Source organism: Pristiophorus japonicus, chromosome 17, assembly GCF_044704955.1.
Source record: "Pristiophorus japonicus isolate sPriJap1 chromosome 17, sPriJap1.hap1, whole genome shotgun sequence".
In the NCBI taxonomy this organism is placed as follows: domain Eukaryota; kingdom Metazoa; phylum Chordata; class Chondrichthyes; family Pristiophoridae; genus Pristiophorus; species Pristiophorus japonicus.
In genome coordinates this window covers 28,819,140-28,963,318 of record NC_091993.1, presented here as the reverse complement: position 1 = coordinate 28,963,318, position 144,179 = coordinate 28,819,140, and the positions used below count along the sequence as shown (strand labels likewise).

The window sequence follows — 144,179 nt, the reverse complement described above, 5'->3', positions numbered from 1 at the left end:
TGGGCGGCTAATTTGTAACCTGTGCCTGATTTTTTAATGTGTAGAACAGGTTTTTTCAGTTCTACAAAAATCTTCACTGGCGCCATTCTACTTTAGTTTGGAGTACGTTTTCACTGTGGAAACTTTCAAATCAGGCGTCAGTGGCCGGACACGCCCCCTTTTGAAGATTCTGTTCTAAACTAGAACTGTTCTACCTGACTAGAACTGCAGAAAAAAAAATGTGGAGAATTGCGATTTCTAAAATAGTCCGTTCTCCACCAGTTGCTCCTAAAAATCAGGCGCGAATCATGTGGAAACTTGGGCCCATTATGTGGGAAACAAGGCAGCCAATTTGTGCACAACAATGTGATAATGATTCAGTAATCTGTTTTTGTTGTGTCGATTGAGGGATAAATATTGGCCCCAGGACATCGTGGATAACTCCCCTGCTCTTCTTTGAAATAGTGCCATGGGATCTTTTACATCCACCTGAGAGGGCAGACGGGGCCTCGGTTTAATGTCTCATCTGAAAGATGGCACCTCTGACAGTGCAGCACTCCCTCAGCACTGCACTGGGAGTGTCAGCCTAGATTTATGTGCTCAAGTCTCTGGAGTGGGACTTGAGCCCACAACCTTCTGACTCAGAGGCAAGAGTGCTACCCACTGAGCCACAGCTAACATCCTTGTTGCCTAACTTCCAGCTCTCGATACTGCTTGCCCCGTGTGCAGTGCAAACTCCATTATCTGCGCTCTCGATTTCGGCCAATAGTTTTCACGGCAGTTGGTTTATTTTTGCGTAAGCTGGCTAAAATGTAATTGAGTGCTTTTTTAAACATGTTTTTTCTTCCCATGGATTCCGCGTTCTTGGCCCAATGGGACAGGTAGTTATCGGGATGTCCTGCGCCTGTCGAGGTTACTGTCCAGGCATTGTGAGCTTCAGTTGTTGGCCGGTGAGAGTTCGGGCTCTGGGGCAGGGGATCAGCAGGACTCAGGGGGGGTCTGGGAGACCCGCGTGAGTCAGGGCCCGCGGTCAAAGTGACCGATGGGCATCAGGGCTCCCGAGCTGGGAGATGACTGGGAGTCAAAGCTCCAAGACTCGAAGATCAGCTAGAGTCAGGAGCAGGGCGGATTAAGGGCCTGACGGGCCTGGGGCAAACTGTTTTGGAGCCAGTTAGTATTAGGCGGTCCCACATATCAAGGATTACCCTCTTCCACACCAAAAAGGGATGAGTTCACAGGTATTTCAATGAGGGACCTGACATTCCAGATCCCGAACTGCATGTTGAAGGGTGGAAGATGCCTGGACGTGGATTTTTTTAACGTGTGGTGACCGTTGCACACCAGCCACCACACGGGCTTGACAGAGCTAGGTCTTGGTCCAGTGGCAAGGATTACCCAAGACGACTGGAGACCAGCTCTGCCTACTTTCTAAATGGCCAGTTATGACTGTGATAGCTGGTCTGACCTGAAACGAATAAATCAAATGCATAAATATACTAATAAATCACTACGGTGGACTTATACTATAATATAATATATTATATATTAAATATATTATATAATAACACAGTTAAATAATAATACAGATAAATAGTAAAGGTTTTGGGCACAATTTTCCCCACAGCTGTTTATTACCGTACTTGAAGAGTTACGCCCGTTTTTTGGGGGGCCCAAGTACACCAAAAAAATTTTCCAAGTTTCTCCGTTTGGCTTCTTCGCCTAACCTGTCCTTTAGTTTTGGGGGTGGAGCCTTGATCTGCGCCAAAAAGATCGGGCTGCCACGGTAACCAGGGACACGATGCGGGCTGAGGCTGCAAAGTGAAACATACAGCCAGCTCCCAACACAGTAAAACACATTGGAGCAACTTACCTCCAATTATTAAAGTGGCCACCCCCACTCCCACTCCCGATGCGAATCCCCTATCCCAGGCCGAAGGGCCTCCTCCCTCCTGGTCCCCGCACCTAACTATACCCAAAAGGCTACCCCCCCTCTCCCTTTCCCCTCCCCCCGCCCGCCCCCTCTCTCCCCCGCGTCCTCTCGCTCCCCCCTCCCCCCTTCTCTCCCCCCTCCCTCCTTCTCTCTCCCCCCTTTCTCTCCCTCCCTCTCTCTACCCCCCCTATCTACACCCCCACCCCTTCTTCCCCTCTCACCCCCTCTCTCCCCCTTTCTCTCCCTCCCCCTCTCTCTCCCCACTTTCTCTCTCTCCCCCCCTTTCTCTCTCTCCCCCTCTCTCTCCCCCCTTTCTCTGCCTCCCCCCCTCTCTCCCCCCTCTCTCCCCTCCCTCCCCTCTTACCTTTCCTGCTGCTGCTGTCCACACCTCTGCTGCACTTACCTGCACCGATTTCCTTAGCTCTCCAGCAGGTTTTTCTGCAGAGGCCACATACGCTGGCCAAAGCACAACTGGAGTAACTCTCAGCTGACCAAACTTCCCTCAATGGCCAGAATTGGCGTAGGTGACAGATTACGCCCCCTTTGGCTGAAAAAAAAGGTACCTAAAAAATCGTAACTGAGTTACGCTGGTGCAAATTGATCGGGGAAACTGTTTTTTTAACAGGCCAAAAAGAGCATTGGGGAACATTGAGCCCCTTGTCTCTGAAAAAATAGGTATGTGCACATTAGGTCAATAAACAATATTTTCCTCAGCCTTGTTTTTCCTCTCTTATAGTCGATTCTATTCAGTCTATTTGGGAGGCCTTATATTTATTTTCCTAAATGTATTTGGTGGGCCTGTGTTCTATGGTGGGCCTGGGGCTGCAGCCCCACCCCCCCTCCATGGTTAATCCCCCCCCCCCGGTGGCTAATCCCCCCACGGTTAATCCCCCCATGGTTAATCCCCCCCGCGGTTAATCCCCCCCACAGTTAATCCCCCCACGGTTAATCCCCCAATGGTTAATCCCCCCGCGGTTAATCCGCCCCACGGTTAATTCCCCCACGGTTAATCCCCCCATGGTTAATCTGCCTCGCGGTTAATCCGCCCCACGGTTAATCCCCCCACGGTTAATCCCCTCGCGGTTAATCCACCCCACGGTTAATCCCCCCACGGTTAATTCCCCCCCGCATTAATTCCCCCCACGGTTAATCCACCCACGGTTAATCCCCCCCGCAGTTAATCTGCCCCACAGTTAATCCCCCCGCAGTTAATCCGCCCCATGGTTAATCCCCCCACGGTTAATCCCCCCCACGGTTAATCCCCCCGCGATTAATCCCCCCACGGTTAATCCCCCCCACGGTTAATTCCCCCCATGGTTAATCTCCCTGCGATTAATTCCCCCCACGGTTAATCTCCCTGCGATTAATTCCGCCCACGTTTAATACCCCCACGGTTAATACCCCACGGTTAATCCCCCTGCAGTTATTCCCCCCACGGTTAATACCCCATGGTTAATCCCTCCCACGGTTAATACACCGCGGTTAATCCGCCCCACGGTTAATCCCCCCGCAGTTAATCCCCCCCGGTTAATACCCCATGGTTAATCCCCCCACGGTTAATCCCCCTACAGTTAATCCCCCACGGTTAATACCCCACGGTTAATCCCCCCCACGGTTAATTCCCCCGCGGTTAATCCCCCCCACGGTTAATCCCCCGCAGTTAATCCGCCCCACGGTTAATCTCCCCGCGGTTAATCCCCCCGCGGTTAATACCCCGATGGTTAATCCCCCCACGGTTAATCCCCACGCGGTTAATCCCCCCGCGGTTAATCCGCCGCATGGTTAATCCCCCTGCAGTTAATCCCATCCACGGTTAATACCCCACGGTTAATCCCCCCAAGGTTAATACCCCACGGTTAATCCCCCTGCAGTTATTCCCCCCACGGTTAATACCCCATGGTTAATCCCTCCCACGGTTAATACACCGCGGTTAATCCGCCCCACGGTTAATCCCCCCGCAGTTAATCCCCCCCGGTTAATACCCCATGGTTAATCCCCCCACGGTTAATCCCCCTACAGTTAATCCCCCACGGTTAATACCCCACGGTTAATCCCCCCCACGGTTAATTCCCCCGCGGTTAATCCCCCCCACGGTTAATCCCCCGCAGTTAATCCGCCCCACGGTTAATCTCCCCGCGGTTAATCCCCCCGCGGTTAATACCCCGATGGTTAATCCCCCCACGGTTAATCCCCACGCGGTTAATCCCCCCGCGGTTAATCCGCCTCATGGTTAATCCCCCTGCAGTTAATCCCATCCACGGTTAATACCCCACGGTTAATCCCCCCAAGGTTAATACCCCACGGTTAATCCCCCCACGGTTAAATCCCCCCGCGGTTAATCCGCACCATGGTTAATTCCCCCCGCGGTTAATCCGCCCCACGGTTAATACCCCACAGTTAATCCCCCCACGGTTAATCCCCTCGCGGTTAATCCCCCCACAGTTAATCCCTCCACGGTTAATACCCCACGGTTAATCCCCCCCACGGTTAATCCGCCCACGGTTAATCCCCCCGCGGTTAATACCCCGTGGTTAATCCCCCAACGGTTAATCCCCCTGCAGTTAATACCCCCACGGTTAATACCCCACGGTTAATCCCCCCACGGTTAATCCCCCCCACGGTTAATCCCCCCTGCGGTGAATCCCCCCACGGTTAATCCCCCACGGTTAATCCCCCCCTGGTCAGGGGAGACCAGAGCGAGTGAGACTGCCATTTTTTTTTCAAAAACATCTAATTTCTGCAATGGAAAAATGTGGGGAATGTCGGGAATCCACTATCTTATCCCCACCCTGCCCTTACAATTCCTGCCAGATGGGAGGGGTTGTCAGCCGTGGAACGGTGGGCAGCACACTCGCCTCTGAATCAGAAAGTTGAGGGTTCAAGTTCCACTCCAGAGTCTTGAGCACAAAACCTAGGCTGACAGATCTCATTGAATGGCGGACACGATCGAGATGCTAACTGGCCTGTTCCTATGCTCCTAATCAGGGGTACAATGATAAATTGTCATCATCATCATCATCATAGGCAGTCCCTTGAAATCGAGGAAGACTTGCTTCCACTCTAAAAGTGAGTTCTCAGGTGATTGAACAGTCCAATACGGGAATTACAGTCTCTGTCACAGGTGGGACAGACAGTGGTTGGAGGAAAGGGTGGGTGGGGAGTCTGGTTTGCCGCACGCTTCTTCCGCTGCCTGCGCTTGTTTACTGCGTGCTCTCGGCGACGAGACTCGAGGTGCTCAGCGCTCTCCCGGATGCTCTTCCTTCACTTTGGGCGGTCTTTGGCCAGGAACTCCCAGGTCAGTGGAGATGTTGCACTTTATCAGGGAGGCTTTGAGGGTAGCCTTGAAACGTTCTCTCTGCCCACCTGGGGCTCGCTTGCCGTGTAGGAGTTCCGAGTAGAGCGCTTGCTTTGAGAGTCTTGTGTCCGGCATGCGGACGATGTGGCCTGCCCAGCGGAGCTGGTCGAGCGTAGTCAATTGAGAACACTGATGTTGGTGCGACTATCCTCCAAGGGGATTTGCAGGATGAATTGTAGCAACTCAGTTGCAATCACAACAGTGCAGGTACAATCTTGGGAGGCGCAGGTTGGGAGGCGGACATGCACATTTGCTGCAGCATTGCTGCCTGTGCTCTGAAATGCGCCCTGCAGTGTTGCTGGGGTGGAATAAGGACAGCGGCAGGTTGCAAACATTGGCGTCTAACCACACAACATAAACCCAGTGCAGCACCCGTCTACTTAATTCACTTCACGGGCTGTGTTAAGGAGTGGTCAATTATTTTGTCTATGACATTGTCTGTACTTTGTCCCCCTCCCTTCCACTTGTCCCTTGTCTGTCCACTTGACGTCTGGGAGAGTCAAACTCCTGTGATTATCACATCACCTCTGGGGTGTGCTGCCTGATATGTGATATATATTTCACTTATTTACAAGGTGCAGAAAAGGGATGCAATCTCCATAATTAGTAGGCGCGGAATGGAATTTAAATATCGGTCCCGCACCCTTGGAGGCAAATGTTTCCTAATGCGCTGGTGTTCTCCTGCATCGGAATAATGATGGAAGGAGGTGCAATTATGGCATCAAGTTCTGACATTTAGCTCTCGGGCAATGATCTAAGCATTGCAAAATAAGGAAGAAATGTCACAAGGGCCGCCTTAAGCAGACTGTCTCTCGCTTTTCTGGCTCCGTTGAAACTGCAACGTCTTTGATTAATCAAATTGCAGCGAGTCAGGGTTGAGACTAATTGAGGAACAATTATTGAAGTAAGTGCAGATCGGCTGCTAGGTTCGGGAAGCTCCAAATAGCCAGTGTCTGCGGAACTTACTGTTCAGCCTCCCTGCACTGAATTAAGATTCCACGGTTGGCCCAGTGTTTCGCTGGGTGAGGGCACCGCCCAGTGTACTGCTTAGTCACAAGGAACACAAACCTCCAGCTTTGATTGCCGGGGCTGTACTTAGTGAATTCTTCCTCTGACTGAGTTAGCAATTAGGGCCCCGCAAATGGTAACAGGGCCTCTCTCGACTGGGGGGGGGGGGGGGGGCGGTTCCCAACCCTCCAGGGTTGCCCCGGAGTCTCCAGGAATCGAAGATTAATCTCCTGGACGCTGCCCCGAGCAAAACGACCCAGGAGAAAAATCATCGGGACACTATTCAAAAATATGGGGGAGATATTCGCCGGACACTTTAGGCGTTAAAGCGGTGGCCAAGGTGCGGCCTTGAGCTGAAACGCCGGTTGTGCACATGTTTTGCGCGAGGCGCCATCTTGGTAAAGGAGTTGAAGTCGGCATTAGGAACGGCCACCCAGGGGCTTGTTAAACAGGGATTGCCACTGAAAAGGCCGTTAAAGAGGCTGCTCGGCCATTTTGGTGGCTACCGCTTCAACTAACGCCTTCTCCTAACAGCGACCGGCTGCTGGGGAGTAAACATGGCGTTGATGTCGATTTCAACGCTGCTTAAAGGGACACTCACCATTTAAAAGGGGTCCTCTCCATTTCATGGACATTGCTGCTGGAGCTGTGAAGAGGACCCTCTGAAACGCATCGGGATTGTTTCTGGATCATGCTGTCAACACTCGAGCAACATTTATTCCGCAAATTCTCTGAGGACTTCACCTAAAAAGAGTAGGTGCTGTACTACTCCACCTTACTGGGCACCTTGTAGAAGTCACCAGGAGAAAGGGATTGCATGGTCATGGGACCCCCACTGCTGCGTCCAAGAACCTGTGCGCCCTCTCCCTCGATTATCGAGCCATCCTGTAACGTGCCGCTGAGTGCCATCCAGAGCACTCCACACCTTCAGTGGAAGTAGGTGAGGGGAGCTCACGTATACTGCTCCAGGAAAATTGTGTCTAATCAGCGGCTAAACCTGCAGCTGTCTGTCTTAGAGCCTCCAGGCAAGTTGAAGTTACTTAATCAGCAATTAGGGTCAAAATTGCGTGCTAAAACCAGACTTTCAAACAGGCGTGCCTAATTCTTTGGATATTGAGGTGATCAAGGGATATGGGGATAGTGCAGGAAAGTGGAGTTGAGGTTGAAAATCAGCCATGATCTCACTGAATGGCGGAGCAGGCTCGAGGGGCCGAATGGTCCACTCCTGCTCCTAATTTTTAAGTCCTTATGTCCTCATTAGCACGGTACCCATTTGGCACCTGTTTTCACGCTTTGGCCAAAATAATGCCTCATCGATGTTCCCTCGCCATTTTTTTTGGTGCACGGTCCCTTTAAATTTTCCGCGTGGTCGTGCATGCTCGGTATCTACCAGCGCCCACGCACCTTAACGGGAACATTGCCCCCTACGTGTTTTTTGATCCTCATTTTTTTTTGGAAACACCTTCCTACATTAGATATATTGGAGATGGGGTGGGGGTGGGGGGGGGGGGGGGCGAGAAACGGCTGTTCGACCGGCTGGGGCGGTTGGAGGCGGGCGGGGGGGCACGGTGTGTGTGGGGGGGGGGGGGTGGTCATGTGATGAAACCTCCAGGAATACGTCTGACCAGAGGAGGCAACCCTACTCCAGACTGGGGCGAGGAGAATAAGACTCCTGATTTGTTACAAATGAAGACAACTGTAGATCATTTACAGTCAGAAACGGGAGAAGTTATAATGGGGAACAAGGAAATGGCAGAACAATTAAATAAATACTTTGGTTCTGTCTTCATGGAAGAGAGCACAAATAATATCCCAGAAATGCTAGGGAACCAAGGGTCTGGTGAGCAAGAGGAATTAAAGGAAGTGATTATTAGTAAGAAAATAGTGCTGGAGAAACTAATGGGACTGAAAGCCGATAAATCCCCAGGGTCTGATGATCTGCATCCCAGAGTACTAAAAGAGGTAGCCATGGAAATAGTAGATGCATTGGTTGTCATCTTCCAAAATTCTATAGATCATGGAACAGTTCCTGCAGATTGGAGGGTGGCAAATTTAATCCCACTATTTAAAAAAGGAGGGCGAGAGAAAACCGGGAATTACAAACCAGTTAGTCTGACATCAGTAGTAGGGAAAATGCTAGAGTCTATTATAAAGGATGTGATAACGGGACACTTAGATAATATCATCAGGTTTAGACAAAGTCAACATGGATTTATGAAAGGAAAAACATGTTTGACAAACCTATTGGAGTTTTTTGAGGATGTAACTGATAGAATAGATAAGAGAGAACCAGTGGATGTAGTGTATTTGGATTTTCAGAAGGCCTTTGATAAACTCCAACATAAGAGGTTAGTGCGCAGAATTAAAGCACATAGGATTGGGGGTAATATAGTGGCATGGATTGAAAATTGGTTGACTGACAGGAAACAGAGAGTAGGAATAAACGGGTCTTTTTTGGGGTGGCGGGCAGTGATAGTGGGGTAGCACAGGGATCAGTGCTTGGGCCCCAGCTATTCACAATATATAGAAATGATTTGGATGAGGGAACCAAATGCAATATTTCCAAGTTTGCTGACAACACAAAACTAGGTGGGATTGTGAGTTATGAGGAGGATGCAAAGACAATGCAAGGTGATTTAGATAGGTTGAGTGACTGGGCAAACACATGGCAGATGCAGTATAATGTGGATAAATGTGAAGCCATCCACTTTGGTAGGAAAAACATAAGGACAAAGTATGATTTAAATGGTGATAGCTTGGGAAGTGTCGATGTACAGAGGGACCTGGGTGTCCTTGTACACCAGTCATTGAAAGCAAACATGCAGGTGCAGTAAGCAGTTAGGAAGGCAAATGGTATGTTGGCCTTCATTGCAAGAGGATTTGAGTACAGGAGCAAGGATATCTTTTTACAGTTATACAAGGCCTTGCTGAGATGATACCTGGAGTATTGTGCACAGTTTTGGTCTTCTTACCTAAGAAAGGATATACTTGCCATAGAGGGAGTGCAGCGAAGGTTCACCAGACTGATTCCTGGGATGGCAGGACTGTCGTATGAGGAGAGATTGGGTCGACTAGGCCTGTATTCACTAGAGTTTAGAACAATGAGAGGAGATGTCCTTGAAACGTCTTAAATTCTGACGGGGTTGGACAGACTGGATGCGGGGAGGATGCTTCCCCTGGCTGCGACGTCGAGAACAAGGGGTCACAGTCTCAGGATACGGGGTAGGAAATTTAAGACTGAGATGAAGAGAAATTTCTTCCCTCAGAGGGTGGTGATCCTGTGGAATTCTCTACCACAGAAGGCTGAGGAGGCCGAGTCACTGAATATATTTAAGAAGGAGATAGGTAGATTTCTAGACTCAAAAGGTATCAAGGGGTATGAGGAGAAAGCGGGAATGCGGTGTTGTGATAGAAGATCAGCCATGATCATATTGAATGGCGGAGCAGGCTCGAAGGGCCGAATGGCCTACTCCTGCTCCTATTTTTTATGTTACCCTGGTGGCTGCTGTTTGGAAAGCACGCATTTGGTCATTGGGTGAGAAAAAGAGTGGGGTGGGGCTGTGAAGCCCTCTAAGGTTGAATGGCCACTCACACAAATTACATCAGGGCGGCCTGTGGAAGCATATCCCAGCATGTTTCGGGAGAAAAGAAAAAAGAAAGGCTTGCATTTATATAGCGCCTTTCACGACCTCCTCAAAGCGCTTTACAACCAATGACGTAATTTTGGAGTGTAGTCACTGTTGCAATGTGGGAAACGCAGCAGCCAATTTGCGCATAGCAAGCTCCCACAAACAGCAATGTGATAATGACTAGATAATCTGTTTTTGTTATGTTGTTTGAGGGATAAATATTGGCCCCAGGACACCGGGACAACTCACCCTGCTCTCCTTCAAAATAGTGCCATGGGATCTATTACGACCACATGAGAGAGCAGGCGGGGCCTCGGTTTAACATCTCATCCAAAGACGGCCCCTCCAACAGTACAGCACTCCCTCAGCACTGCACTAGGAATGTCAGCCTGGATTTTTGTGCTCAAGTCCCTGGAGTGGGACTTGAACCCACGACCTGCTGACTCCGAGGCGATTGTGCTGACCACTGAGGAGGGAAAAGGGGAATTTAAACAATGAACTAAATGATTGAATGAATGTTCTGAAGAGGGCCTTACGTTGGGCAGATGCTGTGAGCTGCTGTCGATGCTTGTTGAGAAACATGACATTGAAAGCACAGTAAGTCAGACTTTGAACTTTATTCTTAGCTCCATTCTGTCTGACGGCTGGAGTCCTTGGCTGCCTTTCCAGCTCCAGCGTCAATGATGTTACTGCAGTGCATTCACCCTGAATAAGCAGACAGCTGGGAGACAAAGAGGCTGAAATGCGGGGAAGAAGGGTAAAAATAGGAGCATTAGAGGGAGAAAGAGGATTACCAGGAATACACGAGGGGGCGAGGCACGTTTATCACCAGGAGAGCCTGGGAACAGCTCGGTGCGAGGGCAATAAATGTGTCCAAGGCACACTCCGGGTTTCCTGGCCCTGCAACTTTCCTCCCTTCTCGCCCAGTGGTGCTGACTCAAGGCTGGAGCTCGCTTCCACAGGCCCCGGCAGCCTGCTCGCATCTTGCCAGCCGTGGCTCAGCGGGTCGCACTCTGAGTCAGAAGGTCGTGGGTTCAAGTCCCACTCCAGGGACTGGGTAACATAAGCTAGGCTGACACTCCCAGTGCTGTGCTGAGCGAGCGCCGTGCTGTCGGAGGGGCAGTACTGAGGGAGTACTGCACTGACGGAGGGGCAGTACTGAGGGAGTACTGCACTGACGGAGGGGCAGTACTGAGGGAGTGCCGCACTGTCAGAGGGGCAGTACTGAGGGAGTGCTGCACTATCGGAGGGGCAGTACTGAGGGAGCGCCACACTGTCGGAGTGGAAGTACTGAGGGAGTGCCACACTGTTGGAGAGGCAGTACTAAGGGAGTACTGTACTGATGGAGGGGCAGTATTGAGGGAGCGCCGCATTGTCGGAGGGGCAGTACTGAGGGAGTGCTGCACTGTCAGAGGTGCCGTCTTTCGGATAAAAAGTTAAACCGCTAGCCCCTTCTGCTCTCTCGGGTGGATGTAAAATATCCCACGGCACTATTTTGAAGAAGAGCAGGGGACTTTTCCCTAGTGTCCTGGCAAATATTTATCCCTCAACCAACACCTAAAACAGATTATCTGGTCATTTATCTCATTGCTGTGTGTGGGAGCCTGCTGTGCACAAATTGGTTTTGTGTTTCCCATATTGCAACAGTGACTACATCTCAAAAGTACTTCATTGGCTGTAAAGCGCTTTGAGACGTCCTGAGGTTGTGAAAGGCGCTATAGAAATGCACATTCTCTCTTTCTTTTATAGCACCTCCCAGTCTCCTTAGGTTAAGAGACTCAGACAGAGGCCACAAATATGTGCTACCAGTGGAGAGCTTCAACCACTGGGAGCGCATTTCGGGAAATTTAGACGCAATCCTCATGCATAATGGATGGGTAATGGTGTGAGCAAACCTGCAGTCTCCCAGTGCATGGGCCCACTGGGTGACATTCTGTGCCAGGGACGCACATTCGCAAATCCGCCTTAATGTGTCAGTAAAAAGAAATCGGACGTCATGAATAATGAGAATTGATGCTTTGGACTCTGGACACTTGGCAGCACAGGATTCTTGGACTTAGATACACACTCGTGTCTCCCACAGAGTTCCTGATGTCAGTTGTGTTTGGCTGTGAAAGGAGCTGTATAAAGGGAAAAAAATCTTTTCCTCAGAAAAGGCAAACCAGAAAGAGAATTATCTCTGGGGCATTCGCTCATCTAAGGCTTAGAGGTTGGGTCAATGCAGCATTGACCAATGTCAGCCAAACCCTATAGTCTGAGTCAGCGTAGAATGGGCTGTGTTCAGTGAGATGGGACAGGCTGAGTCAGGGCAGGTTTGGCTGAGATCAGGTCAAAGCAGCACTGGCTGAGGTGAATAGAGACAGTATCGAGGAGAGCAATGAGGTGGATCTTGTGATTAGAGGGATAAGCTATCGGGAACAAAGTGGTAAGTTACGGCTCTTTTTCCTCAAAAAAGCGATACCTCAGAGGATGTGTACTGAGGGAGTACTGCACTGATGGAGGGGCAATGGAAATGAGGCAGCAAGACAAGAAGATACAGGATTGTGAAGGGCAATCTTAGTGCACCTTCTACAAGATGCACTACAGCAACTCGCCAAGGCTTCTTTGGCAGCACCTCCCAAACCCTCGACCTCTACCGCCTAGAAGGACAAAGGGCAGCAGGCGCATGGGAACACCACCACCTCCAAGTTCCACTCCAAGTCACCCACCATCCTGACTTGGAAATATATCGGCCGTTCCTTCATCATCGCTGGGTCAAAATCCTGGAACTCCCTCCCTAGCAGCACTGTGGGAGCACCTTCACCACACGGACTGCAGCGGTTCAAGAAGGCGGCTCACCACCACCTTCTCAAGGGCAATTAGGGACGGGCAATAAATGCCGGCCTTGCCAGTGACGCCCACATCACGGAACAAATAAAACAATGTCAGGAACAATCCCTTTTACAAACAGATTGATAAATTGATTGCCAGGAAAAGTGATTAAGACCCGTACACTGCACTTATTTAATAAACAGCTAGATGCTGTAGTGGGAAGAGTGGGATTAATATTCTGGATGGATGAGATCAAATGAGCTAAACCTATCTTCTGAATCACGTGCTCTGGGAGGGAGGGAGAGACGGAGAGAGAGGGAGATGGAGAGGGAGATGGAGAGAGAGGGAGACGGAGAGAGAGGGAGACGGAGGGAGAGAGAGATGGAGAGGGAAAGAGCGAGAGAGATGGAGAGGGAGAGAGAGGGAGACGGAGAGGGAAATGGAGAAGGAGAGAGAGGGAGACGGAGAGGGAGAGAGAGAGAGACAGAGAGAGAGAGAGAAAGAGAGAGATGGAGAGGGAGAGAGCGAGAGAGATGGAGAGGGAGAGAGGGAGACTGAAAGGGAAATGGCGAAGGAGAGAGAGGGAGAAGGAGAGAGAGAGAGACAGAGAGGGAGAGAGAGAGAGACAGAGAGGGAGAGAGATTGAGATGGAGAGGGAGATGGTAAGGGAAATGGCGAAGGAGAGAGAGGGAGATGGAGAGGGAGAGGGAGAGAGAGAGAGAGACGGAGAGGGAGAGAGAGATGGAGAGAGAGAGAGAGATGGAGAGGGAGAAAGGGGGGAGAAGAAAAGCAGAGAACAGTTAAAAAATAAACGACCACGTCGAGCATGAAAAGGCCATTCAGTCCATCAGGCCCACTCTCCAATGGTCTGTGTACAAATTGCGGCGTCATATCCCAATTCATTTAATCTCCTGAGACAAGTAACTAACCACAGGTAGAGCTTATGAGGTGCCAGAAATTATGTAGTACAATATGAGGAGGGTGAATGTGGTTAGTTAGCTGATGTAGATGTCAAAGCAACAGATTTATGTCATGCAGAAAGCGATGTGATTAAAAGGGGGCAGAATGTGGGCATCTGCTCTCAGCGTCTAGAGAATTGCACAACATTCCTGCAGCTCAGAGAGGACAGAAAGCACTGGTTTGGATTTCAAATTACGTTTCGATTGTATGCGGCCTCACAGGGGAAGAAAATAACCCAGCTAATATTGTCTCTCGTGAGTGTTATCTCCGAAACCTGGAAACAGGGTCAGAGCAGCACTGGCTGAGGGTAAACCAGTCCCGATCATCTGAGTCATAACTGGCCAACTCTTGCACAGCCCAATCGTGGATTTTGCGAAGCACCCTGGCACAACACGAGGACGATCGCTCGCGTTCCTCATTATCAACAGTGCCTCTACTGGGAGGTCCCAGCTGCTCGCAAGGTGCTGACCCTTGAGCAACGTCAGAGGGACACTCATTCCAGAGGAACACCAGCATAGGGACAACCTGCAGTCCACCAACAACAATAACAACAACAACTTGTATTTATATAGCGCCTTTAACGTAGTAAAACGTCCCAAGGTGCTTCACAGGGATATTTAAAGACAAAAAATTTGACCAAGCCACATAGGAAAAATTAGGGCAGGTGACCAAAAGCTTGGTCAAAGAGGTAGGTTTTATGGAGGAGAGAGAGGTAGAGAGGCGGAGAGGTTTAGGGAGGGAGTTCCAAAGTTTGGGGCCCAGGCAACAAAAGGCACGGCCACCAATGGTTGAGTGATTATTATCAGGGATGCTCAAGAGGGCAGAATTAGAGGAGCGCAGATATCTCGGGCGGTTGTGGGGCTGGAGAAGTTTATAGAGGTAGGGTGTGGCGAGGCCATGGAGGGATTTTAAAATAAGGATGAGAATTTTGAAATTGATGCCTTGCATAACCGGGAGCCAATGTAGGTCAGTGAGCACAGGGATGATGTGTGAGCGGGACTTGGTGTGAATTAGCACATGGGCAGCCAATTTTTGGATCACCTCAGGTTTACGTAGTGTAGAAAGTGGGAGATCGGCCAGAAGTGCATTGGAATAGTCAAGTCTAGAGGTAACAAAGGCATGGATGAGGGTTTCTCTTAGCTATGGCTGGTGTGTGGCACAGGCAGAGCCCATGCTGGCCAGGGGAGGTTGTGGGGGGTGTGCCGAGGATTCCTTAAAAGTAGAGAAGTATCTTCAAATTACTTCCATTCAATTAATGGAATTCCAATGGGCTACATCATTCCCCATTCACTTCTGCTGCGTGGAATTCTTCATCCTGACATAACACTTAAATAATTATGATGTAGGAATAAAATGCTCCCCTATTATTCATGATTGTGTTGCTTGGCAACGCTGAATATTTTCAACTCAACACAGATCAGGCTTGGGTCAAAGCCTGTGTCTCTGAAATTGCCAACGCCTGGGTCAGACAGTGAAGGAACAAACTTGTGTAAGGCAGGGTCAAATTTCTTAACAATGCTTAGGCGCTGATATTTCTACATCTTTATTCGGTCTGGTTCAGGAGAGGTCACAAACAACTGAAACACACTGACGTTTTGGGGAATTGTGCAGATTCACACCATAAGAAATAGGAGCAGGAGTAGGCCATACAGCCCCTCGAGCCTGCTCCACCATTCAATAAGATCATGGCTGATCCGATCATTGATTCAGCTCCACTTCCCTGCCCGCTCCCCATAACCCCTTATCCCCTTATCGGTTAAAAAACTGTCTATCTCTGTCTTAAATATATTCAATGACCCAGCTTCCACAGCTCTCTGAGGCAGTGAATTCCACAGATTTGCAACCCTCAGAGAGAAGAAATTTCTCCTCATCTCTGTTTTAAATGGGTAGCCCCTTATTCTAAGATTATGTCCTCTAGTTCTCGTCTCCCCTATCAGTGGAAACATCCTCTCTGTGTCCACCTTGTCAAGCCCCCTCATAAGCTTTTACATTTCAATAAGATCACCTCTCATTCTTCTGAATTCCAATGAGTAGAGGCCCAACCTACTCAACCTTTCCTCATAAATCAACCCCCTCATCTCCAGAATCAACCTAGTGAACCTTCTCTGAACTGCCTCCAAAGCAAGTATATCCTTTCGTAAATATAGAGACCAAAACTGTATGCGGTATTCCAGGTGTGGCCTTACCAATATCGTGTATAACTGTAGCAAGACTTCCCTGCTTTTATATTTCATCCCCTTTGCAATAAAGGCCAAGATTTCATTGGCCTTCCTGTACCTGCATACTAACCTTTTGTGTTTGACGCACAAGTACCCCCAGGTCCTGCTGTACTGCAGCACTTTGCAATTTTTCTCCATTTAAATAATAACTTGCTCTTTGATTTTTTTTCTGCCAAAGTACATGACCTCACACTTTCCAACATTAAACTTCATCTGCCAAATTTTTGCTCACTCACTTAGCCTGTCTATGTCCTTTTGCAGATTTTTTGTGTCCTCCTTACACATTGCTTTTCCTCCCATCTTTGTATCATCAGCAAACTTGGTTACGTTACACTCGGTCCTTTCTTCCAAGTTGTTAATATAGATTGTAAATAATTGGGGTCCCAGCACTGATCCCTGCGGCACCCCACTAGTTACTGATTGCCCACCCGAGAATCAACCATTTATCCCGACTCTCTGTTTTCTGTTAGTTAGCCAATCCTCTATCCATGCTAATATGTTACCCCCAACCCCGTGAACTTTTATCTTGTGCAGTAACCTTTTATGTGGCACCTTGTCAAATCCCTTCTGGAAGTCCAAATACACCACATCCACTGGTTCCCCTTTATCCACCCTGTTTGCTACATCCTCAAAGAATTCCAGCAAATTTGTCAAACATGACCTCCCCTTCATAAATCCATGCTGACTCTGCCTGACCGAATTATGCTTTTCCAAATGTCCTGCTACTGCTTCTTTAATAATGGACTCCAACATTTTCCCAACCACAGATGTTAGGCTAACTGGTCTATAATTTCCGGCTTTTTGTCTGCCTCCTTTTTTAAATAGGGGCGTTACATTTGCAGTTTTCCAATCTGCTGAGACCTCCCCAGAATCCAGGGAATTTTGGTAAATTACAAGCAATGCATCCACAATCCCTGCCACTACTTCTCTTCAGACCCTAGAATGCAAGCCATCAGGTCCAGGGGATTTATCTGCCTTTAGTCCCATTAAATTACTGAGTACCACCTCCTTAGTGATTGTGATTGTGTTAAGTTCCTCCCCCCTATAGCCCCTTAACTATCCACTGTTGGGATATTGTTAGTGTACTCTACCGTAAAGACTGATACAAAATATTTGTTCAATGTTTCTGCCATCTCCTTGTTCCCCATTACTAATTCCCCAGTCTGATCCTCTAAGGGACCAACATTTACTTCAGCCACTCTTTTCCTTTTTATATACCTATAGAAACTCTTGCTATCTGTTTTTATATTTCGTGCCACCCTAGAATAGCTTTACTTGGACGTGTTCTAACATTGATTTTTGGTGAACGTTGACACCCCCCCTCCAAACCTCCCCCTCCCCCACACACATCCCCCTCCCAGCCCGCACCCGCCCCCCCACACCCACAACAAGACAAGTGATGCAGAATTAAACCCTTGGGGCTTGACTTTCCCTAAAGCCTCCCCAACGCCCAATTGCCGCTCAGAAAAAACGCTAACAGTCTGAAACTAACTCCGGCGAGAATTTCCATAATTAAGGTAAAAAATATCAAGAAAATGCATCTTGCACCAGTATTCTTGGTGATTAAAGGCGAAACTAGGTGAAACGGGCGGTTCTTAAATTTTTTTTAAAATTAACTCCGAGGCTGGAGAGGTGAAAACTTTTTTTTTAATTTTCGCTTAAAAAAAAGTTACAAAACATTCCCAAGATAGTTTTACAATTTTTTTAAAAATAAAGAAAGAGCCATTAACTTACCTTTCTTTGCAGAGTACTCACCTACCGCCCTGTTTCCGGCTGCTTCCCGTGGGCGGTTTCCTCGGTGATCTGGATGGGCTTCCGTTGAGGCCAAACTTCCGTCCTGGTGCTCCCGGCGGGCGTTTGGAGATGTGGGCGACTCCATTTAAAAAGTAAGGGGAAACTTTCGCCGGGCGGTTTCTCTCACCAAAAACAGCTGTACCGCTGAGAAAACCGCCCAAAATGAAGGCGAAAGTCTCCCCATTGCATACATAATGTGAGCTTCATCAAAAGAAAAAAAAGAAAGACTTGCATTTATATAGCACCTTTCACAGCCGCCGGACATCCCAAAGCGCTTTGCGGCCAATGAAGTACTTTTAGAGTGTTGTCACTGTTGTAATGTGGGAAATGCAGCAGCCAACTTGCGCACAGCAAGCTCCCACACACAGCAATGTGATAATAACCAGATCATCTGTTTTTGGTATGCTGATTGAGGTTTAATTATTGGCCAGGGGACCAATGGGGACTCCCCTGCTCTTCTTTGATAGTGGCCATGGGATCTTTTACATCCACCTAAGAGGGCAGACGGGGCCTCAGTTTAACATCTCATCCGAAAGACGGCACCTCCGACAGTGCAGTGCTCCCTCAGCACTGCACTGGGAATGTCAGTGTAGATTTATGTGCTCAAGTCCCTGGAGTGGGGTGGGTCTTGAACCCACAACCTTCTGACCCAGAGGCGAGTGTGCTGCCCACTGAGCCACAGCCAGCCTCATCCAAAAGACAGCACCTCTGACAATGCAACACTCCCTCAGTACAACACTGGAGTGTTAGCCTAAGTTATGGTCAAATTCCTGGAGTGGGACTTGAACCTTCAACCGTCTAACTCAGAGGTGAGTGTGGTGCCCACTGAGCCACGGCTGACAATTATAGAGAGAGAGAAAGAGAACAGGCTGGAGAGAAGAGTTGAGAAGGGAATTGTCTTACTGCACCATCTCGATAAGAGGAAATGAGAGGCGGTAACGGAAACTTTCCCACTCTCCTTATAGAGAAGCAGATGATTCTCTGGGCCCCACCTTTGTGTTCCAGACAGCTCGGTGCCAGTCATTATAAAACTTCCTCATTAACCAGTTTGACTGCGAATTTTCACATCAGCCTTTAGATTGACAATGTGGGCATTACTGAGCACGACTGGTCTCCTCAGTACCACTGCCCCTAAAGGAATAGCCATCATACAAATGTAGCACTTGAAATCTAATACCGAGAGTTACTACTGCGAGCTTTCTCCCAACTCGGTTTACTCACAGTTTGTTCAAGGCAAAAGATAGTTGCCAAAAAGCAAACCTGCATCTCACATCGATTGAAACATGAACATTTGTGTATAACATGAACTGAACAGGACTAACAATGAGCCTTTCACCCGGGTATAATGCCGCAGAAAATATGTGGGTTGGCCCACCACAATCTCCTGTGACTTTCAAAAGGCAGCAAATATCACACTGTCAGAATGCATTGTTCTGGCTAACACTAATAGTGAAGTTTATGTGCAAATGGGATAATTACAGGAAAGCAAGTAACTAAAGAAAGAAAGACCTGCATTTATATAGCGCCTTTCACAATCAACAGATGTTTCAAAGCACTTTACAATCAATGAAGTACTTTTGGAGTGTAGTCACTGTTGTAATGTGGGAAACACAGCAGCCAATTTGCACACAGCAAGCTCCCACAAACAGTAATTTGATAATGACCAGATAATCTGTTTTTGTTATGTTGATTAAGGGATAAATATTGGTCAGGATACTAGGGATAACTCCCCTGCTCTTCTTTGAAATAATACCATGGGATCTCTTACGTCAACCTGAGAGGGTAGATGGGGCTTCGGTTTAATCATCTCATTTGAAAGATGATACCTCCGACAGTGCAGCACTCCCTCAGCACCGCACTGGAATGTCAGCCTAGATTTATGCGCTCAAGTCCCTGGAGTGGGACTTGAACACACAACCTTCTGATTCAGAGGCGAGTGCACTGCCCACTGAGCCACAGCTCAGGGGGTCGACACCAGGGGGTAGAAATTCTTCTTAGACGGTAGCGCAGAGCTGGAGTATCGAATCGCTTGCCCGTTATACACCCCCAGTATATTCAGATTCATATCAGGCTGGACGTATCACGGGTGGCCGACTCGACATCGCTGCTTGGCTATGCCGCCTAAACTGAATTTTTACAGCCATCATTTGCGAACAGGTTTGTACAAAATGGGATCATGAGTAAAATGAGCCCACACGGGGTGACATTGTGGCTAAAACGACACAGGATTACATCAGATCTACAGCACAGAAACAGGCCATTCGGCCCAACCAGTCCATGCCGGCGTTTATGCTCCACTCGAGCCTCCTCCCGTCTTTCCTCATCTAACTCTATTAGCATAACCCTCTCTTCCCTTCTCCCTCATATGCTTGTCCAGCCTCCCCTTAAATGCATCGATACTATTCGCCTCAACCCCTCCCTGTGGCAGCGAGTTCCACATTCCCACCACTCTCTGGGTAAAGACGTTTCTCCTGAATTCAGTGTGCCGATACCGGCGGTGCTGCGGAGTATCGCCCGGGAACGTTGCGCTGGGTGTGGAGCGCCCCCGGTAGCAACATGGGAGCAAACTCTGGTTTGCTCGCCACCCTTAGCGACCCGTGGTGACCCCGCCGGAGAGAACCTGGGCGCGCAGAGCTGTCCCGGGGAGCTTAGGGAAGGCAGGACTGCGTCGGGTAGGTGTGGTGAGTTTTTGGATTTTTTTCTTTTGCGATTTAACTTTATTTGGGGAGAATAATATACAGGGATGTATTTTGTGAATTTTGGGTTGATTTTTTTTGCAGGGAGGCCTCTCTTAGGGTGCTACGAAGCCAGCTCTTTGGCAACGGGATCTTCAGTTGCTCACCCGGGCCGAGTGCCCTGAGAGAGGTGTGGAACGCCTCCCTCAGCACCCCACTCCACTCTCAGGGAGCAACCACTGGATTTTGTTGGGCCCGGCGCTAAAAATCTCCCAGCGTTAAATTTACCGCCCGGGTGATATTAGCGCCTTAGGGGCCCTCCGACTGAATCTCTAGCCCAATGTAAGAAAACACATTTGGAGCTAAGAAGGAACCAGCAAAAACAATTTAGGGACGCATTAACCACAACTGTGTCGATAAAATAGACGGAGATGAGGAAGCTAGTGACACATAAATAGAAAGCGAGATTGGTTGGGGGCCAAAAGGAAGGATTACCTATCAGACGCAGAACCCATCCTTGCATCCTGCCCAGAGTTTACAGAGCATTCCTGTGTGACGAGATTGCACTGAGTACATTGGAGATTATATCCTTGGTATATTTCTGGAAAATGTGCAAAAGATTTTGCCACAGAACGCAAACAGTTGAAACAGCAGCGTCCTTCAACAAACTGCTTTCCCAGCTCACAGAACAGCCTAATTACAACTTCCCTCTATTTTCTCCTCTTTCTCACCAAATCCCATTTGGGTATTTTGCCAACGGTAATGTTTGAAGATGGCACAAATAACACTAATCTCTGGTTTCTTGACATCCCACATGGAATTACTGTGTTTAAGCTTCACATACAAATTAAAAGTTGCATTTCCCAAGAGTATGCAAGTATATCGTATTTATAGGATAACGCCAGACTCGCCAAATAATGTGCAACAAAGACAAAGTGCCATCACCCACAGAGACGGTTCAGTTGGCACAGACACAGTTCGGGGAACGAGCAGAAATGTCTCGCACTGAAAATGTTCATTATATCTCCCCCGCAATCATTTGGGTGGGTAAAGTGGGTCATGTAGTAAAGAAAAAACTTGCATTGGTATAGCACCTTTCCCAACCTCAGGAAGTCCCAGAGCCCCTCCAGCCAATGAAGTGTAGTCACTGTTGTAACATGGCCACTGATTTGCGCACAGCAAGATGATAATGAACAATCTGTTTTAGTGATGTTGGCTGAGGGATGAATATTGGCCCCAGGACACTGGGGAGAACTCCCCTGCTCTTATACTGCAAAGTGCGGTGGGATCTTTTACATCCACCTGAGAGGGCAAACCGTCCCATCTGATAGACGGCCCCTCTGAAAGCGCAGCGCTCCCTCAGTACTGACCCTCCAACAGTGCAGCACTCCCTCAGTACTGACCCTCCAACAGTGCGGCACTCCCTCAGTACTGTACCTCCGACAGTGCGGCACTCCCTCAGTACTGCCCCTCTGACGGTGCAGCACTCCCTCACTACTGCCCCTCTGACAGTGTGGCACTCTCTCGGTACTGCACTGGGTGTGCCAGCTTGGATTATGTGCTCAAGTTCCTGGAGTGGGACTTTGAACCCAAGACCTTCTAACTCAGAGAACAAGTCCAATCCACTGAGCCACAGCAGATACACAGGAATGAGCCGTCTGTGTTGATGAGGAATTCTACTGTTGGTCTCAGTGCTCATGATGAAATTCATGCTAAGATTCCCCAAGTAAGCAAATTCCTTGGTTCCCTGCTGCTACCCTCCCCCCTGCCTCATCCCCATCTCCGCTCACCTCTGCTCCCCCTCCAACCCCTACTCCCCTTCCCCCTGCCCTCCACTCCTCCTCCCACCGCCTCCTCATCCCTCCTCTCCCTCCCAGCTCTACTCCCCCTCCCCTCTCCTCCCACCCCTACCCCACTCCCCTCCTCCTCCTCACCCTCCCCTCCTCCCCTTCCCCTCTCCTCCCATCCCTACTTCCCTCCCTTCCTCCTCCTCCCTCCTCTCCTCTCCCTCACTCCCCTCCCACCCCTATTCCCTTCCCTCCCCTCCCCTCTTCCCCTCCCCTCCTCCCCCTCTACTCCCCCTCCTCCCCCCACCCCTACTCCTCTCCCTCCATCTTCCCCTCCCCTGCTTCCCTGAACCTCTTCCTCCCCTGAACACCCTCCTCCCCTCCCATCCTCCCCCTCCATTTCTCCCCTCCCCATCCCCTTACCCTCCCACGTCCCTACTATCCCCCTTCCCCCTCCCTCTCCCACCGCACAGCAGCCAGACAAGTAAATTTATGCATGGCCATCAAGCAGTTAACACAGAAATGTAAAAACATCTTCAGTCTTCTAGAAACCCAGAATCCGTTGGATAAAAGTCAATATATCCTGTAATAATACAGCTTCGGTCATGTTTCTGATTCTCACATGCCATTTGGCGAAATTCCAAGTATCAATATTGAAATTCAAGGGATTTTAAGAGCCAGGAGATCTTGCTGGGAGCCTTGGTGTGGGAATTCCAGGCAGTAATATTCTTGCTCAGGTTTTATTAGCTGGACTGGGTAAACCAGGGTTACTTTGGGACCTTTAGCTGTGATATTAAGACTATTATCAGCAAATATATATATTGAGACATAAACCAGGCTTTGCTGTGGAGCCCGTGTACATCTGATTGTAAACTAAACCGACAGTTTAATAAGCAGATACACTGAGGTGGTTTAAAGGAGTCTTCCCAGAATCAGCCAGCCAAAGGTCCAATGCTTAACCCCCATGAGCTATTTTGTCCCGCTAATTTAGGGTTTGAAATTTAACCATTTACTTCATTGCAATAATCGGCTTAGCTCAATCGGTAACACCCTCACTTCTGAATCAGAAGGTTGCAGCTTTGAGCTCAAGGTGGCCATTAACCAGTCCAGGCAGCGGACGGTCAAGGGGGTCATTCAGCCTGACTGTCTGCCCCTCTTCCGCGGTTATGTTCTCGCCAGGGTGTCCATGGAGATGGAGCACGCGATGTCCACCGGTACGCTCGCGGCCTTCTGCCAGAGGTGGGCACCGGAGGGACTGGAGTGCATCATCGCCCCCGGCAACCAAATTTTAATTTGACCATTTATTATTTTTAAAGTTTCATTTGTTAATTTGTCAGTTCTAGTGCCCCTTTAATAAGGGGACACTTGATTTTAAATAGTTGTAGCTTCAAACTCTGTATCAGGAACTTGTGGACATAGTCTAAGCTGTGGTTCAGTGGGCAGCACACTCACCTCTAAGTCAGAAGGTTGTTTCAAGTCCTACTCCAGAGACCCAAGCACAAAATCTAGGCTGACACTCCCAGTGCAGTACTGAAGGAGCGTTGCACTGTCGGACGTGTTGCCTTTTGGATGAGACGTTAAACCCAGGCACCGTCTGCCCTCTGTAGTGGATGTAAAAGATCCCACTGCACTATTTTGAAGAGCAGGGGGAGTTATCCCCGGTACCCTGGCCAATATTTATCCCTCAACCAACATCACTAAGGTAGATAAGTGCAGGGTAATTACTAGGTAGGTTTGTTAGTTGCTTGGTATGTTGAGCAGTTAATTAAATTATGATTCAAGCATTCTTCACAAATGCCACTGGTTGATGATCAATGCGCAGAAATCATACTGTATCAGTGATCCAATCGATTCAATTGACTAGGGATACAATTGGAACCAGTTGGAATCAGCTGAACCTCCCAGTACAACCAGGGCTTTAATTTCACCCACGTTGTTTCTTTCAATGGAATCCAGGACATCCATTAGTAAGAGGCAGAAGGTGTTTTCCTTGTTTTCAAATCCCTCCATGACCTCAACCCTCCCTATCTCTGTAATCTCCTCTAGCCCCACAACCCCTCAAGATGTCTGTACTCCTCTAATTTTGCCCTCTTGAGCATCCCTGATTATAATCACTCCACCATCAGTGGCTGTTCCTTCTGTTGCCTGGGCCCCAAGCTCTGGGCCCCCCTCCCTAAACCTCTCTTTCCTCCTTTTCAAGACGCTCCTTAAAACTGCACTGGGAGAGTCAGCCTAGATTTTTGTGCTCAAGTCCCTGGAGTGGGACTTGAACCCACAACCTTCTGACTCGGAGGCAAAAGTGCTGCCCACTGAGCCACGGCTGATACTTGAACATTGAAGCAGTTTCAGTGTAGATAGACCAACTTTCGGGAACCTCGAAACTGCTGGTCTGTGGACTCACTCTCAGATTGAGACCTTCTGTTTCAGTAAAGTAAGCACCAAGAGCTGGTCAGCACTTTGGTTTGCAGAATTAAGCCCAGTACATCCAGAGAGATGGGTTCCTGACACCGAGCTTCACAACGGGACACTAGTGCACAAAGGGCACTCTCCTGGAACAGGACTTCTTTAACAGGTTAAAGACCCAAAATAGAAGGACCTTGGTTCATTAATGGAACAGCTTGCTCCGCTCAGAAACATGTTGCCACTGGAGTGGACACTGGGTGACACAATGGGTGCCAACCCTAATCTTTCGCTTCAGCGACCTGGAGCTTGATTCAGTATACGCGTCAACTTGAGTTCTTCCAAAACTTGGCTGCCTGTACCCTGACTCGCACCAAGTCCCGTTCACCCATCATCGTCATCATCATCATCCCCTGTGCTCGCTGACCTACATTGGCTCCCAGTCCGGAAACACCTCAATTTTAAAATTAATATCCTTGTGTTCAAATCCCTCCATGGCCTCGCCCCTCCCTATCTCTGTAACCACCTCAAGACCGTTGAATATATTCAAAGCGGAGATAGACAGATTTTTGAACTACAAGGGAGTGAAAGGGTTATGGGGAACGGGAAGTGGAGTTGAGGCCAGGAGCAGATCAGCCATGATCTTATTGAATGGTGGAGCAGGCTCGAGGGGCTGAATGGCCTACTCCTGCTCCTATTTCTTATGTTCTTATTTAACCTCCCGAGATCTCTGCGCTCCTCCAATTCTGCCCTCTTGCCCACCCCCCACTATCCTTTGCCCCACCATTGGCGGCCGTGCCTTCAGCTGCACGGAATTCCCTCCCTACACCTCTCCACCTCACTCTGCTCCTTAAAATCTACCTCTTTGTCCAAGCTTTTGGTCACCTGTCCTAATATCTCCTTATGTGGCTCGGTGTCAGATTTAGTCTGATTCTGCTCCTGTGAAGCACCTTGGGATGTTTTCACTACAGTAAAGGCGCTATATAAATGCACATTGTTGCGGTAGACTCAGGGACACAAGGCTCTGCCTCGTGTTGTACTGAAACCAATAAAGGAAGATTTTGCCTGGAGCTTCTCGATGGAAGTCTGCAGAGATGTTCCTTCTTGAACCCAGGAATGTTAGAAATCTGAAATACAAACAGTAAATGTTGCAAACACACAGCAGACCTGAAAAAGACAGCTTAAGATTTTGATTGTAGAGTTTCATCAAATATGAAACTGTCCATTCTGTGTATTTCCAACATTTCTGTCAGTGAAGACAGTGCCCCTTTAACTGGTTCACAGAAATACTCCTTACCCAAACAGGAAACTAATGGGAGCACAGTGAGACAGAGCCCAGGACCAATCAGTGCATTGTGAGGCGGGGCCTATTAGCTCTGAACCAATCATTGAATAGGTAGGTGGGACAGAAATGGTTACATTCTGGTAGCCAATCAACACAAGTAAGAGGCGGGACCTTGCAAAGCCCTGCCCCCCACAAGCCTGTGACAGCTTTAACCCCTTAAATGTCAAATTACTTTAAATATTTCAATAAAACATGACAGGGTGTGGAGTGGTGGGTCATGCTGGTAAGTACATTACGTACGGAGACATTTAATTCGTCTGCAGTAAAATTATTGAATTCTCTTTATTATCCCCAATCTTAAATCTGTATTATTTTTTCAGTCACCCAACGTGCTAATTACAGCCCACTCTCGTACATAGTTATCAACCGCCGCAAAAAAATGGGAGCCAAAAAATAAGCAAATTTAAAGGGCTTTCAATAAATCTTTTGTCATTTTATTAAGAATATATGAAATAAGTTCCAGAATGGAGAGCTTTTTTTAATTCATTCATGGGATGTGGGCGTCGCTGGCAAGGCCAGCATTTATTACCCATATTGCTTGTACTTATATACCTCTGTATTACGCCTCGCAGAAGCATTAAAGTATTTGCATACAATGAATTACTTTGCAGTGCGTGACTTCTTGTGTAGGCAAATGTGGCAGCCACAGCAAGATCCTACAAACAGATGAAAGATCACTTGATCTATTTATGGTGGTAATAGTTATTTTTTTTATTTATCCGTTCATGGGATGTGGGCGTCACTGGCAAGGCTGGCACTTATTGCCCTTGAGAAGGTGGTGGTGAGCCGCCTTCTTGAACCGCTGCAGTCCGTGTGGTGAAGGTACTCCTACAGCACTGATTTTGTTGCAGCAATTTGGTCTCACTGGGCCATTTAAGAGTCAACCACATTGCTGTGGGTCTGGAGTCACATATAGGCCAGAGCGGGTAAGGACAGCAGATTTCCTTCCCTAAAGGGCATTAGTGAACCATTTCGGTTTTTGCAACAATCCAGTAGCTTCATGGCTACTGATACTAGTTTTTTAATTCCAGATTTATTTAATTGACTGAATTTAAATTCCCCAGCTGCCATGCTGGGATTTGAACTCATGTCTCCAGATTATTGGTCCAGTAACATAACCACTATGCTACCGTACCCTTGAAGTTGAGGGAGGCAAGTAAGCCGAGGCACCAGCAGAATGCCCTGATCTTCTTTGAATAATGCCCCCCTGATCTGAGAGCAAGGGCTTGCTCTCTATCGAAGCCCCTTTAACTCTGCTATCATTACATAATAATTAATGAGGAATTGGGGGTGGGGAGTGGGGGGCTTGCATCTTGTAATATAAACCAACTCTTTGTTGGTAGAGGTTTGTTGGTCAGAAGGTTGTACATCACAAGAAGAGTCACACATCAGGGCGTGAGTAAAACATCGAGGTGACACTCGTGTGGGGCACTGAGGGAGTGCTACATTGCTCCTCATCTTCAAAACCTGTCGCCCATTCCAGGGTTCAAGTGGGCGTTACAATCCCCTGCATTCAAAGAATAGAAGAGGACTCTCCCAGTGTACTGGAAGCATTCCTCTCTCAAACAATAGCACCACAATAGAGCAGATCACTTGGTCATTGCCGTTGGTGGGATGTTGCTGGTGTCGAATGGCGCTCGTCTACATAATAACTCTCAATGTGTTCCAACAGTAATCCATCGTACGACGTGCTTTGATGTGAGAAGGCAGCGTATGAATGCAGCTGCTATTGTTCAGCTTCAATCACAAGAATAACATCAGGTATTGACCTGCTTACAGTCAATTCTTCAACAGCAGAGCGTCTACTGGCAGCATAATAATACAGCCAATTTCTTTTTATATAGTGCCTTTAACATAAGAACATAAGAACATAAGAAATAGGAGCAGGAGTAGGCCATACAATCCCTCAAGCCTGCTCCGCCATTTAATACGATCATGTCTGATCCGATCATGGACTCAGGTCCACTTCCCTGCCTGCTCCCCATAACCCTTTATTCCCTTATCGGTTAAGAAACTGTCTATCTCTGTCTTAAATGTATTCAATGTCCCAGCTTCCACAGCTCTTGAGGCAGCGAATTCCACAGATTTACAACCCTCTGAGAGAAGAAATTCCTCCTCGTCTCAGTTTTAAATGGGCGGCTCCTTATTCTAAGATCATGCCCCCGAGTTCTAGTCTCCCCCATCAGTGGAAACATCCTCTCTGCATCCACCTTGTCAAGCCCCCTCATAATCTTATACGTTTCGATAAGATCACCTCTCATTCTTCTGAATTCCAACCTACTCAACCTTTCCTCATAAGTCAACCCCCTCATCCCCGGAATCAACCGAGTGAACCTTCTCTGAACTGCCTCCAAAGCAAGTATATCCTTTCTTAAATATGGAAACCAAAACTGCACGCAGTATTCTAGGTGTGGCCTCACCAATACACTGTACAACTATAGCAAGACTTCCTTGCTTTTATACTCCATCCCCTTCCTGATCACTTGCTGTACCTGCATACTAACCTTTTGTGTTTCATGCACAAGTACCCCCAGGTCCCTCTGTACTGCAGCACTTTGCAATTTTAACATAGTGAAACATCCCAAATAACTTCACAGGAGTATTATGAGATTTTAAAACTTTAACATCGAGCCACATAATTAGAAATTAGCACAAGTGAACAAATGCTTGGTTAAAGAGGCAGGTTTTAAGGAGCGTCTTCAAGAAGGAAAGAGAGGTAGAGAGGCGGAGAGGTTTAGGCAGCGAGTTCCAGAGCTTGGGGCCTAGGCAATAGAAGGCATGGCCGCCAATGGTTGAACGATTATAATCAGGGATGCTCAAGAGGGGCAGAATTAGAGGAGCGCAGACATCTCAACAACAACAACAACTTGTATTTATATTGCGCCTGTAACGTGGTGAAATGTCCCAAGGCACTTCACAGAATTCTGAATGAAGTTTCACCTCCTGCATGGGTGGTGGACCTTGGGCAGGGAAACAGTGGAAAAGAGGTGAGCAGAGTATTCAAACATTAGTAAGATAAAGGCTTGAGTTAGAATATAATGCACAAGTTGGAAATAAAGCAACATTAAAGAGAAAATGGGAAGCAACAACAATAGCATTGTTAGCATAGCAAACACCCTAAGGTGCTTCACAAAGGAAATATGAATGCCTGTCAGTAGCTGGATGGGATGCTGCAGCTATACCAGAAGACGGGAAGCTTTTAAAAGCCAGCAAAGAACGACAAAAAAAATGATTAAGAAAGAGAAGAGAGACTATGAAAGTAAACTAGCACAAAATATAAAAACAGATAGCAAGAGCTTCTATAGGTATATAAAAAGGAAAAGAGTGGCTCAAGTAAATGTTGGTCCCTTAGAGGACGAAACTGGGGAATTAGTAATGGGGAACATAGAGATGGCAGAAACTCTGAACAAATATTCTGTATCCGCCTTTACGGTAGAGGACACTAACAATATTCCAACAGTGGATAGATAGCCAAGGGGCTATGGGAGGGGGAGGAACTTAACACAATCACAATCACTAAGGAGGTGGTACTCAGTAAGATAATGGGATTAAAGGCAGATAAATCCCCTGGACCTGATGGCTTGCATCCTAGGGTCTTAAGAAATGTAACGGCAGGGATTGTGAATGCATTGGTTGTAATTTACCAAAATTTCCTGGATTCTGGGGAGATCCCAGCAGATTAGAAAACTGTAAATGTAACGCGCCTATTTAAAAAAAGGAGGCAGACAAAATGCAGGAAACTATAGACCAGTTAGCCTAACGTCTGTGGTTGGGAAAATATTGGAGTTCATTATTAAAGAAGCAGTACCAGGATATTTGGAAAAGCAAAATTCGGTCAGGCAGAGTCAGCATGGATTTATGAAGATGAAGTCATGTTTGACAAATTTGCTGGAGTTCTTCGAAGATGTAGCAAACAGGGTAGATAAAGGGGAACCAGTGGATGTGGTGTATTTGGACTTCCAGAAGGCATTTGACAAGGTGCCACATAAAAGGTTACTGCACAAGTTAAAAATTCACAGGGTTGGGGATAATATATTAGTATGGATAGAGGATTGGCTAACGAACAGAAAACGGAGAGTCGGGATAAATGGTTCATTCTCTGGTTGGCAACCAGTAACTAGTGGGGTGCTGCAGGGATCAGTGCTGGGACCCCAATTATTTACAATCTATATGAACAACTTTGAAGAAGGGACTGAGTGTAATGTAGCCAAGTTTGCTGATGATACAAAGATGGAAGGAAAAGCAATGTGTGAGGAGGACACAAAAAATCTTCAAAAGGACATAGGCAGGCTAAAAGAGTGAGCAAAAATTTGGCAGATGGAGTATAATTTTGGAAAGTGTGAGGCCATGCACTTGGCAGAAAAAAAATCAAAGATCAATTTATTATTTAAATGGAGAAAGATTGCAAAGTGCCACAGTACAGCGGGACCTGGGGGCACTTGTGCATGAAATGCAAAAGGTTAGTATGAAGGTACAGCAAATGATCAGGAAGGCTAATGGTATCTTGGCCTTTATTGCAAAGGGGATGGAGTATAAAAGTCTTCTACAGCTATATAAGATATTGGTGAGGCCACACCTGGAGCACTGTGAGCAGTTCTGGGCACCACACCTTAGGGAGGACATCTGGGCCTTGGATGGACTGCAGCATGGGTTTACCAGAATGATACCCGGACTCCAAAGGTTAAGTTACGAGGAGGGATTACACATACTAGGGTTGTATTCCCTAGAATTTAGAAGGCTAAGGGGTGATCTGATTGAAGTTTTCAGGATATTAAGGAGAACAGATAGGGTAGATAGAGAGAAACTATTCCCGCTGGTTGGGGAGTCTACGACAAGGAGACATAGGCTAAAAATTAGAGCCAGACCTTTCAGCAGTGAAATTAGGAAACACTTCTACATACACAGGGCGGTAGAAGTTTGGAACTCTCTTCCACAAACGGCAATTGATGCTGGGTCAATTGTTAATTTTAAATCAGAGATTGATGGCTTTCTGTTAACCAAAGGTATTAAAAGATATGGGCCAAAGGAGGGTATATGGAGTTAGGTCGCAGATCAGCCATGATCTCATTGAATGTCGGAACAGGCTCGAGGGGCTGAATGGCCTCCTCCTGTTCCTGAGTTCCTATGTTCCTAATAGCAGAGTGAGGAGAGGTGACTGAAAATATGATTGAAGGGACAGGTTATGAGAAGTCTTTTAAAGGCTTTTAAAGGGCAGCATGTTCATAGGAACACCACGACATCCAATTTCCCCTCCAAGTCACACACCATCCTGACTTGGACATATATTGGCCGTTCCTTCATTATCGCTGGGTCACAATCCCGAAACTCCCTCCCTAACAGCACTGTGGGAGCACTTTCACCACACGGACTGCAGCGGTTCAAAAGGCGGCTCACCACCACCTTCTCAAGGGCAATTAGGGATGGGCAATAAAGCAACGCCCACATCTGTAATCCATGCACCTGTGAGTATGCTCACAGGTTTGTAGAGCTGTTGAAACAAAAAAAATATGAAAAAAGAGGGCAGTTAAAAGTGTCTGGAGTGTCCCCCAGATCGGGGGGGGCACTTGATCTAATGTTTATTTTGTTGCCCCCCCCAAAAGAGTTGTAGAGCTGTTGACCCCGATTCCATTATTTGAAGGGGCTGTTCCTCAATTTCTGGTTGCACTTCAGTCCCACACTCCTGATCTTTGGGCACCCTGTGTGGAGGGGAGCGGGTAGGTCCGAGGGCCTCCTCGTAGGACTGCTCCTGGGCACGGCCAAGGGTGCCATCAGCCAGTCCAGGCAGCGGGCGGTCGAGGGGGTCGTTCAGCCTGACTGCCTGCCTCTCTTCTGTGCCTACATCTGGGCCAGGGTGTCCTTAGAGATGGAGCACGCGGTGTCCACCGGTACGCTCGCAGCCTTCCGCGAGAGGTGGGCGCCAGAGGGACTGGAGTGCATTATCACCCCCGGCAACCAAATTTTGATTTGATTTTACATGTTTTAAAGTTTAATTTGTTTTAATTGCCGGGTTTTTAGTGTCCCCCTCCCCTTTTATAGGGGGCACTTGTAAATTATGGTTTTAGAGCCCAAAAAAATACACAAAAAAAAAACTACAGAAAAAAAAAGGGCCTTGGGAAATGTTTGGGGTGTCCCCCAGATTGGGGGGCACTTGATTTAATGTTTACTTTTTGTCCCCAAAAAGAGTTGTAGAGCTGTTGACCCCGATTCCACTATTTAAATGGGCTGCTCCTCAATTTCTGGTTGCACTTCAGTCCCACGCTCCTGATCTTTGGGCACCCTGTGCAGAGGGGAGCGGGTAGGTCCGAGGGCCTCCTTGTAGGACTGCTCCTGGGCACGGCCAAGGGTGCCATCAGTCGGTCCAGGCAGCGGGCAGTCGAGGTGGTCGTTCAGCCTGACTGCCTGCCTTTCTTCCGCGCCTACATCCGGGCCAGGGTATCCTTGGAGATGGAGCATGCGGTGTCCGCCGGTACGCTTGCGGCATTCCGTGAGAGGTGGGCGCCGGAGGGACTGGAGTGCATTGTCACTTCCTGCAACCAAATTTTAATTTGATTTTATATGTTTTAAAGTTTCATTTGTTTTATTGCCGGTTTTAGTGACCCCTCCCCTTTTGTAGGGGGCACTTGTAAATTTACGGTTTTAGTGCCCTAAACAAAACACAAAAAAACCCCCCACAAAAAATACAAAAAAATATATAAAAAGAGCCGTGGTAAGTGTTTGGAGTGTCCCCCAGATCAGGGGGCACTTGATTTAACTGTTTATTTTGTTGCCAGCCAAAAGAGTTGTAGAGCTGTTGAAACAAAAAAGGGCACTTGAAAACTGTTTGGAGTATTCCCCCCTTTAAGAAGGGGGCACTTGATTTAATGTTTGTCTTGTTCTCAACAAAAGAGTTGTAGAGCTGTTGAGGCCGACATCCGGCACGCGACCAATGCCATCGAGTCGCTAAAAACAGCGCTGGGCCCTGACTCCGTTAGGTGTGTCGAGGAGGCTCAAGCACGTGGGGCGATCCCGTCCGAACTGACCCCCGTCCGGACAGAATTCCTCATCGGCGCCATGCTCTGAAACCTCCCACAGGAGCCGGCGCCTCACAACTTGAGCCTCCTCTGGGAAACCCCCTCCGTGCCTTTCAGTTCTGCATGAAGGGTATTCTTGTACGGGCTGCTCCTGCACACTCTCAACCTTGCCATCCTCGTCTGCCGTCCGGACACGCCATGGCGTACCATCTTGCCGTCCGGAGGAGGCGGGGGTCCCCAATGGAGTGCACTCTACGCGGGAGTCCTCCCACTATTTATCGGGGACTTGGCCTGGAGGGTGGTGCACGGAGCAGTCCTGTGCAACAAATTTTTAAGTCGGTTCACGGGCTCCCAGGCTGCCTGCAATTTCTGCGGACTGGAGGAGTCCGTGTTCCATGTTTTTATGGAATGTGTGAGGTTGCAGCCCCTATTCCACTATTTAAAGGGGCTGCTCCTCAAATTCTGGTTGCACTTCAGTCAAACACTCCTGATCTTTGGGCACCCTGTGCGGAGTGGAGTGGGTAGTTCCGAGGGCCTCCTCGTAGGACTGCTTCTGGGCACAGCCAAGGGGGCCATCAACCGGTCCAGGCAGCAGGCAGTCGAGGTGGCCGATCTGCCCGACTACCTGCCTCTCTTCCGCCCTTACATCCGGGCCAGGGTGTCCCTGGAGATGGAGCACGTGGTGTCCACCGGTACGCTCGCGGCCTTCCGCGAGAGGTGGGCGCCGGAGGGACTGGAGTGCATCATCACCCCCAGCAACCAAATTTTAATTTGATTTTATATGTTTTAAAGTTTAATTTATTTTATTGCCGGGTTTTAGTGCCCCCCAGTCATGGGGCACTTGTATAATTTGCCTCTCGGTGCCCTAAAAAAACCCACAAAAAGCCCCACCAGAAACCCCCCCAAACAACAAAAAAACAAAAAAATGGCTTTGAAAAGTGTTTGGAGTGTTCCCCATCTCCCCCCCGCCCCTTTATTCAGGGGGCACTTGAACTAATTGTTTATTTGTTTTGCAACAAAAAGAGTTGTAGAGCTGTTGAAACAAAAAAGGGCACTTGAAATCTGTTTGAAGTATTCCCCCCTTTAAGAAGGGGGCACTTGATTTAATGTTTGTCTTGTTCACAACAAAAGAGTTGTAGAGCTGTTGAGGCCGTCGTCCAGTGCGCAGCCAATGCCATCGAGTCGCTAAAAACAGCGCTGGGCCCTGACTACGTTAGGTATGTCGAGGAGGTTCAAGCACGTGGGGAGATCCCGTCCGAACTGATCCCCGTCCAGACGGAATTCCTCATCGGTGCCAAGACCCGAATCCTCCCACGGGAGCCGGTGCCTCACAACTTGAGCCTCCTCTGGAAAACCCCCTCCGTGCCTTTCAGTTCTGCATGAAGGGGATTCTTGTACAGGTTGCTGTTGCACACTCTGCACCTTGCCATCCTTGTCTGCCATCCAGACACGCCATGGCACACCATCTTGCCGTCCGGAGGAGGCGAGGGTCCCCAGTGGAGTGCACTCTATGTGGGAGTCCTCCTTCTATTTATTGGGGACTTGGCCTGGAGGGTGTTGCATGGAACAGTCCCGTGCAACAAGCTTTTAAGTCGGTTCACGGGCTCCCAGGCCGCCTGCAATTTCTGCGGTCTGGAAGAGTTCGTGTTCCATGTTTTTATTGAATGTGCGAGGTTGCAACCCCTCTTCCATTATTTGAAGGGGCTGCTCCTCAATTTCTGGTTGCACTTCAGTCCCACACTCCTGATCTGTGGGCACCCTGTGCGGAGGGGAGCGGGCAGGGCCAAAGGCCTCCTCGTAGGACTGCTCCTGGGCACGGCCAAGGGGGCCATCAGCCGGTCCAGGCAACGGGCAGGTCGAGGGGGTCGTTCAGCCCGACTGCCTGCCTCTCTTCTGCGGTTACATCTGAGCCAGGGTGTCCCTGGAGATGGAGCACGCGGTGTCCACCGGTACGCTCGCGGCCTTCCGCGAGAGGTGGGCGCCGGAGGGACTGGAGTGCATCATCACCCCCGGCAACCAAATTTTAAGTTGATATTTTTTGTCTAAAGTCTAATTTGTTTATTGTGCCGGTTTTAGTGCCCCGCGCTCCCCCCCCCCCCCCCCCGCCACACTTTTAGCCAGGGGGCACTTGTATAATTTGTGTTTTTAGTGCCCTCAAAAAACAAAAGGAAAACAAAAAAAATACAAGGGGGCACTTGAAAAGTTCTTGGAGTGTGACCTCCCTTTAATCAGCGGGCATTTGTTTGGTTGCAACAAAAAAGTTGTAGAGCTGTTGAATTGTGAGTGGCTTAGCCAGTCACGTGATGTTCACAAGACTCAATAAAACCCCAACCAGTTGCGTTTAGAGGATCCACGATGAGGCAGGTGGTTGTGAGCCTAGTGGATGAACTGGTAACGTGTAGTGTGATTGTTAAACCTTTGCTAATAAACCAACTGGTTCTTAATAGCAATGTGTTGCTATGAATTCTTAAGCAAAGAACCCATGAAGCAAATACATTACAACATCACCAGGAATTAAAGGCAGAGAGATAACAGTGGGATTTCAGGACGGAGGTCCAGAGAATAAGACCAAGAAAACTGCAGGTTCTATCACTGATGCTGGAGTGGGAGGGAAATGGTTGTATAGGGGACCAGATGAAGAGGTTGAAGAGACAATGAGGGGTAAAGAGTGAGTGAAAAATCAGAAATAAATTGTTTAAAATGTTGTAATTATATTCATCAATGCTTATTATACAAGTGTGGGGTTAATATTTCAGTAATGAATTACTGCTGATATTCGAGTTACTTTATTCCTGTATTTTAGGGGTAGTTTACTGTTGTGTGCAAGATGGAAATTGGCTCTGGGAGGCTGAGGTTCCTTAGAATTGTCAGCAGTGCAACGGCTAATGTTACCTTCTCAATATCCAAATTTCCCATTATCATTTTCTATGTGTTGGATGTTAAACTGTTTCTTACTGTGTTTTAGTGATCCATGTGTATTAATTATACAGATATTTCGAGTGAGAAATCAATGATGCTACTTTTTGATATCAGAGGCAGATGATAATAGATTCAAAGAAAAGGCTACTGTAAGAATAATGCCCTGTCATCACATCTCCTGCACCAGTTCACCATTCGCACATTCATTTAGTCTCCATTTAAAACCAAAGTTTGTGTCTAACTTTTAGCATTTTAATTATTCACCAGATGTGTGGGAGCTGGGTGGTGCACTGGGTTAAGCACTGGCCTTTCACCTTTGGAACCTGTGTTCAAAACCAACCCAACTGATGAGATTAAAGTCTCTTCTGTCAGCTGCTATGTAAAATAAGTTCAGGCAGACTCAACTCACCCTGGCTCCGGATGGGAAAAAATATTCAACTCATTTAGCGCGAGTATGTAATGAAGTGGTAATCTCACTCAAAGAAGCCATAGGGTGAATGGTGTGGTAAATGGATAAAATGTCACATTGGTGCAGTAGGTTATGCTCTTCTGAGGTTGGGGCTGAGGCAGAGGGAACTTTCGGTTCCGTTCGCAATTCCTCAGATAATGTGTCCGCATGCAGCAAGACCTGGACAACATCCAGGCTTGGACTGAGAAGTCGCAAGTCACATTCATGGCACACAAGTGCCAGTCAATGTCCATCTCCAGCAAGCGAGAGTCTAACCACCTCTCCATGACATTCAATGGCGTTACCATCGCCATATCCCCCACCATCAACATCCCGGAGATCACCATTGACCAGAAACTTAACTGGACCAGCCACATAAATACTGTAAGTACAAGAACAGGTCATGGGCTGGGTATTCTGTGGAGAGCGACTCATCTCCTGACTCTCCAAAGCCTTTCCACTACCTGCAAGGCACAAGGCAGGAGTGTCATGGAATACTCTCCACTTGCCTGGATGAGTGCAGCTCCAACAACACTCAAGAATCTCAACACCATCCAGGACTAAGCAGCCCACTTGATTGGCACCCCATCCACCACCTTCAACATTCACTCCCTCCACCACCGTGGCTGCAGTGTGTACCATCTACAAGATGCACTGCAGCAACTCGCCAAGGCTTTTCCAACACCACTTCCCAAACCCGCGACCTCTACCACCTAGAAGGACAATGGCAGCAGGCGCATGGGAACACCACCACCTCCACATTCCCCTCCGAGTCACACACCATCCTGACTTGGAAATATATCGGCCATTCCTTCATCGACATTGGGTCAAGATCCTGGAACTCCCTCCCTAACAGCACTGCAGCGGTTCAAGAAGGCGGCTCACCACCACCTTTGCAAGGGCAATTAGGGATGGGCAATAAATTCTGGCCTATCAGCGACGCCCACATCCCATGCTGTACTGACCTAGGCGTGGCTTATGATGACACTGGGTACCTGCGCGATCGGATTCGAGTGTTGGGAGTTTAAAATGTGTTTGGAGTTCGTGTAACGTGGAGCTCAGAAGCCCAACAAGGAGCATATTGGAGGAGTCCTGTCTGGAATAGGTAAAGTGTGGATAATGGTTTCAGCTGCAGTGGGAGTGAGACAAAGGTAATGTGCAAGTGGAACTGGACTTGGTGCCAAATAAGATATGGGACATTGAAGTTGTGCACTACCTGGTTCAATCTGAGTGAGCAGCTGGGGATGGGGATAAAGTTGGAAGGCATGAAATTGTAGGTGGAAGTCAGAGGATGGTTTTCTCTTGAGCATGTGCAGTTTGAGAAAGTTCTGATTCATAAAGAAATGAAGAAAGACATGCATTTATATAGCGCCTTCTGTGACCTCAGGGCATCCCAATGAAGTACTGTTGAAGAGTAAGCACTGTTGTACAGTAGGAAATCCAGCAGTCAATTTGCACACAGCAAGATCCCACAATGCAATAATGACCTAACACTTTGTTTTTTAGTGCTGTTTGTTGAGGGATAAATATTGGTCACGACACTGGGGTTAACTCCTCTGCTCTTCTCCAAAATAGTGCCATGGGATCTTTTACATCTACCTGAGAGAGTAAATGTGGCCTCAGTTTAATGTCTCATCAAAAGTCAGCACCTCCAACACTGCAATCCTCTCTCAATACTGCAATTCAGTGTCAGTCTATATTCTTGTACTGAAGTGGGACTTGAACCCACAACCTTCTAACCCAGCAACGAGAGTGCTACCACTGAGCCACGGCTGACGTGGACTTAATGTTGGAGAAGCAATTTGACAGTGCAATGTGTCCATGGAATCATAGGTGGTGGAAGAGAGGTAGAGTTAGGCCTCATGAGCAAAATGTGGAAGACTATCCCATGCCTTTGGCTAATATTGCCGATGGGCAGCATGCAAACGAGGAGCAGGTAATAGTCAAGTGTGAAATGTTGGGATGCTCCAAAGGAGTCAAGTGGTGAAGCCATTGATTGCGATGTGCTGGCTGCATTAGGACAAGTGGGAATGGAACCAAGTGAGGAGCACCCTAGCTTGCACTAGAAAGTGAGGGAGTAAAATCAAAATTAATGTGCAGAAACAATGGCCCAGATTTTGCGGTGGGTAACCAGCACTGTTCGCCTTCATTACCGTTCTGAAACTGACCGCAACTTCAGGATGTAGCGCATTCACAGAGAAATGCGGAAATCCTGAAGTTGCTTCAGTCATTCACTGCTCCAACACTGGCTCCACTGTGGACACTCCCACCACCCCTGCCCTCCCCCCCACACATCATAGATGGCAATCAGTGAAATCAGTGGAACAGACAAAAACCTGAGCTTTTCCATGGTAAAATCATTGTTAAACACCCCATTGAATGTTAGACCTTGTTGGAATAGGTGTAACTGGGGTCTTAACAGTGTATTGACTGCTAAACAACAATTCTGGCCCTGAAAAACTAATTTTCATATTTGTGGAATGTCAACTTTCTCCATTATAATAAAAATTACAATTTAAAAAAAACATATTTTTTAAAGTTTGTTCATGTTATTTCAGCTTTTGTCTTAACCCCATGTGTATGTCCTAATCTTTATTTAGCCTCTCTGTAACATTTTTTAAAAGTGAGGGTAAACACTGCTTTTTATTTCCTGGTTTGCTGTCTGCTAGAATTTTTCAATGTGATTGGCTGCTTAGACAGCTTGATGATGTCACTGCTACACTATGCTCAGAATCTCCTACTCATGGCACTACAATCAACTACAACTGAGAAACCTCAAGTTTTCGCCACAGAGATTGCGAGATTGCGTGACCTCTGTGGGCAGCTTTCTTCGAGGTTAATGGCGATTGCAAATTATGGACCATTACTCCAGTGAGCGAATGGTCAATCTATGGAAGAGACTCCCTAGGGAGACAGTGGAAGCAGTTAATATTGATTCATTCAAATGCTGGCTAGTGAGACTGTAGCCCAGCAGGAGTGGGGCCTACAAGGGAGAAAGAAATACTTGGATTTATATAGCACCTTTCATGACCACCGGACGTCTCAAAGCACTTTACAGCCAATGAAGTACTCTTGGAGTGTAGTCACTGCTGTAATGTGGGAATTGCAGCAGCCAATTTGCACACAGCAAGCTCCCACAAACAGCAAGGTGATAATGACCAGATAATGTTTTTTTGTTATGCTGATTGAGGGATAAATATTGGCCAAGACGCCAGGGAGAACTCCCCTGCTCTTCAAAATAGTGCCAAGGGAATTTTTAGTTCACCTGAGAGAGCAGACGGGGCCTCGATTTAATGTCTCACCCAAAAGATGACACCTCCGACAGTGCAGCACTCCCTCAGCACTACACTAGGAGTGTCAGCCTAGATATTTTTGTACTCAAGTGCCTGGAATGGGACTTGAACCCACAACCTTCTGATTCAGAGGCAAGTGTGCTGCCCACTAATCCACAGCTGACACTATACTTCACTGAGAAGTAGCGAAAATTAGATAAAAATGTATTCCGTGACCATTGTCATTTGTTACTTTGACGCTTTACAATTCAATTCCTTGTTTTATTCCATTGTTCGAACTGTAATTCCTGGCTGATTCTCCTCATTTAAGACACTGCTTAAAGTCTACCTCTTCGACTTAGCTTTTGTTCACCTGCCCGAATGTCTCCTCTTTTGGCTCGGTGTCAGATTTTTGGTCTGATAATGCTCCCGCGTAGCGCCGTGAGACGTCTGGCTGTATAAAAACAAGTTGTTGTTGTTGATGATTAACCTTTCACCACATTCTGTAACAATGTAATTAACTGCTTTACTGGAAAGTATTTAAACTCTTCATTTGAACACAAACAGAAGGAGGATGTGGTATATTTGCCTTATAGGTAATATCGTGTCAGTCTCACATCTACTTGGAATGAACAAGACCAACCATTTATTAAAGCGGGTTTGTCAGGAAATAACTTTAATTTGTTGTAAGGGCTCCCCCTGTGGCTCACTTGAGAACTGCACTGCCTATTGTCGAGCTGAGACACAGAGATGAGGAATTTTCAAGTTTGCTTCTCTGGAAATGCAGCAATTAGCACCGTCGCCACTCGACTCAGAGTGGGGCCGGGGGGGTGGTTGTGTTGCTAACTCTGGTTGGACGTATTCCTAGAGGTTTTGTCACATGATCTCTCGCCTTCAATCGCCCCCAAACTCGCGTCATTGGTCGCCGGCGTGTGTAAATCCTTGCATCGCACCATCTACCAAGTGGCAGCACACTCTCCTCTGAGTCAGAAGGTTGTGGGTTCAAGTCCCACTCCAAGAACTTGAGCATATAAATCTAGGCTGAGGGAGTGCTGCACTGTCGGAGGTGCCGTCTTTTGGATGAGACTTTAAACCGAGGCCGTGTCTGCTCTCTCAGGTGGATGTAAAAGATCCCGTGGCATTATTTTGAAGAAGAGCAGGGGAGTTATCCCCGGTGTCCTGGGGCCAATATTTATCCCTCAGTCAACATAATGAAGAACAGATTATCTGGTTATTATCACATTGCTGTTTGTGGGAGCTTGCTGTGCGCAAATTGGCTGCCGCGTTTCCCACATTACAACAGTGACTACACTCCAAAAGCACTTAATTGGCTGTGAGACGTCCAGTGGTTGTGAAAGGTGCTATATAAATGCAAGTATTTCTTTACTTGATTGGATGATCCTTGACTATCTGTCAAACTGCAAATTTTCCCAATATTTTTACAACTAATAAATGAAAGCACTCAAAGAAAATAAAAATAACAAATTTTTAAAATGTCCCTATGTTTCTTTTCCCTGGATGTTTTGCTCGCAGGAGTATCCTGGCGATTAATCTTTAATTCCTGGAGACTCCAACCCAATCCTGGATTGGTGCGATCAGCCAAGGTTCCCATTCTTCACCTCTAGCCACGGGAAAGTATGTGCGTGTGGGTATCCAGTGCAAGTGGGAATTGGAAGGGCTGTGTGATATCTCTCCCCACCCCCCACCACTCCCGTCCTGTTTCCATCTCTTCCCAACACTCCTTATCCAACTTCCCACTCGCTCCCTCTTTCTGCGCTTGATTTTCCTCCCATTAAATTGCATGGGCGGTAACAGCGCCGGAGCACAGAGCCCCGACACCAGCCAGCACAAAGCTGGGAAGAGAGGGAGAGGAGAGGAACTGTGCAACTGAATTTAATATATAAATTGTAGCTTTTTCCCCCTCTTTTGCATATTCATTTATGCAACAGTGACATAAAAATATGTAGTTTGATGTGTCGGTGTTAAAACGACTACAATAAGATCTCTGGTGCGGGAAGAGTTAAGAAACTGGAACCCTTGTTTGCGTAACAATCAGTGCAGATCAGAGCCGCGCCAAAATGTCTAGACTACCACATGATTGCAGACAGCCAATGGCTGAGAAATGCCCTCGGAGGCCCAGAGAGTTGTAAAGAGAGAGAGAGGAGAAGAGAACGATAGAGGCAGAGGAGAGCAAATCCACACAGTTCAGTTTAACTGTCCCTGCAGGACACACAGAGCGTTCTCTCCAACTCACTTCTGCCTATGTGTGTGTGTGTGTATATGTATGCATTGTTTAAAAAATAAGCTTGGAATATACATATGTATATATAGCGAGATATAACAAGCACGTTGCATTTGGTGAAGTCTGCAGTGTGCTGTGCTGAGAAGAGGCGAAATTACTCAAGATCTCGCTTGCAATTATTTGATTGGATCTATTGCAGAAGGAGGGCATTTCATTCAATGTGAAAACTGCGGCTTTTGAAAGGAAGAGAAGTCGAGGTGTTCTGGGTTTTTTTTGGGGGGTGGGAGGGTGTGTGTGTGTGTGTGTGTGTGTGTGTTGGAGGGGGATATATTACAAGTATACCCCCCACTTGCACAGAGGGAAAATCTTGTTCCTTTTTTTAAAAAGAAATTCTCTCGCGTTTGTGGATTTGACTGGCTTATTACAAATTGTGCTTTTTGTTGTTTTTGCAACATTCTTGTTTTTTGCATTGGTTTACTGTTGCGGGTTTTTTTTTGCCCCCCTCCTGCTTGCACAGTATCCATTCTCAGCCGAATGTTGCAGGTTCGCATGCACTGTAGCTGTGATCTGATCGCCCAGCCGGCTGGCTGTGCTGATGCACGCCTCTCTCCCCGGCTTGATGCAGTGTGATCTCCCTTTGTAAATCCCCTTCCCTCTTTCCCCCCCCTCCCCTTTCCCCCCCTTCCCCTTCCCTCTTCCCCACCCCCCTTTTCACTCCTAAAAAAATCAAGACGAAAAAAAAACCAAGATTGCATTAGACAAGGTGCAGCTTTATATCTCGCTCGCCGCGGTTATAATCAGCGCATGTTCAAGTCGAAACGCTCAGGCCTGGTGCGGCGACTTTGGCGGAGCCGGCTAACGGAAGGCAATGGGCAGGAGGCGGACGCTTGGAGCGACCCGGCCGGATCGTTGAACGAGCTCAAGTCGGTCACCCACACGCTGCTGAAGCGGCTGAAGGAGAAACCCTTGGAACTGCTGGTCCAGGCGGTGGAGAGTCGTGGGGGCTTGCTCACCGCCTGTGTGCCTATGGCCAAGAGCGAGTTGCGGCTGGCCAAGCAGATCCTGGCGCCACAGGTCCTCCTCTGCAGGCTCTTCAGGTGGCCCGACCTCAAGCACCTCTTCGAACTCAAGCGCCTCTACGCCTGCGAGGGCTTTGCCCGGAACGCCGACAGCGCCAGCGTTTGCTGCAACCCCTACCATTTCAGCAGGCTTTGTGGACCAGGTGAGATCTTTTTCCACCTTTTTTTGTTTTAACCCCCCCCCCGCTCCTCACGGAGCCTTTGCACACGTACTGTTTAATAGTAAAATCTCTGATATAACAGAAAATGCTGGAAATGTCAGCGGGTCAGGTAGTATTTGTGGAGAGAGAGAGACAGAGTTAACGTTTCAGGTCGATAACCCTTCGTCAGAACTCAGGAAAATCCCTGAGGTGTGCACCACCTTTGTGCATCTGAGAACTTTCATTTAAGGTCCTTTTTTTTAAAAAAAAAAAGGAGGGAGGGAGAATGTGCCTCTCTCTTGCAATGTGTTTTAAGATTTACCTTCATTCTTTCAACCAGCCTCTCTCTTTCAGTTAACCAGGCACAAACCCCACCTGGGAGTTACACCTGAAATATTTCATTTTGTACCCCCCCCCCCCACCCTCGTTGATCTCCCGGGAACCAGGCCACGCGAGAAATCTCCAGTACCTGTTCACTGATAATGAATGAGATGGCATTTCTCTCAAGCCAGCCAGGCAGCCCAGCCCAGATGTCACATTTTGAAAACTATTCTGAACTTCAGTTCAACTAGAATATAGTTAAATAAGTGTAGACCACCCACCCCCCCCCAAAAAAAAACCTTTTAGCTTTTTAATGAAATCCATGTTATAAATTCAATCCCGGGGAAATGTGATTCTCTAATTTGTTGATGCCACTTGTGTGAAGCTCATGTTCACAATGTGCATAGAGAGTTTGGATGTGTGTGTGTATTTATGATTATATACATTTTTTAAGACGGTCCATGTAATTCATAAATAGATTCAATCACTTAAATAGCAGAAACAAATGAAAATGTGTGTCGTCTGTAAGGCCCATCTGTACTTCATTCATGAGAGCTGCATATTTGAGCCATTCACACAAAGTAGCTGTGCATTTCAAGCCATTTGTAAGTTGGGTTGTCTGTTTCAGTCATTCACAAGGCTGTTTCAGCAAATGCAGCCCAGACAGGTAAATGACAGGGCTTCGGGGACAGGTGAAACTTGGCGTCTTTAACCTAGATCACTGTTTTTTTTTGGAGAGAGGAAAAACATATATTTGTACACACAAAATCAAATGACTTTTTTGATTGTGAAACGGGGGTTCTTGTCCCATAGCTTTGTGATTTTTTTTGAGCAAGCGACACTCGGTCTGAAACCATGAAACTGTCAACAGCATGTCTTAATAAATAAATGTAAAAAAAATAGTCCCAACAGACTCGGTCTGGTGGGCTACCTAATACAGTCTTTGTCAACGCCACCACAGAACGAGGCGTTGGGGTTGTGTGTGTTTATACACGACTTGGTTCGTGGATACCAATTCTTTTGGGGCATTTTAATGCATCGAGTTTTAAACCTTTTTTTATGTAACTTTTTTTGTTAAATATATCAAACGCCAATTTTGTTCTGGTTGCGGTTACTTCTATTGGCCTTAAGATCCAATTACTCGGAGGAAACTTAATCTCAGTAAGACAGGGATGGGGTTAGATTTGCTTAAAAAAATCGAGTTTAGCATTTAATTCACCGATCGTTTTGGTAACCGTTTTACAGAGCGAATATTGGACCCCCATCCCTTTTGTAATCATCAGTTCATTGTTTTTTTATATATATATATATACACACAAAATCCCAACTATTGATATGCGTGTGTGTATATATAAATGAAACATATATAATAAATGTGTGTGTGTTTCATTTATATATACACACACGCATACATATCAATAATTGGGATTAACACTCAGTTGCTGTCAGTGAGTCTGCAAATCTCGAGGACACGTGTAAAGGGATCTGAGAAATGGGTCCACATGTACCAGCTAACCTGAGCATTGCTCTGTTTAAAACTGCACCATCACTTAATCGCCAGATTCCAAACTTGACACAAACCCGTGTTGTTGGGGTGGGTATGTGGGGCTTAAACCCCCCCCCCCCCCCATTCATAGTTAATAAATAACTTAAACTTCACTCATATTGTTACAGAGCAGCAGAACTGCTGGGGATATTATAATACATAACAGGGGAAGCTGATGGTGGGAATTATTAATGCATTTTTTTTGCAAGAGTACTGCATTAAACTTTAGATTGAAAGGGGAACCACTGTCTCTTTAAAAAAAACAGGCTTGTCTGAAGCCCTGTTGCATTTTGCAAATAGCTGAGGTTCACTGATGCGTGACGTGATAACGTTTTTTTTAATGTCACTGATGCAGACTCGGTGGTTTTAAGCTGGATTTGTGTGTGTTTTTGTTAAAACGAAAGGTTTGAAAATGTTGCCACTTTAAAAAAAAAAGCGGAATTCCCCACCCACCCCCCCCCCCCCCTAAAAAGACACACTTTTTTTTTCTGATGGCAAGGTTTAATGTGCCCATTTGGCCGGCAGCTGCAGCCTGTTTTTGCAATGTTCCAGCAGGGATACAGTGAGGCGTCTTGTTAATTTCCTTCATTCTCAGAGAGTTGGCCAGTCCATTTCACCTCCTCGCGCCCTTTTAATGATTTGCATCGTACGAAAGAGAGAGACTCCTTCCGTTTCCAGCAACTCCCTGTTGCAAGTCGGCAGCAATCTTTTTTAAACCAAAAAAAAATTAAAATCCTCTTTAAAATCTACAGACTGGATCAGAACCCCAGCGAGTGTGATTTAAATCTAAAGGTTTTCTTTCTCTCTCCACCTCTGGTGGGAGGGGATGGAGAGCTGGAATTATCCCTTTGAAATGAGATCGATTTCAACTCGTGTTTTTTTTTCCTCTTTTTTCCTAAGAAGTTCCAAAGCTATTTAGGTGAAGGAGTGGCAGTAATATGCAGTTTGCATATGCCTGGCGCCAGGCTGACTCCTCGCTCATCTGAAGGCTAAATATCCAGGCAATTACTGCAAGCTCACTCTCCCTACACTTAAACCTTTACCAAGACAGGGAAAGGATTTCTCTCTCTCTCTCTCTCTCTCTTTCTCCCCTTCTCCACTTTTTATTTCTGTTAACTCCTCATGTCCTCATTTTCAGATTCTCCACCACCTCCTTACTCCAGATTCTCGCCAAACAATGAAGAAAAGCCACTGGGTAAGTTTTAAAAAAATATATATGTATATAAAATTACAACTTAAAAAAAATTTGCTGTTAAGTTGGGGGGGGGGGGGTTGTGGAGAGAGAAGAGTGACTAGAGTGTGACTGCTGCATTTATTGTTATTCAGTGAAAGCTTTTTTTGGTGATAGACACAAAGTGTTCTCTGGACTAAATGTTTTTAAGTGTCTTATTTGAAGTTGGGAATCTGTCATTACATGTTGCCACAGGGCACCTGGCATCTGTTGAACTGTACCCACCCCACCTAGATCCAGTGCCTTCGGGAGGGGTGGTGGGCAGGGGAAAGGAGAAGAGGAAAACAGCTCCTAAGATTTTTTTTTTGAACTGTGTGTTTTTAAAACAAGAGTGTTGTTGCAGCAGTAAACCGGCTTTTGGAAGAATTTTAATTGTAATTAAATACAGCGACTGCACATTGCCCAGTTCAGCTCGGCACTTACCCCACTCAAAGGAAACCTGCAGCTTTCGGGAGAGCTTGTGAATTCTGCTGACATTTTACATGGTGGCCTGCCAAACACTCTGAAGCTTCAGTCAGTCGGGCTGTGGTTTGGAGTGTGTGGTGCTGGGGTTGCAAGGGTTGCAGGCAAGCTCCAGTTTGGCCTGGGTAAAACTCTTCCACTATTTGCATAATGTAATAATCGCACAATTTATAATGCATTTAAAAAAAAATCAATTGTGCAAAAACTTTTGATTTTAAAATTGACAAAGTAACCCACACTTGGAGGAAAGCAAGGTGCAGAGTGTAGGGGGCGTTTCTCTTTCTCTCTTCCCCCACCCCCCCCCGCCCTCAGTATATTCTGCATCCAGCGCTAATGAGATTGTCGTGGGGAAGACTATAAGCATTTGCTTGTTGAGAGCTAAATCTTTGCTGGTGCAGCTTCTGGTGACTTGGATAATGGGGAGTTTTGTGTATTTTTCTGCAGTGCCTCTTGGTCTCCCATTTGTTCTGAACACCATTAAACTTCTCTCCAAAACTTGGCAGACCTTATTTGTGGGCTGTGATGTGTTTGCCACACAGGTTGTGTACAGCACATGTCCCACACAACACCTCACTTCCCCGTGTAACTGCAGCATGCTGGAGAAGCAGAGTAACGTGGGGATTTGGCCTGTTCTCCATTCTGGTACAGCTGCTCTGTTCAGTGGGAGGGAGAGGGGGGAATTCACCCTGCACAATGGTGTAGATGGTCTGCTATCAATTCCCATAATCCTTAAAATCTAATATTCTCTTGTTTTGCCATCCGTCAGAATGCACGGTGTCCTACACTGAAACGGAAGCCACCAGTTCCCCAAACATCACGACTGGAGACTTCTCGGGTAAGCTTGTTGAATATGTGTTGTGGCGAGAGCGAGATTGGAGGGGGGGGCGCGTTGAGGGGCCGGAATTGGTTTGGAAAAACGGACACCGCAGTCATCATCATGGACGTTGGATATTTCTACCGTTTTAATTTATAACTTGCTCATTGATAATGAAGCCTTCTGAAAATATTCGAGGGGATATTAAGGGTCGGTGTGTTGTGAGCTGCCTTTTGTTGGCCTGCGCTGAAGTTGCGTGGAATCACTTTGGATCTTATTGAAGTTGTGTTTTGTATTTGGTGGCTTTCCCCACTTAGGACGTTCTTGTTTGTAAAGGCTGGTATTATCAGGGCTTCTTGTAAGCATGCCAGGGTCAAACTTTTGTGCATTGCTGCAGTTTGTCCGAGGGGGTGCTGCAGTAGCTAAGGTCTCTTTTGGCAGCAGCTGGCTGCCCCCCACCCTCGCCACACACACACTTTTTTTTGTGACTTTTGGGGCGGGGAATGGAGGAGGGAAAAAAAAGCACATGATACTCTCTGGGGGAAATGCGACAAGGGAAATGGTGGGCAAAGTGGTTGACTACTTAAGTTGTCTCAATTTTGTCAGATTGCTACTAAGTTTTGCCTGAAATGTCGTTCAGGGAGGGGATTCTTCCTGTCAAAAGTCCGTGCTCGCACAGAACAGGGTTTCTTGTTTTATATTCTCGGCCTTTTCACTAAAGTTATCGATAGGAGACGGGGGTGTGGGGGGTCGGGTTAAGTCAGGCATGTTAACTGTGTGACTCCTCTTCCTACCTTCGATAATCTCCCAGCGAGCTATGGGAGGGACCAAATCTGACCACACGCACTGAGACCGCAATAGCAGACGGGGAGGGCGGCATAAACGGCTCCCTTGGGGCCTGCGGTTTTGGCGATGATCGTTTATGACGATGGTGAGATCGATAGGAGGAATTCCGCTCCTCGAGTGACTAAATTGGCAGTCAAGCATGAGCAGAAAATCATATTAAATTTGTCATTCATGAACTGGCAAGTGCCGATTGTGATATTTACTTCTAAATCTGTTAGTAATATTTAGAACTAATATATTTTTTGGGGGGGTTGGGGGGAGAATGAAGTATTTCTTTATGAATGTAATTAGCTGGTTCCCAGTGGCTCAGTTGGTTAAAGGTGGGGTGGCACTGAATCGCGAGGACTAAGGTCCCATGTTTGATTCCGCAGTCTGTGCTGTGTTCTCCGATCTGAGCTGGATGGACGCTAAAGTGGCAGGATAAAAATTCTGCCAAGGCGCCTGCTCCCGATCGTTATCTGGGGACTGCCGCTGGAAGGTGTGTGCATGCGCACGTGTGGCTGGATGTCGGGTTAGCGCTGTGCTTGGCTCCGACACTCCTCCATCTTTGAATAGCCTCCTGATCAATCGCTGCGCCTCCTCCGAATGACATGTTGGCCTTCATTGCGAGAGGATTCGAGTACAGGAGCAGGGTTGTACAGAGTCTTGGTTACGCCACACCTGGAATAGTGTGTTCAGTTTTGGTCTCCTAATCTGAGGAAGGACATCCTTCCTATTGAGGGAGTGCAGAAAAAGTTCACCAGACTGATTCCTGGGATGACAGGACTGGCATATGAAGAAAGACTGGATCGACTAAGCTTGTATTCAGTGGAATTTAGAAGAATGAGAGGGGATCTCATAGAAACATATAAAATTCTGACGGGATTGGACAGGTTAGATGCAGGAAGAATGTTCCCGATGTTGAAGTCCAGAACCAGAGGTCACAGTCTAAGGATAAGGGGTAAGCCATTTAGGTCTGAGATGAGGAGAAATTTCTTCACTCAAAGAATTGTGAACCTGTGGAATTCTCTACCACAGAAAGTTGTTGAGGCCAGTTTGTTAGATATATTCAAAAGGGAGTTAGATGTGGCCCTCACGTCTAAAGGGATCAAGGGGTACTGAAATGCATGATCCGCCATGATCATATTGAATGGTGGTGCAGGCTCGAAAGGCCGAATGGCCTACTTCTGTACCTATTTTCTATGTTTCCTGCCGGAAGAACGGTTACTGGGATGAGCTACCAGCAGATGCCTGGTGCCATTGTGACCATGGCTCAGGGTGGTGAGGTGGCACCTTCCAGAGAGGAGGGTGAAGATGATCAGCACTGTTACCTCTGGTGTTACACCGCAGTGTCAACGTACTCTGGCTGAACGGCTTGCTTTCACTTGGTTTCGCAAGAACAACAGCTTTAACGTCCTCCAAGGCGCTCCACAGGAGCGATTGTCAAACAAAATTTGACACCATGCCACATCCAGAGATATTGGGGCAGGTGCCCAAAAGCTTGGCCCAAGAGGTAGCATCGTAAAGGGGAAGAGGCGGGAAGGTTAAGTGAGGGAGTTCCAGAGCTTGTAGCCGAGACAGCTGAAGGCATGGCCGCCAATGGCAGGGCGATGAAGATGATGGGATGCTCAGGGTGGTCTTGTCCAGGGTAATGGTTATGTATTTGTGGACCAGAGCCAGCTCCAAGAAAGATCCACGTTGTTGGGTTGTATTTTGCTATTGGTACTCGCTATGTGGTTAATCTGGAGACATTGGCGTCCCGAGATGTCTGTGCTCCTCAAATTCTGCCCTCTTGAACATCCCTGACATTAACTGCTGAACTATTGGCAGCCGTGCCTTCAGCTGCCTGGATCCTAAGCTCTGGAACTCCCTGCCTAACCCTCTCTGCCTCTCTACCTCTCTATTCTCCTTTAAGACACTTCTTAAAACCTACCACTTTGACACAGCTTTTGGTCACCTGCCCTAATTTCTTATGTGGCTCGGTGTCAAATGTATTTGTTTTGTTTTGTAACACTCCTGTGAAGCGCCTTGGGATGTTTTACTACATTAAAGGTGCTATATAAATACAAGTTGTTGGTATCTGAACTTGAACTGTGGTTGACTTAATGCTTTACCATGCCCTGGAATCTAAATGAGGGGATTATCGGGAGTTCTTGCCGAATTTATGTCTCTGTGCTGTGTGGTTTTGAAGCTCCGCCTGGTGTCGAGGTGTAAGGGCTCTCTGATACGGCTGGACTGTGCGGGGAGCAAAAATGAGGTTTAACATTCACTCCGTGCGCGTGTATGAGGACAGCCTCCTCCCGGCTCGTGTCCAAGTCAGTTGTCATCGGGATTTGTGCCTCCAGCCTGGAACAGCGAGCTGTGAGTGAGCTGGAAAGATGGCGCTATTTCTCCCCATATAAATTAATTATTAATAATTGGCTAGGCGCCAGACAATCTTTCTTCAGCAAAATAGCACCACATTTGCAAAAAAAAACATTTCTCCACTTGGCTCCTGGTGCTGCCGCGTTCGGAGACAATGGCCCTTCATTAATCTTGGCCAAATGTCCACTCAACACGAGGGCCTGGAACAGGGTCCTCTTGGCAAGAAATTTGACCATGAACAGATCGCCATCCATTCCAATACTGTCTCACATGCGCACTAATTCCGATAGGCAGTAATCCGGGGCAGTAACTCTGGCTGATTTCCCTCCATCCCTCCCCCCCACCCCGTTTTCTACCCCAGACCCCTGGGGGCCAGGTCTAGAAACCCTGATGCCAATTCTCAAACCCAAACTACTTCCCTGGCTGAGATGCAACAACGCGGCCTAGACTGAGAATCAAATCTGATCGACCGGTTCTGTTATTCCCGAGTGTAGTCTGTCAGAGGAGCTGTGTTTAATTTATCGAGACCGCACAGAACATTGAGAGACACCCCCGGCCCCCGGCCCACCCTATGGATCACTGGGAACTACCTCATCTGACATGGTACCGAGCCATGTGACCTGGAAGATTTAAGGGTCAGCACCGACACGGTTGTTCTCCCCGTTGGATCTCCGTTTAGTCTGCGGCAGTTGTCCTTGGTGTCCTGGGTTTGGAGGAGAGGAAAGCCCATGGTTCCAATTTCAATCCCAATGTGGTGACCTTGCCTTCGCCTCTGCCAGCCCTGCGACCTTGCGAGATCGCTGCACTCCTCCAGTTCCGGCCTCTTGCGGGACTCCAATCGCCCATTACCCACTGTGCTCGCAGACCTACATCGTTTCCCGGTCCGGCAATGCCTCGATTTTATAAAAAGAAATTCTCATCCATGTTTTCAAATTCCTCGCCCGCCCCTATCTCTGTAAACTCCTCCAGCCCTACCACTCTCCCAGATCACTGTGCTCTTCCAAATATGGCCTCTTTTGCATTTCCGATGCCTTCGCCCCGCCATTGGCGGCCGTGCCTTCAGCTGCCTGGGCCTGGAACTCCCTCCCTAAATCTCTCCCCTTCTCTCTCCTCCTTTAGGACTGAGATGAGGAGAAAGAGGGTGGTGAATCTTCGGGATTCTTTAGCCCTCAGAGGGCTGTGGAGGCTCAGTCATTGAGTATATTCAAGACTCCGATCGCTAGCTTTTTGGATATTAAGGGAATCCAGGGACAGTGCAGGAAAGTGGAGTTGAGGTCGAAGGTCAGCCATGATCTTATTGAATGGCGGAGCAGGCTCGAATGGCCTGCTCCTATTTCTTATGTTCTTATGATGCTCCTTAAAATCTACCTCTTTGACCAAGCTTTAGCTCACCTGCCCAAATGTCTCCTTATGTGGCTCGGTGTCACATTTTGTCTTGACAATCGCTCCCGTGAAGCACCTTGGGACATTTGTTTACGTTAAAGGTGAAGACTGGAACGGGCTCGGGTGTGACACCCAATACTGTGCCCACCCTCTACCCAGGTGCGCACATGGGCATGAGGGGGAGGGAGCCGAGGGTTGTTGATGCCCTTGGGGGGCGCACTGGGGGGTATGTAAAGTTTGGTGAGAGCCTGACCAGAAGCTGACTTCCCAACCTAAAGAGCATTTTTATTTCATTTAACTATATACAGATGTAACCATGCTTTAAAAAAAATAATAGTAACGTTCCCTGCCAGTGAATATTAATATTGGGATAGGCGTCAGCCAATTCAAGAAATACTAATAAAATTTCTTTTTGGCTAACACTTTCCTTGATCTTTTAGCCAAGTTTAGTAATTAATGTTTGCGAAGAGAGACGCAAAAGAAAGACAAAATGCTGTCTGAGCTGGCTGCAACTTTAATCATTTTTCTATTTGCAATCCCCCCCACCTCGGTCCTTTGAGCTGAAGTCAAGTTTTTTAGTTGTTTTTTCTGTTTTTAGTCTGTCCAGGTCGTGTCTTAATTTATTACACCTTTACAGACCGGGAAATAGCATGTGACTTGTTATATGTTCTGATCTGAGAGAAGAAAATTGGTGAGGTTTTCCATAATGGGAATGAGTTTTAACTAGAACAATATAACGATGGAATGGAGTGCCGTCTCCATGAAATCGGATACTCTGTCTCCCGACCTGTGCAAGTTCGGATAGGGAGACTTCTAATAGCAGACTGTCGTACTGGGTGATTAATGCACTCCCAATGGGCAGACTTCTAGTTAAGAGGATGGGAGTTTTTGAGTTTTCAAACTGACCCATACTGTGCATTAACCCTGGGGGCTCATATTAACCCTTTGTGCGAGGCTGGTAATAGCTTGTGCACGCTTGTAAAACACGAGGCTGAGTTGGAGCGATGAGCAATGAAGGGCCTCTCTCTTTCTCTCTCTCTCTCTCTCTCTCTCTCTCTCTCTCTCTCTGTGTGTCTCTCTCTCTCTCTCTCTCTCTCTGTGTCTCTCTCTTTCGCTCGCTCGCTCACACTCTCTCCACTCTCAAGATTGGAGCTGATGAATGTGTTTTTTTTCCCCCTGAAGTGTGCTAAGTTAGCAGAGGTGAGGTTATCTCCTGCCATCCTCTAGGCACATACGCACTTTTTTAGGACCCTGTACCATTGTTGTTGTGAAATCCTCTGGTTCTTCAAGTGGTTGGGGGGCGGGGGGAACACACCTTTGTTAGTTGCCATTAAGTCTTTAGAAGCACTGGAAGTTTTTTTCATACCACCCAAGATTGAGAAAGGAATAAAATCCTTGTTGGGGTTTGTTTCGGCAGTGTTCAAATACTGAAGACCACTTTCTGCAATATTGAACTTCCACAGAAATCAAGCCGAGAGTGTCTATGTTTTGTTCGAAGTACTCCACTGTTTTATATATAAAAATATATATTTAAATTTTATTAACATTTTTCACTATTTTAATACAAACCCATCAAGTTTCTTGCCCCATGCACACTCCCCATCCCAGCTACCCTTACTGCTGTGTTGCTCAGCGATATCGCTGATAGACCTGACGCATTGCCGTGGGGTTGGACTGGGCTTGGGGAAAAATTGAGTAAGTACCACTTGGCTGGGTGGGTGACACAACCGGCTGGTTTGCTGGCTTTGTGGTTTCCAATTGGTTGTCGGGCTCGTCCAAAGTTGCGGCAATTGATTGAATCTCTGAGCCGCTCAATGAGCGTGAGAAATGGGGGTTTGGTTTTAATTCCCCATAAAATGTCAGTCCTTGTACAAGTTAGGAGCAGGAGGAGGCCATTCGGCCACTCGAGCCTGTCCCACCATCCAATGAGATCTGTATCCTAACTCCATCCACCCGCCTTAGCCCTTTGTCGAGCAAAGATTTATCGAACTCCGATTTAACATTATTAATTGAGCCAGCATTTACTGCTTTTTGTGGGAGAGTTCCACACTTCTACCTCCCTTTGCGTGAAGAAGAGTTTCCTAACTCAGGCCTGGCTCTGATTTTAAGGTGATGTCCCCCTTGTCCGAGACTCCCCCACCAGCGGAAAAAAGTTTCTCTCTATCTTGTCAGTTCTTTCTAAAAGTCCTAAAAAAAAAACTCCCATCAAATCTCCCCTTAACCTTCTTTATTCCAGGGAATATAAGCCCAGTTTATGTAATCGCTCCTCATAATTTAACCCTTGGAGCCCTGGTAACATTCTGATGAACCTACACTGCTCTCCTTCCAAGGCCAATATATCCTTCCTAAGGTGCAATGCCCAGAACTGTATACAGTGCTCCAGGTGTGGTCTAACCAGGGCTTTATACAGCTTTAGCAAAACTCTCATCTTTATATTGTAACCGCTAGTTATAAAGACTAATGCTCCATTAGCCTCATTGATTATTTTTGTATCTGTGCTAATTTTGTCCCCTCCCCTCTTAAAGGTGTTGACTTGTTGCAGTTTACACGGTTACCCTTGGGTACCATTCCCAGGTGGTATGACACCCTGATCTTAACATAAGAATTAGGAGCAGGAGTCAGCCATTCAATGAGATCATGGCAGATCTTCGACCTCAACTCCACTTTCCTGCCCGATCCCCATATCCCTTGATTCCCCTAGAGTCCAAATATCTATCATAAGAACGTAAGAATTAGAAAAAGAAGTAGGCCATACGGCCCCTCGAGCCTGCTCCGCCATTCAATAAGATCATGGCTGATTTGATCATGGACTCAGCTCCACTTCCCTGCCCGCTCCCCATAACCCCTTATCCCCTTATCGTTTAAGAAACTGTCTATTTCTGTCTTAATTAATTCAATGTCCCAGCTTCCACAGCTCTCTGAGGCAGCGAATTCCACAGATTTACAACCCTGAGAGAAGAAATTTCTTCTCGCCTCTGTTTTAAATGGGGGGCCCTTATTCTAAGATCATGTCCTCTAGTTCTAGTCTTCCCCATCAGTGGAGACATCTTCTCTGCATCCACCTTGTCAAGCCCCCTTGTAATCTTATACGTTTCGATAAAATTCCAATGAATAGAGAGAGGCCCAACCTACTCAACCTTTCCTTACAAGTCAACCCCCCCCTCATTCCCGGAATCAACCGAGTGCACCTTCTCTGAACTGCCTCCAAAGCAAGTATATCCTCTCGTAAATATGGAAACCAAAACTGCATGCAGTATTCCAGGTGTGGCCTCACCAATACCGTATAAAGCTGTAGCAAGACTTCCCTGCTTTTATACTCCATCCCCTTTGCAATAAAGGCCAAGAAACCTTTGGCCTTCCTGATCACTTGCTGTACCTGCATTCTATCCTTTTGCATTTCATGCACAAGTGCCCCAGGTCCCACTGTACTGTGGCACTTTGCAATCTTTCTCCATTTAAATAATAACTTGCTCTTTGATTTTTTTTTTCTGCCAGAGTGCATGATGTCACACTTTCCAACATTATACTCCATCTGCCAAATTTTTGCCCATTCACTTAGCCTGTCTATGTCCTTTTGCAGATTTTTTTGTGTCCTCCTCACACATTGCTTTTCCTCCCATCTTTGTATCGTCAGCAAACTTGGCTACGTTACACTCAGTCCCTTCTTCCAAGTCATTAATATAGATTGTAAATAGTTGGGGTCCCAGCACTGATCCCTGCGGCACCCCACTAGTTACTGTTTTCCAACCAGAGAATTAACCATTTATCTCGACTCTGTTTTCTGTTAATTAACCAATCCTCTATCCATGCTAATATATTATCCCCAACCCTGTGAATTTTTATCTTGTGCAGTAACCTTTTATGTGGCACCTTGTCAAATGCCTTCTGGAAGTCCAAATACACCACATCCACTGGTTCCCCTTTATCCACCCTGTTCGTTACATCCTCGAAGAACTCCAGCAAATTTGTCAAATATGACTTCCCCTTCATAAATCCATGCTGATTCTGTCTGACCAAATTTTGCTTTTCCAAATATTCTGCTACTGCTTCTTTAATAATGAACTCCAACATTTTCCCAACCACAGACGTTAGGCTAACTAGTCTATAGTTTCCTGCTTTTTTGTCTGCCTCCTTTCTTAAAATTTACCAACCTTTAGTCCCATTATCTTATTGAGTACCACCTTCTTAGTGATTGTGTTAAGTTCCTCCCCCCCCCTCATAGCCCCTTGACTATCCATGGCTGGGATATTGTTCGTGTCCTCTACTGTAAAGACTGATACAAAATATTTGTTCAGTGTTTCTATCGATTGCTGTCTTGAATACACTCAACGACCGAGCATCCACAGCCCTCTGTGGAAGAGAATTCCAAAGATTCACAACCCTCTGTGAGTGAAGAAATTCCTCCTCATCTCCGTCTTAAATGGCCGACCCCTTATCCTGAGACTGTGACCCATGGTTCTAGACTCTCCAGCCCGGGGAAACGACCTCTCAGCACCTACCCTCCACACCACCTTCTCGCCTGATGCCCATGTACATGTATTTCCCAATTTAAAAAAAGGGAAGATCGTGCATTTATATAGAATCACATTCGACCCATCGAGTCTGCGCTCTTTCGAAGAGCAACCCAGTTAGTCTTGCTGCTGTTCACTACATCTCCAATACTTGTGTATCTTTTTTTTTTGTTCTTGAGCTAATTAAATGGTTGACACCACATCTTTTGATCCATCTTAAACAGGCTGCTCCTGTTTAGACAATGTTTTGATGAAGTTCCTCAGCAACTCCGCCTGGGAACTTGGATAATCCATACAATGCACGTGGCCAAACATTGACCTGCTGATAGGAACACGTGGAAATGGGCACAGTGCATGTTACTGTGTCTCTTGGGAATGGGGTGGGGGAGTGGCACCAAGGGCCTTAGCAACCATTGAGCAGTAGTGACGACCTATCATGCATTTGCTCATTGTTTTTCCACTACTTTCTTCGAGTCTGATCTTCTCTCTCCTGTTCCCAGCTCTTCTCTGCCCTTCTCACCAGTTCCTTGCAAATCCAAATAGAAGCATTTATATTTATTTTTCTGAAGAATTTGTTTCCATGATTTCAACGGTGATAATAGTGTTTCTAAGAGCCAGAAGGATGTGGGTTCAAGTCCCACCCCAGAGACATGACCACATAAAATCTAGTCTGACTTTCCAATACAGTGCTGAGGGAGTGCTGCACTGTCAGAGGTGCCGTCTTTCGGATGGGACGTTAAACCGAGGCCCTGTCTGCCCTCTCTGGTGGATCCCATGACACTATTTTGAAGAAGAGCAGGGGAGTTATCCCCGGTGCCCTGGCAATGTTTATTCCTCAACGTCACAAAAACAGATTATCTGGTCATTATCACATTGCTGTTTGTGGGAGCTTGCTGTCTGCAAATTGGCTGCCGCGTTTCCTACATTACATTTCAAAAGTACTTCATTGGCTGTAAAGCGCTTTGAGACGTCCTGAGTTTGTGAAAGGTGCTGTATAAATGAAAGTACTTTTATAAAATTGGGACAATTTTGCGACCACTCCTACTTGCCAAATGACACAAATTGCCTCTAACTCTCTCCTCAATATTCCTTCGTTAGCCCACACCTGGAGCACTGTGAGCTGTTCTGGGCACCACACTTTAGAGATGATATATTGGTCTTGGAAGGAGTGCAGCATAGGTTTACCAGAATGATATCTGGACTCCATGGGTTAAATTACGAGGAGAGATTACATAAACTAGGGTTATATTCCCCGGAATTTGGAAGGTTGAGGGGTGATTTGATCGAAGTTTAAGATATCAAGGGGAACTATTTGGGTAGATTGAGAGAAACCATTTCTGCTGGTTGGGGTGTCTAGGACTAGGGGGCATAGCCAAAGCTTTAGAGCTAGACCTTTCAGGAGTGAAACACTTCTACACAGAGAGGATGATAGAAGTCTGAAATTCTCTCCTGCAAATGGCAATTGATGTTAGATCAATTGTTAATTTTAAATCTGAGATTGGGTAACAAAAATCTATCAAAGATATAAAGGGAGATGGGTCAAAGATAGGTATGTGGAGTTGGGTCACAGATCAACCATGGTCTCATCTGAATGGTGGAATAGGCACCAAGGGCTATACTCGCAACCTCTCAAGATCGAGATCGATAGATTTTTTGGAATCGAGGGATATGGGGACAGTGCAGGAACGTGCAGTTGAGGAAGATCATCAGCCATGATCTTCTTAAATGGCAGAGCCGGTTCGAGGGGCCGAATGGCCGACTCCTGCTCCTATTTGTTACGTTCTTAAATGGCCTACTCCTGCTCCTATGCTTCTCCTCTTCCCTGCCCCCCCCCCCCCCCTTCAAAGTTCTCACTCTCCCTTGCAAGCGCTGTTCCTGCAAAACGTCCCAAATGCACTCGTTCCTGGCAGTATAGTTCACTTCTGCCCACCAGTATCTCATTCACATGGTCACTCTTCATTCCAGGATTTTGACCCAATGACTATGAAGGGACGGCCGATATATTTCCAAGTCGGGATGGTGTGTGACTTGGGGAGGGAAACTTGCAGGTGATGGTGTTCCCATGCACCTGCTGCCCTTGTCCTTCTAGGTGGTAGAGGTTGTGGGTTTGGGAGGTGCTGCCGAAGAAGCCTTGGCGAGTTGCTGCAGTGCATCTTGTGGATGGCACACACTGCCCACATCTCCTGACCACACATTCCTGCATTGCCTGGTCTGTAACTGAGGTTGGGAGGCTTACATATAACATCAGGAGTCAGTACCTGCACCAGTAATTCGGGATCATCCCAGAAGACTTGAGTTACGACCTCCCAGGCTACATCAGTTGTTCCAACCTGGAAGCTTCCTGCTCTGGTCGAATCTCACTCTGGGCGGTGCATTTAGCAACGGGGGCCTAAGCATGTGACTTTCAAAGTATTTTCTAGCACTGAATTGGCTGCTGTGGCTGAATGACCTTTGACATTTAGAATCCGATTAGGAATATAGCAGGCCGGGCCTGGAAGATGAGCTTTTAATTTGGGAGGCCCCAATATGATGCAATTACATTAACTTAATTTGTGCAAGATTCTTTTTTACATGAAAGTAATGATTGCTTTTTTTTAATAATGTGTTTCCAATTTCAGACATAAACCTTTTGCAAATTCAGTTTTTTAAAAACAAACAAAATTACTGTCCAATTATAGGGAGCAGTTAAGATATGTCCCAATAGTCTGAATGCAAAGAGGCTTTTTCACCTCTCTGCTATTGTCGGTGTTTCTGATTGTGTTATGTTCCACACAAGCACACCATAAGACTGGCTTGCATCCCCCTGTGCTCTTGCATGGCTCTATCACCCCATCCCCATGTTCTAGTACTGTAGCCCCGTCCTTGTACACCTCACCCCAATCCCTTACACTACTTCCCCATCACTGCACTCTGCCCCTCGCATCCCTTTTAAACCACCCCTTCTATCACTGTGCTATCTCCATACTCTGTCCCCTTAAACTACCCCTTCTAAAACCAGAACATAAGAAATAGGAGCAGGAGTGGGCCATTTGGCCCCTCGAGCCTGCTCCATCATTCAATAAGATCATGGCTGATCTGATCTTGGCCTCAGCTCCACTTCCCGTTCCCCATAACCCTTGACTTTCCTTTACTTCAAGGATCTGTCTATCTCAGCCTTGAATATAATCAATGACCCAGCCTTTACAATTTTTTGGGGTAGAGATTTCCACAGATTTACAACCCTCTGAGAGAAGAAATTCCTCCTCATCTTCGTCTTAAATGGGCGGCCCCCTATTCTGAAACGATGCCCCTGAATTCTAGATTCCCCCCATGAGGGGAAACCTCCTTTCAGCATTCACATCTACCTCTGCACTATTCCCCATACTCTGCCCCTCGCCCTCCCCATGTACCTCAGCATTGTTCCACAAGGCCATACACTGGCCGACCCACCCAGTCGCACTGGTGTGAAGCCCCCCCCTGCTCTGTGTCTCTCCTCCTCCTCCTCCCCCCCCCCCCCGCTCTGTGGCCCCCCCCCCCCGCTCTGTGTCTCCCCCCCCCCCCCCCCCGCTCTGCGTCTCTCCCCCCCCCCGCTCTGCGTCTCTCCTCCCCCCCCCCGCTCTGCGTCCCCCCCCCCCCCCGCTCTGCGTCTCTTCACCCCCCCCCCCCGCTCTGCGTCTCTTCCTCCCCCCCCCCCCCCCCGCTCTGTGTCTCCCCCCCCCCCCCGCTCTGCGTCTCTCCCCCCCCCCCCCCGCTCTGCGTCTCTCCTCCCCCCCCCCCCGCTCTGCGTCCCCCCCCCCCCCCGCTCTGCGTCTCTTCACCCCCCCCCCCCCCCCCCGCTCTGCGTCTCTTCCTCCCCCCCCCCCCCCACCTCTGTGTCTCTCTCTCAGTCCATGCTTGCCTGTCTCCATGTGAGCACACATTCTCTTTTTAGATGTGTTTTTTGAAGTGATTTTCTCTCTCTCGCACACTTGGGATTGATAACATCAGGACTGAGAGCGCAGTGCAGACTGGGAGCTTGGGTGCATTGCGTGATGATATCAGCACAGAGGCTTTTTGACTTTCTGCCCATGGCATGCATCAAAGGAGAAGCTTGAGTTTCTGCCGTGATTTATGCTAACCACTGGAGCTAATCCATCACGGTAACCTCGGTGAGGCGCACAAGTAAACTGGAGCCAGTTAGAATAATGGTTATTGAATTCATTCATGAAAACCATTTTTACAAAGATTAGATCTCAATGTGGATTTTCTTTTGCCTTTTGCATTTCTGAAGTGGAATGTTACAAGACTTTTCTTTTAATCAATGAATTCTTTAACTTGTATTCCATGAAGTGTGCAGCCCCTCCCCCTCCCCCCTCCCCGCCGGTGAATGTACATGTATTCACTGAAGAGCTCTCATGTGGAAGCGATTAGGTGGCGATACCATATTAGTACATTGTTACTTTTGTTAACTCTACTTTTCTAAGGTCTGCCAAAAATAAACACATCTTTACTCACCCTCCCCACCCCCACCAATTATCTCCCCTTCCTGTGAAGGCACTGGCCCCTGGAGTTCGCTTGCAAGCTCGGTACCTCTGGTATCTCGTCTAAATTCTTCGTACGTGAGCTTTGGGGCAGGATATTCAACTACAGTGGGCATTAACGCTGAACATCGCTTCTGTTTTCACCCAACACTCCTCGGAACCGGTCACAGTCGCTGCTGCCACCTTGTCCTATAGAAACATAGAAATTTACAGGGCAGAAGGAGGCCACTTCGGCCCATCGTGTCCGCGCCGGCCGACACAGAGCCGCACAGCCCTCGGGCAGCAGCCCTGAAGGTTACATATAAACCTATGAACAAGAACAATGGTAAAGAGCACCCAGCCCAACCAGTCCGCCCCACACAACTGTGACACCCCTTACACTAAAACATTCTGCACTCCACCCCAACCGGAGCCATGTGACCTCCGGGGAGAGGCAAAGAAACAGATTAACAACCCAGGTGTGTGGGGGGCCTGACCCATCCACCTCCATGGCACGAACCTGGTATTGCAGTACTTCCAGGAACGGTGCAGTGGCTCTAGGCCTTTTGGCTAAGAGCATTGGCGCAGAGTGATCCTTGATGTGTGCAAGGTGACCTCTGGCGTTTGTGATTTGACAAAGAATTGGAAAGATTGGCTACGAATTTAAAAAAAAACAACCCAGGAAGACCTATAGGTGGAAGATTAAAGTATCCCCATCATGTGACTGTGGAGCTCCAAATCGGGCCCCGGGAGCTCCTCAAATTCTACCCTCTTCAGCATCCCTGATTTATAATCGCTCAACCGTCGGTGGCCGTGCCTTCAGCTGCCTGGGCCCCAAGCTCAAACTAAAAACAGTAAATACTGGAAATCTCAGCAGGTCAGGCAGTATTTGTGGAGAGAGAAACAGAGTTAATGTTTCGGGTCGATGACCCGTCGTCAGAACTGGCGAATATTCGAAAAGAACAGATTCCTAAGGAGCACTGAAAGGGGGAGGGGAGGAAAGAACAAAAGGGAAGGTCTGTGATAGGGTGGAAGGCAGGAGAGATTAGAGAGACAAAAGGGATGATGGGTCGAATTGAAATGATAATGGTAGGAGTTAGAAAAATGTTAATCTAGAAGGGGTGTGAATGGCAAAATAATGACCAGCTGCCATTGGAGACGAAGAGGAAAAAAAACATAAGCTCGGGTGGGGCGGGGGAACTAAATGTGGGCAGCGGCTACACTCTGAAATTGTTGAACTCGATGTTGAGTCCAGAAGTCTGTAAAGTGCCTAATCGAAAGATGAGCTTGCGTTGAGCTTCATTGGAACAGTGTAGGAGGTCGAGGTCAGAGTGGGAATGGAGCGGGGAATTAAAATGACAGGCGACCGGAAGCTCAGGGTCACACTTACGGACTGAACGGAGGTGTTCCGCAAAGCGGTCACCCAATCAACACTTGGTCTCCCCGATGTAGAGACCACCACATCGTGAGCAGCGAATACAGTATACTAAATTGAAAGAAATGCAAGTAAATCGCTGTTTCACCTGGAAGGAGTGTTTGGGGCCCTGGACAGTGGGAAAGGAGGATGTAAAAGGGCAGGTGGTGCTGGGGGTGACTGCGTAATGGACCAGGGTGTCACGGAGGGAGTGGTCCCTTCGGAATGCTGATAGAGGGAAGGGGAGGGGAAGATGTGATTGGCGGTGGGATCACGCTGGAGGTGGTGGAAATGGCGGAGGATGATCCATTGAACATGGGGGCTGGTGGGGTAAAAGGTGAGGACAAGGGGAACCCTGTCGTGGTTCTGGGAGGGAGGGGAAGAGGTGAGAGCAGAGGTGCGGGAGATGGAATGGACACAGTCGAGAGCCATGTTAACCACGACGGAGGGGAATCCTCGGTTGAGGAAAAAGGAAGACATGTCAGAGGCACTAGTGTGAAAGGTGGCATCGTCAGAGCAGATGCGATGGAGATGGAGAAACTGGGAGAATGGAATGGAGTCCTTGCAGGATGCCGGGTGGGAGGAATTATGAAAGTGAGGGAAGGGTGGACATTGGATGCAAAGTGAATGAACTCCCTGTCTGAACCTCTCTACCTCTCGTTCCTCCTTTTAAGATGCACTTTAAAACCTACCTCTTTGACCAAGCTTTTTGTCATCCGCCGTAATTTCTTGTATGGCTAGGTGTCAAATTTATCTGGTTTGTCTTGTAACACTGCCGTGAAGCGCCTTGGGACGTTTTACTATGTTAAAGGCGCTATATAAATACAAGTTGTTGTTGTTGTGGAGCACGTCATTGAGCACTGCCCTCAGGAAATTTGCAGGCAGCCTACAAGATATCCACGCTGTTACACCGGAAGCTTTGGCCTGGCTATCCAATTTGATATTGACATTTGCTTTGCTTCGTACGAGAGAAGATCCAGTACGATCACGCACATTTCCATCGGGCTCAAAGGAATAGAGGAGGCCATTCAGCCCCTTGACACTGTTCCATCAAGCATGGAGATCACGGCGGATCTGTTTCTTAACTCCATCCACCCGCCTTGGCTCCGTACCCCTTATCCCCTTGTCTGGCAAAAATCCATCGCGCTCAGCGAGCATCTACTGTTTTTGTTTTGTGGGAGAGTGTTCCACAATTCCACCATCCTTTGCGCAACTTCACTCCTGAACAGCCTGGCTGATTTTAAGGTTATGTCGCCTTGTGCTAGGCTCCCTCACCAGCGGAAAATAACCTTCACCCTCCCTCTCCCTCTCGCTCTCGCCCGCCCTCCCGCTCAGGGATTACACGCCTCGTCGATTTAATCTCTCCTCATAATCTAAACCTTGGAGCCCTGGTAACTTTCCGGGTCAGTGGACAGCCACTAGGAGCCAGGACCCTGGCTGATATTTTTTTGTTGCTGTGTTGCTGTGGGCGCTGCGACAACCCGTAGTTCGCTGAAGGCCAACCACGGTGAGATCAGCGAGCTCAACCTGGCACATTCTGGCCTGTTTGGCTCAGTTCCAGCTGCCTTTCCCAAGATCGCTTTCTCCAATCAATGGATTGCTTATCTTGTCCTCAAATAAACTGACAGCCTCTGACCTCCCAGACCTTGCGCGGGCACACGCTGGGGGAAAAACCCGGCAGTGACTCAGTGTGTAAACGGAAGCCATTGGATAGGTTCTGGTGAGATGCCACAGTCTCACAACTGCGGAGTCGCAATTGGATAACTGACTGCTCAAACTGTAGCAAAAATGGGCCGCTTCCTGACTCATCCGGGGCCAGGGGTAGAATCATCGCAATTTACAGCATGGAAGGAGGCCATTCGGCCCATCGTGATCGCACCGGCCGACCAAGAGCTATCCAGCCTCATCCCACTTTCCAGCTTCTGCCTCTACCACCCTTTCAGGCAGTGCGTTCCAGACTCCCCACCACCCTCTGGGTGAAGACATTTCTCCCTCTAAACCTCCCCCCAATTACTTTAAAAGATAGGAGCTTAGCTTGGCTTGGGTGCGGGTGGAGAAGAAATGAACGTGGAGACCAGGGACAAAGTTTGAGTCTCCTGTTCTTACTCATTCTCTGCCAGGATCTCCTCAGCCTTGCCTTTCCCCCTCCAAGCTATAGGCGTTTAAGACCGACTCTGTAAACCACAAATTCTTGATTCGCCGCCTTCTCTCCTTTTCGATCTGTTTGGTGGCTGCATTGTGGGTCTTGGCTCTGCACCCAGGCTCTCAGTAAAACTGTGAGAAAAATCAGCACACTGCATGTACTTTGGCCGTCTCCAAGAGTAGCCCGAACCTTCTGGCAAGGCATGAGAGCGGGCGGGTGCGTTATACAGTCGACTCCTTGTCAATTCAAAGTTTCTCCTTTCAAGTTATCTGATAATTCACAATCTTTAAGCACATTGCGTTATTTGCATGGCTTAATTCAAATATTTTTAGTGCGAAAATTTTTTTTATTGGACATAGGCAACCCAACTAACGTTGGAGAGCTTGGTGCAGGATTTCCTGAAGAGACCCAGAACTTGGACGGTGGGGGGGGGGGTAGTAGCGAGGTCATCCAGGATTGTCATTTCTACTCGATGGTTGCTAATGCCTTTGACGGCCCCCACCCATGGGTCCATTTCCACGTGTTCCTATGGGCAAGTCACTGTTTGTCCACATACGTTGCGTGGATTATCCAAGTTTCTTGGTGGAGTTGGTGAGGAACTTTATCAAAACATTCAGTCTAAACAGGAGGAGCCTCTTGGCAGAACCTGAGATTGATCAAAAGGTGCGTTGTCAACCATTTAATTAGCTCAGCAACAAACAAAAAGTATTCGAGATGCAGCGAACGGCAGCAGGACTAACTGGGTTGCTCTTCAAAAGCGCGAGCACAAACTCGAGGGACCGAATGGCGGCCTCCTGTGCTGTATTATTCTATGATCCTGAGCGAGCTATGAGGAAATGTTACAAAAGATGATGAGGGGACAGAAGGACCTTTTTAATAAGGTAATTATAAAATATTAAATGATGTTCGTGGGGTCACGCTCCCCCATTGGCGGCCGTCCCTTCATCCACCTAGGTCCCAAGCTCTGGAATTCCCTCCCTAAGCCCCTCCACCTCTATCTATCGCTTCCTTAAAACCTAGCGCTTTGACCAAGCCCTGTCCGAATATTTCCTGGTGTGACTCGGTGTCAAACTTTGTTTGATAATGCTCCTGTGGCGCATCTTGGGATGTTTTACTACATTAAAGGGGCTATATAAATGCAAAGTGGTGTTGCATTGCTGAAACTCGAGTCAAGCGCCCATTCAACCTGACTACGTTCTCTGCTCTGTAACACCACGGGTAACTGTACCGATCTTTCTCATGGTGCCAACCCGCGCTGTCATATGGCCAGACCTTTGTTCCCGCGTCTGATTGGATGTGACCAATAGGAAACCGTAAACCCAAAATCGTATTTCTAAAGTTTTCCACATTACAGCAGTGACGACACTCCAAAAGTACTTCATTGGCTGCAAAGCGCTTTGAGAACGTCCGGTGGTCGTGAAAGGCGCTATATAAATCCAAGTCTTTTTTCTTTCAAAGTAGAAGCAAGTAAATTTAATGAGGAGTAGATTTACGACCATTAGCAGAAAGAAATCCTTTAAAAAGAAGGATTTGCATTTATATAGCGCCTTTCACAACCACCGGACGTCTCAACGTGCTTTACAGCTAATGAAGTACTTTTTGGAGTGTAGTCACTGTTAAAATCCCACAGTTATGTCATAATGACTAGATAATTTTTTTTTTTGTTATGTTGATTGAGGGATAAATATTGGCCAGGACACCGGGGATAACTCCCCTACTCTTCGAAATAGTACCGTGGGATCTTTTACATCCACTTGAGAGAGCAGACGGGACCTCGGTTTAATGTCTCATCCAAAAGACGGCACCTCCGACAATGCAGTTCTCCCTCAGTAAGGCACTGGAGTGTCGGTCTAGATTTATGTACTTGAGTTCCTGGAGTGGGACTTGAACCCACAACCTTTTGACTCTGAGGCGAATGTGCTGCCCACTGAGCCATGGCTTACCCTCGAAGAATGAGAAACCTTTGGAATAATCTGCCAGACAGACTCTTGCAGACAAAAACACTCAATGCTGCCGGATACAAAAATGGGAGAGATGGGGTATTAGCGGGGGGAGGGCTTCGATGGGCTGAATGGACTGGTCTCACCAATAACGTTCGAGCTGCCTCTCGGGTTGCTCTCCCCTGCATTATGTTAATGAGGGAGAAGGAAGGAGAGAGGTCGATGTCAGCTGCTCAGAATTAATATTGTCGTCTCCTCCCTGTCTCCAGGCATCTTGCCTGACACAATTATACATTGCAACCGAGCGTGGTTTTTTTGTTAAAAGTAGAACATCATAAAACTAAGCACCCCAGGCACAATTAAACACAGCTGCTTACAGTCCTGCACTTGAGTTGATCTCCCAGAAACACCACACAATTACAGACACGAACTGTTGTGTGCTTGTCAAGGTGAGGGATATCCCTGCTGGTAACTGGAACACTCCCCTGTTCCAAACACTCTTGTCAACATCAAAAGGAAGACTTGCATTTACATAGCGCCTTTCATGACCACCGGACGTCCCAAAGCACTTTGCAGCCAATGAAGTATGTCTTTTGGAGTGCAGTCACTGTTGTAATGTGGGAAACGCGGCAGCCAGTTAGCGCACAGCAAGCTCCCACAAGCAGCGATGTGATAATGAGCTGTTCATCTGTTTTCGATGTTGATTGAGGGATAAATATTGGCCCCAGGACATCAGGAATAACTCCCCTGCTCTTCAAAATAGTGCCGTGGGATCTTTTATGTCCACCTGAGAAGGCAGACGGGGCCTCGGTTTGAATCTCATCCGAAAGATGGCACCTCCGACAATGTAGCACTCCCTCGGCACTGCACTGGGAGTGTCGACCTAGATGTTTGTGCTCAAGGCTGATGCTCCAGAGCCGTTTCAAGCACTCCCAGGTCAGGTACAGCACCGGTTAGATGCCCCTTTCTACTTTGCCCCAATAATGTGCCTTAGCTCCAAGCGTGACACTGTTTCCATTTCTTTCACCAACCATGCTAGTGATCTCTTAAAGAGCACAAGGTGATTGGCTCCTGGAGTATTCTCAACATTCCAACGTGCCATCGCTCCCCAGAACTCTGCTACTTTTGTTCCTAAGCTGTGACAGCAGTCGGTGCCTGGGACTCCGATCAATGGTGAGGTTTATCGTTGAGTTATATCTCCCTTCTTTGCCCCCTTTTCCCATAAACCATTGCCCTGTCCTTGCTGTTGGTGATGACACTTAAAAATGTTGGATTACGGTTAAAGAGGCAATTAGTTTTGACTTTCAGGCAATGTTCACTGACTGAAAGGTGTTGCAATGGTTAGAGAACATGAAGGCCATCATGTAGAGGCAGAAACACTCACCACATTTAAAAAGTACTTGGATGTGCACTTGAAGTGCCATAACCTACAGGGCTATGGACCAAGAGCTGGGAAGTGGGATTAGGCCGGATAGCTCTTTGTCAGCCGGTGTGGACACAGTGGTTTGAATGGCCTCCTTCTGTGCCATAAAGTTCTATGATTCAATCACTCTGGTGCACTGCTTGAAATTCAAGTGACTGGGGATCCAACAAGCTCCTCCTGAAAAGTGCACATTGACTGAGATCCAGACTCCCGCTGTGATTCCTGCTCTGCTTTTTATGTCCACCTGAGAGGGCAGATGGGGCCTCTGTTTAATGTCTCATCCGAAAGACAGCACCTCCGACAGTGTGGCGCTCCCTCAGCCCTGCACTGGGAGTGTCAGCTGAGATTTTTATTTTATGCTCAAGTCCCTGGAATGGAACTTGACCCCACAACCTTCTGACTCAGAGGCGAGTGTGCTACCCACTGAGCCACAGCTGACGCTAGAGATATATGTCAAAAAAGTATAGAAAAAGTTAACCCAGAGTATCAGTTCAAATTGAAACTGGGAGTCGAACTAGCGGTGGAAGGTTCAAACTGGTGAAGGAGAGTGGTGATATAGGGGCATTCTTCACACCGAGTGAGCAACCAGTGGGGTAAAGATCCAGACAGAGCGATGGAGGCAGAAACCTGAAGCCATTTAAGAAACAATTAGACGGTATATAGTGCGGGCGGGATGGGAGGGTTTGGATCTTTCTGCAATTCAGATGGGGTCGACTGGTCTTCCATTATCTTGTGTTTTATGGGACAGTTAGAGAATGCTTTACAACCGTAACTCCTCCTGATGCTCTCACTGGCTCTCTGATGGGGGAAGCATGGCCCATTTGCTAGCTCTAACCTCCCACCGTTCAACTGCACGAAAAGGAAGGGGGGGGGGGGGGGAGCGTTTGGGGAGGGTAACAGCTGTGACATACGGTTTCCTGCACCATGCACAGAAGTTCCTCCCCCCGCCCGCGACCAATATTCGGGTTGCCGCCCCTGCGAGCCAGCGGAGCGCAAAATATGGCGCCGCACTTGCTGTGTGGGGGGCGGGAGGGGCGCAGTGGGTCGTGCAGTAGACCCCCCCCCCCCCCCACCTTCATTAAAGGGGTCGGTGAGATTGCCGACTCTGGGGGTCCCTCCCTGGACCGCCAGGGAGCGGGGTGCCATGGGCATCAGCCCGTCACTCGAGCGGAGCACCGCAGTGCGCCGGGCTGCCAGATCGTGGCACGGACCCCCGCAATCCACTGTGGCAGTCTGCGACTGGCAAGACCCCGTTAAACCTCGCCCCACGAGCGGCCTGCGGCCCGGTTACCGTTGCCGCAGGAGCCATTCGCGGCGCTGAGCCAGGGCGAGAAGGTGTTAGCACCCGCCAAGGGGCGCGGATGGGAGGCGCAAACGCCCCGAATTTCCCCCCCCCCCCCACCCCCCTCCCCACCCAAGTCTTTAAATACAAGCAGCGCAAATGGGACTGTTTATGCAGCAACCCAAAAGGAACTGGCCTGTTAATTGGCTGCGATAATGTGTCCTGTTCTATTTAATTTCAAGCACCTCGTTCTGTCACATCGAGTGTCCCTTTCTGGACCTGTCGTGAGTGCTGTGGTGACGAGGCAGTTGCTGTGTTACTGTTCAACATTCTCCGGCCCCCGGCCCCCGCGGAAGAGCAAGCTGTGCTGGGCAGCGAGAGGGGCCTGGCCGGGGGGTTCTCAGTCTGCCATGCCTGCTGTTGTGCCAGTCGCTTGCCTGCCGTGCCAAGGGCTCTTTTGTGTGGCTCGCAGCTCTTGCTGCTGTTCCCAGCTCCCTTCTGGTGGAGCCCGCAACCTCCCCCGGAGCGAGCTGGGTCCATCAAGGTAAGGGATATGGAAAAAATAATGGCTCGAGTACTTCCACCGTGGTGCCTCGCACTCTCCGAATTGGTTGTGAATTGTTTACTTGGGGGAAGTGGGGGCCTCAATCAGACTTCCTGCTTTATTGCTGCTATTGTTTCAGCGACACGATCGCTCGAGTTACTGCAGTTCATATTTTACAGAAGCTCGAGGGATTTATCTTGGCTTGTTGTCCGCCCCCCCCCCCCCCTCCAGTCGAAGGCTCGCGTACTGCAGCGCAGGAAGCAACAGGGCTTTTGATATCTTGCGTGTGCCCCAATCGCGGGTCAATGGGCTGTTCCGCTGCAAAGGCGTCGACATGTAGTCCAATCGTAACTTTTACGCCACCCACGGCGGCCTTCCGGGGAGGTTCGGTTCCGGCCTGGGTTGACATCGGTCGACGGGGGAGCTTACAGCTGACTGGAAAAAAAATCAGCAGGGGCTCCTCCCGCTCCCGCTCCTGCTCGCTCTTAACATCAGAACATAAGAAATAGGAGCAGGAGTCGGCCGTTTGGCCCCTCGAGCCTGCTCTGCCATTCGGTAAAATCATGGCTGACCTGGTCATGGACTCAGCTCCACTTCCCTGCCCGCTCCCTAGAACTCTTGACTCCCCTATTGTTCAAAAAATCGCCTTAAATATATTCAATGACCCAGCCTCCACAGCTCTCCGGGGCAGAGAATTCCACAGATTTACAACCCTCTGATAGAAGAAATTCCTTCTCATCTCAGTTTTAAATGGGTGGCCACTTATTCTGAAACTATGCCCCCAGTTCTAGATTCCCCCACGAGGGGAAACATCCTCTCAGCATCCACCCCGTCGAGCCCCTTCAGTATCTTATACATTTCAATAAGATCACCTCTCATTCTTCTAAACGCCAATGAGTATAGGCCCAACCTACTCAACCTTTCTTCATAAGACAACCCCTTCATCTCAGGAATCGACCGAGTGAACCTTCTCTGAACTGCCTCCAATATCCCTCCTTAAATACGGAGACCAGAACTGTACGCAGTTGGGCTGTTCCTCCTCTGAGAGCACAGGCTGATGACGAGGGAGTGGGCCATTCTGACCCCACGTGAGGGTGGGGGGGGGGGGGGGTGCTGGTCATCCGGATGTCTCTTCACCCCTCCCCCACCCACCCCCACCCAATAATTGCGAAATTAAATCTTGCCATCACTGCCTCTGAATAGATAGCGGAACGCTGTTCGAAATATGGTCCAGTGCCAGGGTGTGTGCTGGCCAGAGCAGAAAGTGCACAAAGGGAATGGCTGAGGACAGTGTGTCTTGATTCAATTGCTATCAAAAGGTTGTTTGTAATGAAGGGCCTGCGATTGACTTGAGCCCTTTTTTTTTGATTGAGACAAAGTAAATATTGAATCTAATTGCACAAAGAGAATGTTCAAACCGGATTTTCACTGTGGTTCCAACTTTCCTTCCGAGCTCGACCTTCCAGCGCTTTGATGACCGTTCTGGGCCTCCTGCTCCCCCTCCCCCACTTGCCGTACCTGCTTGCCACTGATGTTGTGCTCACTGTTGGAGAGACTCCTCCAATATAAATAACACTGAGACTGCCTCTTGGCACTGAAACCCTTTGCTACCTGGAGGGTCTGTCTGTGTGTGTGTGTGTGTGTGTGTGTGTGTCTCTCTGTCTGTGTGTGTGTGTCTCTCTCTCTCTCTGTCTGTGTGTGTGTGTGTCTCTCTCTCTGTCTGTGTGTGTCTCTCTCTGTCTGTCTGTGTGTGTCTCTCTCTCTGTCTGTGTGTGTCTCTCTCTGTCTCTCTCTCTCTCTCTGTGTGTCTCTCTCTCTGTCTCTCTCTCTGTCTGTGTGTGTGTGTGTCTCTCTCTCTGTCTGTGTGTGTCTCTCTCTCTCTCTGTCTGTGTGTGTCTCTCTCTCTCTCTGTCTGTGTGTGTCTCTCTCTGTCTGTCTGTGTGTGTCTCTCTCTCTGTCTGTGTGTGTCTCTCTCTGTCTCTCTCTCTCTCTCTGTGTGTCTCTCTCTCTGTCTCTCTCTCTGTCTGTGTGTGTGTGTCTCTCTCTCTGTGTGTCTCCTCTGTGTGTGTGTCTCTGTCTGTGTCCCTGTGTTCGATCTTCCTCTACTCCAGCCTATCTATTTGGATTGTTCCAATGTAACTAGTTTGGAGCGCGGCAAAACTGAGAATATTCCGAGTTTGGTGGGGTAACTCCAGATCACAAATGAACCAGGACATTCTCGAATGTCATCCTGCTCTTTACATTCCCTCTTTCCATGTCCCTCTTCTTTCCCCTCCATCTTTCCTTTTCCCTTCTCTCTCTCTTCCTGTCTCTTTCAATTCCTTGTCTTTTACCTCTGCCTCTCTTTAACCTCCTCTCCCCATTCTCTTCTTTCTCCCCCCCCCCCCCTTCCCCCCCACAGGGAGATATGCCACATGCATTTAGCTGGCATTGTTTGGCTAAATATTTGCTAAGGTTAATATTTCAGCTTATCTATTCCTAAGACCACCCAGTCCAGTGTCCCTTCAATAGTTTCTGCTCAATATATAAATAATCGGGTGCCACAGCAAGATGGCTCCACAGAGAAAGAAAGACTTGCATTTATATAGCACCTTTCACGACCACCAGATGTCCCAAAGTGCTTCACAGCCAATGAAGTACTTTTTGAAGTGTAGTCACTGTTGTAATGCAGGAAACGCAGCAGCCAATTTGCGCACAGCAAGCTCCCACAAACGGCAATATGTTAATTTTTTTTAAATGCTGTTGATTGAGGGATAAACATTGGGCAGGACACCGAGGGTAACTCCCCTGCTCTTCTTTGAAATAGTGCTGTTGGATCTTCTACACCCACCTGAGAGAGCAGACGGGGCCTCGGTTTAACGTCACGGCCGAAAGACGGCACCTCCGACAGTGCAGCACTCCTCCTCAGCATTGCACTGCCTCGGTTTAACGTCTCGGCCGAAAGACGGCACCTCCGACAGTGCAGCACTCCCATAGCACTGCACTGGGAGTGTCGGCCTAGATTATTGTGCTCGTGTCTCTGGAGTGGGATTATGGTTCAGAGATTAGGGGTGAAGGTATATTGCTGGGCTTTGTAGTCCAGGCTCCTGTTCCTTTTTGACCCAGAGGCACAGAGTGACCCTTGGTGCGACTGTGCAGTTATTAGCAAAGGTAGCTCTAATGAGGAATATTTTTGTTTGTTGTGAATTATTATGGCCAAAGTATTTGGCACCAGCTCAACAGAATAACACCGAGTAAATAAAAGAAAGGCAGGCTTGCGTTTGTATAGAGCTCTGACGGGCTTTGGGACGTTTCTGCTAAGTTATTTGCTGCCTGCAATGTAGTTATGTGAGCAAACCTGGCAGCCACTTTTCCGACTGGAAGAGCCCACAAGGAGCACTGATTGGTCTGTGTTTAGTTGCATCAGCAGAGGGAGCGATGTTGCCCAAGACACCAGGAACATCCCCTGATCTTTTAGTGTCTTGAGATCTCTGATATCCAGCTGAATCACTGCAGCAGGTAGATGGGGCCCCCTCCAAGAACATAAGGAATCAGAGCAGGAGTGGGCCATTTGGCCCCTCGAGCCTGCGCCACCACTCAATAAGATCATGGCTGATCCATTCTTAGCCTCAACTCCACTTCCCCGCCCGCTCCCCGTAACCCTGGACTCCCCTGTCGTTCAAGAATCTGTCTATCTCGGCCTTGAATATATTCAATGACCAGCCTCCACAGCTCTCTGGGGCAGAGAATTCCAAAGATTCACGATCCTATGAGAGAAGAAATTCCTCCTCATCTCTGTCTTAAATGGGCGACCCCTGATTCTGAAGCTATGTCTCCTAGTTCTAGATTCCCCACAAGGGGAAACATCCTCTCTACATCTACCTTGGCAAGCCCTCTCAGAATCTTGTATGGTTCAATAAGATCGCCTCTCATTCTTCCAAACTCCAATGAGTACAGACCCAACTTGCTCAACCTTTCCTCATAAGACGACCCCTTCATCCCAGGAATCAACCTCGAGAACCTTCTCCGATCTGCCTCCAATGCAAGTGTATCCCTCCTTAAATACGGAGACCAGAACTGTACGCAGTACTCCAGGTGTGGCCTCACCAACACCCTGTACAGTTGGAGCACGACTTCCATGTTTTTATACTTGCAATAAAGTCCAACCTTGCATTTGCCTTCCCAATTACTTGCTGTACCTGCACGCTAACCGTTTGTGTTTCATATACGAGGACCCCCAGATCTCTTTCTCCCGCAGTATTCTGTAGTCACTCTTCGTTTAAATAATATTTTGCTTTTCTAGTCTTCCTACCAAAGTGGATAATGCCTCTAACCGTGTAGCCCTCACTCAGTCCTGCGCTGGAGCGCTTGCCGAGATTGAGTTCCCGAGCGAGGTCTGGAGATTCGAATTTATTTTTACTTGCCCATTTCTGCAAGGCAGTTTTAAAAACAAAAGTTCTTTAAAGACTTTCCGTGTTTACTCAGACTGCTTGGAACCAACTGCTCCATGCTTTGTAGTCGTCAAGAAAAATCCCAGTAAAGTTTAGTTGCGGGGGGAATCCCGATGTGCCTCAGTAGCTAAGGACACCGAGAAATATATTTTTTTTACACAGCAAGTTGTTGTGATAAGAAATAGGAGCAGGAGTCGACCATTCAGCCCCTTGAGCCTGCTCCACCATTTAATACGATCGTGGCTGATCCGACCATGGACTCGGGTCCACTTCCCTGCCCGCTCCCCAGATTTGGCACGGTGGAAGCAGATTCGATAGTAGCTTTCAAAAGGGGAAATACATGCAAAGGAAAAATTTACAGGGCTATGGGGAAGGGCAGGGGGGAGTGGGACTAATTGGATCGCTCTACCAAAGAGCCGGCACAGGGCACGATGGGCCGAATGGCCTCGTCCTGTGCTGTAGGATTCTATGATTCAATGAAGGCCCATTGATACCACAGCAAATTCCAGCGTTGGACAAGTGGCCCTCAGGTACTGGGAGAGAAACCAAGTGTGTCCCTAACGTGTGGAGTGGTTGCGGTGAACAGCACAGCAGGATAAACATGGGAGGGAGGAATAGAAGAATATGGTGATTGGGAGGGAGGAAGCTGGTGTGGAACAGTTGGGTGGAATGGCTTGTTCCTGTGCTGTACGTTCTATATGTAATCCAGCAGCCAGACTGTGCCAAGTGGGTTCGTGTTCCACCAGAGAAGCTCTGTACTTGAAGGGTTAAGTGAATGGAAAATGGGCCGTTGCCCAGGTTTGTGAAATTATGGAGCCTGGGCTGGGGAAGGTCTTCATAATGATTAACTGGTCCATTTTTAGTTGTGTGCTGGCACCAGTGCGCTCCCACAGTAATAGCCATGAAGTGGTTTCAGTTGAATAGTGGAGTGTCTGGCTCCATGTCAGCAGCTACTGAAGGCGCTTTTAAGTCTGAACTCCTCGGCTCTGTAAAGGGCCGTTCGGCAGCGGAGGAGTGTCGTCTCCCGTCTCGAGGGGCCGTTGCAAGGTCTTCACCCCCTCCCTCCCCATCCCCTCCCCCCTCCCCTCCCCCAATCTCCCTTGCATGGCTTGTGGGGGGGCGGGGCAGGAGGGTATGGGGAAGGAGTCACAATGTTCCGGCCATCAGTGTGAGCCAGGCTTGATGGACCAGCTGGTCTTTTCCTGCCCGTTAATTTCATATGTTCCTAAGTTTTCGTTCTCTCTCTTTTTCTGTTTTTCTCTTTCTCTTTGTTTTTTTCTCTTTTTTTTTCTCTCTTCTCTTTCTTTCCCCCCTTTTTTCTCTCTCTCGTGCTCTCTCTCCCTCCCCCCCCCCCCCCTCCCCCCTTCCAGCAGGGATCATTGTATTTTGGGAGAGGGCAGGAGACAGGATGTCAGCCATAAAATATAGGCCCACAAATTAATAAACCTGTAAAACCAATGTTTTGGTTCTTTTATTGGCGTGAGGTGAAATTGTTTATAAAATACCATGGGTGAAATAGTCTCTGAGCAGCGGGTGCTCGATGGGCTGGAGCCGATTGCAAGCGGTGTGGGGCTGCAATGCGGTACTCCCAGCAGGGGGCGACGCTCACTGGAGCGTGGGATCCTCAAATGGCTCCGTCGTGTAAAATACTTCCTCTTTTGCCCAGTCGGATTTCGTGTCGGCAGTAACGCTGCGCCTGGGGTACCAGTCCATGGGTGCCGTTGGTCAGACTTTTAGAACCTTTTCCCAAGGGGTTGTTCCTCACCTGTAAGCGGAGACGGCGAGTGTCGACGGGCTATTTGGCCATGCGGGGCATCGCAGCACCACCAAAATCCTGCCCTTGCTCGAAATTGACAAACGCTCACTTTCCCCTGGGGTGGGGGTGTGGGGGGTCATTGGGTTCGTGGCTGATTTCACCCCTGTCCCGTTCCCTTTTATGTCGCGCCATGACACACTTTTGGGGTGCGTTGATTGTTTTGTAGGCTGAAGCTGATGTCACCCAGGATGGCAATTAAATGGCACTGAGGCCAATTGTGGCCATACCACGACCCTGGTGGAGCAGGCACGAAGGGCCGAATGGCCTACTCCTGCTCCTATTTCTCATCAGCCAGCCCATCACCGATCATTCATTGATCCTGTGACCAACCGCTCCCGATCTGTAAAGGAAAAGAGAGAACTTGCATTTATGTAGCGCCTTTCACAACCTCCGGGCGTCCCAGAGCGACTTACAGCCAATGAAGTACTTTTGGAGTGTAGTCACTGTTGCAATGTGGGAAACGCGGCAACCAATTTGCGCACAGCAAGCTCCCACAAACAGTACTGTGATAATGACCGGATGGTCTCTTTTGGTGATGATGTGGGGGATAAATATTGGCCAGGGCACAGTTTCACCCTGGCCTTTACATTTACTGAGTTATCAGGGGTCCTGTATCCACACATAGACGGGAGCGCCCATGTCCCTAGTTGTGGAATCATTCACAGGACCACGCAAGTGCTGCCATGCTTTGGATGGGTGCAATGGTCTCCACACCTAAGAAAGGATATACTTGCCATTGAGGGAGTGCAGCGAAGGTTCACCAGACTGATTCCTGGGATGGCAGGATTGTCGTATGAGGAGAGATTGGGTCGACTAGGCCTGTATTCACTAGAGTTTAGAAGAATGAGAGGGGATCTCATTGAAACGTATAAAATTCTGATGGAGTTGGACAGACTGGATACGGGGAGGATGTTTCCCCGGGCTGGGAAGTCTAGAACAAGGGGTCACAGTCTCAGGATACGGGGTAGGAAATTTAGGACCGAGAGGAGGAGAAATTTCTTCACTCAGGATGGTGAACCTGTGGAATTCTCTACCACAGAAGGCTGAGGAGGCCAAGTCACTGAATATATTTAAGAGGACGATACAGATTTCTAGACATAAAAGGTATCAAGGAATATGGGGAGAAAGCGGGAATATGGTGTTGAGATAGAGGATCAGCCAAGATCATATTGAATGGAAGGGCCGAATGGCCTGCTCCTGCTATTTTCTATTGCAGAGACCTTCCCACGGCTGGCAGAGGAGAAAAGACAGGCCCTCAGTGGGAATACGGGTTTCTTATTGCAGATTACCCGACAGCACCCGCACGCACACTAGTGCAGCGTCTCGTGGGCAAATGGGTGATGTGGGCATTTCAGGAGCATGTGGATTAATGATTCTGTGCACTGCCAGCCGTGGCTATGTGGGTTCCACTCTGTCAGAAGGTTGTGGGTTCAAGCCCCACTCCAGAGACTTTGAACATGTAATCCAGGCTGACACTCCCAGCGCAGTGCTGAGGGAGTGCTGCACTGTCGCAGTTGCCGTCTTTCGGATGAGACGTTAAACCGAGGCCCCGTCTGCCCCCTCGGGTGGACGTAAAAGACACTATTTTGAAGAAGAGCAGGGGAGTTATCCCCGGTGTCCTGGGGCCAATATTTATCTCTCAATCAACATAAACAAAAACAGATTATCTGGTCATTATCACACTGCTGTTTGTGGGAGCTTGCTGTGCGCAAATTGGCCGTTGCGTTTCCAGCATTGCAGCAGTGACTACACTCCAAAAAGTACTTCATTGGCTGTAAAACACTTTGGGAGGTCCTGAGATCATGAAAGGCGCGATATAAATGCAAGTTCTCTCTAAGAGCAAGGGCCGGGTGCGGAGCTGGTCAGCACGTCTGACTAGTTTGATTCTGAGGCCTGTTTGCAGCATTCCTTCCAACCCAGCCGGCGACTTTCAGTGTGGGAACCTTTCTCTGAACTCTCGCTGATCAAACGTCGCATTGTTCTCGGCCGCCTGCGAGACTCCGGGGCTCAGGAGCGAGTGCTGGGGCTCGGCGTGCCGCTCCCTGCCAACCGCTTGCGTCGCCCTGCTGCCGGAGACTCCGCGCCTCGCTGGCTCTGGCGGCGCAAGGCCCCTTCCCCGTGAGGCGTTTTGAACGGAGCCCCCCGCCAACCAGGAGGGCCTCCGCTCCGATGCCCCTCCCTGGCCGGTATCGAGCCCGCTGATCTCGCCGCGAGTGGCAATGGTTGGTTTTAGCGACCCTGAGCTAGCGAGGCGACGAGAATTGGCCAGGGTTCCGCGCTCTCAGCCCCACCCCCGCCGCCGCACAGAGCGTGGGGATCGGGGTAAAGACTGTATCGGAGTCAGCTGTAATATCCCCCCCCCCCCCCCCGTGTTGAATAAGACAGACTTGCATTTAGATAGCGCCGTTCACAACCTCAGGATGTCCCAAAGCCCTTTACAGCCAATGAAGTACTTTTGGAGTGTAGTCACTGTTGTAATGTGGGAAACGCGGCAGCCAATTTGCGCACAGCAAGCTCCCACAAACAGCAATGTGACAATGACCAGATAATCCCTCAGCACTGCACTGGGAGTATCAGCCTAAATTTTTGTGCTCAAGTCCCTGGAGTGGGACTTGAGCCCACAACCTTCTGACTCGAGGCGAGAGTGCCGCCCACTGAGCCACGGCTGATGATATAGTCAGTTATCACTTTCACTGGGCACACACATCAAGGATGATCACTTGGGTGAGTGAGTGAACAGGTTATCTTTATATGGTTGTTCTATGGACGGAAATTGAAGGACTTCACAGAACCCCAAAGCCCTTCACAGCCGATGAAGTACTTTTTGGAGTGTCCTCACTGTTATAATGTGGGAAACGCGGCAGCCAATTTGCGCGCAGCAATCTCCCACAAATGTGCGTTTATACAGCGCCTTTAATGTAATTAAACGTCCCAAGGCACATCACAGGAGCGTTATCAAACAAAATTTGACACTGAGCCACATAAGGAGATAGTAGTGCAGATGGTCAAAAGCTTGGTTTTGAGGAACTTCTTAAAGGAGGAAAGAGAGGTAGAGAGGCGGCGAGGTTTAGGGAGGGAGTTCCAGAGCTTGAGGCCCAGGCAGCTGAAGGCACAGAGCGATGAAAATCTGGGATGCCCAAGAGGGCAGAATTGGAGGAGCGCAGAGATCTCGGGGGATTGTGGGGAGTGGGGGGAGGGTGGGTGTAGGGCTGGACGAGGTTACAGAGATGGGGAGGGGCGAGGCCAGGGGGGGCTTTGGAAACGAGAGTGAGAATTTTTAAAGGGTCAGACTGAGCTCTGACCTGACGGCGCCGTGCATACCTGACACAGGCGACAAGACGAGGGCGACCGTGGGTTCGAGGTATCATTTCCTCGCTGCAGTCCATGCAGTCAGTCCTCGGCAAACTTCCGATCGTATCCAGGGAAATGCGAACCTCCATTTTACATTCAGGGAATATTTGTCCAGTTGCAGCATTTCAAATTGGCAGCAGCAATTGGGAACCCAAGGCTGTCGATATAAAAGTGCTCGCACAGTAAAGATCGTGTGACGGAAAGAAGATCCGAGCGGATTGCAACCTATAAAAATACAGGGGACTAAACTATCTTTGACAGCTTGCGAGCGGCAATTCTAATTGATTGAAGTGGCGGGTCATTGCCTGCAGTGTTTCGGTGACTGCGCCTTCTCCAACAGGGGCCCGCTAAATCCCCACTGCAAACCCTTGGCAACGGAGTTAGAGCCACCGTACCCCGCCCCTAACCCGTCTCCCACAGCAAGGCTTCTCCCGTTCCTCCCCTTCTGAGCCCCTCCCATGTTTAGTGATGTGTCTCCCGTCCCTCTAACCCTGCATCAGCAGAGTCTCCCCCACTGCCCCCCCCCCCCCCGCCACAAACAGGCGCTCTCTCCACCCTGAAACAGATCCGTCCTTTGTACCCCAGCTCGAAAGGCTTTCTTTTGCTTTGCCTCCGAATGTATTCGTGTCCGCCTCCCACTCCCTCTCCCCCTTCTCCTATTTGTTTCGGCTGTACTTTCTTTTCTGCCAACCCCCTTTCCATTTCTTAAGAGTTTGCATAATTACAATTGGGGAGGGGGGGTAGGGTGGGTGTGTAGATTGGGTAGAATTTTCCCTTTGTGAAATGTGATTGGGTGGAATTTTTCTTTTGAGGAATGTGATTGGGTAGAATTTTCCCTTTGTGAAATGTGATTGGGTGGAATTTTTCTTTTGAGGAATGTGATTGGGTGGAATTTTCCCGTTGTGGAGTGTGATTGGGTGGAATTTAGCTTTGCTGGCATGTGATTGGGGAGCGCTTTAAAACTATGGAGAGAGGTTTTGTGCAATGTGATTGGCGGATAACAAAACTAGAATATAACCAATTGGTAAGGAGCATTTTAAACGGTTACCCAAAGAACAAGAAGGGAGCTTACCAAATAGGCTTGATGGGATTGGTCACAATACAAGAAGTGGTGACAAATGGTTTACAATGGAGGAGCATTTAAGAAGAGCTTTCCCCAACAATGACCAGTAACAGAATGATCATCCCCAATGAGAGAGTCCAGGTTTTTGTTCGATAGTTTGGTGCGTTTTATTTGCGACGGATTGGGAGCAGAATGGGGGCAGCGCCCGAATGTGCTCTCGGCTTGAGAGGGGATCCCCGACATCTCTGTGTCTTAATCATGCTCGAGCGGTGCGTTTTACAGATGTCAAGAGGAAACTTGGCACAGTTCACTGTGACCTCTTCTTGCAACTTTCTCTCTCTTCCTCTCCGCCCCCCCCCCCCCCCATCTCCTGAATGCATTGACTCTCTGCTGAGGTACAATTCCATAGGTTGATGAAACCTGGGGTCTGCTGGTCTGTAATGCTATCTCTGCAACCTCCTCCAGCCCTCCCAGATCTCTGCGCTCCCCCAGCTCTGGCCTCTTGCGCATCCCCTGATTCCTGTCGTCCCACCATTGGCGGCCGTGTCATCCGCTGTCTAGGCCCCAAGTGTTATCTGTGGCTCAGTGGGTAGCACTCTCACCTTGGAGTCAGAAGGTTGTGGGTTCAAGTCGCACTCTAAGGACTTGAGCACATAAATCTAGGCTGACACTCCAGTGCAGTGTTGAGGGAGCGCTGCACTGTCGGAGGTGCCATCTCTCGGATGAGATGTTAAGCGAAGGCCCCGTCTGCCCTCTCGGATGGACATAAAAGATCCCATGGCACTATTTCGAAGAAGAGCAGGGGAGTTATCCCCGGTGTCCTGGCCAGTGTTTATCCAACAACAACAACTTGTATTTATATAGCACCTTTAACATAGTAAAACATCCCGAAGTGCTTCACAGGGGTATTATGAGACAAAGAATTAACATCAATCAACATCACTTTAAAAGAAAAACATTATCTGGTCATTATCACATTGCTGTTTGTGGGAGCTTGCTGTGCGCAAGTTGGCTGTCGTGTTTCCCACATTACAACAGTGACTACACTCCAAAAGTACTACTTTGGCTGTAAAGTGCTTTGGGACGTCTGGTGGTTGTGAAAGGCGCTATAGAAATGCAAGTCTGTCCCTTCCTTTCTCCCTTAGACTTCTCTACCCCTCTCTCCTTAAAACCTATCTCTTTGACCCAGCTTTTGGTCACCTGTCCTAATATCTCCTTATGAGGTTTGGTGACAGATTTTGTCTGAAAACGCTCCTGTGAAGCACCTTGGGATGTTTTACCAAGCTAACGGTGCTGTTCACATGCAAGTTGTTGTTGTAGGATCCCGCTACTCTCTGCCATCGAGGGGGGTGCAATGGCGACTCATTTTCTGCGGCAGTGCCGAGAGAAATCGCCGCACGAGCTGGTGTCCCGTGTTGTCCAAGGCTCCGAATCATTGAATATTGCGGCTTCCAGAGAAAGGAGAATCTTCTCCAGCACGGTACATCTGCAGTGGAGCACTCCCATCTTCCTGCGTCTCCCAGTCCCGTCAAACCAATCCAATCCCTCTTCTATTTTCCAAATTGATCCTGAAGCAATGACCTCCACAATTGGCCGTGGGTGCCGCAGAGTATTTTATCTTCTCTTCTGCATCCCCATATCCGCACTTTTCTATCCTCCTCTCCTGAAGATGCTAACCCGCTTGGGAGAAGGACGGTGGGTGGGGAGGGGCGGAACGAGGACTTATATGTCCCACGTCCATCAACCTCCCTACGATATCTTGTCTAGATGCCCATTCCTTTATATGCAAGCCGGAGCAGTTAGAATTGGCGGGCTATTCGACCATAGTGGCACCACAGCCGAGCCCGACGGTGCCCTCCCCAGCGAAATCTGGAGGAGATAGTTTAGGTCTGATTTCTCTCTCTTTACCCACTCCCTTCCCCAACCCCTCCCGGGTCAGTTGCTGCACCCACACCACTGCCCCAGCTGCATAAACATCAAAGCAAATGTTACCATTTTCAACAGTCGTAAATAATTTTAATGGTCAGTAAATCGTGTCGGCCTCAAATTGGATGGCATCCAAATTCCTACCGCATAAAAGTTCTGTAGTGGCAGAGTCAAATTGAGAAATTTATTCCACCATTTTCCCCCAAAAATGTTCAAAAAAATATCTTCTTTTTCTTTTTCTAATGATGTGTAACGTCCGTCGGCCAACTCCTGCTTCCAGGGAACGGACGACTCACATTCCAACGATCCCATGGTTTCCGTGTCCTGGTGCGCAGGTCGGGAAGCTGCCAGCCAGCCAGCCGGTCGGAGATTTGTCTCCTGGGGCGGGCTCCCTCGGGAGCCCCGTCGCATGACCGTAACAACACGCAGTCGGAAAGTCTGGCTGAAGTTGCTCCGTGGTCGGCTCGCTGGTGCCCGCCCAGTGGGGTTTTTTTCAAGCACTGCTATTTAAAGAGCAAGGGACAGTGCAGACCACAGTTGCTGGGCAGGCATCTCGCAAAGGCAGTTGTTCACTGGACGGGGTCCAGCAAACGCAGGACTCGGGCTAACAATTTAAAAGCAAGACTTGCATTTACATAGTGCCCTTACACGACCATCAGAAGTCTTGAAGTGCTTTACAGCCAATGAAGTACTTAGTGTAGTCGCTGTTGCAATGTGGGAAATGGAGCAGCCAATTTGCGCACAGCAAGCTCCCACAAACAGCAATGTGATAATGGCCAGATAAATCTGCTTTTTTTTAAAAAAAAGTGATGTTGATTGAGGGATAAATATTGGCCAGGACACCAGGGAGCACTCCACTGCTCTTTGAAATAGTGCCGTGGGATCTTTTGCATCCACCTGAGAGAGCAGGCAGGGCCTCTTTTTAACATCTCATATGAAAGACGGCACCTCCGACAGTGCAGCACTCCACTGGGAGTGTCAGCCTAGATTTATGTGCTCAAGTCACTGGAGCGGGACTTGAACCCACAACCTTCTGATTCGGAGGCGAGTGTGCTGCCCACTGAGCCACGGCTGACACTGACAATAGGATCGCCCACCTATTGAGGCTGTCATGAGTTGGGAATTGTATTCCCCGAGTGCTGTAATAGATTATCCTTTGACATCTATGTTCACATAAAACGTAGAGTTTTTTTGGGGGCCTTTTATAACCTTGAGGTCTGTCACATTTTTTGTGTGTTGTTTCCCCCATCGGCCTCCTCCTCTGTTTTCTCGCTTTCCCTCCCGAAGGTGCTGAGCCCCGTTGGGGTATGGGTTGCACGGGCTCTGGCAGCTCTCCAGTACCTCAGGGAAGTGACACTTCGTCGCCTGTAACCCTTAATGGTGCATGTCAGTAGGAGGTTTAGCTGTGGCTCAGTGGGCAGCACCCTTGCTTCTGAGTCAGAAGGTTGTGGGTTCAAGTCCCACTCCAGGAGCTTGAGCATATAAATCTAGGCTGACACTCCCAGTGCAGTGCTGAGGGAGTGCTGCACTGTTGGAGATGCCGTCTTTCTGATGAGACATTAAACCGAGGCGCTCTCAGGTGGATGTAAAAGATCCCACGGCACTATTTCGAAGAAGAGTGGGGTGAGTTCCCCCTGGCCAATATTTAACTCTCAATCAACATCACTAAAACAGATTATCTGGTCATTATCACATTGCTGTTTGTGGGAGCTTGCTGTGCGCAAATTGGCTGCTGTGTTTCCTACATTACAACAGTGACTACACTCCAAAAGTACTTAGTTGGCTGTAAAGCGCTTTGGGACGTCCTGAGATCGTAAAAGGTGCTATATAAATGCAAGTCTTTTATTTGCTTGCCTCACCCAATCATGGGCCTCACCCGTTACCGGGACGATGGTGCTGGGCTGGGCTGGCCACGCTGGGAGATCGCTGGATAACCACCAAGAGCAGAACCTTGATCGATGGAATTTGTTCTTCCTATCCCCCGCCCCCGCCCTTTAGCCAAGAGCCAGTGTGGCCGATCGTAAGTCCCAGATGAGATTGGATCACGGTGTACAGACCAGCTCCCTGGATCCACACAACACGAGGCGTTGCACTAACTCAGTAACTCAGCAGGAGAGCGGGCCGTTCAGCTGCCTCAACAGTTCACTGACTCCACACTTCACTCGGAACTGAGGGAACCATTTGCTCCACCGGCTGTGTCTGCCCCTGGAAATGTTGAGCTGCCCGGACACCTTTCACTCGGCGTTTTGTCATCGCTTCCAATCGACTTTGTCTTCTGTTTGGCCCCTCTAGCTCCGAAGAAAGGCCGGACTGTCCGTGAGGGGGACTGTGGATGAGCTGCAGCTTCGAGCCCGCGCTTTGAAATTCCTCAAACTCCAGCGATGAGGAAATTCGAAGCACGGCCTGGGGTGGTGGGGTTGGAGGACTTTGTGACTAGACTCTTCGGAACTTCTTATAATTTGGCACGGCCGTGCTTGACCTGCAGAAGCCTAGGAGTGTGTGACCTCTGGTGATGAGATCCCTCGAGGTGGAGGAAAGGTCTCGTTGCTCAGCCATTGGCTGCTGCGTTTCCCACATCACCACTCTGACCGCATTTCAAAATTGCCTCCTTGGCTGAGAAGCGCTGTGGGATTTCTCGGTCGTGAAAGTGCATAGGTCTTTTCTTTCTTTGCAGTTGCGATTGAACGCTACACCATGCCAGCGACTGCCCTGCATCAAGCACGCAGTGCTGTCCGTTGGTCTTTAGCGACCCACGGTGCAAGAGACGGAGTGGTAAGACTCTGGGACCAGCCTGCAGCAGTAGCCCCCATTTGTATCTGGCACCACGACTCCCCCCCCCCCCCCCCCCCCCCCCGCCGGTAGCGCGTCCCCACCGCCCTCCCTCAAATCCGCAAGGATCAAACGACTCCATTTTGTTTGATCACTCGCCTATGTGTGCGTGCTCATTCACCACCCCCCCTCCCCCCCCCCCCCCCCCCGTCCCATCCAGTCCGTCGACTGAGGATGGGGGGGAAATTGTGCGTGTTGTTGGTTTTCAGTTGTCGTGCGATTGGGGGGAAACAACAAGGACATCTTGGGCACCGCTGCAGGGACAGGCTCAGTCGTTGAGTATATTCAAGACCGAGATCGATGGATTTTTGGATATTAAGGGAATCGAGGGATATGGGGACAGGGCAGGAAAGTGGAGTTGAGGTTGAAGATCAGCTGTGATCTTATTGAATGGTGGAGCAGGCTCGAGGGGCTGTATGGCCGACTCCTGCTCCTATTTCTTGTGTTCTTATGTAACATAAAAGTGCAGACGTTTAAAACCGGCAAGCTAAGGTTACATGGAACCAGCGTTGCTACGGCAGAAAGTTTAGAATCTTTTCAGGAACCTGGCGTGCTGCCACATCCCATTCTGGACAAGACTTTCCCTTTTTACCCGTTTCATCATGTTGAATGGTTTTGAAACTGGTGATCCTTTTGTTCTTAAATCTAGCACAAAGAAAAGGCAGCGACAAGTAGCTTTCACACAAATAGGAGCAGGAGTCGGCCATTTGGCCCCTCGAGCCTGCTCCGCCATTCAATAAGATCGTGGCTGATCTGATCATGGACTCAGCTCCACTTCCCTGCCTGCTCCCCATAACCCTTTACTCCCTTATCGCTTAAAAATCTGTCTATCTTCACCTTGAATATATTCAATGACCCAGCCTCCACAGCTCTCTGGGGCAGAGAAGACCAAAGACTCACGACCCTCTGAGAGAAGAAATTCCTCCTCCTCTCCATCTTAAATGGGCGACCCCTTATTCTGAAACTCTGCCCCCTAGTTCGAGATTCCCCCACGAGTTTGGCAACATTCTAATCGAGGACTTTATGATTATGAAGGGTTTGATAGGAAAGACGTAAAGAAGATATTTCCACCTGCGGGCAAGACCCGAACTAGGGGCCTTAAATATAAGACGGTCACTAATAAATCCAACAAGAAATTCAGGAGAAACCTCTTCACCCAAAGAGTGGTGAGAATGTGGAACTCGCTGCCACAGGGAGTGGTTGAGGCGAATCGTATCGATGCATTTAAGGGGAGACTGGATAAACACATGAGGGAGAAAAGAATAGAAGGATATGGTGATGGGGTGAGATGAAGAGGGGTGGGAGGGGGCTGGTGTGGAGCGTAAACACCGGCACGGAGCGTGGGGCCAAATGGCCTGTTTCTGTGCTGTAAATACTGTGTAATACTTGTAGATACGTGGAACTGATGCGTGGGGTGATCTGCGCTTTGACAGATGGGTCTGACCTCCGGCCCAACCCGCTTAGTTACTGAGGATGAAGTAATGCTGTCGGATCTGGGAACTTCTGATTCTTAAAGTGACCGCTTTTTAAGAAACAGCTGTGGAGGGAGGGCGGTGGGGGCGGGGGGGGGGGGTGGTTACTCTCTGATCACTCCGTAAGGATAAAATGGTAAACCTCTTCATGAAGAAATGCGTCGGAGGATTTCTGCTGCCCGTTGCACACAGAGAGAGTGGGGAACCTTCCTCTCGTAAGTGGGCTCAACCTCCCCTCGACCGGGCAGCCTGGCCAAACAACAACAGAGAAACGACTTACCGCAGTCTTAATGAACTCCCTTTGCTTTGGGAGCAGTGCTGATTATGCTGTGGTGACCCTTGGGTTCAGCTTGCTTTGTATAAACCGCTCCAGGCCTCGGTTAGTGGCTGTTTCCTTTCAGTCGGAGGCCTTCTCTGTCAGGGTCATGACACTTGACCTTTTGGAGAAAGCCATGTCACCCGGTTTGAAATATGGGGACTTTTTTTCTCTCTCTCTCTCCCTCTCTCCCTTTTCAATCATGACTTCATTCCAGAAGTTTCATTAACCCCCCACTGTCAGCCCTGAGCATGCAAGTCACTCCATTTTCATTTCAGAAGATTGCAAATGTGGATCGCCGTTCATTCGCAAGCAAGGACACTCTCATGGCAGTTGGTCAGAACCTCCCCAGCGATTGGGACGTTTATATAACGGTGACTGACCAGAACAGCCCATTGTAAGCTCCCATTTCCAAACTATCTGGGTGTAGGGGAATGTGGGCCTGTTGTTGCTATGGAGACCATTTTAGGTCAACTCCCAGAGTTCCAAGCAGCTCTTAATTGAAGATGACAACATCGTGAAATACAGACTTTTTCCTTTTGTTTTTTTCTGCTTTCCAGCCCAGGGAGCATCTTTGTCGACTGTGTAATTTGAGGTCTTTTTTTAGTATAGGTTGTAATTTTCATTGTTAAAACATGGCTCGCATTTTAGACGACTGTAACATCAAATTAGGGCCCTGTTTACAAGGCTTGGCATTGACTTTTCAGAATGTGTTATCTTTTTTTATTTTTGACCAATTTCTCTTCCTCGTCCCCTGACGGTATTAATTGACCGCTGTTGGAGGTACGGCTTCAGATCGCCACTGCCTCACCTAACTGATCATTCTTAAGGGGCAAACTCTGACAGTGCAGCAGATTTTGAGTTTGCCCGATAATGTAACGCGGGAGATAGCGGTTCGGCGGCCTGTTTTACCTCTGATGGAATGATGCAGTGCAGAATGCGGCCATTTGGCCCATCGTGCCTGTGTCGGAGATAAACATTCCTCCCATTTCTGTTTCCATCCACAAGGAGTGTATCCATGTTTTTTGACAATGATGTGGGGGAGTGGAGGGGGAGCGTGGCAGCAGAGCGCAAATCCTGTCCTTGCGCACTCTCCATACACGCACTTCCAGCCAGAGTCCATTCCGTGCCCAGACCTGGGTCACCGCGGCCAGCGTCTGGTCTGGCTGTGATCCGACCTGTGGTGCAGGCATTGGGCCTTCGGTCCGTATGGCTCCATCATCACACACCACCTTTGTCAGTCGACCCATTGCCCACCCCTGCCATGATTGCTCATGCCCGCAAGAGGCAAATAACAAGCCTACCTGGGCACATATAACTGAACAATTGCCAACACATAGATCATCATCATAAGCAGTCCCTCGGAATCGAGGAAGACTTGCTTCCACTCTCAAAATGAGTTCTCGGGTGACTGGACAGTCCAATACGGGAATTACAGTCCCTGTCACAGGTGGGACAGACAGTGGTTGGAGGAAAGGGTGGGTGGGGAGACTGATTTGCCGCACGCTCCTTCCACTGCCTGCGCTTGCTTTCTGCATGCATGGAAGGATCAGATTCATCAGAATGATATCGGGGCTAAATTATGAGGACAGGCTGCTTAGACTGGGCTTGTATTCCCCTGAATAGAAGATCAAGGGGTGATCTATTTGAGGTGTGTACGATGATTAAAGGAGTTGATGGGGTCGATCGAGAGAAACTATTCCCTCTGGTTGGGGGGTGAGGGGGGGGAAGTTCAGAACAAGGGGGTGTCACCTTAAAATTAGAGCCAGGCCGTTCAGGGGTGATGTCAGGAAACACTTCTTCACACAAAGGGCTGTGGGAATCAATCTGGAACTCTTCAGCCCCTCCCCCCCCCCCCCCCCCCCCCCCCAAAAAAAAAGCTGTTGAGGCTGTAGGGGTGAATTGAAAATGTCAAAACTGAGAGATTTTTGTTGGGCAACAGTTAGGGAACCAAGGCGGGTAAATGGATTTGAGATACAGATCAGCCATGATCTAAGTGAATGGTGGGACAGGCTGGAGGGGCTGAATAACCACCACCTGTTCCAAAACAAAATGGGATTTATATGAACAATGACAGACATGGAAGGACCCACTGGTCTATCTGGCCTGTCGCATGCAATTTGTGATACCTTGTACATCAAGATCTATACACCCCACCTGAAACCAAGTGATCTCCTGGGAGAGCTTAAAAACCTGATTTTAAAAACATGCCAATTTGGGACAGAGCTGGCAAATTCCTCTCCAATGTAGGGGTTTACTCTTGGCCTTCGACCCTGGGGGGGGGGGCGGGGGGAAGCACGACTCGGGTTTCCCGTCCGCTTGCTAGCTCTGGTCCCTTGCTTAAGTGTTTGTGGGCCTTAGGGTTTCAGGCCTCATTGGGATGCCCCATCCGATTGGCAAACGTAAGAATTAGGAGCAGGAGGAGGCCATTCGGCCTGCTCCGACATTCAATAAAAGATCATGGCTGATCTTAGACCTCAACCCCACTTGCCCACCAGATCCCCCAAATCCCTTGATTCCCCCAGAGTCCAAAAACCTATCGATCTCGGCCTTAAATATACTTAACGACTGAACATGCACAACCCTCTGGGGCAGAGAATTACAAAGATTCACTGCCCTCTGAGTGAAGAAGTTTCTCCTCATCTCAGTCCTAAATGGCCGACCCCTTAAACTGAGACTCTGCCCCCTGGTCCTAGACTCCCCAGCCAGGGGGAACAATTTCTTGGCATCTGCCCTGTCGATCCTTTTTGTAGCTCAGTTAGTGCCCCGGGGGGGGGGCGCTATCTGGGCGCAATGGCGTTTTTGGCTGGGGATGGGGTGTGGGGGGCGCTACAGCCTCTGGGGAAATTGCCCCCGAGGTTTGTGGGGGGGGGGGGGGGGGGCATGGTGCCAGCAGCATCCAAGTAGAGCTGGCCTCAGTGCCGTGCTGCCACCCCGGCTGGCACTCCCCTTCCTCGGAGGGGCACTCGGCCCAATTCCATGTCGGGGATAGGACTTCCAGTCCGGGCGATAAAAGCCCCAGAAGGTTATCGCCCCCAATCAGGGCGAGGGGCAATTTCGCCCCCTATATTTTCCAATGAGATCACCTCTCATTCTTCTAAACTCCAGAGAGCAGAGGCCCAGTCTACTCAATCTCTCCTCATAGGACAACCCTCTCATCCCAGGATTCAATCCAGTGAACCTTTCTTACACTGCCTCTATGGCAAGTGTATCCCTCCTTGGATCAGGGTATTCACGCAGGAAGATTGGCGCACTTTGCGGGGTGCGGTACCATCGGGGCAACTAGTATGAGTCCGCACTTTTGGGGGTTGGAAGGAAATTGGGAGGGAGGAAGGCAAATGTCCAAACAATAAAGACTTGGGCCTACAAATGGTCAAGAGTTGAATGCTAAGGGCTGACATTCATATCATTGAGTGCACGGTTTTATTGAGAAATATCACGCATGGTCTAAAGACTTTGCCCAAGGTGTTTCTCTGTGATTAGTACTGATATCATACACCTCTGGTATTTATGTAGGAGCTGCAATATCAATTACTCTTTGTCAACAATCTCATTGGCTTCAATCTCCCTTTCTGAATAGAAGTCTCCCCCGAAATGAGCCCAAATGAGATTCTAAGCCTTGACGTGAATGGGCGTTGGGGAGATTTCATGAGTAACTTGCGGCGCTCATTGAGTGAGAGAGTCCGGTTGGTATTGGTGTCTCTGACCCGGCAATGCTGGGCAAGTTTAGACACTTCACGTCGGCAAACTTTGCTCCAGAGATAACGGGCGAGAGTTGTCAGCAAAAGTGTGTGGTTGTCATGACACTCTGATCCTTTTGAGGTTTGGCTCTGCAATTGGAAGGCAGGCCAAAAAGAAAGACCGACTTGCATTTATATAACGCCTTTCACGACCTCAGGATGTCCCAAAGCACTTTACAGCCAATGAAGCACTTTCTGGAGTGCAGTCACTTGCAATGTGGGAAATGCGGCAGCAAATTAACGCTCGGCAAGGTTCCACAAACAGCAATGTGGCAATGACCAAATAATTTGTTTGTGATGTTGATTGAGGGATAAATATTGGCCGGGACATTGTGCCATGGGATCTTTTACATCCACCTGAGAGGGCAGATGGGGCTTTGGTTTCATCCGGAAGACGTTCCAAGAAACTTCAATCCAGTTACATGATCTTCACATGAGAATCTTTTGAAAGATCAAGTAACTGGAACGATGCTTCCTGGAACCCTTCTCCTGTGTCTGCTTTGCAGGGTGGGGGGGGGGGGTGGGGGCTGGGAATGGTGCGGGGGTAGGGGGTAGGGCTACGGGAATAGGGGGAAGGGTGCGGGGGCATGGTAGGGGTGTGAGGGGGTGCAGGGGAAGGGCCGTGTGAGGGTTGTAGGGGGAGGGGTGCAGGGGTGCAGGAAGTGGGGAGGTGGGAGGGGGGGGTGCAGGGAAGGGTGCGGGGGTGTAGGAGGGATGCCGGGAGGGGTGCGGAGGGGGTGCAAGAGGGGGGGCATGGGAGGGGTGCGGGGGGGGTGGTGGTGCAGGGAAGGGTGCAGGAGCTGGGAGGTGTGCGGGGGTAGTGACGTGGGAAGGGTGCAGGGGAGGGGAGTGCAAGGGGGAGTGCAGGGGGTGGTGAGAGCGGTGCAGGGTGGGCTGAGTGCTATGTTTGAGTGCTAACTCTCTAACTTTGGGGGCATGGTACAAAGTACCCGGTAATTGGCTTTCCTGGCGCAGAGTCGGGGCGAGGCCTTGAGCGGAGGCTTTGCTGACTGATGGGATACAAACACTGAAGGGGCAGAGGTCAGTATCCGAGCCCTGTGGGCAGGTTGGCATTTGGCCTTCGAGCAAGAGAGCAAGAGAGAGAGAGAGAGAGAGAGAGAAAGAGAGTGGCTATGTGCTGCACAGAAACAGACCTTTCGGCCCAACTGGTTTATGCTCCATGTGAAGCTCCTCCCACCCCCCTGGGTCAGAAGGTCATGAGTTCAAAGTCCCACTTTAGAGACGTGAACACATAATCTAGGCTGGCCCTCCAGTGCAGTGTTGCACTGTCGGAGATGCCGTCTTTCGGATGAGATGTTAAACCGAGGCCCCGTCTGCTCTCTCAGGTGGATGAAAAAGATCCAGCAGCAAGATCAGGCAAGTTCTGCCCCCGGTGTCTTAGTGCCAATATTTTTCCCTCAACCGACATCACTAAAAACAGATTATCCGGTCAATATCTCATTGTTGTGTGTGGGAGCTTGCTGTGCGCAAATTGGCTGCTGCGTTTCCCATATTACAACAGTGACCACACTCCAAAAGTACTTCATTGGTTGTAAAGTGCTTCCTGAGGTCAGAAAAGGCGTGGTATAAAGGCGTTTGAATGATCAGGTCCAGCGAGAAGCAAACTGGGAGAAGCGGTAGAACGATACTGAGCTGCCGCAGGAATGAGCAAACGTCACGCTTCAGCGCGGAGAGATTCATTTCTTGCGCAATGCTCTTGATTTATCCCCCTCCGATTGCTTCCCCACTGTGGCCGTGTGTCGGTCCTGTACCCATCAATACCTCACCCGAGGTGTTATGGAGATCAGCGTTTTCCCTGCAGACACAGCCCAGATTTGGCAGGCTAACGGCCTGTAATTGTACGCTTTTCACCGTTCAATTGAAGATCACACAAATTTGCACACGCCCACCGGTGCGTTTTGATGGGATTTCACATGCCAACAGCGCAATGCTTTTTTTAAAAAAAAATTGCGCATTTATAAATTGGCAGAAACCATAAATATTTTTTTTTTTTAAATTTCCCCCCCCCTCAGGAAGTCGTAAATGATTAAGATACTCATAAAGCGAGGGAACCTCTCATTGTGTGAACCTATGGGGAGATTTAATTAGAGGCCTTGGCTGCAAAGTCCAAAAGTAGCCACAACCATCACCCTTTCACACTGAGGAATTTCAAGAATTTTCATTATTTTCAGTGGGAATTTGACGGGGCTGAGCTGTGGCGAGGAGTTAATGCGAGGTTACCCCCTGAAAGATGCAGTTAGTGTCCTTGCGACGCGGCCTCCAGTATATGTGGGAACTGACTGGCCATATCAGCACATGGTGTGTGTGTGTCGTACAGGCGCTCTCTGTCACACATTCTTCCCAAACACTCACGTGGTCACACTAATCCTGAGTGTCAGCTGTGGCTCAGTGGGCAGCACACTCGCCTCTGAGTCAGAAGGTTGTGGGTTCCAGTCCCACTCCAGGGACTTGAGCACATAAATCTAGGCTGATACTTCCAGTGCAGTGCTGAGGGAGTGTTGCACTGTTGGAGGGGCAGTGCTGAGGGAGAGCTGCACTGTCAGAGGTGTGTTGTTTTTCGGATGAGACCTTAAACCTAGGCCCCGTCTGCTGTCTTGGGCGGACGTAAAAGATCCTATTTTGAAGAAGATCAGGGGAGTTACCCCTGGTGTCCTGGCCAATATTTATCCCTCAATCAACCTAACAAGAACAAGATTATCTGGTCATTATCACATTGCTGTTTGTGGGAGCTTGCTGTGTGCAAATTGGCTGTCGTGTTTGCCCCCATTACAACAGTGACGACACTCCAAAAGTAATTATTTGGCTGCGACGCACTCTGGTGGTCGTGAAAGGCGCTATATAAATGCAAGTCTTTCTTTCCCCGCGCCTGTACGCTCATCATAGACGGGTACAGCCCCTCCAGACCCTCACCTCTTGCTGACCCCAAAAACCAGGCTGTGGGGAGTGGGATCACAGCTTTAAGTCTGACATCCTACAACAGTGACTACACATCAAAAGCACTTCATTGGTTGTAAAGCGCTTTGGGATGGCCGGAGGTCATGAAAGGCGCTATAGAAATGCAAGTTTTTTTTTCGTTAACTGTTGATCAGTTCACTGAAGAACTGAATGACATCACACAAGACACGGCGATGGACAGAGGAGGAAGGGAAAGGAGTCACAATCGCTGGAGGGCCTCAGTAGGAACAGCATCTGTTGGGTTTTATTAGTTTGCATATTTATTTAAAATATCTCTAACCATCACCCCAGTGCTCGTTGACATACATTGGCCCCCGGTCCAGCAGCACCTCGTCCTTTAAAATTCTCTTCCATGTATGCAAATGGCCTCCTTGCCCCTCCCTGGCTCTGTAACCTCCTCCAACCCTACAGCCCTCTAAGATCTCTGCACTCCTCCCATTCTGTCCACTTTCCCATCCCCGATTTTAATCGCGCCACCATTGGTGGCTGTGTCTTCAGCTGCCTGGGCCCCGAGCTCTGGAATTCCCTCAAAAAAAACGTTTCCACCTCTATCTCTCACTCCTCCTTTTTAAGACACTCCGTAAAACCTTCCCTCTTTGACCAGGCTTTTGTTCACCTGTCCTACGATCTCCTCGTGGGCTAGGTGTCAGATTTTGTTTGATAATTGCTCCTTGGGACGTTTCACTACGTTGAAGTCGGACAAATACATGTTGCTCTGGATAAATAATTTCTTGCTCTTGGTCATGAGAGAGGCGCAAAGACTGTGAGGCCATGCACTCAACGAGCTGGCTGTCTCTCTCACTGAGCCGATGGGTGGGAGATAGCCAAGGGAAGTGGTTTTGATGGCTTGGAACGCACTGTGTCTTTGAGATTAACTCGTAATGAGGTCTGGACGAAGGCCATCGCAAAGGCTGTGAAGAGATAAAGTCATAGGAGGGACAGCAAGTGTTGGGGGAAGGAAGAGTTGGAATCTGCGGAGGCTGGGGGTGGGATTGGGGTCGACGTGCCGGAGTGAATGATTTATTGAACTGAATTGCCCTGTTGCAGGAGATGTATATTCTTGGCACCATTAAGACTCACTTACCAGAGAAGAACCCTAAACCTATCGGACAGTTCTGGCAAATGGAGTTGGAAAAAGTACACAGGAATTAAAGCTTTTTTAAAAATTCCTCTTCTAGCCCAAAAAACGTAACGCTTTTTAAAAAAAAAAAGTTACTAGAAAAAAAGGAAGTTTGTGCATTTAGAATTGGATACTTGGGACATAATTGAAAAAGTCTGGATTGAGACAAGTTGTTTAGCTCTCTTCGAACTCCAGGGTGAGGTCGTTTGCAACTTCACAGTAAGAATGCTCTTAAGGCAACATCGCACTCGAGAAGCTGCCTCCCCTTCAAGGAGCATTTTGAAAAGCACCTGGGCCTTAGTTACTTTTTTAATACGATTCTTGTTGTTGCTCGGTTGTTACTTTGGCTCGGAGGTGTATTGGGTCAGACCTGCCTTAATCAGCATTGTACATGAAGTAACATTATGCAGGTTATCTTCCCTCTTTCTCTTCCCCCCCCCACCGGGAAGAGAGTGGGCTCCATGTGGCTCAGTGGGCAGCACTCTCGTCTCTGCATCAGAAGGCCGTGGGTTCAAGTCTCACTCCAGGAACTTGAGCACAAAATCCAGGCTGACACCCCAGTGCAGTGCTGAGGGAGTGCTGCAGTGTCGGAGGTGCCGTCTTTCGGATGAGGCATTAAAACCGAGGCCCCTGTCTGCCCTCTCGGGTGGAAGTAAAAGATCCCACTGCACTAATTCGAAGACGAGCAGGGGAGTTATCCCCGGTGTCCTAGGCCAATGTTTACACTCTACCAACAATCTGGTCATTATCTCATTGCTGTGTGTGGGAGCTTGCTGTGCACAAATTGGCTGCTGTGTTTCCCACATTACAACAGTGACTACACTCCAAAAGTACTTCATTGTATGCAAAGCGTTGTGAAAGGTGCTATAGAAATGCAAGTCTTTCTTTTTTTCACGCGCTGTCACTTTCTCTCTGTTCTTATTCTCTCGGTCTCTCGCAATCTTTTTAAAAATTTCCTTCCCCCTCTTTCCTTCTCGTCTATTTTTCTCATCACCTCTTCCTCTTTTTCGTTTTGTTTCTTTTGGACCCTCCTCGCTCCCTTTTTAAGTGCTCAAGGCGTATATCTTCTCTCTCTCCTTTCTCTCTCTCTCTCTCTCCCCTTTCTCTCTCTCTCTCTCTCTCCTTTCTCTCTCTCCTTTTTCTCTCTCTCTCTCCTTTTTCTCTCTCTCTCTCTCTCTCTCTCCTTTCTCTCTCCCCTTTCTCTCTCTCTCTCTCTCTTTCTCTCTCTCGTTGTTTCGGACTGTGGCAGGCCCTCTCTCTCGCCCTGCTCCCCCCGAATGTGCCGTGTGCCCAGTGACTTGTGTCCCATGCGGGGCCGCGGGCGAGCCCAGGTAATGAGCCGCGGCGAGCGGCGACCTTGGTGCAGCGAGGTTTGTGCGTGTCAGGAAAGGTTAGCAGCAAAGCGCATCTTGGGCTTTGCATAATGAAGAACTTTAGCTGGGAGGTGGGGGTGGGGGGGGGGGGTGGGTGCGAAGCTGGCTTCCAGTGACGCGGGGGGCTCGGCAGTGTGTTCTAAAGTTGCCGCATCAGTTATCAGCTATTAAACCTGAAGTTTCCTGTTTTTCCAAAGGTTTGCGGTGAATAAAACTGCAGCTTTGTAGAAACGGCCTCCCCTCCCTCCCTGAAATGTTGAAGTCGCTGAAAATGGAAACTCGCAAAATGACGCAAAGATTTTCTCTTCCTTTTGTGGCCGTTGAAAGAAGCGGGTAATAGAGGGTGGCTTGTACAGGAAAAATAAGAGGGAGAGAGGGAAGTCAAAAGGCATTTGCCGCTCCAGAATGACTCTGCTGGCTGCTCCAGAGATGTAATCTGACTCCATCCTGGATCTACCCTGCGATAAGGGGGCCGGTCTGTAACTGGACTTCTAGAGATGGAACAGCTCAGACCCGGGCCTCAAAGGGGACGTTATTCGTCAGGAATTCTCTCATGCAAGAAAAAAAACCGCACATTCCTGTTTACAAACCGGGCGGTCTCTGACTCGTACTCTCCAACATGCTTTTAAACAAAGGTGTGCATTTTCAAGAAATAACATTTTAAAAACGTTGTTGGGTAGTGGGGAGCGAGTTCTTGTTTCTGAGGATTGCTTCGGCTTTTTCTCTGGCCCGGGTTCTCCCCCTCTCATATCTTCCCCCCTCCCCCCCCTCCCCTCCCCATTTCCGCTCTCCTCCCCGCGATGCCGCGCGCTGGGGTAAAGCTCCACCAATCTCTGCTGCCGACTGGACTGCGGATCCCATGTGTAACGGCACCGCAGCTATTGGACTGTGGAGTGCATCGCAAGCACGCCCGGCGCTCTCCTTGCCCCCACTTCTCTTCCATCCTGTAGGACTTTTCCGAACCCCCTTATCTTGGGGTGGGGGAGGCGAGGCGAGGTGACACCGGGGCTAACTGCTGCCCTGCCAGTTACTCCTCGTTAGATCAGCTAACTTGGCACAGACCAGGGCTGGAACCTGGCACCTTCTGTGTCTCTGTACCACACGGGCCATACATTTACCCACTGACCTAGTCTACATTTATAAAAAAAAAACTTTACCCCCTCCACGGGATGTCCTGACCTCCTCATTTGGAACACGATTACACAGACAATGATTTTCCCCCGTTATTCATGTGTGAGTATGATTAAAGAGTATCGCCTACCACCACCCTATGTAAACTAGAAGTGATCTAAAACGCGGCTGCCCCGTGTCCTAACTCGCACCAAGTCCCACTCACCCATTACCCTTGTGTTCGCTGACCTACATTGGCTCCCGGGTAAGCAGCGCCTCGATTTTAAAAGTTCTTAATCCTTATTTTCAAATCCCTCCATGGTCTCGCCCCTTCCTCTCTCTGTAATCTCCTCCAGCCCCACAACCCCCCCACCCACAAGATGTCTGCGCTCCTCGAATTCTGTCCCCTTGAGCATCCCTGATTTATAATCGCTCAACCGTCGGTGGCCGTGTCTTCTGTTGCCTGGTCCCCAAGCTCTGGAACTCCCTGCCTAAACCTCTCCGCCTCTCTATCCTCCTTCAAGATGCTCCTTAAAACTTACCTCTTTGACCAAGCTTTTGGTCACCTGCCCTAATTTCTAATTATGCGGTTCGGTGTTAAATTTTTTATCTTATAATACTCCTGTGAAGCGTCTTGAGATGTTTCATTATGTTAAAGGTGCTATATAAATACAAATTCCTCTATGGCCTCTCCCTTCCCTATCCCTGTAACCTCCTCCATCCCTACAACACCCCCCCCCCCCCCCCCCCACCCGAGATCTTGTGCATCTCCGGTGTCCTGGCCAATGTTTAACCCTCAAGCAACATCAACTTTTTTTTAAAACAGATTATCCAGTCATTATCACATTGCTGTTTGTGGGAGCTTGCTGTGCGCAAATTGGCTGCCGCGGTTCCACATTACAACAGTGACTACACTTCAAAAATTACTTCATCGGCTGTTGAGCGCTTGGGAACGCTGAAAGGCGCTATAGAAATGCAAGTTCTTTTAGAGACTCTTGAGTTAAATCAGGACAAAAAAAATGTGTGGGTTTTAAATAACGCTTCCATTTTTTGTTTCCAAACTTTTTTTTTTTCCCCAGACCCACCCAACATTTTGTGTGTTTTTCCCTTTTTCTTCTCCCTGTGCTTTTATATATATTTTATTTTGAGATAAGTATTTAATTTTTTTTTAATAAGGGACGTGCTTTGCGTTTCCTCCGTGTGTCTGCCAGCGAGTGTGGTTCTCGCAGTGGGGGAAGCAGGGACTGTTTGAAACAGCCCCGTGTATAAACAAGAGCAGTGTCTCCGTGTATATGTCTGGCTGATAAGCTGGCTTCTGATGGGAGAGATAGCCGTGTCGCCAGGCTGCATGTTGCTTCGTCCGAGCTGTCCCTGGAATAATAGTTCTTTAAAGCGTTGGACCTGTACCATTGCATTCGAGGGGGTGGGGAGGAGGGAAAACCATTAAATTAAACTTCCCTCTAATGACTTTCCCATCAAACAGAACCGGTCGGGCTTTATTGACGTAACATAGGTTTTGCGGGTTCAAATAGTGCACTTCCCCATTTACGTGGCAGCGTTCTACATTCAACGCTTACCGGATCTCGCCCCTCGCCCCCCCCCCCTCCAATACTGGCACCACCGAATGGTCACCGGCTGAAGCTGATCATTGGCTGTGGCTGTGGCTGAGACAGCACAGACCCCCTGTACCGGGGGCTGGGTGAGCACGCTCATACCTCATCGGGGGGCCAGGGGGATCTGCTGGCTGAGCCCATCTTTTTTTTCACGATTTTGTTTGAACATATCTTTGGAGCTTTTTATAAAATGAATCCATTGTGGAGAACACACAGTGGGGACCCCCGTCCCTGTTAGTTGTCTAATAGTTTGCTCAAGGCACAATCCTTTTATTACCATTCTCTTTTTCTCTCTTTCTTTCTCTCTTTCTCTCTTTCTCTCTTTCTCTCTTTCTCTCTTTCTCTCTTTCTCTCTTTCTCTCCATCTGTCTTCCCCCATTCTCTCTCATTTTCTTTCATTTTCTCCCATCTTTTTCTCTCCTCCCTGCCCATCTGTCTCTCTCTCTCTCTCTCTCTCTCTCTCTCTCTCTCGTGTTCCTCCCCACCCCCCCCCCCCCCAATTCTCTCTCTCTCTCTCTCTCTCTCTCTCTCTCTCTCTCTCTCTCTCTCTCTCTCTCTCTCTCTCTCTCTCTTCCCCCTCTCGGTCACTCTGGTCCTCCCCCCTCGCCACACCCCATAATGTTTCTGTGCTGTGTTTTCCCCTCTCTCAAATCCTCGCTGCTCGTTTAACCCTTTCACCGGCCTTATCTCCCGATGTACGCATACTGACTCAGTGACCAGATCGGCGGGTTTAAGTCCACATCTGAAACAGTAGAGTCAGTGTGTGCACACGTTTTAACCCTTTCGGTGCTGGAAACAGTCCTGGGAACATAGGCGCAGGAATAGACCATTCAACCCCTTGAGCCTTGTAATGTCTGTAAGCTTTTAATGTTTGTAGCGCCACACTGTGGATGTGGACGTATTGTGTACTGCAACTGCACAGTTAATAATAAACAGAACCAGGCAGGCTTCCAAGAGAGCTGCCTGCCATGTTAGAAAGCTGTGTGAGCTGTGAAGATATCACATTTGGCGATGAGATGGGATTTTTCAGATGATTTAAAGCTTAAATTTTGTTGGGGAAGGATTCAGGCAGCCAACAGAGAGACTTTGGAAGTTTCTGTCTTTGGAAAAAAGCTACAAAATCCGAGGTAAAATACAGCACACGGTGTGAACAGCTAGAGATTTAAAATGGCAGGTGTAATCAGACATTTGTGGGCATATAGACATGACCGGGAATGTTTTAAAACTGATGTGGATCGGCTAGAAATGTATTTCACTGCAAATAACATAATCGAAGTTCCAGACAATGCAGTCCAGAACCGGGCTGTGTTGGAACGTAAGAAAGCGATCTTCTTATCGGAGGTGGGTCCGACATTGTACAAAACTCTTGTAAATCTGCTTGTGCCTGACGAGCCAAAGGACACAACGCTTAAAGAGATTTTAACGAAGCTGGAGCAGCACTATAACCCCAAACCGTTAGAAATTGCTGAAGGCTATCGTTTCGGGATTCGGAATCAAAAGGCTTATGAAAGTATCAGTGATTACATCGTAGCATTAAAAAAGCTATCGATGCACTGTAATTTTGGAAACTTTCAAAACTGAGCATTACGGGATCGTTTTGTTTGTGGGGTGAAAAATGATGCGATCAGAAGGAAGTTATTGACGATGGATGACTTGACTTTTGAGATTGCTTGTCAGACAGCGAGGTCGATGGGCATGGCCGAACAATATTCCCGAGAATTAAATAATAATTACGGTCGTCAGTCAACCGAGGTAAATCACCTGCAGGTTCAAAGTAAAAGACGGTGGGGACCCAAAGTCTCAGAAACTGGAAATTCTAACAGAGCGTCGAAGTCGTGCTATAGGTGCCTGGGACAACACATTGCTCAAAGTTGTCCATACGTGAAGGCAGAGTGTTTCTTCTGCAGAAAGACTGGACATCTTGCGAAGGCATGCCGACTCAAGGGTAAACCAGCTTTTAAAGCTTTGAGTCCAGCGTTCAAAGCTATGAGTAGAAATCCCAAGAGACTACATAGCATGGAAGAACAACAACAGGACGAGGAGATGTTAGAGTTACACGTCATCAGGAGCACGAGGTTAACGGACAGCGATTCGGAAAGCATCAAAATCCACATAGATGTTGCGGGATTCAAGATACCAATGGAAATTGACACGAGTGCATCCGTGAGTGTAGTACCGGAGTCACTATAATCACGACAAATTGCATGATTTTCAACTGGAGAAATCCAAGATAGAGCTGCGAGGCTACTCGGGAGAGAAAATTCCTGTGGTAGATTGTATCACCGTACCGGTGAAATATAAAGATCAATTTCAGAACTTGCCTCTAATAGTAGTGAAAGGAGACAAGTCTGCCTTACGAGGAAGAAATTGGTTGGGTTACTGAAGCTTGATTGGAGTAAGATTTTCTGTGTGGAAGCGAGATTTTCATCAACGGATGAGGTTATCAAGAAGTATCCAAAGGTGTTCTGCGAAACAGGCAGTCCGATCCAAGGCTTCAAAGTGAGTGTCAGGGTACAGAAGGACACTAGATCGGTTTACTACAAGCCACGTTCCGTACCATATGCACTCAAGGAGAAAGTTGAGCAAGAACTCAAAAGACTAGAGACTTAGAACATTATTTGTAAGATAGATCGATGTAATTGGGCTACACCCATTGTTGTTGTACCTAAGTCCGATGGTAAGGTAAGATTGTGTGGTGATTATAAAGTAACCGTAAACCAGGTTCTAGAGGGTAATCTCCCCTTTACATTGCCAAATATAGAAGATTTGTTCACAACACTGACAGGTGGTCAGATCTTCTCAAAACTGGATCTTACGAATGCCTACTTACAGCTTGAACTAGATGAGGAGTCCAAGTCATGTTTGACTATAAATACTCAACTAGGCCTATATCAATTTAATAGGCTACCGTTTGGAGTGTCTTCCGCCCCTGCCATATTACAAGGGGTGATGAACCAAATTTTGCAAGGTATTGAAGGGGTAGTATGTTATTTGGATGACATACTAATTTCAGCACCAAATAAGCAAATTCGTAATAACATATTGAATGAAGTCCTCAAACGGCTAAAGAAGCACAGAGTACGAGTGTCTGCTCGTAAGTATGAGTTATTTAAAAACTCAGTGGAGTGCTTAGGGTACAGAGTAGACAAAGATGGTTTACGTCCAACCATGGAAAAATTGGATGCAATTAGAAATGCACCCACTCCCAGGAATGTCACTGAACTTCGTTCATTCTTGGGTTTTTTGAACTATTATGGGAAGTTCCTACCAAATTTGGCTACAGTATTACATCCACTGAATGAACTTTTGAAAAAACAAGTCCATTGGAAGTGGTCAAAAGAATGCAATACAGCATTCAAGGAGTGTAAAAGCAAATTGGTAGAGAGCACCATGTTAGTTCACTATGACATATCTAAGGAGATTAAGCTAGCATGTGATGCCTCTCTGTCGGAGTTGGGGCAGTAATCTCTCGTGAATTAAGTAGTGGGGAGGAGAGACCAATTGTTTTTGCTTCACGCACTCTCAGTGTCAGTGAGAGTAATTCTGTGCAAATTGAAAGGGAAGCTTTGGCATTAATTTTTGGGGTCGAGAAGTTTCACAAATACTTGTATGGTCGTAAGTTTACCATCGTTACGGACCATAAGCCCCTAACAGCAATCCTTCATCCAAAGTCCCCAGTTCCAACATTCGCTGCAGCCCGAATGCAGAGATGGGCTTTGATTTTGTCAGCATATACATATGATATTGAATACAGATGATCAGCTGATCACAGTAATGCTGATGCAATGTCTAGATTGCCTTCCCCATCACAAGTTACACCCGATAGGGAAGAAGTGTTTTATTTTTCATACATTGATGAACTGCCAGTCATAGCTGAAGAGATTGGTAGAGCAACCAAATGTGACCCAGTGATGTCAAAGGTGTATGATTATATTGCAAATGGATGGCCAAACCAGTAACAGACAAAGATACACATCCATTCTTCATTCGTAGGAATGAATTATCAGTCGATAAAGATTGTATTATGTGAGATGCAAGAGTGGTTATACCAAATAAATTCAGGTCCAAATTATTAGCAGACCTCCATGACCAGCACCTGGGAATGTGCTTGACCAAGAGTTTTGCACGCAGTTATTTATGGTGGCTAGGTCTTGATAAAGATATAGAGTACATCGTGAGTCAGTGTATGACATGTCAATCGGTAAGCAAGCAACCACCACCAGTACCATTACAGCCATGGAAGTGGCCTCCCAGGGTGTGGCAAAGGCCACATTATGGGCCCAAGTTTCCAAATGATTTGCGCCTGATTTTTAGGAGCAACTGGTGGAGAACGGACTATCTTAGAAATCGCAATTCTCCACATTTTTTTTTTTTTGCAGTTCTAGTCAGGTAGAACAGTTCTACTTTGGAACAGAATTTTTTCTTCAAAAGGGGGCGTGTCCGGCCACTGACGCCTGATTTCAAAGTTTCCACAGTGAAAACGTACTCCAAACTAACTTAGAATGGAGCAAGTGAAGATTTTTGTAGAACTGAAAAAACCTGTTCTGCACATTAAAAAATCAGGCGCAGGTTACAAATTAGGCGTCCAGAACGAGGAGGGGGCGGGGGGGGGGGAGGGAAGTCATTAAATTCTACAATAAATCCTTATTTATACTTCTACAAATATTATACAAATAAATCCAATCTGAATAAACATTTATAAGCAAAGAAAAGATTAAATAAACCGTCTTCCTACCTGTGTGAAAGTGCTTCAGCCAGCCTCACAAGTTCGTTCTTTCGTTCCCAACGGCAGAGGGGGAGGAGGAAGCCGTTCCAGACGGCGGGAGGGAGGGAGTGCGGGCCCGATCGACCGAACACAGCGGGGGGGGGGGGGGGGGGGAGAGGAAGCCGTTCCAGACGGCGGGAGGGAGGGAGTGCGGGCCCGACCGACCGAACACAGCGGGGGGGGCGGAGGAAGCCGTTCCAGACGGCGGGCGGGAAGGAGACAGTGAGAAGGCTGCAGGAAGCCTCAGAAGTTGAGCAGCCGTTCCCAACGGCATGGGGCCATCGGGAATGGCTGCTCAACTGCTGAGGCTTCAGTGCTGATGGCAATGTGCTTTTATTAAAAAAAAGTTCAAAAATTAAACCGCTACAAAGAACTACAAAAATGGCCGAGTGCCAATGTTTCCTTCACACTGCACGTGCGCGAACGCTCCAACATGCACGCGCAGGGTTGCCGGCAGGAAAAAAACTAATTTAAATGGTACCCGCCCCCTCCCACTTACAAAATCAGCGCGAGTGGTAGGCTCCGCCCCCTGCACGCCGCGCCAGGCAGACATGGAGCTGCAAGGCGCTCGAGAATAGCGCGGTTTTTTTTTAGGCGCGAAAAACGGGCGCCCAGCTCGGAGGGGCGCCCGTTTTTTATCGTGTGGAAACTTGGGCCCATTGATTTTGCTGAGTTAGAAGGACAACAATTGTTCATTGTGATAGCCATTCGAAGTGGGTTGAGGTGTTTCCACTGTGGAAAATAACAACAAGTAAAACATTGGACATTTGACGAAAATTATTTTCTTCATTTGGCCTCCCTGAAGAGATTGTTTCGGATAATGGACCACAATTTCATTCAGAAGAATTTGCACAATTCACGAGCAAAAATGGTGTGAAACATACCAAGGTTCCACCATACCATCCTGCTTCGAATGGTGCAGCAGAGCGCACTGTACAAGTTGTAAAATGTGCCCTCATAAAACAAATGTTAGATCCAAATCCAAGGAAATTTTTGATGACATATCGAAATACTCTTCATACAACTACTGGTAGAACACCAGCAGAGTTGTTTCTCAAACGACAGCCACGAACCAGATTCTCGTTGTTGAAACCAAATTTGGCACAGTCCGTAGAAGAGACACAATTAAGACATAAAGAGAATCATAATAGAGGTAGTTAAAGAGAGAAGTGTGAAATTAAACCAGAAGGTGAGAGTGAAGAACCATCACCATAAATGGGTAAAGTGGTTACCAGGAAGAGTGGTGAAGATATGTGGTCCTCGCACATATTTGATAAAGATGTTTGATAATGGACAGGTTAGGTTTGTTCATATTGATCATATTTTACCTACAGACATGGAAGGAGTTGAAGATGGGAATGATTCAATTATTTCTGACTCATCAGATAGTTTTGATACAGCAGTAGCAAATCCTAAATCCAATGTACGGGAAACAAATCCAGGAGAGAATCAGAATGAAAGTCTGAGTCCGAGTCAGGAAAACAAAGAGCCTGAAGTTAGTGAGTTCAAATGAAAATCAAGGAAATTCTGTGGAGGAAAACGTTCCTCAGGATGAGCCTCGAATGAGTGTGAAATCGAACCAGGTTTGGAAGGTTCTGTTCGAGAGCGAAGGTATCCTCTTCGAAACAGAAAACAAGTGGTAAAGTTAAATTTGTAAATAGGGGGAAAAAAATAAGTTTATATCCTGTGTTATGTATAAACATGAAAGTTATGTATGATGTCTGTTATAATAACTTCTTCATTAAGGAGGGAGAAGTGTAATGTCTGTAAGCTTGTAATGTTTGTAGCTCCACACTGTGGATGTGGACGTATTATGTACTGCAACTGCACAGTTAATAATAAACAGAACCAGGCAGATTCCGGAGGCTTCCGAGAGAGCTGCCTGCCATGTTAGAAAGCTGTGTGTGCTGTGCTCTGTGATGATATCACAAGCCTGTAGAAATGCAAGTCTTTTTATTCCTCTCCGTTATTTTAGCGGGCAGCCCTTCAAAAAACGATAGCGCTAATGTTTCCTGTAAGCTTCACGACCACCGGACATGCTTTACAGCCAATGAACTACTTTGGAGTGTAGTCACAGTTGCAATGTGGGAAACGTGGCAGTCAACTTGCGCACAGCAAGCTCCCACAGACAGCAATGTGATAATGACCAGATAATTGTTTTTATTATGTTGATTGAGGGATACATATTGGCCAGGACACCGGGGATAACTCGCCTGCCCTTCTTCGAAATGGTGTCATGGGATCTTTTACTTCCATTTGAGAGAGCAGACGGGGCCTTGGTTTAACATTTCCTCCGAAAGACAGCACCTCCGAAAGTGTAGCACTCCCTCAGCACTGCACTGGGAGTGTCAGCCTAGTCTCTGGAGCGGGACTTGAAGCCACAACCTTCTGACTGAGGCGAGAGAGTGCTACCCACTGAGCCACAGCTGACACACTAAGTATATTTGTGAACCCTTGTTTAGGGCTCCCTCACAAGTGGAAACACCTTCTGTACATCTATATTCCTACGTTCCTGCCTATCTATCCAATCAAACCCCGTCATAATCTAAAAGACCATATTTTTTCCTCCATGTTGATTCTGTTCCCAGTAGATCCCAGTGAACCTCCCCTATGATCACCCGTGCGTGGGGAGCAGAGTTTTACTTCGGCCTGTCCACAGTTACTGCTGTGTAAATGAGGGCCCTGCACCTGTTAGCAGGGCTATAACTCAGTCAGTACGTTCTGTCACCTCATAATAAAATGATCAACATTTCTAACACCAGACATCGCCCAACTCCATGGGGAAAAGCAATGTTCCGCCAGGCGTTGGCAGCTTAGACTTCAATACTGCCGTAAAGGATTGTTAACTCTGGCTTTTAGCTGCTGGATTCAGAAATGCCAACCTAGACAAAGAGCAAGAGGTGACCCAGCAGCTTCAGAAGAAAGACTTGCATTTATATAGCACCTTTCGTGACCTCAGGATGTCCCAAAACGCTTTACAGCCAATGAAGTAATTTTTCAACCGTAGTCACTGTTGTGATGTAGGAAACGCAGTAGCCAATTTGCTCACAGCAAGCTCCCACAAACAGCAATGTGATGATGACCAGATAATCTGTTTTTTAGTGATGTTGACTGAGGGAGAAATATTGGCCCAGTACACATACGAACATAAGAAATAGGAGCAGGAGTAGGCCATATGACCCCTCAAGCCTGCTCCGCCATTCAATAAGATCATGGCTGATCTGATCATAGACTCAGCTCCACTTCCCCGCCCGCTCCCCATAACCCTTTATTCCCTTTTCACTCAAATTAGTCTATCTCCGCCTTAAATATATTCATAATGAAATATACGCACCAGGGAGATCTCCCCTGCTCTTCTTTGAATAGTGCCACAGGATCTTTTACGTCCACCTGAGAGAGCAGACGGGGCCTCTGTTTAACATCTCATCCGAAAGACGGCACCTCCGACAGTGCAGCATTCCCTCAGGGGTGTCGGCCTAGATTAATGCGCTCCGATCTCTAGACCCAAAACCTTCTGATTCCCGAGAGGCAAGAGTGCCAGCCATTGGGCCACGGAGGTTGCACAGCAAGTTCCGGTCGAGCCCACTTTTATTGCAGTGCTGCACTCCGTAATCATCATAGGCAGCCCCTCGGAGTCGAGGAAGACTTGCTTCCACTCAAAGTGAGTTCTCAGGTGACTGAACAGTCCAATACGGGAATTACAGTCTCTGTCACAGGTGGGACAGACAGTGGTTGAAGGAAAGGGTGGGTGGGGAGTCTGGTTTGCCGCACGCTCCTTCCGCTGCCTGCGCTTGTTTTCTGTATGCTCTCGGCGACGAGACTCGAGGTGCTCAGCGCCCTCCCGGATGCTCTTCCTCCACTTAGGGCGGTCCTGGGCCAGGGACTCCCAGGTGTCGGTGGGGATGTTGCACTTTATCAGGGAGGCTTTGAGGGTGTCCTTGTAACGTTTTCTCTGCCCACCTCTCCTGCTTTAAGACATTTCTTACAACCTACCTCTTTGACCAAGCTTCTTGTTCTGAAATCGCCCGATGTGGCTTGGTGCCAAATTATGTTTGATAATCGTCCTGCGAAGCGCCTTGGGACATTTTACTGCGTTAAAGATGCTATATAAATGCAAGTTGTTCAGGAAAATGAAAAGCTTTTAACTGCTGCATGTTATATATTAAATACTTTGGGAGCAATCACTAAATAAACCCGAACCCAGAGCTGCAACTCTCCGAAGACAACTCATTTTAAAATATTCTGCCACCAGTCTGTGGGAGAAGTTAGACCCGATTCGTTCCAACAGCGTTTAGTCCCGCCCTCCGTACAACTTTGATTGGCTGTGAGCCTCTGGCCCTGCCCTCCACCTGACCCGACAGGTTCCAGCAACTGTCCGTCCTGTCCTGCGTCTGATCTGATTGGTTCTGGCAGCCGCCCATCCTGCTCTCTCTCCGATCTGATTGGTCCTGACAGCCTTGGGTTCCACCCTCCCTGCAGTCTGATTGGTCATTACTCTCCGTCTCCAATCTCAGTGGAAAAGAAACTGGATTTTCCTTGTGAAACACGAGCCCGAGGATATGTGGCTTAAAATGCCAGCAGTCAGCTCGTATGTTGATTGGGGAGTGTTGTTATGAGGCTTAATCGGATTGAGTTCAGGTTCCCAAGTGAAGCTTGGAAACTCTTGCGTGCTGGTATCTGTTGATGAAAGTACTTGAGCCAGGAGCATTGACCTCTTGTCAATCAGTAGTAACATAGCTGTTGGGGAATCCAGTCTCCAATACAACAACAACTTGTATTTATATAGCGCCTTTAATGTAGTAAAGCATCCCAAGGCGCTTCACAGGAGTGCTACAAGACACTTTGACACTGTCACATAAGGAGAGATTAGGGCAGGTGACCAAAAGCTTGCTCAAAGAGGTTGGTTTTAAGGAACGTCTTAAAGAAGGAAAAAGAGGCGGAGAGGTTTAGGCAGGGAGTTCCAGAGCTTAGGGCCTAGGCTACAGAATCTGGGATGCTCAAGAGGGCAGAATTAGGGGAGAGCAGATATCTCGGGGGCAGGGGTGGGTGTTGTGGGGCTGGAGGAGATTACAGAGAAAGAGGGGGAGGGACGAGGCTATGGAGGGATTTGGAAACCAGAATGAGAATTTTGAAATCGAGGCGTTGCTTAACCGGAAGCCAATGTAGGTCAGCGAACACAGGGGTGATGAGTGAGCGAGACTTGGTGCGAGTTAGGACACGGGCAGCCGAGTTTTGGATCACCTCTAGCTTAGGTAGGGTTAAACGTGGAAGGCCAGCCAGAAGTGCATTGGAATGGTCAAGGCTAGAGGTAACTAAAAGGCCAGTCTGGGGGTAACTGGGAGGAGGGGAGGCGAATGGAGCCAGACAGAGGGCCCCAGCTTCGATTCCTAGCCAGTGATGACATTTTCTGGGGCCCTCGGGTAATGAAGATGAAGAATCAGTCGCCTGGGCTTTCCTACTACTGACTGCTGTCCCGAGACCCCTGCTGGCGAGGGTAGAGAGTACGTAGAATCATAGAATAACACAGCACCGGAGGCCATTTGTCCTGTGCCGGCTCTTTGAACGAGCGATCCAATTAGTTCTACTCCCCGATCAGGAAAGTGGAGTTGAGGTCGAAGATCAGCTCTGATCTCATTGAATGGCGGAGCAGGCTCGAGGGGCCGAATGGCCGACTCCTGCTCCTAAATTCTTATGTTCCATGTTCCCCACAGCCCTGCACATGTTCTCCGCTTCAAGTATTTATCCAATTCCCTTTTTGAAAGTTCAATCTGCTTCCACCGTCCGTTCAAAGGCAGCGTGTTCCAGATCACAATAACTTGCTGCGTAAAAGCAAAGTCTCCTCATGTCCCTCTCTGCTTCTTTTGCTAATTATCTTAACTCTGTGTCCTCTGGTTACCGACCCTTCCCCAGTGTTGGATGAGGACAGGTTTCGGCTCCGGCTAATGCGCCGATACGTGGTGGTTTCCACTCACGTGGGGAGCCACTCTGGAACTAGAGAGCACCCAGCTCCTGTCGGAATGTACCACCATGTGAGTCAGCGATGCTGAGAATGGGGAGGGGGAGGATATTTACTCCATCAAACTTTCTCCGTTGTGGCACACAACTCCGAAGGGGAGCTTGCAGAGTAGAAACACCCGAATGTGTGTTGAGCTTCCATTGCGGGGTCTATTGATGGGTTTACCAGCGAGGTCCCCGTTAAGCCGTGCGGCTACTCAGGGAATCCGCGCAGCCGGCATTTCAACGTTAAAACCACTCCAGGAACTTGGAACACCAAACAAATCTCGGCTGACACTCCCAGTGCAGTGCTGAGGGAGTGCTGCACTGTCGGAGGTGCCGTCTTTTGGATGAGACGTTAAACCGAGGCCCCGTCTGCCCCCTTGGGTGGATGTAAAAGATCCCACTATTTTGAAGAAGATCAACGTAACCATAGGCAGTCCCTGGAAATCGAGGAAGACTTGCTTCCACTTTCAAAGTGAGTTCTTGGCTAACTGTACAGTCCAATACGGGAATTACAGTCTCTGTAACAGGTGGGACAGACAGTGGTTGGAGGAAAGGGTGGGTGGGACTGGTTTGCCGCACGCTCCTTCCGCTGTCTGCACTTGCTTTCTACATGCTCTCGGCAATGAGACTCGAGGCGCTCAGCGCCCTCCCGGATGCTCTTCTTCCACTCGGGGCGGTCTTTGGCCAGGGATTCCCAGGTGCCAGTGGGGATGTTGCACTTTATCAAGGAGGCTTTGAGGGTGTCCTTGTAACGTTTCCTCTGCCCGCCTGGGGCTCACTTGCCATGCAGGAGTTCCCAGTAGAGCAGGGGAGTTATCCCCTGTGTCCTGGGGCCAATATTTATCCCTCAATCAACATCACTAAAATAGATTATCTGGTCATTATCAGATTGCTGTTTGTGGGAGCTTGCTGTGCGCAAATAGGTTGCCGCGTTTCCCACATTGCAACAGTGACCACAATCCACAAAATACTTCATTGGCTGTAAAGCACTGAGACATCCGGTGGTGGTGAAGGGCGCTATGTAAATACACGTTTTTCTTTTATTTTGAATGGACCACGAAGCCCCTTAAAGGGGCCGTTGAGGGGCAGCGAATGACAGCGAACATTGGTTACCAGGTGCAGGACGCTCTAGTTAAATGGTTAACCATGCTGGCTGTGGAACGTTCTTTTAAAACTCGTTACTTAATGAAACTTGGAAGCAGTTTTAAAGAGAGAACAGAAGAAAGGCCTGCCTTTGAGTAGACCATAAAAAATCTCCAGAGCTCGGCCTCCACCCTTGCCACCTGCCCACAAATGCCGCAGTGCCCCAGAGAGCTGCAGCGAGAGGCCAGTTAATTGGCGGCATTTACCTGCTGACTGAGTGGGTTATTGGGCAAGGGCGGGGGTGTCCTGGACTTGGGAGGTGCCGGGGGTGGGGGCGGAGAGGAGAGGAGAGGAGAGGAAAGAGAGAGTTACAATTTGCAATCCGTAAACCAGCGTCAAGTGTACCTTGGCAGAGAATTGTGCCGTGACGGAAGGGGAGGTTTGATGGGTGGGGGGGGGGGGGCGCGGAGGGAGAGTGGAGAGGAAGTTTGACGTGAGGGGTTGCAGAAAGTGTTTGAATGGAGAGGGAAGAGAAGGATTGAAGGGGTGGGTGTAGAGAAGGTTTGACTGGAGGGGGGGTTGGAGAGGAGGATTGAAGGGGCGGGGGTTGGAGAGAAGGATTAAAGGGGCGGGGGAGGGAGGTTGGAGAGACGGTTTGATTGTGGGGAGGATTGAAGAGAAGGTTTGATGGGAGATGGATTGGATTGGATTGGAGAGAAGGTTTGTGGCGGGGGGGGGGGGGGGGCAGCAGCTCTGTTTGAGAATACGAGGCAGGCTTTCAACCTGTCGTGGCAGTGGGCTTATTGAAGGGAAGGAATGGCATCACCCTGCATGTGAGTTAATCAGAGCTGATGGCAGGAGGTCGAGAGGGCACCGTTTGCTGATAAGTTGTCAGAGAGCTGAAAGCAGCCTGAGAGACGAGCTGGCTGAGAACAGCGGTTAACTCCTCCCCGCCCCCCCCCCCCCCCCTCCACCCGCCCGGCTTGCAAACCTGGGACTGCTGCCCAGATAGACTGCTGTTGGACCTATTCCATTTTTTTTTAATTGTGTGTGTGTGTGTGTGTTTTGGGATAGGAGTGCACAGTGTGACCAATAGGAACGTGGAAAGAGAGTTAAAGCGAGCGGATGTGGCCTTCCTTAGTGTACTTAGGCTGTGTTTTAATGACTTGGTGGGTGTGTCGTATGGGGGGAAAAATGCATGGGACTGTTTGATTCTCATTAATTACATGTTTGTACTGTGCTTAATGGGCCTGGCAGACACACAGCTTCTCCAGAACCTGGCTTTAGTTGAAGCATTGCAATCCTGCCCTTAATATCTTGCCCCATGATGTTCTATTGCATTTTTGCAAGTACCATAAAATCTATGAGTTGCCCTTTTCTTTGTGCGTGACTCTGTGCGGGGGATTTGGCTTGCCTATATCTGTCGAGCCGCAGTTTTAATGGTTGGCTCGGCACCTCTTGATTCGGAGGGCTGTGGGTTCAGGTCCCGCTCCAGGATGTGAGCACATGATCCAGGCTGACGCTGCCGGTGCAGTACCGAGGGAGTGCTGGATTGTCGGAGGTGCCGTCTTTCAGACGAAACGTTAAACCGACACTCCGTGGCCTCGAGTTGGATGCTAAACAGTGCTGTCGCACTACTCAATAAGCAGAGAGATACGTATATCCCAGTGCCTTGGCCCACATTCTTCACTCAACCAACATCATCTCTTAGCTTTTTTTGAGATCTTGTTGTCTGCAAAGTGTTTACCTCCAACAAAATCACTGCACTCAAGTAATTTATGTGCGACATGCGTTCTGACGGTCCTGAGAAACGTGTTAAGGTGCTGTTGAAACTTAGATTAACCCTGTGACGCAGACCGGATAGCTCCATTGGTTCAGTCAAAAGGCAAATGAATCAAAGGCAATGTAAGAAAAAACTTGTTTACACAGCGAGTGGTTGGGATCTGGAATGCACTGCCTGAAAGGATGGTGGAGGCAGACTCAATCTTATCTTTCAAAACAGAGTTGGATAAGTGTAATGTATTTGCGTCATGAATTCTTGCTTAAGAATTCATAGCAACACATTTCTATTAAGAACTAGTTGGTTTATTAACAAAGGTTTAACAATCACACTACACATTACCAGTTCATCCACTAGGCTCACAACTGCATACCTCATCGTGGATGATCAAGACCCAACCGACTGGGGTTTTATTGAGTCTTGTGAACATCATGTGACTGGCTAAGCCACTCACAATGCAACAGCTCCACAAACCTGTGAGCATACTCACTGGTGCATACATTACAATAAGTACTGTAAAAAAAAAAGGTGCAAAATACAGGGAAAGGGCAGGGGAGGGGAGGGGAGGGGAGGAGTGTGGGACTAGGAATAGCAGAGAGCTGGCAAGGGTGCGACTGGCTGAATGACCTTCCTTGCTTTAACCATTCCATGCAGTCGTGATACTTTTACACCACTGGGACTTGGGTGTGTCACGTGTCTGGTTTGGGGCTGGACCGTACAGTTAACGTTTGGGTTGCATCTAATATTATAAAATGGATACACAAAATCTCCTCATCTTCAGGTTCCAAGTAAAGTTTGTTCCTTCTGTCTTTTGAGAAGGAAACCTCAATAAAGATTTTTTTGAATGAAGTCCCATTAGTGACCTCAGTATCGAAGTCCAGATCCCACAGCTGTGCTACTGCCCGTCAATCCTTGACTTGGCACAAGGTAACACCCCAAACCCAGTTCGAGATGAAAGTCTTGCTTTTTCTGTTGGCCTTGAGGATTCTGTGTGAAATGAGTCTCGACTCGGGTCCTGCCCAACACGCACACATTAGCAGTTGTAGCATCACAAAGCTGCTGTGGGAAATGGAAAATGTCACAGAAACAGGAGGAGGCCATTCAGCCCCTCGAACCTGTTCCGCCATTCAATGAGATCACGGTTGATCTGTATCCTAACTCCCTGCACCCGGCTTGGCTTCGTATCCCTAATATCCTCGGCTGGCAAACCTCAGACTGGGGCAGCAGAGGGCGCATTACAGAAGCACATTGTTGGAGCATTGTCGAGGGAGCACTGCTCTGCATGTAACCCGTTCAGTGCTTGACCTGGGAGTGTTTGATGGGACAGTGTAGAAGGAGCTTTACTCTGTATCTAACCCTTGTTGGACCTGCTCTGGGAGTGTTTGGGCAGTGTAGAAGGAGCTTTACTCTATATCTAACACATCCAGTGCCTGCCCTGGGAGTGTTTGATTGTGTGATGCTGGGCCTGAAATGGGAAAATAATTATATTCCAAGCACCAACTCCGGGTACAGGCACGATGGGCCGAATGGCCTCCTGTGCTGTATCATTCTAACTTCCCTCTCGTTGATGAGCGCAAAACTATCTAAATAGTAAAGATAATTGTGAATAGAAGAGGTTGTCATTGGAAAGTTTGTGGTTATTTTTAGTCAGTGTTATTATTAATTGCCTCTGCTTTGCAATACAGCAATACTATTTTACACAACACTTGGTCAGAAGTGGAAGGTTCTAGACTGGACTGGCAGTTGAGCTTTAATCATAGAGAATATTAATGTCAAAGTCACTCCAGTGTTCTCACAAGGCTGCCCGTGTCCTAACTCGCACCAAGTCCCGCTCACCCATCACCCCCTGTGCTCGCTGACCTACATTGGCTCCCTGTTAAGCAACGCCTCAATTTCAAAATTCTCATCCTTGTTTTCAAATCCCTCCATGGCCTTGCCCCTCCCTATCTCTGTAATCTCCTCCAGCCTCACAATCCCCCGAGATATCTGCATTCCTCTAATTCTGCCCCCTTGAGCATCCCTGATTATAATCGCTCAACCATCGGCGGCCGTGCCTTCTGTTGCCTGGGCCCCGAGCTCTGGTACTCCCTCCCTAAACTTCTCCACCTCTGTACCTCTTTTTCCTCCTTCAAAAGGCGCTGCTCAAAACCTATCTCTTCGACCAAGTTTTTGCTCACCTGCCCTAATTTCTACTTGTGTTGCTTGGTGTCAAATTTTTGTCTCGTACTACTCCTGTGAAGCACCTTGGAACGTTTCACTACGTTAAAGGTGTTATATAAATACAAGTTGTTGTTGTATCCTTTTGAGAGCCCAAGTCTTCAGTTATATTGGTAAAGGGATGGACTCCTCTGCTGTAATGAACTGTTCCACCAAACATGTTAACGTTGAATGATTCAACTTGTTACATTAAACAGTCAGTCGAGAATGGTGAGCAACATAAGTTTGGCAATTTATTGGAAGATATTGCTATGCCCAAGTCAGTTAATGACTGAGTTTTATTTATTTAGAATTGCATACATATAAGATGATCGAATTGGGAGACTTCAGTATCTCACTCCACAGCACCACTGACTGGCCATGCCCTGTAACTACACAGTACAGCCAACTGTTTACATACAGGATTTTAATTTTAAATGTTTGCATAGGCAGTTCCAATTTTATCGACCAAGTGTGACCAAAAATCATCACAACAGGAAGTCCATGTGAAGCCGAAATTTTTATTCTAATAGTTGGCAACGATAATAAAAATGATGGACTGTTTCTGCCACAAGGACTATAATATTTAAAATGGAATTGATCGTTATTTGTCAAAGAAGCATATAAAAGGATACCGAGAAATGTAATTGCACATCTCCAGTCGAATAGCGAGCACAGATACGCTGAGCCGAATTAAAAGAAAGACTTGCATTTCTATAGCGCCTTTCATGACTTCAGGATGTCCCAAAGCACATTGCAGCCAATGAAGTACATTTGAAGTGTAGTCACTGTTGTAATGTGGGAAATCTGGCAGCTCTTTGCGCACAGGAAGCTCCCACAAACAGCAATGTGATACTGACCAGATAATCTATGTTTTTGTTATGTTAATTGAGGGACAAATATAGCCCCAGGACACCAGGGGATAACTCCCCTGCTCTTTGAAATAGTGCCGCGGGATCTTTTACATCCACCTGAGAGGGCAGACCGGGCCTCTGTTTAATGTTTCATCTGAAAGACGGCACCTCTGACAGTGCAGAACTCCCTCAGATGGACGTAAAAGATCCCATGGCACTATTTTGAAGAGCAGGGGAGTTCTCCCCGTTGTCCCGGCCAATATTTATCCCTCATTCAACATCACTAAAACTTAATTATCTGGTCATTATCGCATTGCTGTTCGTGGGAGTTTGCTGTGTGCAAATTGGCTGCCACGTTTCCTACATTACAACAAGTGACTACACTCCAAAAATTACTTCCATTGGCTGTGAAGTGCTTTGGGACGTCCGGTGGTCGTGCAAGGCGCTAGATAAATGCAAGTCTTTCTAGTAGGAGCGCAGGGTTGGCCTGAGTAACGTCGAAGGGAGGGCTGGTACTTTAAGGGAGGAATGTTTCAGTTACCATGTTGATGTTGAGCCTCTTGTGTGAGCTGCAAGCGTGGGTGATGTGAGCCTCATTGACATATGGTTTCTCTTCCCCTGCAGACGCCAGCCTGTCGCCCGACACGATGAAGCAGAGCCATTGGTGCATCGTGGCCTACTGGGAGCACCGCACCAGGGTCGGGCGCCTGTACACCGTCTATGAACAGTCTGTCAGTATATTCTACGACCTACCTCACGGGAATGGCTTTTGCCTCGGGCAGCTGGCCCTGGACCACAGGAGCGAGACCGTCAAAAGGACTCGCAGTAAAATCGGCTACGGGATCTTGCTGAGCAAGGAGCCGGACGGGGTCTGGGCCTACAACCGGAGCGAGCACCCCATCTTCGTCAACTCACCGACGCTGGACATTCCCAACTCTCGGACTTTGATCGTTCGCAAAGTGATGCCGGGATATTCGATAAAGGTTTTTGACTATGAAAAATCTTGCCTCCTGCAGCAAGCCACAGATACCGATTATGCTGACGGACCCTACGACCCCAACAGTGTTCGCATCAGCTTTGCAAAAGGCTGGGGTCCTTGCTATTCGAGACAGTTCATAACGTCTTGTCCGTGTTGGCTGGAGATAATGCTCAACAGTAACAGATAACAGTCAACCTCCAGGAATGAAATCCTATATTAAAAAAAACAAGACTATTCCAAATATCATCTACCTAGATTTAATATAAAGTTTTATATATTATATGAAATATATATTATACTTGTAAATATGGAGTCATTTTTACATTGTAATTATTTATGTATGGTGCAATGTGTATGAATACAGAACAGAACAGGAAAATGCACTTTGGTTTATATATACTCATTCAACACCAGATTAAATTATACAGCAAAAATGGGAAGACAGCCTAGTTTTGGTGTATAGTTCTGCCGTACTATTAGTACCCAGACAAAAAGCTAACTTACCAGTTTAAAAACAACAAAATGAGTCACTCATTGATAATAAAGTATTCGCATTATAAGTCAGTTGTATCTCATCTTTGTTCTACGTCACTGAAGAGGCAAGTTAGATAGTTCTTCAATCCCTGGGATTTTCCAGCGTTATCGTTCAGGCCAATATTTATCCCTCGATCAACACAAACAGATTATCTGGTCATTATCTCATTTGCTGTTTGTGGGAGCTTGCTGTGCACAAATTGGCTGCTGCGTTTCCCACATTACAACAGTGACTACACTCCAAAAGCACTTTATTGGCTGTAAAGCGCTTTGAGCGTCCAGTGGTCATTAATACTTGAATGTTGTGTACACTTTTGGTCCCCTAATCTGAGGAAGAACATTCTTGCTATTGAGGGAGTGCAACGAAGGTTCACCAGACTGATTTCCGGGATGGCAGGACTGACATATGAAAGACTGGATTGACCAGGCTTATATTCACTGGAATTTAGAAGAATGAGAGGGGATCTCAAAGAAACATATAAAATTCTGACGGGATTGGACAGGTTAGATGCAGGAAGAATGTTCCTGATGTTGGGGACGTCCAGAACCAGGGGTCACAGTCTAAGGATAAGGGTAGCCATTTAGGACTGCAATGAGGAGAAACGTCTTCACTCAGAGAATTGTGAACCTGTGGAATTCTCTACCACAGAAAGTTGTTGAGGCCAGTTCGTGAGATATATTCAAAAGGGAGTTAGATGTGGCCCTTATAGCTAAAGGGATCAAGGGGTATGGAGAGAAAGCAGGAATGGGGTACTGATCAGCCACAATCATATTGAATGGTGGTGCAGGCTAGAAGGGCCGAATGGCCTACTCCACCTATTTTCTATGAAGGGTGCTAGAGAAATGCAAGTCTGTCTTTCTTTTGACAATAGCCCATTCACCCAACCAGCTCGGGCCGTGTTCTCTGTGCGGCCCATTCGAATCTCCACGCCCGCGCGCTTTTCCCATTGGAAAGCCAGCCTGCGCGAGACATCCAGACTGCTCCGCGGCCGCACAGCTTGATGGGAACGTTACCCTGGGTCTGCGCCCGCGACTCCTCGCGCACTCCACTCTGGGCTCCAGTTGTAGTTCTGCGGGCAGCTGCTGAGCGGAGACCAACTGCTTTTCCACAAGAAGAGAAAAGGAAACCAACTTATTCCCACTTGTGGGGAGAGTCCAAAACTTGGGGCCATAAATATACGATGGTCACCAAAAAAACCCAGAAGGGAATTCCGGAGAAACTTCTTTACCCAGAGAATGTGAGTCATTGATGAGAATAGTACCAGAATGATGGCCAGATTTCAAGGGTTCAGTTATGAAGAGGGATTCCACAAACTAGGGTTGTATTCCCTAGAATTTAGAAGGCTAAGGGGTGATCGGATTGAAGTTTTCAGGATATTAAGGAGAACAGATAGGGTAGATAGAGAGAAACTATTCCCGCTGGTTGGGGAGTCTAGGACAAGGGTCATAGGCTAAAAATTAGAGCCAGACCTTTTCAGGAGTGAAATTAGGAAACACTTCTACACACAGGATGGTAGAAGTTTGGAACTCTCTTCCACAAACGGCAATTGATGCTAGGTCAATTGTTAATTTTAAATCGGAGATTTTGTTAACCAAAGTTATTGAGGCATATGGGCCAAAGGCGGGTTTATGGAGTTAGGTCAGAGGTCAGCCATGATCTCATTAAATGGCGGAACAGTCTCGAGGGGCTGAACGGCCTCCTTCTGTTCCCTTGTTCTTAGATGCATTTAAGGCAAACCTAAGATAAACACAGGAGGGAGGAAGGAAGAGGAGGCTATGCTGGTCTGGTGAGATGAAGTAGGGTGGTGGCGGAGGCTCGTATGGAGCATAGACATGTTGGGTCAAATGGCCTGTTTCTGTGCTATCAATTCTATGTAACATGGCCAATGGTCCTATCAAATGGTTGTATTTTAACGGGGCCCTTTCACTTATTCTATGGAAGCTGCCTTTGTCCTGTCTCCTATTCGAATAGTCTTGCCTTGCTTTGTTGGACATCCTGGGATGGGGGCATTGTCCTGTGGGGAGAGATTGAGTAGACTAGGCCTATATTCTCGAGTTTAGAAGAATGAGAGGTGATCTCATTGAAACATACAAAATTCTTACAGGGCTTGACAGGGTAGATGCAGGGAGGATGTTTCCCCCGGGCTGGAGAGTCTAGAACCAGGGGTCACAGTCTCAAAATAAGGGGTCGGCCATTTAGGACTGAGATGAGGAGAAATTCGTTCACTCAGAGGATGGTGAATCTTTGGAATTCTCTACCCCAGAGGGTTGTGGAGGCTCAGTCGTTGAGTATATTCAAGACGGAGAATTATAGATTTTTGGATATTAAGGGAATCAAGGGATATGGGGATAGTGCAGGAAAGTGAAGTTGAGGTCGAAGATCAGCCACGATCTCATTGAATGGCAGAGCAGGCTTGAGGGGCCAAATGGCCCACTCCTCCTAATTCTTATGAGCCCACCCCAGTTACCATCCCACAGTGAGGCTGGCCACGAGTAGAGACCCAAGGACTCAAATTTTTAGAGTGGAAGCAAGTCTTTCTCGATTCCGAGGGACTGCCTATGATGATGATGAGTCAGTCAAGCAGTGGGTGAGGGGGAGGTTATCCCCAAGCTCTCCTGCGAGTACCCCACTGGCCTACACCCTGGTGTACCTTGTAATTTGGCAGGTTGTCTACCTCGTGTTGTAAGTAGTTGCTAACCCATTGGCCCACCATAGACCCGAGTAATGGAAGCAGTACGTTTCCTGGTCCCATTCTTCAGTCTCTGTTGGGTTTGTAGATTTGAGACTCTGGTGGTTGTCAGAGAATTTAGAATATGTGATGCCGAGGGGGGGTGGAGGGATATGATTGAGAGTGTTCCCTGTTGGAATGTGCATGTGTTTGGATGTCAGATGATGACAAGGTCAGGGTCCATGATGATGCTTCCCTATAGCAGAATGACCGACTCGCACTCCCTCATGTCACGCACCAACAGCCACTTTGATGCGAGGGATTGTGACTCCTGTATCCGAGCAAAAGATGGGCCCTCAGGAAAGGAAATAACTCATCAAAAGGCTATAAAGTGCAAATGCAAAAAATAAAGATCCTGTTAAAGTTGAGGAGGTTTGTTCTCAATTGACAAATCCATGATTTTAGTACTTTGGAGATTTGGATCTTGGTATTGTAGCTCTTTCTATAGGTCACCCATGTCCCCCACTCACTGTAATACCAGGTGGCCTCGCCTATATTTGCCTCATCCAGTGAGATTGCCCTCGAAGGTAGAAATGGGAATAACAAAGATGATTCTAAGTATTGGGAATATTAAATTATGAGGAACGTTTCAAGAAATTGAACAATTTTATTTGGCGGGGGGGTGGGTGAAGCCTAAATGTCAGTTCCCGGTGTAGTTTTAAAAAAAAACTTCAGTGTTGTGGGGGCAAAGATCAGTGGGTGGGGTTTGACGTACGAGAGAGAGCTTTGTTGATCAATTGTCTTTTGCTGTTCCTGAAAGTTACTGTGTTCCAAGCTCCGATGTTTTACCAAATCATGCATTGCTGCTTTTGCTGGTCACCTCCAGCAATGTCTAGCTTATGTTTTGATAGTAAATAGAGAGGTGGTGACCAGGAGGATCGGTAACCCGGGGATGCAGATTTAAGGTAATTGACAAAAGAACTAGAGGCGACGTGAAACATTCTTTTTACGCAGCGAGTTGTCGTAATCGGGAACGCGCTGACTGAAAGGGCGTTGGGAGCAGATTCAATAGTAACTTTCAGAAGGGAATTGGATACATACTTGAAAAGGAAAACTTTGCTCTGGGGAAAGGGCAGGGAAGTGGGGGGGGGCGGGAGGGAGGGAGCGAGTGGGACTAATTGGATCACTCAAAGAGCCGGCACAGACACGATGGGCCGAGTGGCCTCCTGTGCTGTGTCATTATGTTTTTTTTAAACACTGAACACACAGATGTGGGACTGGGTGCTGCATCAAAAGTTCACATGCGCAGTATCCAGCAAGGGTCACTCACTGGTCTGTGAGCAGGAGTGGGAACCGTGGCTGATTTTTGTTTAATACACGCCCTATCCCCACAATCACTGAGGTTGCTTCTCGCATGCCATGGCTGAGTTTCACATTGGCCTATTATTGGGGGTTTTGGAACCTTTAATAATGCATATATTAGTCAAATATGTTCAGCCCACGATGCACAATGCCGATGAATCCTCCCTGGTGTTGGTCACGCATGGTTTGAGGAAATGCTATGTCTATCAATGATTTTGTTATTAGCGGATGAAATGGCGGTGGACCTGGGCGACTGAGACCACAGTGCCACAGCTGGCGGGAGAATTGAACAGCAGGCGTTAGTGTCGCCAATTTTAAAAAAATAGAAGCTGTTACTATTGACCTCTGGGTGTTGCATGTGTCAAAAGCTTACTTAATAAAACTTGGCATATAGTAAATAGGTGTGACAAACATATATATATAGCTGGCAGAAAAAGAGCTACCCAGCCTAATCCCACTTTCCAGCTCTTGGTCTGTAGCCTTGTAGGTTAAGAACATAAGAAATAGGAGCAGTAGTCGGCCATAGGCCCCTCGAGCCTGCTCCGCTATTCAATACGATCACGGCTGATCTGATCATGGACTCAGCTCCACTTCCCTGCCCGCTCCCCATAACCCTTCACTCCCTTATCATTCAAAAATCTGTATCTAGGTTACGGCACTTCACGTGCATATCTAAGTACTAATCTATTTTATTTATATATATAAAATTATATAGTGTTGGGGCGGAAGAGCTCACGATTTTGTGTGGAAAAAGTGCCACCTGATTTTGCTGATATATATAACAAATATATATACTATATATAATGTTATTTATTTATATATATCAGCAAAATCAGATAGCACTTTATCCACACAAAATCTCGAGCTCTTCCACCCCGCCCCACCCCAAACGGTTATGGATGCTGGGGGTCAATTAGAGCTTCCAAGACTATCAATAGTTTTGTATTGGGTAAGGGCATCGAGGGATATGAAGAAAAGGCAGGTAAATGGAGCTGAGGTACAAGTAAGCCATGATCTAATAAAATGGCAGAACAGGCTTGAGGGGCTGAATGGCCTGCCCCTGTTTGTAATGTGCCTCAGCCCCCAACCCTGTGCTCCACGGCTTTCTGTTTCCCATACCAGCCATCTTGTGACACCCCCTCCTGCCCCCCTCCGAGTGGAGTTTGTCAATTTAGAGCCAAATTAGAGGAAGCTCATCTCTGAAGGCCCCTCCCTCCCTGCCCATTAGAAACAAGATTGAAATTGCCCAGCCACATTTCATGTGTGCGTCTGAAGGCAACAACAACTTGTATCTTTATAGCGCCTTTAATGTAGTGAAACGTCCCAAGGTGCTTCACGGGAGTGTTATGCGATAAAAATTTGACACCAAGCCGCAGAAGTAGAAATTAGGGCAGGTGACCAAAAGCTTGGTCAAAGAGGTAGGTTTTAAGGAGCGTCTTGAAGGAGGATAGAGAGGTGGAGAGGTTTAGACAGGGAGTTCCAGAGCTTGGGGCCCAGGCAACAGAAGGCACGGCCACCAATGGTTGAACGATTAAAATCAGGGATGCTCAGGAGGGCAGACATCTCGAAAGTGGGGGGGGGGTGTTGTGGAGTTGGAGGAGATTAGAGATAGTGAGGGGCGAGTCCACGGATGGATTTTGAAAATAAGGATGAGAATTCTAAAGTTGAGGCTTTGTTTAACCGGAAGCCAATGTAGGTCAGCGGGCACAGGGGTGATAGGTGAGTGGGAATTGGTGCGAGTTAGACAAACAGACGAAGGGAGCTTCCATCTCATCAGCCTTCGCTGCATTCATCCCAGCCCAGAGATGAAAGATCAGTGGTCAATTTCTAAGCCATCGTACCACCCGGTCCCTCCAGTGCAAAGCTGGTTCAAACTTACCCTGGGCAGATGAGTGTTGCATGATTTCCAACCCTCGGACACGGTCAATAACTGTTGGGAAGGACTAATCATGGAGGTTTGACCAACCACTCCCTTTACATCAGCGATCCAGTCTCCTCCATCACAAACGTTGAGCTTCTCGAGTTGATACGCACGGCCAAACTGCTCCTGAGTAAAGAAGTGACAAAGATGGCCAGAAAAGGTGATAGTGAGAATCCTCGAGAAAGCTCAGCTGTGTGTGTCAACCTCCGTGTTACACAATCCCTTCATCCCAACGTCGCAAGGTAGATACAGATGAGGAAAGCTAGTTCTCATTAATATAAGATAGTCATTAATCCAATAAGGAATTCAGCAGAAACTTCTTTACCCAGAGAGTGGTGAGAATGTGGAACTCGCTGCCACAGGGAGTGGTTGAGGTGAATATTATCGATGCATTTAAGGGGAAGCTGGATAAACACGAGGGGGAAAGGAATAGAGGGTTATGCTGACTGGGTGAGATGAAGTAAGACGAAAGACTTCCATTTATATAGCACCATTCACGACCACCAGACGTCTCAAAGCACTTTACAGCCAATGAAGTATTTTTGGAGTGTTATACTGTGGGAAACGCGGCAGCCAATTTGCACACAGCAAGCTCCCACAAACAGCAGTGTGATAATGTCCAGATAATCTGATGTTGATTGAGGGATAAATATTGGCCAGGACACCGGGGATAACTCCCCAGCTCTTCGAAATAGTGCCATGGAATCTTTTACATCCACCTGAGAGGGCAGACGGGGCCTCAGTTTTACGTTTCATCCGAAAGACGGCACCTCCAACAGTGCAGCACTCCCTCAGCACTGCACTGGGAGTGTCAGCCTAGATTTTTGCTCTCAAGCCCCTGGCGTGGGATTTGAACTCACAACCTTACGACGCGGAGGTGAGGGTGCTGCCCACTGAGCCACGGCTGACACTTGTAGGATAGGAGGAGGCTCATGTGGAGCATGAAGCCTAGCGCAGAGCAGTTGGGCCGAACGGCCTGTTTCTGTGCTGTAAATACTGTCATTCCATTCAGGCCATCGTAACTGATTAGAAAGGGCCTCTCAACTCGGCATCACAGCATCCAGCTGCCTCTTTAAGAGACTCCGGAGATTTTTGTTTTCACTACATACCAGGAAGCCCATTGCATGTGTTGATTACTCTTTCTGTTAAGAACTTCCTGTTATCAGTCCTAAACTTGCCGGTTGTGAGTTTGAACCTGTGCCCCTTGTCCTAATGTCACAGTTTCATTTGCAGTCGTGTTCCAGATTTACTATCTGCTCAGCGCTAGAATATTGTAGTTCCATTTGGCCAGACTACAAGAAGGAGAGGAAAAAAATCTTTTGCTCTTGGATTCAAGCCACATAAAATTAACGTGGACATGAAATTAACGGCGTGGGTTGGGGGGGCAAAGTTAATTTAAAGACAATGTTGTGGCTGTTGCATATTTGGAAACAACTGATAATATATTCTAAATGATCAGATGTTCAACTGCATTCTGAAACAGAACATAACATAAGAAATAGGAGCAGGAGTAGGCTATTCGGCCCCTCGAGCCTGCTCCACCATTCAATAAGATCATGGCTGATCTTCGACCTCAACTCCACTTTCCTGCACTGTTCCTATATCCCTTGATTCCCTTAATATCCAAAAATCTATCGATCTGTGCCTTGAATATACTCAACGACTGGGCCTCCACAGCCCTCTGGGGTAGAGAATTCCACCACCCTCTGAGTGAATAAATTTCTCAGTCTTAAATGGCCATGCCCTTATTCTGAGACTGTGACCCCTGGTTCTAGACTCCCCAGCCAGGGGAAACATCCTCCCTGCATCTACCCTGTCAAGCCCTGTAAGAATTTTGTATGTTTCAATGAGATCACCTCTCATTCTTCTAAACTAGGCCTAGTCTACTCAATCGCTCCTCATAGGACAATCCCCCCATCACAGGAATCAGTCTGGTGAACCTTCGTTGCATTCTCTCAATGGCAAGTATATCCTTCCTTAGGTAAGGAGATCAAAACTGTACACAGTACTCCAGGTGTGGTCTCACCTGGGCCCTATATAATTGCAATAAGATGTCTTTACTCTTATACTCAAATCCTCTTGTAATAAAGGCCAAAATACCATTTGTGTTCTTAATTGCTTGCTGTACCTGCATGTTAACTTTCAGTGATTTGTGTACAAGGACACCCAGGTCCCTCTGAACACCAACATTTCACAGTCTCTCACCATTTAAAAAGCTTTAATTAACAATTTTTAAGTAGTTTTAATAACAGACTAGTTGGCTTTTAATGCTGCACTTATCATTTACAGAAATACACTGCCATTGACTTTATTTTGGTTGCTGTGTTATTGGAGCAATGAAGGCCAGTTTATAACACAGTTAGGAACACAGGAACTGGAGGCAGCCATTCAACCCCTCGAGCCTGTTCAGCCATGCAATGGGATCTGAACATATGGACAATGATGGACAGGTAAAGACCATCTGGCCCATCAAGCCTGTCCCACACAATTGTGGTACCTTGTGTATCACAACATAAACTCTCCATCCACCCGAAACCCTGGGAGAGGCAAACAACCAAGGCGAATTGGGGGGAAAAATCTGGGAAATTCCTCTCCGACCCATCTAGGGAATTGAAACTAGTCCAGGAGATCACTCCACACCTGGAATATTGTGTGCAGTTTTGGTCTCCTTACCTATGAAAGGATATACTTGCCATAGAGGGAGTGCAGCGAAGGTTCACCAGACTGATTCCTGGGATGGCAGGACTGTCGTATGAGGAGAGATTGGGTCGACTAGGCCTGTATTCATTAGAGTTTAGAAGAATAAGAGGGGATCTCATTGAAACGTATAAAATTCTGACTGGCTTGGCCAGACTGGATGCGGGGAGGATGTTTCCCCGGGGCTGGGAAGTCCAGAACAAGGGATCACAGTCTCAGGATACTGGGTAGGAAATTTAGGACTGAGATAAGGAGAAATTTCTTCCCTCAGAGGGTGGTGAACCTGTGGAATTCTCTACCACAGAAGGCTGTGGAGGCCAAGTCACTGAATATATTTAAGAAGGAGATAGATAGATTTTTTGACACAAAAGGCATCAAGGGGTATGGGGAGAAAGCAGGAATATTGTGTTGAGATAGAGGATCAGCCATGATCATATTGAATGGCGGTGCAGGCTCGAAGGGCTGAATGGCCGACTCCTGCTCCTATTTTCTGTTTCTATGAATTCCCTACAATACCTACATTAGACTGATCTGTGACCTAATTCCATATACCTGCCGTTGCCCCATATCCCTTAATACCTTAAAATTAACAATTGATCTGGCATTGACTGTTGCTTGCGGAAGAGTTCCAAACTTCTACCACCCTTTGTGTGCAGAAATATTTCCTAACTTCACTCCTGAATGGTCTGACTCTAATTTTTAGGCTCTGCTCCCTAGTCCTAGAATCGCCAACCAACGCAATTAGTTTCTCTGTATCTACCTTAATATCTTGAAAACTTCGATCAGATCACCTCTTAACCTTCTAAATTCTAGGGAATACAATCCTAGTTTGTGTAATCTCTTCCCGCAACTTAATCCTTGAAGTCCGGGTATCATTCTGGTGATGTTCTCCTCAATTACTCCCAAGTTCCACATTCTCAGCCCTCGCTGGGTGAAGAAGTTTCTCCTGAATTCCCTCCTGAATTTATTGGTGACTTATCCTATATTTATGGGCCCGAGTTTTGTACTTGCCCCACAAGTGGAAATATGTTTGTTTCTCTTTCTCTTCATATTGGTCTCCACTCGGGGAATACATCCCCAATTTGTGTCATCTCTCCTAATTTAACCATTGCTGGGGTACAGTTCCATTGGTGCCCAGAAGCCTCCTCAAGTGGCCAATGTGTAGGTGCAAATCTAAACAGCGAGGGGCCAAAGTCCTCCGTGGGCATCAGCATTGCTCGATCACTGTCCGTGTCTGTCCTGCTCGGGTACGGGGTGGACCATGGGAGCTCCAACCCGGAGCGTGAATTTCATCACAATGGGTAAAAAGCGATGTAGTGGGTCCCAGCCAATTTCCTGGTGAAAGATACAAAGAAAGAACTCTCATTTCTATTGCGCCTATCACTACCTCAGCATGTCCCGAAGCCCCTTACAGCCAATTAAGTATTTTTTGGAGTGTAGTCACTGTTGTAATGTGGGAAACGCGGCAGCCAACTTGCGCACAGCAAGCTCCCACAAACAGCAATGTGATAATGACCAGATAATCTGTTTTAGTGATGTTGATTGAAGGATAAATATTGGCCCTAGGACACCGGGGATAACTCCTGCTGCTGTTCAGAATAGTGCCATGGAGTCTTTTACGTACACCTGAGTGAGCAGACTTGGTTTAACGTCTCATCCAAAAGACCTCCAACAGTGCAACGCTCCCTCAGCACAGTACTGGGAGTGTCGGCCTAGATTTTTGTGCTTATGTCCCTGGAGTGGAACTTAATTCTGATTCAGAGGCGAGAGTGCTGCCCACTGAGCCATGGCTGACAGGCGACCAAAAGCTTGGTCAAAGAGATACGTTTTAAGGAAGGTCTTGAAGGAGGAGTGAGAGGCAGAGAGGTTTAGAGAGGTATGGAGGTAGGTGGGACTAGGGTTTGTACCCCATGGTCGCTGTGATCACCTGGACCTTGCTTTCGATTGTCTCAGGGGCTTGCTCAAGTGGCGCTTGGAATCGTGTCTGTCGGGTCTGTCATCTAGGTAGGCTGGTATGCTTACACGCGCACCTGGAATTCACACACACAATGCAGACCGTACACAATCAGACAGCTTCTGACCTTATTGTGTTGGATAAATACTTGAAGGAGAAAAAAAATGCAGGGAAATGGGGAAAGAGCGGAAGGCGGGGAGTGGGACTAACTGGATCGCTCTTCGAAAGAGCCGGCGCAGACTTGATGGGCCGAATGGCCTCTTTCTGTGCCGTACTAGTCAATGATTCTGTGTTGATTGGTGAAAGGAGATATTGTTTGCTGCCCTGCTATTTAATCGCAGGCCATTTGAAATGGGACCCTCTGATTGGCAGAAAGCGCCACAGCCAGGCTCCCCCTGCTGGCTCATTTGGGGAGTGGCCGTGCAGAGGGAGCGAGGGCCCAGAGCTCTGTTGATTCCGGAGATGAGGGGGTTGACTTATGAGGAAAGGTTGAGTAGGTTGGGTCTCTACACATTGGAATTCAGAAGATTGAGAGGTGATCTTCTCGAAATGTATAAGATTACGAGGGAGCTTGGCAACTAGATGCAGAGAGGATGTTTCCACTGATGGACGAGACTAGAACTAGAGGGCATGATCTTAGAATAAGGGGCCGCCCATTTAAAACTGAGATGAGGAGGAATTTCTTCTCTCGGAGGGTTGTAAATCTGTGGAATTCGCTGCCTCAGAGAGCTGTGGAAGCTGGGACATTGAATAAATTTAAGACAGAGATAGACAGTTTCTTAACCGATAAGGGAATAAGGGGTTATGGGGAGCGGGCAGGGAAGTGAACCTGAGTCCATAATCGGAACAGGCTCGAGGGGCCGTATGGCCTACTCCTGCTCCCATTTCTTATGTTCTTATGTAAGTCGATCTCGGCCAGGACAGGAGGTTGGGGTGTTGTTTGGGGCGGGGGAGGGTGGTTTGGGGCTGCTGTTCATCTCAGCCGCCCTAGACTCAGGCAGGTGGGTGGGGGGGTGGGGTGAAAATGAGTCTGATTCCTGATCACTACCCAGTGCTGGAAAGTGCATGAATGTGAACGTCAGGTGAAGGTAGAATAAAGCACAACTGTGAGATTTCCCCTCCCCCCGGGTCAAAGGTAAAAAATGCTCACTTCAGAGGTACTACAGATTTACCACGACATAAGGAATTATTCCCCAGATAGAAGCTAATCAGAGCCAGCCTATTAAGGTATGGTAGCATTGTGGTAATGTAACTGGACCAGTAATCCTGAGGTTGGGACTAATGATCCCAGAGACCCGAGTTCAAATCCCACCCCGGCAGCTGTGGAATTTAACTTCAGTTAATCAAATAAATCTGGAATAAAAGCTTCTTTTAGTAATGGTGACCATGAAACTACTGGATTGTCATAAAAACACATCTGGTTCACTAATGTGCTTTAGAAAAGAAAATCTGCTGTCCTTACCTGGTCTGGCCGATATATGACTCCAGACCTATGTGGGGGAGACTTATCAGCTCTTTGAAATGGCCTAGCAAGCCACTGGAAAGAACGAAAGAATTGCATTTATATAATGCCTTTCACGACCACCGGACCTCTCAAAGCGTTTTACAGCCAATGAAGTACTTTTGGAGGGTAATCACTGTTGTAACGTGGGAAACGCGGCAGCCAATTTGTGCACAGCAAGCTCCCACAAACAGCAATGTGGTAATGAACGGATAATGTGGGTTTTTGTTATGTTGATTGAGGGATAAATATTGGTCAGGACACCGGGGATAACTCCCCTGCTCTTCTTCAAAATAGTGCCGTGGGATCTTTTACATCTACCTGAGAGAGCAGACGGGGCCTCGGTTTAAGGTCTCATTTGAAAGACGGCACCTCCGACAGTGCGGCGCTCCCTCAGCACTGCACTGAAGTGTCAGCCTAGATTTATGTGCTCAAGTTGCTAGAGTTGGACTTGAACCCACAACCCTCTGACTCAGAGGCAAGAGTGCCACCCACTGAATCAAGGGCAATTAAGGATGGGCAATAAATGCTGGCTTTGCCAACAATGCCCATATCGTGCAAACGAATAAAAAAGAACATTCAGGAGAGAAGTTATGAAACACTTCTGCACACAATGGGTGTTAGAAGTGTGGAATTCTCTCCCACAAAAAGCAATCGATACCAGCTCAATGAATCATTTTAAACCTGAGATCGCTAAGATTTTTTGCCAGTCAAGGGTGTTAAGGGATATGGAGTCAAGGCGGGTGAATGCAGTTAGGGCACAGATCAGCCATGATGTGATTGAATGGCGGAGCAGGCTCGAGGGACTGAATGGCCTCCTCCTGTTCCTCCAAGGAATCACCCCGCCCCAGCACCTGCCTGTACACTGAGGGGAGAGAGAGAGAGACTGTGGGATTAAAAACACACTCCATTCAAAATCAGGCTGAGCAAAAGGTCAATCAAAGGTCAGCCTCTCAATGAGCGTCGGTATTTTGTTTAAACTCGGAGAAAACTAGATTGCTTCCTGTTTACAGAGTAGTTAGCTTGTCACAAGAACAAATAGGATTCCTTCACAGCAACAAAATAAACCTGGTCTCGGGGAAAATTGCCTGGTTTGGAGAAAGCACTTTTGCTCCGAGCCCGAGATATCTATGGGGCACATTTAAATTGCAGTAACCGATGCATCCCATCCCCTACTTCACACTCTATTATTAAGAAAGACTTGCATTTATATAGCACCTTTCACAATCACCGGATGGCTCAAAGCGCTTTACAGCCAATGAAATACTTTTCGAAGTGTAGTCACTGTTGTAATGTAGGAAATTTCCACACAGCAAGCTCCCACAAACAGCAATGTGATAATGACCAGATAATCTGTTTTTTTTTGTTATGTTGATTGAGAGATAAATATTGGCCAGGACACCGGGTATAACTCCCCTGCTCTTCTTCAAAATAGTGCCGTGGGATCTTTTACATCCACCTGAGAGAGAACCTTGAAAGACAGCACCTCCAACAGTGCAGCACTCCCTCAGCACTGCACTGGAGTGTCAGCCTAGCTTTACATTCTCAAGTTCCTGGAGCAAGACTTGCACCCACAACCTTCTGACTGAGAGGCAAGGGTGCTGCCCACTGAGCCACAGCTGACATTCTCTGGTTAGCTTCAATAATATCCTGCACTCATAATTTATACTCTCAGTCCTGTGGATTCACAGGCACTGTGCAGTCTGCCTCACTAGGTATTTTTACAAGCCATTGAACTGTAGCCTGCACTGTCCTTCAACTGGAAAGACTGTAGCCTAGAAAGAAGTTAATAAAGGCAAGGGCTAGTGCACCTTGGGGAAAACAGGGGCTCCACAGACAGCTGGCATATCAGACGAACACGAGCCCAGAATATCACGTCTGCCCCTTGTAAAAATTGTCCATTATAATTGAAAGCGTTGCCTGCATCTCGTTTGATATCTTTTAAAGGGGCGCTGGAGGAACTAGCGGCGAGGGATTTTTTTACACTGTGTCGGAGAAGCGGGTTTCATGCGTGTAAGATCCGTCAGGATGTGTTTTTCTTTCCTGCACGACTTTCTTGCTCTTCTCTTTTTACAGACGCTCACTCTTGCTGGAGCATGGTTTTGTGGATGGTCACTGCTCTTCACTACCTCGCCCACGGGGTCCAGTATTTGTGTGTGAGATTGAGTGTGTGTGTGTGAGTGCGTGTGTGTGAGAGTTTGAGTGTGTCAGTCTGCATGTGAGTGCGTGTGCGCTGTGTGTGTGAGTTTGAGTGTGTCTGTCTATGTGTGTGTGTCTGCACGTGAGTGTGTGTACGTGTGTGTGTGAGATTGAGTGTGCATGTGTGTACTTGTGTGTGTGCATATGTGAGTGTGTGTGTGTGTGAGTTTGAGTGTGCATATGTGAATGTGTGTGTGTGTGAGTTTGAGTGTGTCAGTCTGCATGTGTGCGTGTGCTGTGTGTGTGAGTTTGAGTGTGTCTGTGTGTGTGTGTCTGTCTGCATGTGAGTGAGTTTGTGTGTCTGTGTGTGTGATGCGTGATATTGAGTGTGTCTGTGTTTGTGTGCACGTGTGCGTACGTGTACTTGTGTGTGTGCGTATGTGTGTCTGTGTGAATGTATGTTTGAGTGTGTGAGTTTGTGTGTATGTGAGTGCCTGTGTGTGTGAATTTGAGTGTGTCTGTGTGAGTGTGAGTGCCTGTGTGTGTGCACTGGACCGCTAATGTTAACAAGCTATTTGGCCACAGATGGCATCATCGCCAAGCCTAATCCTGCCCTCGTAAGACATCTGCCGCTCAAACGTCCGAGCAGGAGTCACTTGATAATGGCCCCTGGCTGATTCCCATCCTCTTAAGTACATGTACACGTCCCTCCCTTGTCCTCTCCACCTCACCATGCTCCTTTAAGATCCTCCTTAAAACCTACCTCTTTGACGAAGCTTTTGGTCCCCTGTCCGAATGTCTGCCGCTTTGGCTCGGTGTCAGTTTTTGTCTGTTTAACATTCCTGCGATGCGCCTTGGAACGTTTTACTACGTTAAAAGTGCTATGTGAATGCAGACTGTTGTTGTTGTATCAGTGCCATTCAGGCTGAGATCCACTGACAGCACCGACCAGTGTCCAGGCCTGGGTCCTTCCCTTTCTGGAGCAGTGGCGCAAATAACATTTTGTTTTAAAAATTACAAAAAAAGCTGGAAATGCGAAATAAAACCAAACACCGCCAAAAATGCACAGAGCCTGGTAAGTAAAAAGGCAGGTGGGCATAGACTCTTTGTCAGAACCCCAGCATCGACCCATTGTGCCATCGGTGGAAGCCATGGCTCATTCACATCTTTACATCATAAACCATTTTTTTTTGCCAAGCAGTTACTTCATGAAGACAGTGCCCCTTTAAGAAAGCTGCAACTGGCTTCTCATCTGCACACTGGACTCCCCGGTATTTATTTAGGTATCACTTTGAGTTCCACGTTTAATGTGATTAATTAAAATAGACTCAACCTTTATATTTAAAACTTAAGCCAGCTATTCTGGGCGCTTACACTCACCACAAAGAGCATTCTTATGCAAATGCACAAGATCAATCTGGCCGTACCAAACTGGGCTATAATTTGACGTTCGGTGAGGTGGTGCCAGTGTTTCACTGTTCCATTGGTGGTCTGAGGACCCCAGCTTGTTTGTTTGTCATTCACTTGGAAGTAATTTTGGTGACATTGCGTGACCTTCACTCACACGCATAACCAACCGCACACAAGGTGAAGGGCAGAGCAGGGTACGAAGAAAGACTTGCATTTCTATAGCGCCTTTCACGACCACCGGGCATCTCACAGCGCTTTACAGCAAATGAAGTACTTTTGGAGTGTAGTCGCTGTTGTAATGTGGGAAACGCGGCAGCCAAAATGCGCACAGCAAGCTCCCACAAACAGCAACATGATAATGACCAGATCATCTGTTTTTTAGTGATGTTGATTGAGGGATAAATATTGACCCCAGGACACCGAGAATAACTCCCCCCTGCTCTTCTTCGAAATAGTGCCGTGGTGATCGTTTACGTCCACCTGAGAGGGCAGACAAGGCCTCAGCTTAACGTCTCATCCGAAAGACGGCACCTCCGACAGTGCAGCACTCCCTCAGCACTGCAGTGGGAGTGTCAGCCTGGATGTTTTTGTACTCAAGTCCCCGGAGTGGGTCGTGAACCTGTGATATATTCTTTACGACATCACTAAGCACACTACACACAAGATGATTCTGCAGGAACTTGTCATGTGACCTTGTCACATGATCCTTTATTTGTATTTCCACCAGCAGTTGCATTACCACAGTCGTCCACTAGGGTGGAGCAGTAGTCCATTAGGGGGAGCTCTATATCTGAGAACCTACGACTTTCTGACTGAGAGTCGAGAGTGCTACCACTGTGCCTCAGAGAAGTGAAACCCCTTGAGCAGGCGGTGGGAGGTGAAGGAGCTTGGTATCGTCCAATCATGACTTAGGAACATAGGAACAGGAGCAGATCATTCAGCCCCTCGAGCTGGTTCCACCATCCAATTACATCATGGCTGATCTGTATCTTAACTCCATCTGCCCAACATATCCCTTAACACCCTAACAAAATTCTATCCATCACAGTTTAGAATTTTTCAATTGAACCCCCCCGCCAACCCCAACAGCATTTTGTGGGCGCGAGTTCCAGACTCCCACCTCCCTTTGTGTGAAGAAGTGCTTCCCGACATCACCCCTGAACGGCCTGGCTCTAATTTTAAGGTCATGCCCCCTTGTTCTCGCCCCACTCACCAGAGGGAATCGCCCATTTAAAACGGAAATGAGGAGAAATTTCTTCTCTCAGAGGGTTGTGAATCTTTGGAATTCTCTGCCTCAGAGGAGCTTTGGAGGCTGGATCATATATTTAAGGTGGAGATAGACAGATTTTTGAGCGATAAGGGAGTCGAGGGTTATGGGGAGCGGGTGGGGAAGTGGAGCTGAGGCTAAGATCAGATCAGCCATGATCTTATTGAATGGCGGAGCAGGCTCGAGGGGCCAAATGGCCGACTCCTGCTCCTATTTCTCATGTTCTTGTATCTCCCTACTAGGCTGTTACTGAAACACATTGTTGGGTGTGGAGTGTTCGATGTCTAAATGCGCTGTACCTGACCTGGGGGCCTGCACAATGTTAAATCTAGGTACTCGAACACGAGAATGTTCCATTTTCGCAGGGTTAATTTTGTTCTCCTTAACCAGCACAAAACGTCATTCCCATCCCCCTTCAAAACTAGGGCAAAAAAACAGACTAAGCCACTGTTTCAATCTTTTATTCCGTTAGTTTCCAAACCACTTTAAACTAAGATATAGAATAACACAGCACAGAAGGAGGCCATTCGGCCCATCGTGCCTGTACCGACTCTTCGAAAGAGTGATCCAATCAGTCCCACTCCCCTGTTCTTTCCCCAGAGCCTTGCAAATTTTTCCCCCTTCAGTTTTTTTTTCCTTTTCAAGTATTTATCCAACTCCCATTTGAAAGTTACTATTGAATCTGCTCCCATCGCCATTTCAGGCATCACGTTCCAGATCACAACAACGCGCTGCGTAAAAGGTGATTGGCAAAAGAACCAAAGGCGACATGAGGAAAAACTTGTTTACGCAGCGAGTGGTTAGGATCTGGAATGCATGGCCTGAGAGGGCGGTGGAGGCAGAGTCAATCGCGGCTTTCAAAAGGGAGTTAGATAAGTACGGGGAAAGGGTGGGGGAGTGGGACTGGCTGAGGTGCTCTTGCAGAGAGCCGGCACGGGCTCGACGGGCCGAATGGCCTCCTTCTGTGCTGTAACCGTTCTATGATTCTATGAAAAGAAATACTCCTTATCTCGCATCTGGCCCTTTTGCCAACAACCTTAAATCTGTGTCCTCTGATCACCGACCCTTCTACCAGTACGAGCAGGGTAATACTAGTGGTAGTTTACTGTAGCCAACTTGTACTGTTGAGGTGGAGTTTGCCCAGGAGTCCACATATTCCAGTACTACTCCAGTAGATTATCTTGCAGTTTGTCATCTCCCCAGTCATATATCTTCGGTATAATCGCTCAATAAAACCATTGGCCACTAATCTTCAGATGAACTGAAGCTGTCATGTAACACTAGGAATAATTCTGCTGCGTAATACATCACATGATTGTGCCATTTTGTTTTCCTTAAAGAGGCACTACCAACTGGCATAATTGCAAACCAACTGTCCAATGATGCAGCCCATCCTATCCCCCATTGTTGACCCTCCCCATTGACTTATTCTAGAGTACAGGTGCTGACCTTTTGCACTCGGTACTAAACCAAAGCCTCATCTTCTGATTCAGGTGGATGGAGTTAGATCACAGATCAGCCACGATCTCATCGAATGGCGGAACAGGCTCGAGGGGCTGAAAGAACAGTGTCAGCTGTGGCTCAGTGGGCAGTACTCACTCGCCTCGGAGGCAGAAGGTTGTAGGTTCAAATACCACTCCAGGGACTTGAAGACAAAATCTAGCCTGACACTCCCGGTGCAGTGCTGAAGGAGTGCTGCACTGTCGGTGGTGCCGTCTTTCCGTTGAGACATTAAATGGAAGTCCATGTTGTGTATCTGTAAAGCATTGCACTCCCATGTTCCGCCACCAGGGAGCGCATCCCCTGAAGTCCCAAGGGATTCCAGCATCCCTTGGGAGCACTGTATATAAGCCGGCCCCAAAGGCCTGTTCCTCACTCTGGAGTGTCTTAATAAAGACTGAGGTCACTGTTACTTTAACCTCCCTGTGTGCAGTCTCATCTGTGTTAGGAACACAATAACTGGCAACGAGTATACGAATTCAACGCAAAGATGCAGCAAACTGTGGGCATCCTGGAGAAGTTCTCGGAGGGTGAGGACTGGGAAGCCTATGTCAAAAGGCTAGACCAGTACTTTGTAGCCAACGAGCTGGACAGAGAAGGAAGCGCTGCAAAAAGGAGAGCGGTCCTCCTCACAGTCTGCGGGGCACCGACCTACAGTCTCATGAAGAATCTTCTGGCTCCGGTGAAACCCACAGATAAGTCGTATGAGGAGCTGTGCACACTGGTTCAGGAGCATCTTAACCCGAGGGAGAGCGTGCTGATGGTGAGGTATCGGTTCTACACGTACCAGCGATCTGAAGGTCAGGAAGTGGTGAGCTACGTCGCCGAGCTAAGGTGACTTGCAGGACAATGTGAGTTTGATGGCTACCTGGAGCAGATGCTCAGAGACCTTTTTGCACTGGGCATTGGCCACGAGACCATCGTACGAAAACTTTTGACTGCAGAGACACCGACCCTCAGTAAGGCCATTGAGATAGCACAGGCGTTTATTTCCACCAGCAATTCACACCTTGCTGGCATTGTGGAGGCTTCCATTCAGCCTATTCATGCCGCTTAAAAGGGTATGTTTGCAAGAGCTGTTGAACAATGGGGCACCTCCAACGAGCTTGCAAACGAGCTGCAAGCTCTGCAAAACCTGCGTACCAACACGTGGCAGAGGAAGATCGGTCCATGGTGGATCAAAGCAATTTTGAGCCTCAGAGAGAGGAGGCAGATGCTGAAGTACACGGGGTGCACACATTTTCGACGAAATGTCCACCTATAATGCTAAATGTAAAATTGAATGGCTTACCCGTAGCCATGGAACTGGACACTGGCGCTATCCAATCCATCATGAGTAAAAAGATGTTTGAGATACTGTGGTGCAACAAGGCACTCAGACCAGCCCTGAGCCCCATCCACACAAAACTGAGAACGTACACCAAAGAGTTCATCACTGTCCTGGGCAGCGCTATGGTCAAGGTCACCTACGAGGGCACGGTGCACGAACTGCCACTCTGGATTGTCCCAGGCGATGGCACCACACTGCTTGGAAGGAGCTGGTTGGGCAAAATCCGCTGGAACTGGGATGACATCCGAGCACTATCACATGTAACCAAGTTTTTAACAAATTTCCTTCCCTTTTTGAGCCAGGCATTGGAAACTTTTCCGGGATGAAGGTGCGGATTGACTTGGTCCCAGAGGCATAATCCATTCACCACAAGACGCGAGCGGTACCTCACATGATGAGGGAGAGAATGGAAATCAAGCTGGACAGGCTGCAATGCGAGGGCATCATCTCCCCAGTGGAATTCAGCGAATGGGTCAGCCCGATTGTTCCAGTACTCAAAAGTGATGGCACGGTCAGGATTTGCAGCGATTATAAAGTAGGTATTAATCGTTTCTCGCTACAGGACCAATACCTGCTATCTAAGGCAGACGACCAATTTGCGACGCTGGCAGGATCAAGACGTTCACCAAGCTCGACCTGACTTCGGCCTACGTGACGCAGAAGCTGGAGGAGTCTTCGAAGGGCCTCACCTGCATCAACACGCACAAGGGACTGTACATCTACAACAGATGCCCATTTGGAATTCAGTCAGCTGCAGCGATCTTCCAGAGAAACATGGAGAGCCTACTCAAGTCGGTACCACGCACAGTGGTTTTTCAGGACGACATATTGGTCACTGGTCAGGACACCGTCGAGCACCTACAAGACCTGGAGGAGGTCCTCCAGCGACTGGATCGCATGGGGCTGCGGCTGAAGAGCTCGAAATGCATCTTCATGGCAACAGAAATTGAGTTTTTGGGGAGAAAGATCGCGACGGATGGCATTCGGCCCACAGACGCCAAGACAGAGGCTATCAGGAACGCGCCCAGGCCACAGAACGTCACGGAGCTGCGGTCGTTCCTGGGACTCCTCAACTATTTTGGTAACTTCCTATCGGGGTTAAGCACCCTCTTAGAGCCCCTACATGTGTTATTGCATAAAGGTGAGAACTGGGTATGGGAAAAAAAAGAAGTAATTGCTTTTGAGAAAGTCAGAAACATTTTATGCTCCAACAAGCTGCTTGTATTGTATAACCTGTTGTGGGGTAACTGCGTAGTGCTACCCAAAAAGGGCAGGGAGACGTTCATCTCGGATCTCCACAGCACACACCTGGGTATAGTAATGATGAAAGCAATAGCCAGATCCCACATGTGTTGGCCCGGTATCGACTCTGACTTGGAGTCCTGTGTACGGCAATGCTGCGTATATGCTCAGTTGAGCAACGCGCCCAGAGAAGCACCACTAAGTTTGTGGTCCTGGCCCTCCAGCCCATGGTCGGGGATCCATGTCGACTAGGCGGGCCCGTTTCTCAGTAAAATGTTCCTGGTGGTGGTGGATGCTTTTTCAAAATGGATTGATTGTGAAATAATGTCGGGAAGCACTGCCACCGCCACCATTGAAAGCCTGAGGGCCATGTTTGCTACCCACGGTCTGCCTGACATACTGGTCAGTGACAACGGGCCATGTTTCACCAGTGCCAAATTTAAAGAATTTATGACCCGCAATGGGATCAAACATGTCACCTCGGCCCCGTTTAAACCAGCCTCCAATGGGCTGGCAGAGCGGGCAGTCCAAACAATCAAACAGAGCCTTAAACAAGTCACAGAAGGCTCACTCCAAACCCGCCTGTCCTGAGTACTGCTCAGCTACCGCACGAGACCCCACTCGCTCACAGGGGTGCCCCCGGCTGAGCTACTCATGAAAAGGACACTTAAAACCAGACTCTCGCTGGTTCGCCCCAACCTGCATGATCAGGTAGAGAGCAGGCGGCAGCAACAAAATGTAAACGATGGTCGCGCCACTGTGTCAAGGGAAATTGATCTGAATGACCCTGTGTACGTGCTAAACTCTGGACATGGTCTCAACTGGATCGCGGGCACGGTGATAGCTAAAGAAGGGAGTAGGGTGTTTGTAGTCAAACTAGACAATAGACAAATTTGCAGAAAGCACCTGGACCAAACAAGGCTGTGGTTCACAGACTGCCCTGAACAACCCACAGCAGACACCACCTTTTTCGAGCCCACAACACACACCCAAAGGATTAATGACACCACCCCGGACCAGGAAATTGAACCCATCACGCCCAACAGCCCAGCAAGGCCAGGCTCACCCAGCAGCCCTGCAGTGCCAACAACACGCCAGCTCAGCGAGGGCACAGCCAACACACCAGAACAGACATTTGTACCGAGGCGGTCCACCAGGGAAAGAAAGGCTCCCGACCGCCTCACCTTGTAAATAGTTTTCACTTTGACTTTGGGGGGAAGTGATGTTGTGTATCTGTAAAGCATGCACTCCCATGTTCCGCCACCAGGGAGTGCATCCCCTGAAGTCCCAAGCGATCCCAGCATCCCTTGGGAGCACTGTATATAAGCCGGCCCCTAAGGCCTGTTCCTCACACTGAGGTCACTGTTACTCTAACCTCCCTGTGTGCAGTCTCATCTGTGTTAGGAACACAATAGCCCCGTTTGCTCTCTCAGGTGGATGTAAAAGATCCCATGGCACTATTTCGAAGAGCAGCAGGAGGAGTTATCCCCGGTGTCCTGGCCAATATTTATCCCTCAAGCAACATAACCAAAAAAAAAACAGATTATCTGGTCATTATCACAGTGCTGTTTGTGGGAGCTTGCTGTGTTACCCACTGAGCCACAGCTGACACGATTCATATGATGACATCACTGATGGTAATTTCTATCCTATTTTATTTCCATGTAAAAGTCTTGCATCTGCCACCGGACACGTTAGATATCACACTCTGTTACAGGGAAAAAATCCTAAACAAAAGAGAAGACGACCCTGAGCCTGAAATCTACAATAGTTGTAACCGATGTCAGGGGGTTTACAGTAATATAGCAATGTTTTGGGCTGCAGAAGACCACCGCTCCCTTTAGTTTGCCCTTCCAAACTATCCATCATTTCCCTCACCATAATCCTGGAATTATTTGCCCTGCTTCCTATTTCCCAATAGGAACCACTCAGTCCTTGTTTAAAACCCATGTTATACTGATCTACCACCACCCATTGGTGATCCCTTCCACAAGTCGACCTCACTCTCCGTAAAAACTGTTGCCTCATCTCCCTATTTTCTTTTGATGCCTTTAAACTTAAAGCAATGTCCTCTACGTCCTCACATTCTGTCCCAACAGAAGAACTTGCCTGAATCTAAATTGTCCACACCCGTCAAAATCCAAGTTCCCCCCATCCTCCTCATCTCCGGAGAGTAAAATCCCAAAGTAGACAATATTTGCTCATAACCCCACCCTCTAAGTTTCTCAAAGTCTTCCCCTCGACTGCCTCCAATAATTCTCCATTCTGTCTGTAATACGGAGACCAAAACTGCACCGAGGCTTCCGATGCAGCCTCAACAAGCCCAAATACTACACCAACCTCATCTACTTGTAATTATAGATCACACCCTGAGCTACACATTCCAACCGCTAATTTGCTATTTTCTTCACCACCTGCAGACAATGAATCAATGGTTTGCTTGACAATCTAATTGCCTGGTTTTGTCTACTTCATCATCATCATAGGCATTCCCTCGTATCGAGAATGACTTGCGTCCACACCAAAAAGAGATGAGTTCACAGGGGTTTCAATGAAGGACCTAATATTCCAGATCCCAAACTACATGTTGAAGGGTGGAAGATGCCTGTGCGTGGATTTTTTTAATGTGTGGTGGCCGTTGCACACCAGCCACCACACGGGCTTGACAGAGCTAGGTCTTGGTCCAGTGGCAAGGATTGACCAAGACGACTGGAGACCAGCTCTGCTGCACAGACCTAGTGCGCACACATATCGTAGTGTGGGCTGGCCCGTACTGCCCCTGGGCCCTCGGCTCTTCTACGTAGAAGAGTGGCCTTAAAGGCACATGCCAGGCTAGTAGCTAAACCTTCCCGGGCCACCAGTGAACAATGCCAAGGGAGATCTGTTAGTAGACTAAAATAAATGTCAGTAATCTACACAAGAGTCCAGTTTGATGGATTATCCTCTTGTGCTTGTGATGTGCACTGGTGACTGGGAGTGTGTGTAGAGGCAGTGCTTACATGGCAGACCAATCTCATCCATTAATTAATCAATCCATTCATTCATCGATTGATAAATTTCACAAATTCAATCTTTCTGTTTGTTTCTACTGCAGAGGAATAACAGTAAAAAGGATTATAGCACCAACTGATGTATTCTCTAAAGCTTTGCACATTGTTGCTAATCTTTTGATTGCAATTTCAAAGCTACAAGACATTTGATGTTTTTGAATTAAAAAAATACTTTATCTTTCAGATGAGACGTTAAACCGAGGCCCCGTCTGCCCTCTCAGGTGGACGTAAACGATCCCAAGGCACTATTTTGAAGAAAGGCAGGGGAGTTATCCCTGGTGTCTTGGCCAATATTTATCCCTCAATCAGCATAACAAAAACAGATTATCTGGTCATTATCACATTGCTGTTTGTGGGAGCTTGCTATGCTCAAAATTGGCTGCCCCGTTTCCCACATTACAACAGTGACTACACTCCAAAAATACTTCATTGGCTGTAAAGTGTTTTGAGGCATCCGGTGGTCGTGAAAGGCGCTATAGAAATGCAAGTCTTTTTTTCATTTTCAGTTATACCACAATTGCTAGATTTTCTAATTTTCTCCCTATCCCTCCTGAAGATCTTACTGGGGTACATATTTTCAAGTGGGTGGGACTCTTGCCTGAGTCAGAGGGTTGTGGGTTCATAGTCCCACTCCAGGGACTTGAGCACATAACGTAGGTTGACACTCCCACTGCAATACTGAGGGAGCACTGCACTGTCAGATGAGACGTTAAACCGAGGCCCCGTCTGCTCTCTCAGGTGGACTTAAAACATCCCATGGCACTGTTCGAAGAACAGCAGGGGAGTTTATCCTTCAACCCAGACATCAAACAGATGACCTGCTCATTTATTCTAGTGCTGTTTGTGGGAGCTTGCTGTGTGCAAATTGGTTGTCACGTTTGCCGCATTACAACAGTGACTATTACAGAAGTACTTCATTGGCTGTAAGTGCTTTGGGACATCCTGAGTTTGTGAAAGATACTGTAGAAATACAGATCCTTTTTTCTTTCTCTCGTAACTCATCCATTCTTCCTGTATTAGCCCAGACAATGTTACACAGGATATACAGCACAGAAACAGGCCATTCAGCTCAACCAGTCCATGCCGGCGTTTATGCTCCACTCAAGCCTCCTCCCGTCTTTCCTCCTCTAAATCCCTCTATTCCCTTCTCCCTTATATACTTGTCTAGCCTCCGCCAGCGTAGTCTTTGGAAGAGAGTGTTCAAAGATCAGGCCCTCAAATCTGGCACAAGCTTATGGTGTACAGGGTTGTAGTGATACCCGTCCTCCTGTATGGCTCAGAGACATGGACCAACTACAGTAGACACCTCAAATCACTGGAGAAAGACCACCAACGATGTCTCTGCAAGATCCTGCAAATCCCCTGAGAGGACAGATGCACCAACGTTAGCGTCCTCAATCAGGCCAACAACCCCAGCATCGAAGCACTGACCACACTCGACCAGCTCCGTTGGGCGGGCCACATTGTCCGCATGCTGGACACGAGACTCCCTAAGCAAGCACTTTACTCAGAACTCTTACAGAGCAAGCGAGCCCCAGGTGGGCAGAGGAAATGTTTCAAGGACGCCCTCAAAGCCTCCTTGATAAAGTGCAACATCCCCACCGACACCTGGGAGTCCCTGGCCAAAGACAGCCCTAAGTGGAGGAAGAGCATCCGGGAGGGCGCTGAGCACCTCGGGTCTCGCCGCCGAGAGCGTGCAGAAATCAAGCGCAGGCAGCGGAAGGAGCATGCGGCAAACCAGACTCCCCACCCACCCCTTTCCTTCAACCACTGTCTGTCCCACCTGCGACAGAGACTGTAATTCCCATATTGGACTGTTCAGTCACCTGAGAACTCACTTTTAAAGTGGAAGCAAGTCTTCCTCAATTTCAAGGGACTACCTATGATGATGATGATGATAAACGCACCTATACTTGTAATATAGACCTAATGGACTACTGTGGTACTGCAACTACTGATGTAAATACAATAACAGGGTCATGTGACAAGGTCGCATGATGACAGTTGGAGCCATCTTGTAGAGTGTGTTTGTTCGTGATGTCGTAAGAATATGGAATCAGCCATGATCATACTGAATGGTGGTGCAGGCTCGAATGCCTACTCCTGCACCTTTTTTCTATGTTTCTATGTTTAATATATCACAATACTATTTGCTTCAATCAATCCCTGTGGTAGTGAGTTCCACATTATCACCACTCTTTGGTTGAAGAAGTTTCTTTACCACAGGCTGCCAGTGGGCAATAGCGTCCCTGCCATTGTAGGCCCATTCCTGCAGCACCCGAGTTATAAATTCAACCTTTACTAACACGGATGTTCATAACACAGAATGCAACCATCAGGCCACCATGTCTGTACCAGCACTTTGCCAGAACAAAGCCAAACTAATCTCATCGTCACACGCTTGCCTATCGATCCGTATCTTCGAATGTTTATCCAATTTCCATTAAAAATTACTGTGGTGTTTGCCGAACTGCTCTTCCCCCCACCCCCTCCCCTTCCCCTTCCCCTTGACAATGTATGTCAACAGATTGTATCACCTCGTGGGGATAGGAAATCCAACACTGTCCTTAACCAGATAGCCATACACACACGCTTTTATGCAGCAGGAGTTACTGTGCAGTAATCAAAAGAACATAAGAAATAGGAGCAGGAGTAGGCCATTTGGCCCCTCGAGCCTGCTCCGCCATTCAATAAGATCATGGCTGATCTGATCTTGGCCTCAACTCCACTTCCCTGCCCGCTCCCCATAACCCTTGACTCCCTTATCGCTCAAAAATCTGTCTATCTCCACCTTAAATATATTCAATGACCCAGCCTCTACAGCTCTCTGCGGTAGAGAATTCCAAAGATTCACGATCTTCAGAGAAGAAATTCCTCATCATCTCAGTTTTAAATGGGCGGCCCCTTATTCTACAATTACGTCCCCTAGTTTTAGTTTCCGCTATGAGTGGAAATATCCTCCCTGCTTCCACCTTGTCGAGCCTCCTCATTAGCTTATAAGTTTCAATAAGATCACCTCTCATTCTGCTGAACTCTAATGTGTATAGGCTCAACCTATCCTCATCTCCGGAATCAACCTGGTGAACCTTCTCTGAACAGCCTCCAATGCAAGTATATCCTTCCTTAAA

The 144,179-nt window shown here is 48.0% G+C and overlaps 1 protein-coding gene across 1 annotated transcript; it reads left to right on the top strand.

The window, feature by feature from the left end:
• The first annotated feature begins 42,508 nt into the window (after nucleotides 1-42,508).
• Nucleotides 42,509-117,026, top strand: smad6b (SMAD family member 6b). Its single transcript, XM_070858539.1, has 4 exons — nucleotides 42,509-43,005; nucleotides 46,008-46,064; nucleotides 47,329-47,397; nucleotides 116,121-117,026. The coding sequence occupies exons 1-4, from the start codon at nucleotides 42,588-42,590 to the stop codon at nucleotides 116,660-116,662; spliced, it is 1,086 nt and encodes a 361-aa protein (XP_070714640.1). The 5' UTR covers nucleotides 42,509-42,587; the 3' UTR covers nucleotides 116,663-117,026.
• Nucleotides 117,027-144,179: the final 27,153 nt, after the last annotated feature.

What these genes read in the sequence shown, in the direction of transcription:
- smad6b (XM_070858539.1), top strand. Translation starts at nt 42,588, where the DNA reads ATGTTCAAGTCGAAACGCTCAGGCCTGGTGCGGCGACTTTGGCGGAGC. An exon ending in CAGCAGGCTTTGTGGACCAG is followed by an intron (nt 43,006 to 46,007) that starts GTGAGATCTTTT and finishes CCTCATTTTCAG; the next exon opens with ATTCTCCACCACCTCCTTAC. An exon ending in CAATGAAGAAAAGCCACTGG is followed by an intron (nt 46,065 to 47,328) that starts GTAAGTTTTAAA and finishes GCCATCCGTCAG; the next exon opens with AATGCACGGTGTCCTACACT.